A 103,972-nucleotide genomic window follows, 5' to 3' on the forward strand; every position below is an offset into this window, starting at 1 on the left:
TATAGTGGCGTATATACAGTATGTACAGGGTTTTGTGGTGGTGTTTTTTCAACTTAAAGAAGCACAATCCCCTAACTTTTTTTGAGGTAAAGTCTACATTTTTAATTTGGGGGAAAGCTGTGGGCAAGAAAAGTTATATTTCTCATGAAGTCAGTAAAAAGTAGAGATGGGGTCTGGACTCTAAAACAGAAAGCCACTCTTGAATGCAGAGCTTTCTGGTTCAATACCCATTTCACAGAGGGCAAACTCATGAGTCTCAGAGACAGGTAACTTGGGCAAGAAATTAAGTACACAGAAGAGGTGGTGTCTGAATCTCAAGAAGCAAATCATATAATTTGGTCCCAGAAAGTACTATAAAGTGACAATTTTCACTGAAGGCAAATTGGTGATGTTGGGGCACACCTTCACACCACAAGTGCACACACCAGCAGGAAAAATACCCCTTCTCATCTCATATTATCCTCTTAAACCCTCATGATGCACTCTACCACCCAACTTAACAGTTTCAGTATTCTGGCAGCTGGGTGCACTTCAACCAAAACAAATCATATGCCATTCACCTGCCATAACCATCAATCTCTTTCAACTGTCTTGCTCCAGTGTTGCATTTGTTACTTAGAGTTCAAATCTAATTTATACAAATGGTCCTCCACTCACACAAAGGGTTTTTCCCTTCTCTTCCTCCCCAGGTTCCTGAAACAAATTGAGGCGTGTTTGTGTGCGTGTGCATGTGGATGTGCTGGGAGAATTTAATCTGCCCATGGGATCTATTCTGGTGGAAGGCCACCTTAAGGCACAATCCTTTATTTAAAACTGATTTGATGGCAGTCCACACATGAAATAACTCTGTATCTCCATATATGTGTGTGAATTAAAGCTGAGCTGCAGGAATGGGTAATGCTTGAAAAAATCGTAAAATTCAGAATATTCACTAGAAAGCAAATTTTATGAAATGTTATAAGTATCTCATGTCTATATAATGTGCGTTAAAGCATGCTTAAACTCCCTTATATGACTAAGAACACTGGTATTGTTTTTAATTTTAAAAAATTCCCTTCTGAAGAATTTTCCTAAATTCACATAAAATTATGCATGTTTTATACTACCTTCTATGTAGAATTGAGACTGCATTACACCATTATCTTCCTGTTATAATTCTTTTTTGGGGGGAGGGATCTGGTTTCGTTCTACAACAAACAAACAAACAAACAAGCTTCATTCATATACTGCTTCATACCGCTTAAGCAGTGTCTAAGCGGTTTACAACTGTAAGCTAATTTGCCCCCAACAATCTGGGTACTCATTTTAGCGACTTCCTCGGAAGGATGCAAGCCTGAGTCAAGCTTGAGCCCTTTTGCTGGTCTTGAACTCGCAACCTTGTGGTTTTGAGTGAGTGGCTGCAGTACAGGCATTTAACCACTGCGCCACCAGGTCCTAGATAAACAAGAACCAACTACTATGAAAGACAAAATCAGAAACGCAATCAACCTAATATAGTATTTTCTACAAAGAGAAGCAGCTCTCCAGGATTTCAGGCAGAGGTCACTCTCTTCTTGCTGTGCAGGAGCACTGCAGAGAAGATATCAGGGACTGACACTAATGGAATATTTAATACTACAGATTTAAAACAGCCATTTTCTTTCCTACTTAATTTTGAGATTTCCTCTGTCTATTCAACAGGGAATTCTCAGGTTCACATTAGAGGAAACCACTAATCAAATTACACCTTTTAAATTCAAAGCTACTGCAGGTTCAAAGCTGCTTTCACACCATTTTCTTATATCAGGATCTGCTCCTTAAAAAGCTACTTTCCCAGATGAGAAGAACATACAGTTGCCCAGCAATATTTCCTTACTCCTGTTCACTGTCATAGCTTCTCTGGTCTAACCTATGGGCAATCTAGTAAATCATCTTACATAAACCTCAACAGCTTCCTAGAGTACAGCTCATAGGATTCTTTCTGAAGAGGGCTTGCAGTAGAAAACTAGAATCATAGAATCATAGAGTTGGAAGAGACCACAGGGGCCATCCAGTCCAACCCCCTGCCATGCAGGAAATCCAAATCAAAGCATCCCCGACAGATAGCCATCCAGCCTCTGCTTGAAGACCTCCAAGGAAGGAGACTCCACTACACTCCGGGGGAGTTTGTTCCACTGTCGAACAGCCCTTACTGTCAGGAAGTCAGTGCATGTAAGATTGTTGCGTAGATCTGCTTTGAGTTGTTTCTTATACAAAACCTCTATCTAGCTATTGGGTTACAGCACTTCTTGCTGAGTAGCCAAACTGCCAGATATTTTATACATGCTCAATTATGGCTGAAATGGACTGGAATGGGAATTACTGCTTCCAGCAATCAGAGCTTTTGAAATTCAGCTCTCCAGCCTTTCAGTGTCTGGTGCATTCTAAGGCAGTTGGGGCTCAAAGAGTTCCAAAGCAGAGTGCCCTCTGCACACACATGAGCTGCCTCAGTGCAAGGCTGGCTCTGCACTATAATGGATCTGGGTTGGCAGTGCTGCCAGGCCAAGAGAAGAATGGGCAGGGCCAGAACCATTACTTTCAAGCTTGAGGGAAAGAATGGCTCAGGGTACCCACTTGTCTGTGCCACAGCTGCCATGGCCAAGGCTTGAACATATAACCTCCTCTCCCTAATCTATAAAGCATTAAACTAAGACGAGGTGGTGGGTGATGCTTTTCAGAAACTCAACTTTTTGGAAATCTCAAAGATGCAAGAATTAGTTGTTATGGTAGGCTTCAATTACCCTGATATCTGCTGGGAGACTAACTCTGCTGAACATTGGCTCTCCTGATGTGACTTGCAGATAATTTCCTAGTTCAGAAGGGAGAGAAAGGAACAAGGAGACTGGCAATTCTGGATCTGATCCTAACCAATAGGAAGGAGTTGGTCACTGGAATCAAAGTAGTTGGTACTTTAGAGGAAGTGACTGTGGCGTCATTCCCACTACATAATAAACCTGTTTGTGAAGTGATTTAAATGGCCCTTGTTCACACTTGTGCTGAATCCCTGATGCGGTTTATGGAGGGCCCCCCGCCGCTAGACCCATTTAAAGTGTGTCTTCCAGATCTGCTGAATTCCCACGTCTTTTGCGCTGAATCAATTCAGTGTTAGTGTGAACAGGTTGAGGATCCAAACTGTTTTTTTTTGGGGGGGGGGGCACAGCCCATTTGGCCAAATGTGGCTGTGGCTGCCACTGCCGCTTCCCTCACCAACATTCTTTCACCTGGGGGAGGGGGACTCCAGAGCACTTGTACCCTCCCCCCAGGGGTTCCCCTCCTTACTCAATGGGGAGCCTCCCAGGTACCTCAAGGGGTGGTGGCACTGCATCTATAGTCTGTAGTGGGGACAGCCTCCTCTCCTGAAGAAAGTCCTATGACGAGCCGCTGCCAATGCCACCTTCTGTGGCTGCCTGTCTCGCCTCCTGCCATGGAGGGGGGAAATGAGGTCAGGCACGGGGAGGGAACTTCTGCTACTGCATCCTCTTGCTCTGTTCTCAGCATATTGCCTGGATTGGGAGCGTCAGGCTTGATGGGGGAAATGAAGCCACAGAAGAAGGCTTCGATTGGTGCAAATGTAGTGTGAATGGTACTCCACTGTTGAACAGATCCATCAATTTGGATTGCAAACCAAATTATTTGTAAGTGCGAATGAGGCCTGTGTAATGCTAGAAGTCACAATTGTGGGACAGGGCAAAGAAGAGTATAGTCAGACATGGACCTTGGATTTCAGGAAAGCTGATTTGAACAAGTTCAGAGAAATACTGAGTGGAATTTCCTGACTACACATGCTAAAGGAAAAAGGCACCCAGCAAAGGTGGGAGTTCTTGAAGAACAATCACAAGCAATCCATGGAAGGAAAAAAAAAGGGAAACATCTGAAAAAGCCAGTACAGTATGTGCACACAGGAAACCCATGGAGGAAGCAAGGGAAAAGCATATGCCTAAAGAATGAAGCCCAAGCCTGCAGGAACAGTGTAAGGAAGGCTAAAGCTCAGAATGAGCTGAGACTGGCTAGGCAAGCAAGGAGCAACAAAAAGGAGGTTTCCAGATCTATTTGAGACAAAAGAATGACCCAGGATACAGTGGGGCCCATTGTTCAGTAAAGAAGGTAAAATGCTAACAGATCACAACAAAAAGGCAGAATTACTTAATTACTTAATACCTATTTTGCTCCAGTTCTTTCCCAAAAAAAGAATTGCGTACTTCTATGCAGCAGCAGAGACCTTGGCAAAGGATTTGGATTGCAAATCAGGATTGATAGGGAGTTAGTCAGAATTCACCTAGCTAACCCAAATGAGTTAAAATCTGCAGAGTTAGACAAACTGCACCCCAGATACTGAAGGAACTTGTTGATGCACTCTTTGAACCCTTTTACTATCATTTTTGAGAAATCTTGGATAACAAGTGAGGTGCCAGAGGATTTCTTCAAAAAAGGCAAAAAAGTACTGGAGGGCGACTAAAATGGTGAAGGGTCTTGAAACCATGCCCCATGAGGAACGACTTAGGGAGCTGGGGATGTTTAGCCTGGAGAAGAGAAGGTTAAGAGGTTATATGATAGCCCCGTTTAAATATTTAAAGGGATGTCATATTGAGAAGGGAGCAAACTTGTTTTCTGCTGCTGTAGAGAACAGGACACAGAACAATGGATGCAAACTGCAGGAAAAGAGATTCCACTTCAACATTAGGAGGAACTTCCTGACAGTAAGGGCTGTTCGAGAGTGGAACACACTTCCTCAGAAAGTGGTGGAGTCTCCTTCTTTGGAGATCTTTAAACAGAGGCTGGATGGCCATCTGTCGGAGATGCTTTGACTGAGAGTTCCTGGATGGCAGGGGTTTGGACTGGATGGCCCTTCTGGTCTCTTTCAACTTCTTTAAATACTTCACTGGGCTGTCACAGAAAAAAAGCAGGTTTGTTCTCTGTTGCCACAGAGGACTGGGCCAGGTCTAATGGTTTTAAATTGAAGAAGGGTAGATTTTGGTTGAACATTAGAAGGAAGCTTTGGACAGTAACAGTGATTTGGTGATGGAACCAATCGCCTACAGTGGTGGGAGTCTCCTGTGCATATCTTTCAAAAGAGGCTGGACAGCTAGTTGCTGGGAATGCTTTAGTTGGAGATTCTGCACTGAGCAGGATATTGGACTCAAGGGCCCATGAGCCCCTTTCCAACTCTATGATTTTATCACTCTAAGCTTATGTATGTATGCAGCACCAGCAGCATGGCATGCCTAGCCACTGACGGCCTTTGAAAATTTGTTACAGCTACACCATTGACAATGCAGCTTGGATGCTCTTGCAGCACGCACACACACACACACACACACACACACACACACACACACACGAGTTCTCCAGTTATATATATATTTAGTGGCCAAACCAGCTCTTTCTAGCAACTTTGGCCTGGTACACATGGGCGGCGAAACGCTGCCCCTTTGCTGTGCAGCTGTGCAGCAGCATCCACATGTGGCTGCACAGATGTGCACTCAAAAAAGAGCTCTTCTAGGCGGCTCCTTTTTTGCACCATCATAAGGGCTGCAACACAGTCCTATGATGCCGTTTCTGCTGACAAGTGTATGTACACAGCGCCACAGCTGTGCAGCTGTGGCACCCACTATGTGGATGGGTGCGTGCACCTGTGATATCACTAGGCATGGGTGCGTCTGGACGCCCAGCCCTATCAAGCCCTAATATCGCCACAACGTGCCCATCTGTATTGGGCCTTAGAAAGGAATATATAGATCCCAAGGCACAAACAGTTGGATATAGTTGTATTATGATTACTTTAAAATTAACAGAGGTTGTATTGTTGTACATCAATCTGGTAAAACTAAAAGCCTTTGTTATTTATGTTGCTCAAGCTAATTATATCAAAGAATTTGTAAGAACAACTTAGAAAGCCCTTTCATTTAAAGCAATGAGATGGATCCAGACTCTGGGGATGGCAGACCACTGTTAAGAGGCAGCATTGTGCTACCCCTGGAAGCCCTGAGTTGGGTATGTGGCAATCGCATGCCACACTCCCAAACCGGCACAAAACCGGCTTCTTTTTGAGCTGCAGAAATGGTGCCTTTTGCATAGTGAAGATACTTGTCTACATGCTGTGCCAAAAACACAGTGTGATGCTGTCCGCCATGCGATTGGTGTGACACCCTCACTCTGCCCTCACACTAGTGTTTTTTGCTGGTCAAAGTTACATGTACTGCAGCCACTCACTCACAAACCACAAGGTTGTGAATTCAATACTATTCAGAGGCTCCGGGTCAACTCAGCCTGACATTCTTCCATAGATCGCTAAAATGAGTACCCAGCTTATTGGGGGCAAATAGCTTGCACTTTGTAAACTGCTTAGTAAATCGGTAAGTGATATAAAAATGTACTTGCTATTGCTATGAACTTGGGTCCTGTTGAAATTAACGGGATGAATCCGTAATGATTTAAATTCCAATGAGGTCAATAGGAACATTATGCAGCTTACATTAATATAGTCTAGATTCAAACTGGTTTTAAAAAATAGGTATTGGATTTATAAATTTTACAAATGCAGATGCCTCTTCCCCAACAACTCATCTTTCATTTCCCTCATAAAATATTACATATATATTCATAATATAGAGTATATCTTTATTCTGCTTTCTGGACCAAACCAGAAAGACACATAAAAAGCCGCAATTGTGGAGATAAAATAGTTACTAAATTTCTCTTAATGTAAAGCATATATGGACAAAGGTATAAGTCTTTTTAAAAAGACCAAACTCTTGAGGATTAATCCACAATTTGATTCTTAAAAGTAATCAGTGCTCAACAGCAATGTAATGTCACATACATCCAATAAGAGTTAATAGGCACATTGTACAGAATTCTTATCTGAATTGGTTTATTCTATACTTATATTTTGCTATGAACACACGTGAAGGTACTTGCTGCAAGTGAACTGAATCTGTAAGGTTACTAAATTTACTCTCTACAACTATGGTAAAACAGTTCACTGTTATACACAGTTGGCCCATGTAAGTCATAACAACAAGATCAAAAGCCTGTGGAAACATATGTAACACTGAATTGATCTACATATTTCTTCTTGAAGTCAGACTTCTAAACCCATTTTCTAGCACCTAAAATAATGCCCACTATTTCAAAAATCTTCTCAGAGGATCTTCACTAAATAACAGAGAAACCTTTTTTAAAAACCAGGATCCAAAACATGCCCAATGAATTGTTAGTGTACTGGTACTTGATGGATAAACTCAGTACATTTAAAACATATTTAAGACAATAAAAATGTCAGAGTTAAGAGAAAAGGGTAATGGTAGTGATTTTCACTGTGCTTCAAATTACTTTTACTGGTACATTATCTTTTCTCTTCCTATGATGGTTATTTATTTGATTTCAGGCACATTCTATACATAATATTTAGATTCTCTGTTAGGATTACTTTAAATCAGGGACTCTGCACTTTCAAAACTTTTTCTGAAAAGTGTTAAAATATTTGATAGGAATGTAATAGCAGAGGTTAAGTCTTCACAAGTTGTGACCATGTAGTCCAATGCAGCCAGCTAGCTAGAATGAACACATTCAAGAACTGTTCTTGCACTCTGTTTTTGTCTATTTGTCTGGTTGTCCATAAATATGTTTTCAAACTTACAGGAGGAGAATGAGAAAACAAGAAAGGTAAATTGAATCCTAAATTCAATTGCTTGTTCCAACTAAAACAAATGTATTGAATCAACTGTTGAATAAGCAATTTGTGGGAATCTCACTGATTTAATAGGTCTACACTAGCTGAGAATAACAACTGGATTTAGGTCCACATGTCCATACTTCAGTTTGGAAGCAATCTAGATAAAGTCAAGAATGCTTAAATCCTTCTGAAAATCAGTAACTTTTTAAATAACAAAAGCACAGAGCTGTTAGTTGATGTTTCTTCAACTTCGTTCTTAGAAGTACCATTTTGTATTGCTAATGGAATTCATTTTTTATCTTCTGGACTCTGGAATGTTTTGTTCCCAGGGCCAAATGGCAAGAAGAAGGAGGGCCCTGCTTGCATAAATATCCCTTCACAGAACAACACCTTAAGAAAATGCAGGTCTGTGATTAACAGCATAATTTTTTTAAAAAAATCTCCTGTTTGATTTTTAGCACCTCTACCTGATGAAGAAGTCAGTGGTGCTTTGAAAGCCTGCATCATGTATTTTGTGCATTTTGGTTGATCAAATAAAGGGATCACTGTCTTGTGGATTTTGTAAAAGTAAGATGCCCATATGGATTACCATACTTTTGTGATCAGGTCATGTTACTTCATTTATTAGGACTTTTTGTTGTCAAAATGATCTTCTGAAAATTAGACATCCATTCTTAGTTTTAAGAATTTTCAGAGCAAATTTTCCCATTCTTGTCATTTAACAATAGCCTTCAAAACATTATTTAACAGAATAGAGGAAGAGATTAGAGTAAGGCAAATTCAAAGTTTTTTTTTTCCTGGAATGTTGCTTTTACTGAGGTTTTTTTTTTTTTTAATAAAAGCATTTAATAACAAGAAAAATATTTAACTGCTAGGTACTGTAATGCTAATGGCACTGTCTGATTCCTATACAAAACAGAAAAGAAGTGGCCGATGTTAGCTTTTAAAACGTTAGGATGCTTCCACATATTAACTTTATAATATAATGTGACACTTTGTCCAAACAAACCAACCCTGAAAGCAAAAAGTTTGCAGATTAGCCACATGGCCATTTAATAGTAGTGTGAGATAATAGTGAAACAACACACACACACCTATTGCAGTGAATAACCTTGGCATGCTAACACAAATTCCTGCCAAGGAAAAACAAAAGTCATGTTTATCTGTAAATGTATCCCATCCAACTCAATGTTCTATAGTTTTAGCAAAAATTGTTAACATTGCTTGTTAAGCATTCAAAAAAAAAAGAGGGGGGCAGTCAGTTTATACAAGACTAGCCAGCCAACTGAAGATTGGTTGAAATGTTGCCATTATGCTTCATTTTAATTAATATATTATTTGCGAATGCATGTAAATGCCCGGTAGTCTCTGTTACCCATTGTAGCAACAGTCACAAAAGAATGCCAAAAGTCCTTCAAACAATGACCAAAATTATAGGAACACAACTGTGTGAAGACAATCAGCTAATGGCCAATGTCAGAATTCACAATGGTAATTCCTTAATTTTGGATGGAATGCATCCTATTGGTACTCCTGAGTTCTGGGATAAAAAGCCTGACTTGCTGGAGGCACCCATCAGCAAAACAGGAAAAAATGGTTCCCCCTCCCTTCTTTTCCTCTCTATAGTTTCCCATCTGTTAAGTTATTGCAAAGACTCAACCTCCTTGGAACAAATCTCAGAAAGGAGACTACAATGCCTCCAAGACCCTTTTGTCAGCTGAGCTGAGGGAGACCAAGAGGATACAACTCATTCAAAACTATGGAGTTAGACTTGTGAATTCTGGTAGGTGGGCAGCAGTCAACATGTACTTTTAGTTGCTGTCTGAAAAACTGTCAACATTCTTTTGTAACAGTCAAGCCTCCATATTTTGAGTATTCACAATGAAGTACATATACTCAAAAATACATTATGCACACGCACCACACTTTCACGCAAGCTAACTGACCAGCAGAAATTTAAACAGTTTTCTTGACTTAACATATATGTATTTTAACAATAAATTAGTTTTCCTCTTGTAGAACCCTGATGACATTTAGTAGACATTATTTCTAACCTTCAGTATCATCAGGTAAAATAGGTTTTATTTTCATATATAAAATTACCACACATTTTAAAAAATGTAAAGGTCAATAGAGGACAAAGTATATAGAATCTGTGGTGGCATTACACGGTCATAATGTATTCATTCTCATAAAAGAAAGTACAAAAAGGTCAAGGCTCACTTTGGGTTTCACTAGTTATGTATCATAGATCTTGCTATCACTAGTGAAAATAATGCAACCATTGCTTGCTAATTGCTTTTACTCTCTGCATTTACCAAGCGCAGCCAATATGGGCCCTGTATCATTTATGATAGTTTGGCTAATCAAACTCCAGAAATCTGAAGCTGATATTTTGTTTTGGTACATCCGTGGATAAGTGATATTTATGAACAGATGGTGTGATGTGTTCTTTGGCACCTCTTAATCTCATTAGGAAACCACATCCTGGTCCTCCTCTCAGGAAATATTCTTTTGGCACCAGAGTGTCACTGAGTGCCAGTGTCTACTGGCATCAAGGAGTGGGATGGAACTGTACAATATACATATAAAAACATACCAAGGGATGATTAATTTGTGTGTGTGTGTGTCTACAATTGTCTTTTTCTCAGATCAGTTGCACAAAGTTTGGTCCACTTCTTCAGTTAACAATCTAGTCATCTTAAGAGCTTTGGTTATAGCACAATGTTTTGGTAAAACAAAAGAGTCAATCCATTTTCTTGCCTTCATTTTCTTCAGGTAGATTTTTCATTGTCCTCTCCTGTTTTTTGAACCCGGGAATATTTTTTGCATGAAGACTTGAAACAGCTAGGGGGCCAAGATATTGGCCATGAGAAACAGCAAGGAACTGAACCCTGGATATTCTTCTCAAAGAAATTGAATATTGGATACCACCATGCTCGAGAGAGAAAATTAGTCTGTGATGAAATTTTCAGGTTCTGCAATATGAGAAGGAAATATCATCATCATCATCACCACCACCACCACCACCACCACCACCACCACCACCACTTCCCACTCTTTCCCCAGAACTGGGACCCAGAGTGACTCACAACATTAAAAGAATACAATTAAAAACACAGAAAAGTAACACATTAAAACAAAATTAAATTGTTACAATATTAAAATAGGTTGCTTACTGAAAGAATAAAAATACAGTTAAAAAGTTTAAATTGTTTAAAACACTGGTCCTTTAAAAACATTCTGTTTCAAAAGCCTGCATGCATAAGAAGATTTTAACCTGTTGGCGGAAGGGGCCATTTTGATCTCCCTAGGAAGGGCGTTCCACAGTCCAGGGGCAGCCACCAAGAAGGCCCTCTTTTATGTTCCTACCAACCATGCTTGTGATGGAGGTGAAACTGAGAGAAAGTACTCTCCAGAGCATCTCAGAGCCCGGACTGACTCATAGAGGGAGATACAGTCTGTCAAATAGCCTGGACCTGGGCCATATAGGGCTTTATAGATCATCACTAGCACTTACAATTGTGCTTGGAAACAAACTGGCAGCCAGTGGAGCTGTTTCAACAGGGGTGGTGTGTGGTTTCTGTAACCTGCCCCGTTAACAATCTGGCTGCAACTCTTTGAACTAGTTGTAGTTTCTGAACACGCTTCAAAGTTAGCCTGAAGTAGAACACGTTACAGTAGTCAAAACGGAATGTACCCAAGGCATGTACCACTGTGGGTAGATCCGGAATTTCAAGGATTGGGCACACTTGGTGCAAAGGTTTTAAATGTGCAAAAGTTCTCCTGATAGAGAGTTGGGCCTCCAGGTTCAGAGCTGAGTCCAGGAGTACTCTCAAACTGCAAACCTGCATCTTCAAGGAGAGCATAGCCACATCTAACATGGGCTGGATCCCTATTCCGTGATATGCCTTCCAACTGAACAAGAGCAGCTCTGTCTTGTCTAGGTTAAGTTTCAACTTATTTGCCCTCATCCAGTCTATTACTGATGACAGACACTGGTTTAGGACCGGGACAGTCAACCACAATTCTGGCTAATTGTGAGAAAGTTAGTATGTGGCTCAGTTTCTTCCACTTGGCTCCTCCTGTTTGGAGTGGCTAGATGCAGACTTTCCACCCATAGTATACTGACTGTTACAATCAAACTGAGAATTCTTGATTTGTCTCTTCAAAAGATGGAATCATAACCCACTCCTCCTGGCATCAGAGCTAACTAATGTGCACATTAATTGTCAACTATAAACCAGGAACCCATTGAATGGGTCCATTGTGTGATTTGGCAAAGATTATTTGCAACTAAGTTACTCTGAAATTTACACAACAGAAGAGCTGTTTGCCTGTTACTGTGGTTCTTGGAGTTGTCATCTGTGAACTCATATGAATATCAGTCTGTGCTTGTGCTGCTGCATCCTTGGAAATGTCTAGTACAAGTTTGAACTTTCTGGTGGAAGCCCAGCCTCTCTTCTTGCCTACTTGCCTCAGTTCTTATCCAATTTTAGTCTGTGACCCATTATGAAAAAAGTAAGGCAGGATGAGAAAGGAGAATAGGTTCTTTGAATTTATAGATTGGAGCCCTGGTGGCGCAGTGGTTAAATGCCTGTACTGCAGCCATTCACTCAAAACCACAAGGTTGCGAGTTCAAGACCAGCAAAAGGGCCCAAGCTCGACTCAGGCTTGCATCCTTCCGAGGTCGCTAAAATGAGTACCCAGACTGTTGGGGGCAAATTAGCTTACTTGCTAATTAGCTTACTTGCTGTTCACCACTATGATCTTTGGAATAGCGGTATATAAATAAAACATATTATTATTATTATTATTATTATTATTATTATTATTATTATTATTATCATAGATGACCACTCTAGCAACTACAGTTACAGGCAAGCAACCTGTCCATCTTTATGGTGTCTGATGCACAGATGGGAGACTAAAATGGCTACTAACCTAGATGACAGGTTGGGTGAAGATGAATAGAGTATTCCTCAAAGACAATGGCCCCGGAAAGGCCCCAGAAAGGCAGGTTAGTCTACAGTGAAGTGACAAAGTTAGAGGGCTGTGACCTCATGGAGTCGCACCCCTGTGAAAAACACAGATGACTGAGTAATAGCCCTTATAGAATGGGCTCTAACATGGGCTGGAAGTTGCATTTTGACTAATTCACAATTTGACAGAACTCGCTTGAAGTAGATGAGGCCTCTGCCAGTTTCTCCACTGCTGGAGCAACTTTAGAACAGATGTCTGTCAATGCTGTATGTGTGGGCTTGTCATAGGTATCAATGACAGAGACATTGATAGTCACTCCCAAAGTAGGACCTTAAGACACAAAGCTCAATTCTGGTGCACTTGCACAGTGAAAACTCAACAACACATGCATTCATCAATGAGATCTGTTCTAGAGAAAAATGCTGAGGTTACCGTGGACAGCCAGGAAGACAAACAAATTGGTCCTTGAACAGATCAGGCCCGAGACCTCCCTGGAAGCCAGGGTGATAAAGTTGAGGCTGTCATACTTTGGCCATGCCATGAAAGGTTATAACTCATTGGAAAAGACAATAATGCTAGGAAAGGTGGAGGGATTCAGAAAGAGAGGAAGACTGCATGCTAGATGGATGGATGGATGGATAGATGAAGGAAGTCACGGGTATAAATTTGCAGGACCTAAGCAGAACAGTGGAGGAAAGACAGTCTTCTTGGAGATGTCTCATCCACAGGGTCGCCATGAGTTGACTTGAAGGTGGTTAACAACAAAAGGCCTCCCTAACACACGAAGACAATGAGAGTGAACATCTGAGTGAGGGATTTTCTGGCGATGCTTGAGGCACAATTTGAAATGACTTGAAGAGGCTATAAAATCCTAAGTGTGTAGGATGAAGAGTCTTCCAAAAGGGGAAAGGAGACAAACAAAATGACAAATTAAGAATAAGAAACACTAAAGGGCAAAAATAAAAGCTCTGAAAACCAGTTCACCCCAAAGAGTAGGTTCCTGCCATTGTTGGAACTGAGGTAATTAGGCAGTAAAGAGCCACACAGCAGAGGAGATGGGACATATTAGAGCAAGACGTTTCCCAGATTGTGGCCTGAACCATTTGTGTCTGTCACAGAAATGACAAAAATTATATGGTTAAATAGTCAGAGCAGAATTATGGAAATTTACTTGGATATAAGAGCTATTGAAACAGACTGGACTTACTCTTCAGATGTTAAGCCCTGTGCCTCTTTCAAAAGGAGTGTGGGAAATGTCCCAAAGCCTTGTTCTCCTCAGAAATCTCAACATAATATACATTTTAAAAGAATACTCCATGCATCTAACATTTATTTTACAACTTGCATGCTTGTTGCTCACCTTTTCATTAGCCATTGCATGGTACCACCAGAAAAGCCTTGTGGTGATATAGTAAGCAATAACAACATCTACTGTGTAGTGTTCATGTCCAACTAGGATACAGATTATTCCAGCAACACTCATGCACCAACAGATCAAATGATACCACCAAAAGTGACGAGGTGAATCTGTGAAAAAAAGGACAGCAAATAAACAAGTTGCAAGTGAGAACATTGCAGGTTATTCCAACAACACCCATGCTGTAGCAGGTTAACTGATACCACCAAAAGTGATGAGGTGACTCATTCCAAAAAGGAAAGGAAAAAAGGTGGAAGTTGGAAATGGCAAAACAGATGCACACTCATGTGTAACTTACAACAGAGTTGGGAAACTGCATGGGAACCAGAGCCAATTCTCTGCAAACACCTGGACTTCCCCCATCAAGCCCAAATACTTTCATTTTCCTCTGCAGTACTGCTCATAATGACAATGGGAAGTGACATCTCATGCGGTACTTCTGTATGTTTTCATGTATTTGGGAGATTTTTGCATGCTTTTAGACAAAAACTGTTCCAAATATCATGCCATTTTTTAAAAAAAATATGGGGCTGGTGGATGGCATTTGGGAAGTGGTGGAAGGCTGAAAATGCTCAAATGAGATATCCAGGGGCCACATGTGGCTTGCATGCTGCACTTTGCCACCCATGATTTACAGGAACAAACCATACTGTGTGTTCAGCAGGGAAAATTCTTTCTTGAAAAAAAAATGCATGTGTGTGAGAGAGGTGGACAGCTGTGGAGGCGGGGGGGGAGGGGGAGAAGAGGCCGGTCGGTTCACCTTGTCTGTACAAATTTGCACTATGCCTCTGCCTAACTGTAACCCATACTACAATGGGTACAAGTGGGGAATATAGGACAGCATGCAGAAATCTCCCAAATACATGAAAACATATAGAAGTACCGCATGAGACACAGGTCACACAAGGGGACAAATACCATTCAGTAATACATTACTGATTTTTTTTTCAGTCCATGACTAAATCCAACTGTTAATCCCCCTCAGAATAGATCCATTGTATCAAAGGGAATTTGATCAGTCAACCCTTTAAACTTCATTGATTCAATGGATATACTCTCATTAGGACAAATATTGCATTTAGTTCTACGACCTAGTAACTGTTCTGTTATAGGTTAGCTGTTGTGTGTCTTTAAGTCATTTCTGACTAAGGTGAAGCTATCATGGGTTTTTCTTGGCAAGATTTGTTCAGAGGGGGTTTGTCACGGCTTCACCTGTGGCTGACAGTGTGTGACTTGCCCAATTTCATGCAGAGTCATAGTCCAGCACCCCACGCACTACACCACACTGTTAGTAGTACACAAATCATAATTTATGTCTGAGGAAGCAAAGACGATACCAAACAATACATCAACAATATTTAATTTCCTTTATCATTTTGAAAGATAATAGCCCCTGTGCTTTTAAATTTTGTTCAATGTATGAAATCAACATAAAAATAAGTAGTGCACTACTGTGTTTTATTGCTCACTCCAAAAATAAATCATGAGTGGGTGGAGGAGGAAGGAAGCTTGTACAAGCATCACTGACCAGAGAGTTAAAGGGATGAGAGCACAGGAAGGATCATTTATACTGGCAAGATGCCTGTTCAAAGCGAACTAAGAAGCATACTGTACTCTATTTCAAAATAACAGAACAGTATCTGCTCTTGCTTTAACTACTTCTTCACCACATCCCTAAAAATGTAGACAATCCCTGCTTTGATTAAAAAGCAGCTGTATTCCAATAGGAAATATTACTATATTACCAGCAGAGTTTACAAGAAAAACATGCGAAGATTGGCCATCCTATCTCATGAATTTTAGGCATCTACACAATATTAATTTATGTACAGCTTTGGAACCCACTTCAATACTTTAATATAATGCCACATTGATTTAGTAAGTCAGATGGTCACCTAAGTGATGCTTTCCTCAAAAATCAATAAACTGCAAAGTGGCCCCTTCCGAGGGGATACACATTACATACGTAACATATTAAAATGGTCACATTAGAAAAAGATACTAGATTGGATCATTATGTTAATTACAACACTGTAAAAATTACATAAAAACTGTGGTAAAGCTTTTTATTCACGAAACATATAATCCCATGTATTTGCTCTTGCACTTCTAGTACAATTGGCATACTGAAATCAAAAGTACAAGTATTGCTTGGGTAGAAACTGTCACAGATTCAGAATGAACAGAACATGATAAAGAGATATATTAATGTTTATGGGAATCTTCATGGACATACTGAAGTTATTTCACTGAAAGGAGAATATCACCTTCATGGTTCATAAAGGTTCCCATTCAGACACTCTTATGCCAAGTATTAATCCACATAATAAACAAGTCTTCTGGAACTGCAAGCTTGGGGGGTGGGGGTTCTAGGTAGACTTTTTAAAAATGATTACTATGGATACAGATTATTGGGTGACACTAGCAATGTAAAGGCTTGTGGGGAGATCCAGAAAAAATCAGGAAAAAACCTCTCAGGCCCACAGCCCCCTTTTTTAAAAAAATTAAAAATTGGATTATGGAATATTTTCTTTTAGAATGAAGAATAAAACGTTTGGCACAAGGTGTTCACATAGTTTTTATGATCTACACAATCAGATGCTTTGCTATAATCTATAAAACACAGGCTGGTTTTCTTTTGAAATTATTTAGTACACTCCACTATCTAGCATATGTTTGCAATATGATCCTTAGTGCTTCTTCCTTTCCTGAACTGAGCTTAGACATCTGGCATTTCTTGCTCCATATATAGTAAGAGCCTTTGTTGTACAATTTTGAGCAACATTTTGCTTGCATGGGAAATTAACGTAATGGTCCTGTGATTACTGTAATCCCTGGCTTCTCCTTTCTTGGGGAATGTAGATTGAATCTTTCCAACCTGTGGACTATTGTTTTGTTTTTCATATTTGTTGACAGAATTTAGCTAGAATTAAAGTGTTAGTTAGAATGGATTCCGGCTGATATTTTTGACCCTATTCTTCTGTTCACTACTGGAATGTGGGCTGCAAAAATTTCTGTGGAATTCAGTTTCATCCTTGGGCTAAAAAAGGTTCTCCATCCTTGCACTGAGCTCACTTGAAAGAAAAGGAAACACTGCTGGATGTGTGTAAAAGCAAAAGCTATTGGAACTCTGTTCACCAAATGAATGAGAAAATTATAAAACTAAAATACAAATGAAACCTGAAATGTATTTGTTAGGGATTGTAGATGCTGCTACTGCTGTTGCTACTTATTTGTATCCCACTTTCCCCTAACACTGGGACTCAGAGAGACTTTCAATTTAAAAGAACAGTACAATTAAAAACATACAAAAGTGATGCATTAAAATAGAATTAAATTATTACAATATTAAAACAGATCATTGTTAAAATAGATGAAATAGTAAACATGCAAGAATTATATATACAGCACCCAGGTTTATATATGCTCCAAATTGGAAGAATAATACAATACTAATAGTGCAGGACTGGATACTGAGGCTAACAGATACGGCAGAAATGGAAAAATTAACTTATCTTCTGAGGGCAAAAAAGCTGAGGCAAATTAGTCAATGACTGAAAAGATGAGCTATCTAAGTACAGTTGCCCCTCTGTTTGAGCAGACCTCGCATCTGTGACCCTTGCTTACTCATGAGGAGCAAACAGAGGGGGTTACAATGAGCCTATGAGGCTTGAATATGTGCGACAGCTGTAATATGTGGGGAGAGCTTGCTATTGTTGGCTTTACAGATTAAAGACATAAAACTGAGAAAACACTCTGATTGGTAAACTGTTTCACATAAATTATATACCATGCAATAAGAGTTGCTAATAACAAGTTTTAAGAGATTCCTCTACAGTGGCAATAATGTCAGGACTGACATATACTCTCAGCTAATTGCAATACTTTCAAGTACAAAACAACTAGCAAGAGCCATCACTTCTTTAACCAGCTTCAAAATGGAGTTGAAGACCATCCTGTTCAGAGAAGCGTTCCCAGGCATTGCATAACTGTCACTTGCTATTTGATGTTCTTTTGTTGCCTGTTTTATTGAATCATTTCCTGTATTGCTATGTATTTTATATGTATTATCCTACTAGAGAGGCAGGCTAACTCCAACAGGCCTCCCTGGAAGAAGTTTACCCATCCATTAAGAAGCCAAGCCCTCCCTCCAGTCCACCTGCCTTGGTCCAGGCCTCGGAGGTAGAGAAGAACTGCTGGCCCTCATCCTCTTCCCCTCCACCACTCCCTTCTCCTTTTGTGTCGTGTCTTTTTAGATTGTAAGCCTGAGGGCAGGGAACCGTCTAATTAAAAAGATTGTATGTACAGCGCTGTGTAAATTTATAGCGCTTAATAAATAAAGGTTATTATTATTATTATTATTATTAATAATAATAATAATGTGCATATTAGACTATATGTAAATAAAATACTGAATTTATTATAAAAATCATGGGAAAAGCAACTTGAAGAATTTTTGCAAGCATATCTGTTAATTTGTGAACAGTGGAAACTTACATTCCTTGATAAACAGGTACGTGAGTGTTAGCACTACAGTGTGGCCACTGAACAGGAAGTCTCCACATAGGATGTGCGAGCCTGTTATAGACAGCCCACCACCAGAAATTAGTCGTAGAATCCGCTGTACTTTAGCTTGAGAATCTCCATTTAACTAGGATTAAAACAAGGTAATAAGAAAAGAATTAACACAAGCTGAAATACATTTGGTTGGATAAAACATTCCAAAAAGGTTCATTAGTAAAATAAAGATAATTTTTATTCACTTGAATTTACCTTTGGAGCACACTGAAAATGCATTCCAGGCACAGGTAAGGTGGTGACATACATAGTAATGCAGCGGTAGAGGTACAAAGTTCCCATTATAAAAAAGAACCTTCGTCCTATTATTGATCTAAAGGAAAAAGTTCAAGACAGAATATTCAATACTATAACACAAATACATCATCATGAAAAAAGACTAACTTTGGGTTTGTTTCTGCTGTCAAATACATTTTTGAGAATAAGCACCCTTTATGTGGTAGAATAGGAAAATATATTCCCAAAGTAACAATGAAGTCAACACATGTGACCATGTCCACACCCAGTCAGCCATCCTGATTATAAAATGTTTTTTTTAAATAAATAAGAAAAATGCTCTCATCATGCTCATATCAGTTTCAGTGCTGACACCAGGTCCTTTAACAGTTATCTTTTAACCTTCCATTCCCTAAGAGGCTGTTTTCCCACCCCCAAACTCCAATGCCCTGGGTAGACCTAGGATCCAGGGGTAGTTGCATCACTTACAAGTTATGGCAGGATTCTGAAATTTCAAGGTTTGCAATTCAAAATTCACATTAATTACAGTCCTAATTTATATGTGCTAAAATCCTTTACAAGGAGCAAAGTTGGGATTACAACTGCAGACAGAAAGCACTGATGCAGATCAGTGGCATTTATTGCTAAACTACTGTACATACTTGACTGTAAGAAGATCTTATGTATAAGTCTACGGTAGATTTTGGAGCCAAAATTATGCATTCTGATATAACCCATGCATTAAGTTGAGGGTAAAACCTAAGGTGTATGTAAAAAGGATGTAAAGGATTAAGAAAAATGATGCCAAAGGATGTCGTCATTTTGCCACCCAAGCATCCAAAGAAGCCAAAAAGCAGCCCCGCCACAGAGAGAATGGATGTGGTCTTTTAGACTAAGGTCCGGTAAACTTTCAGAGAAAGGAGTTGTTCCAATTTTTATAAAAGTTAAGGTACATTACTTACACTGACGTGTGAATAAGTCGATCCAGTTTTTTGGGGTCAATTTTTTGACTACAATTTCTAGACTTACACATGAACACACAGTATTTTGCTTACTGCTTGTACAGCCATCTGAGGGGAAATGCACAGTTCACCATATTACTTCTTCCACATGGCTGTGACTGTGGTGTGCTCTTTTCATAAGGATTTTAGAACATAAAAACTAGGACAAACAGCAACACACATTAAAAATTTACTGTGCTACCTTTCTTTCAGGTTTTCTATGTAATTTTATACATGTCTTTTAGAAGTAAGTCCTACTGACTTTAATGAGATTTACTCCCAAGTAACTGATTACACTATTACAGTGGTTTAGATGTAATTAAATATGCTGCATGCTGGTTGTAACAAATCAATTTGTCTTGAACACAAAACTACTCCTATTGTTTTTATCACAAAGTAACTTTCTGGGGAAGAAAGACTGATCATTAGGAAACAAACACTCTTATTGTTGTAACTGCATTAGCCAGGCTTCCAGAAGTATCTATTCTAGCACTGTAAGACTCCATTTTCAAATCAGTGTATATGGAATTTTTTAAAAGTCAGTATATTCTGTGTATATTCTTAGTAAAAAGAAGGCAAAGAAGCAGAGCCACTTACTTGTATCTGAGAAACAGCCACTGGATTATCCATAATCCAACCAATATAATTCCATTTATTTCTGATACAGAAAAAGCCCATTCTACACGATCAATATAATCAAAAAACTTATCAGGTAATGGAGGACTGAGCTCCTTAGGAGGCACCCTCTCATGTACCACTGTGATCATGACAGTCGTTAGAATTAAGTTGAAAACAGCATATACAAAGGCAATGCCTGTTTTCCACCATTCCAAAGGGAATTTGTTCCTAGATTCAGTGGGCATAGAAATCTGTATATAGTCTGGATGCTTCTTAGCACCTTTTCGCAAACCATTGGATAAACTCTTTGCTTTGCTGCTGCCATTCTTGTTTTCTTCACTCACAGTGAGATCAGGTCGAACGTAACCATTTGCTGTTTCATTGTTCTGGCCTTCCATGTGCTCTTCAAGCTTTGCTGTCTCTATGGTATCCATCAGGCCTACCACGTGTGACAAAACAAATGAATTCCTGTCCAATTTCTAAAAAGGAAATATCATCCACTTTTTTAAAAAAAGTCTGCCTCCTATATCTTCTGCCGACAACAAAGCATACAGAAATTGTGGATTCCACTTTCTTGTTCAGTTATAGCTTCAGTTCTTTGGGATAAAGTCTTGTAGGTTTTCCTTCCAAGGACCATCAACATACCCCCTGAAATAAAAGTTAAAACAGATGTAAAATCACGAAAATATGGCTCCACATATATGACAATTGCAAATTAAGTTATACACAATGAAAGAAACTGGTTTATTGTTGAATCATAATACATGAAATCTAACCAAGTATAGGGTTTTAAACCTTTTTTTTAGAAAAATATATTTACATTAATTGGATTTAGTATTATAAAAAAAATGGTAGGAACATAGGAAGCTGCCTTACAATGAGTCAGACCATTCAAACCAGGGTACATATAACCGTCTTTTGTCCAGCCTGACTCACAGTGGCTCTCCAAGGTACTAGGCAGGTTTCTTTTCCAGCCTTTCTGGAGATCCTTGATATTTTATGGTGATTTCTCATTCAAGTACTTAACAGGTCCAACCCGGTTTAGATTCCCAAATCTAAGGTTTTCAGTGTCATATGGTAAACATCAATATGAAAAATATAACTGTGATAAAATTACAAAAGAATAAAACTATGAAAGAAGTGGACAAGCTAAACCAGGGGTAGGCAACCTTTTTGAGCCGGGGGCCGGGTTGCTGTTCCTCAGACAACTGGGGGGCCGAAGCCAAAAAATAAATAATTAAATATTTTTTTTAAAAAAATTAATTAAATAAATAAACCGGGACAAATGTGGGACAAAATTTTCAAATGGAGGACACTTTTTTATAAAAAAAATGGAGGACACGCAAAAAAATTGCTGATTTTTTTAAAAAATGTTAATATAAATGCATGTTTCTGAGGCATCTATAGACAATTGCCCCCCTTGCCCGCCGCTTGCCTCCCCTTGCCCACCTCCTCCTGATAGGCCAAAGGCCCCACGCCCTCACGCAAGAGGCCAAAGGCTTCGGCGGCAATCGGCGGCAGGACAGGGCTGGGGCCGGTCCCAAGGCCTTGCCGGGCCGCATACGGCCCGCGGGCCGCAGGTTGCCTACCCCTGAGCTAAACAATAACAATTAAAAGATGAAGACAAAAAAGAGAAAATTTCTTTGGCACAGAAAAAAAAGAAGCAGCAAGATCAGCACCAATAACATCTTTCACAAGGGGGCTTTATACATAAAAAGGAGTCTTTTTCCATAAATATGTAATACTGTATATTTCTGCCTATGATGATATAGGAAGAAGAGCTTCCCTTGAATATCTTAATGTATGACAGGATGATACAAATGGAGATACTTCTTTCTGGTATTTGGACCTCAGACCTTTATTTATTTATTATTCTATTTTTAGATCGATTATTTTCCATATTCCCATGGCAAGGAACAGCTAAGGGTTCTTTTTGATAAAAATAATATATCACTCCTCTTTAAAGCTAAGCCACAGAAGCAGAAATTTACATAAAACTTGAAAGGGGAATATAAAGATTTTAAGCATGTATTGGAAGTGCTATTATACTGTACATAATATGAAGGGTCCCACCCCTGCCCCTTTTTCATAGGGGAGGCAAGAATGCCACCACCAGCAGGCATCAAGATAGACAGTTGGTAGCTCAGTGACTACCTACCTAGTTAAACAATCAAGCCAAACTTAATATGTAACACTGAGGTAGCAATCTATGCATAACACATAAACTACTTTCTGTACTTGAAAGGACAAGACAACTGAAATGTATCTATCTGAAAATATATATTATTATGTTTCTCAAATTTGATAGGATGTAAATATACTCTTCGCCTTTTTAAAGGCTTGAACATTCACTTCCTATTTATGGGAGAAAAAGAACTATGCTACCACACACTATCTCTGAAGCTCTCATAACTGTAGCAATAGAACCAGGGAGGCCAAGGTGCCAAATCCCACTCAATAGGCAACCAACTAGAATGGACCTGTTTAATCAATTAGATTTAAATAAATGCTGACAACTGATTCAGTGGGTCTGTTCTAATTGGGACTAGTGACTGGATTTAGGTCACTATTGTCTCATCTTAATCTATCATGCAGGGTTGTTAACTAGAATCAACTAATAGATGGGAACATTGTATTCAATTACCCTGAGATGCTCAGAATAGTTAGTTTACAAATCTTCATTAACTCTCTTCAGTATATCATATTGATTCATGCAAGAGTGAGGTTTAAACCAGATATGGACAAGTGCCAGGGGTTGGAGGATTGCAATCCTCTGTTTTGCACCGACTCTTTTTTTTACACCCAAATTTCTAGTAGCACTCTGAAAACCTCTTGGGGTCCTATTGGCCATCTGCTGCATTTGCTGGCTTTTTTGTACCCTCATCATGTGAATGGGAGACTGCCATTGGATACCAGGTGCTGTAGGCTACATTTCAGAGGAAGGAACTGGCAAAACTACCTCTGAGCATTCCAAAACCCTGTGAAATGTATGCAGTCACCATAAGTCAACAGTCAACTTGAAAGCAAACACACATGCACAAAAGTAGTCTCACCATAAAAGGGGGAGGAAGGGGCCCTAAATACAGCAAAATGGGCTATAGAAATTTCCCAAAGGGTACAATTGGCATTTTGGGGGGGGGGGAGTATTTTTTTTACCATTCAACAATGGGGTGGACATGGAGACCCTGTATTACCTCATCACTGCTTTTAACAACCAGAAGGCAGAGATAGAAAGCAGACAGACTTGGTGCTTACAGTTTATAGTGTCTAAAATAAAATTGCCATCCGCCGGCCTGAGAGGGAGTTCACCAGGCAGGTCCAGCTCCATCAGGACTAGCCTGGAAGAAGGAAGAGCCCTCCCTCCAATCCATCTGCCTTGGTCCAGGCCTCAGAGGGAGAGAAGAACCACTGGATCTCATCCCCTTTCCCTCTACCATTCCCTTCTCCTTTTGTTTCGTGTCTTTTAGATTGTAAACCTGAGGGCAGGGAACCGTCTGATTAAAAATAATAATTGTAAGCTGCCCTGAGAGCCATTAGGGCTGAAGGGCAGGATATAAATACCTAAATAAATAAATAAAATTTACTGAGACACGGGATGAGAGAGGTAATGATGATGTGAGAAAAATCCTTAATCATGACAACTTAAACCTGTGACCAATAATGTGGAACACAATCTAACAGCAATACCTTGTGGCCCAGCAAGGCCTTCACAACAACCCACTTATTATTGAGTAGCAATACAGATGTACTGTAATACCTGAAATATGGGAACAAGTTTAGTTAACAACAAGGAAAAAGACACAACACCACTCACCTCCTGCAAATAGAACCAAGTAGGCGAGATTATGTACAAAATAAATGTGAAACATGTAATACAATAGTAATGTTATATAATGATATACAAAAGTATGTGTACAAAGAATGATTTTATGTGCTATGAATAATAAGCTAAAGAAAGCAATGTGAAATGACACATGATATAACACATGACATAAATGCGGACAATTAAGTATATAAGGCTACAATAAAATGATAATGCACATCAGCATTAATGAACTCAATGAGATAATGAAATAAATAAATTACAATATGCAAACTCTTTCCAACATATTTACAATAGATGACATGCTAAAATAGATATTATGAAACAACAATAGTGGCATGCTTGTATGTGGTAATTAATGCAGAAAGTTCCAACACAGTAGGCCTTCCTCAGCCACACTTTAACAACCTGTTATACAACAGCTCAGAAAAGCAGTCCTTGAATAACAACAACAAAACTACAAAAGAAGAGTGGAGAACTGGAATATATCCCTGAACTCCAGAATGTCAACTACTCACATTATAACACTAGCTAATTTATTTTATTGATTTATTTAGAACATTTATACCCCAAAGGCTCTCTGAGCAACTAACAAATAGTTAATTAAATGGTTCCCTCAGGCTTATCACCTAAAAAGACATGACACAAAAGAAGAACGGAATGGCACTGAGGAAGGGGATCAGGTCCAGCAATTCCTCTCTCCTTCTGAGGCCTGGACCATGGCAGATGGAGAGGAGGGAGGGCTCTCCTTCTTAGTCCAGGCCAGGTCTGATGGAACTGGGTCTGCATCTCTCCCTCCAAGGCTGGATGACCTAACTCTCAAGCCACATGAGAGCTCTCTTGGCCAGTTCACCATATCTCCCCTTTCTGGACCCCACATTACATTCCAATATGTCCACCATGATTCATCATGGTTATCTACTCACCTTGACATTAGGCAACATCCTGCCTTTGTCCCCCAACAACCATGGTTAAAACTGAACTTGTCACTTCATCTCCATACTCACAGGTTTTGCGTTTCAACTGCTATTCTCACAAACAGCCTGCTTATATTGGTCTGTCCCTGGACTCTCCACTCCATGCTTCTGAGAAAGTAGACTCAAGTCTACAAAAGCTCATGCTATCAGCTTCTCTCTTTCAGTTAGTCTCAAAGGTGCTACAAGATACCTCTGCATACTATTTTTCCAGATTAGCATGACTATGGTCCAAAACTCAACGCAGAAGCAATCCATGTTAGGACCACTTTAACTATTCCTGGCTCAGTGCTAGGGAACCCCAGGAATTGTAGTTCATTGTAGCACCAGAGCTTTCTGACAGAGAAGGCTAAATGTCTCACAAACTACAGTTCCTACAATCCCCTAGCAATGAGCCAGGGCAGTCAAAGCAGTCTCACACTGAATTATTTCTGCAGTTTTGGACCTATGTCTTTCAATTTAATCCAATGGCTCAATGATCCTCTAGGTGTCACAAGCCACCTAGTTCTTCAATAATTTGAAAAACATAAATGAATCTGATGACAGAGCCTGGGATTTAATTTTTAGGTAGGTCCACGTTAAATGAGAACAGTACATCCTTAACAATAAGGTGGAAAATAAATCTGCCTTTGTTTCTTTCCCCTATTCGCAAATGTCAATCAGTTGAACAAGACAAAAAGGAATAGCCTGTACTATGTAACATGCTGCTTGAACAAGTACAATAATAATGCTGTGAAGTGAGCTGTTCAGTAAACATTACCCTAACCTACATGATCAGGTAAACAATTTCAACACTTTTTCATTTAGCAAAGTATGTTTCTAGGAACCAGATGTGCTCTTGGACACTTTAGCTTTCAATAATCAATGGTGTTGATGTAAAAGATAATTCAACTATAGGGTCTACTACCTGTAATCTGTAATGATATTGCTCAACAATGTGGAATTAACAAATCTTTCAAATACAATTTTGTTCAGGTTTTTATTTTTCCAGTACAATGTCCACTCCATTTCCCCTTCAGATTGTATTCGTTTTTCTAATTTACAAGAAAATTCATATGTATTTACATGTGCATACACCAAAATATGAGCAATTCTATACACTTTTTCCTACCGTATAAATGTTTAAATACAAACCAAACTGCTAACTTCATAAATATTCTGATTTGGGTCTAAATGCATTCAAGTTTATGTTTACACATAGGAAATGGAAATTGGGTGACTCTATACTGAAATCAAAGATATAGCCATGTTAATCTGTAGAAGCAGTATAGAGAGAGATCGTGTAGCACCTTTGAGACTAACTGAAAGAAAGGGGTTGGCTGTATGAGCTTTTATAGACTAGACTAGAGTCTACTTCTTATGAAGTAGACTTTAGTCTATGAAAGCTCATGCTGCCAACTTCTTTCTTTCAGTTAGTCTCAAAGGTGCTACAAGATCTCTCTACATACTGTACTGAAATGTGATCAGAACAAAAAAATCATTTATTCTTAGTACAGGACCACAAAATTATGTCAATTGTCTAACAATGCTCTGTGGTCATATGTCTGGTTAACTGGCAGAATGCCCAGCAGTTCCTGTAAATGTTGAAGCTTTCTCTTTCAGAATCCCATTCTTTGGTATGTTTTTTTCTATTTCCACATCCAATCATGCCCTAAATATACAGTGGACCCTTGTTATACGCTGGGGTTTGGTTCCAAGATCCCCCATGGATAACAAAATCTGTGGGATGCTCAAGTCCCATTAAATATACTGTAATGACATAGCAAAATGGTGTCCCTTATAAAAAATGGAAAATCAAGGTTTGATATTTGAAATTTATACTTTTTTTGAACATTCTCAAACCGTGGATGCTTGAATCCGTGTATTAAAAATCCCTGTATAAGAAGGGCTGACTTTATTGGGATTTTGCCTCTGGCTTTTTGCTGGTTGTAGCAAGGTTAACATTATTCCCAATCTGCACATTTCTTTTCAACAGCATATTCTCCTAACTGAGGTTAGGCTGTGATGCGGGTATGATTTCTCTCCACCTCTTTGCATGAACCCTCTCCATGAATGCAATACCTCTAACTCATGTGCCATCTCCAGCATCCACATTCTCTGTCTCGTATAGTTATTTTAAAAAAAATTTATATACCACCTAAGCACTATAGCTGTAAAAGAAAAAAAATAAAAATTTGATCTAGTAACCAGAAACGTAATGAGAGAACAAAAGTCAGCAGAAAATCTCTATGGCAAAGATTATACCCTCAATCGAAGTATCATCTGTGGGACCACCTAAAAGTACAGTAGAAAGATGGATACAGAAGAATGATTTTTACTCTGATCTCTAGCAAAAGCTCCCAGGACAGGAAAAATTCCCCTTCCCTGCAATAGGTTTAAAAAGTTCCAGTTAACACTGGAAAATCAAACATGAACAAAAAAATCTGGAATAATGATGTATCAACACCAGAAAATGATGTATCAACATCAGAAAAAAAACCCATCAACTACAACTTTAACTCCACCAAATCCTGAAACTTCTGGACACCGGAGAAGCCCAGACAAAAGATGGAGCAAGCTACCTCCAGGTAAGCGTTGTACAAATTTACTGTCGCTGTCAAAAGGACACAAACAAAGTCAAGCCTGCATTGCTTTTCACATGGAAGAGCATTCTGGAGAATCTGAGGAAAATCTTCAGTCACTGGCAGATTGATGGGACAGAGGCTTAGGGTCATAGGTTGTTAATAAACAGAACACAAGCTCTAAGTTATCTTGGCAAGCTTGAATTTTAATTTGCATCTGCCAAGAATGGAAAAAGAGGAGCAAGCACCAGAGGGGAAAATTACAGTGTGTGTGTCAGGGGGTGTGTGTGTCTGTCTGTGCAGAAACTAACTTTTTTGGCACAATCATTCTCCACTACAAATACACTCTTGAAGATTTAGGCTTCTCACTGGCAAGGGGAAAAGGAGGGAAATGCTTAAATATGGCATGGGGAGGTATCTGCAGGAAACAATCAATGGGTTAAGTACATCCATTCTCTCCTTAAAATGCCCTAGCTCCAACGTCATTACAAAGGAGAAAATAAGTACAGGAATCCTATGTTTCCCTTCAGACAAACAGCTGTCCCCTTAGTAACTGGATCATGAAGGTTTTTGTTTTGTTTTACATTTGCTTCCTCTCTCATATCTGCTTGCCAACTGCTTGCCAACTGTGGTTTCATATTCTCCTTTTGATCTTGATAAGGACCACCAGAAACCAAATCATGTGTATGCCTCACACTGAGTAGTTGGGTCAAGATCACCAGAAGTGACATGTGACTAAGCAAGTGGTCAAAGAATATGCTCTAAATGTCTAGTCACGAAATTATTTGCTCTGGCTCACCTTTGTTTGAATATCTCTGCATCTCTTGTGCAAGAATGTAGTCAGTACACTAATAATAAGTCCAAATAAAATTAAAAATAAAGTATCAAGAGTAGAACTGGACATCATGATATGAAAATGGTGTACTAAATACAAATAATATGTAATTTGTACATAGTTCTAGATGCTTGTCTCCACTATACTAACTGAACTGACAATCACTATTTTTAAAAGAACAGTGAAAAATGCAGCACCTCAACTGCTGAGTGGAATATCATATAGACAGGATGCAATGCCAGTCTTGAAAGAATTACACTGGCTTCCAATACATTTCCAATCTGAATTCAAGGTGCATGTGATGAAATTGAAAGCCCTAAACAGCTTGGGACTTCAATACCTGAGGAAGCACCTCTTACCATATATGCTTGTCTGAGGATTAAAATCTTCTGAGGATTAAAATCTCCCCCAAATCCCACTAGTGAGATCAATTATAGTATGACTGTCAGATCTACAGGAAATACCTTCCCAGACATACCTCAGGCATCAAAAATCACGGATAATGGTGAAATCTGTATTTCCAGTTGAAGTTGATCATAGAGTCACTCCGGAGGATCTCCAGATGCTTGAAGTAAATCCTCAGTTATTTCAGTTATTGGACCTATGGATACAGGGGTTGTACTGTACTGTATCAAGACAAGGGAGGGGACATTCTCAGCCATGGCACACCAACTGTGGAATGCCTTCCCCCTGGAGGCCTGACTTGTACCAACATTGATGCCATCTCTGCACCATGTTAAAACTTGGGTTGTTCACCAAAGCCTTTAACACGTTTTACGTGTTTTAATGCTATTTGTAACCACTCTGAGCTCTCTGAATATACATCAGATATAAATATTTTAATTAACAAGAACAACTGGGGTATTGGATTGTTCTTTATCTAAACAATTTCCTTTTTAAAGAACAACTCTCCATGTTCTGATAAAATACTGGGAAAACACTTCTCTAGGCAGATTTCTAGGTAATATATTTGTTAAAGTCTCCCTTATAAATAAATATCTTAAATATCAGCACATCACAATTCCTCTCCCACTGCTTAATTATTAGAGTATAATGTCACCATAAGTCAAAAATGATTTGGAGACAACAACAACAACAATCTGGGTTTGAGTATTATGACTTAAAATCACTTAACCTTGATGAGAGAGCTGCAGGAAAATCAAGGCTTACAGTTTTTGAGCTGTGCATGTAAAAACATAGCTGACACTTACTGATGATTCTGGTAATTCTGGGAACAAAACCTGGTCTCCGGACAAAGAGTGTCATAGTAAGTACTAATGGATTAGGGAAGCAGGAGGATTTTATTCTGGCAGACCTTCAACAGTTAGCTCAGCGCACTAAGCTTATGCCGTACACCCTATTTTAATCAACTCTGCTTTGACACAAGTTACTTTCAATGCAATGAGAAACAACAAGTGGTACTTTTTTTTAAAAAAAAGAAAAAAATATTCTAAGTTGGCTGCACTTTAATTTTCTGAGAAAGGTAAGGTTTTTTATTTTAACTTCTTAAAATAAATGTTCAAGTCTGGTCAAGACATAACTATTCCTATGTAATAAGCCATGTTTCATTGGACTCACAATGAATTGTGCAAGCACCATGATTCTCCTCTTCTTTCATTCCCTCAGCGTACCTGGTTTAAGCAAAACAAAGCCTTGCTACTTGAACTGTAATTTCCTATGGCATTCCAGCAAGGAAACTACAAATCTGGGGGTATCAGAGATAAGTAAGCAGCCTTTTATTAAAATTAGAACAATTCTGTTAACTATTTTTTAAATCAAGAGGTAAGAAAACTGCTTCATGAGGTCAGATATAAGAAACCTATTAGAAAACTCTCAAATGCAGTTTAAATATCAAGTACAATACTTGACCACATTGGATGTTTTCCATTACCTAATTCATTAACTGCCCTAGTTAAGTGTTAACTACCGGTATGTTATACAATAATAGCTTCAGATTCATAGTACTGTATATTATGCATAAACCATGCAGGCCCAAAACACACAGCAGAAATAATCCAGTTTGAGACCGCTTTAAACGTCTAATTAAAAATAATAATTGTAAGCCACTATGACAGCCTTTAGGGCTTAAGGGCGGGGTATAAATACCATAAACAAACAAACAAACAAACAAACAGCCCTGGCTCAAAATAGCGATAGCAAATATATTTCTATACCACTTATCAGTACACTTAAACACTCGCTAAGTGGTTTACAGCGTGTAAGCCAATTGCCCCAAACAAGATGGACACTCATTTTAGTGACCTCAGAAGGATGCAATGCTAGGGAATGCTAGGGAATTCTGAGAGCTGTAGTTTTGTGAGACATTTAGCTTTCTCTGTCAAAGAGCCCTGAGGCCACAATAAACTACACTTCCCAGAATTGCCGAGCACTGAACCAAGGCTGTTTAAGCGGTCTCAAACTGGATTATTTCTGCAGCGTATTTTGGACCTCAGTCATATTACATTAAAAGTATATAAAGGTAAAGCTTTTCTCTTTGACATGATTGTCTACTTGTGTCCGAGTGTAGGGGGTGGTTCTCATCTTCATTACTAAGCCAAGGGAGCCAGTGTTTTCAAAGACGACTCCATGGTCACGTGGCCAGCATGACTGCACAGAACGTTGTTACCTTCCCACCGAAGTGGTACCTATTCATCTACTTGCACATTTACATGCTTTCATACTGCAAAGTTGGCAGAAGCTGGGATTAGTGAGGGGAGCTCGTTCTGTCATGCAGTGTTTGGGTCATGAGCTGTTGATCTGCTGACCTTGCAATAATCAGAGTTGGCATCTTAACAACTAAGCCACCACTTCCCTAATACAGTATACCATTATATAGGCATTATTAATAGAATACCAGTGATTCTGACTAATACTGAAATGACTAAACTCTCAACTGAAGTACAGTCACCCCTCCAAGTCTGCGGACTTGAAATCTGTGGCCTTGAAAATCTGCGGAGGGGCGACTGCCATTAATCTTAATGGGGCACCCCCCTGAATGCACGCGCCCCATTCAAGCCTATGCGCCTTGAATATGCATGAGATTTGGAACTTGCGTGGGGGGGGGGGGGTTGGAATGGATCCCCTGTGAGTTCCAAGGGGCAACTATAGAAGACAGTACCATATGAAGTTCAGCCCTTTATCTGGCCCCATTTTATCTCCATGTTTGGATATTTAATGCTACATTTTACATCCTTCACACCTCTGCAGCACAACCTTGAGTTTTGTTGATATCATATCAATTCACCGTGAATTCGATTTTTTATGCTCTCATGTTGTACTGTACAAAATGATTTTTCCAAAATTCTTTATACCAGTTGGCTCAGTGTACAAAGGTGGCAATCTCTTTTAAGATACTCAGGAACAAAGAACTGGAATACAATCACATTGGTTTCCTTTGACCACAGGCTATCTGAGGACAAATGACTGATCTCTAAGTACAGCTTTCAAGACATTAAAGAGTATACTCAAATCAAGAAAGAGAGCAAACTTATCCCAAACAAAGCACCCTGCTATTCTCTAACATTTATAAACATTAAAACTTAAAATGTTATTGGATAGATCACTGTGTATTTTAAGTGAAAACTACAGTGACTTGATACCAGAACTTTATAAATACAGCATACAATAAAGCATTGTAATGGCATGTTTTTATATTATCCGCTGTTTAATCCTATTTTGTGGTTTGGAGTTATGTTTTTATGATTGGGGGGTGGGTTAGGTTTTGGGATTTTTCTTTCTTAATTATAATTTTAACTGTATGCTCTGTTATTTTATACTGTTGTAATCTGTTTTGATTCCTTGAGAAAAGGCGGAATATAAATAAATTATCATTATCATTATTATTATTATTAAGCAAAGTGTATGTACATATACACACACAAATTAAGAAAGTTGTGATGAGGTTCCAGCTCCTAATTTAGTACACTGGAATAAGGGAGAGAGTAAATTACATGGCAAATGGGGAAGATGGGTTAAAATCAAATGGTTAAAAATGTTCATATGAATTTTCAGTCATTGGATAATCAGATAGCATCCCTTTAATCAGTTGCTGAATGGTAAGTCAGTGTGTAAATTATGTTTCTTCAATGGGTATACTCTACTTACTGCGTATATTCTACTCTAATTACTAATTAGAGCTAGGCTTCTAAAATTCACAAGCTCTGCTGTGTATTTATTTCTCAGGTGAGAAGAAAGGCGGAAGTACACCATAGCAAGGTAAATTACCACTATTTCCTTGTTTACTTTTGCTGCTTCACAAAGCTGAATGGCTACTCCACCCCTTAGAGGCCAACAAATGTCAGCAGAAAAGGAACAGAGAGAATGCTGCCATCTTCAATATTGTATTGTTTGAAAGCCATAAAACATTGAACTTATATAAGTTGCATTTTCAGACAATTGCTATGTGAAGAGTGAAATAAAAATTCTTAATTTTATGGTATTGCCATGCTATTCCCATTTTGAGAGGAAAGCAAGGTTAATACTAGGGCTGTGTATGAGTTCAGGATCCAAATTGGTAATTCATATCTAAGCCTGATTTGATCTGGAATTCAAGCCTTAATTAAGATTCAGAAATCTGGATCACCAGTCCTTATTGCACTGTGAAAGCAAAAATGGCTACAATTTTATCCCTACCCAACCCCCACCCCAAGAAATACACTTAAAATATGGAGATGGCAACAAATTCTAAAAAGTAGATTAACCCAACCAAATTTCAGACAGGTAATTCCAGGAGGGTTTATGCTAAGCACCAGTAAAGTTAACTGCTTTTCAAATAAATAAATAAATAAATAAATAAATAAACAAACAAACAAACAAACAAACAAACAGAACACTTGTTAACTGCTTAAATCTTGGCAATTCAAGCTGCACTTGTCCTGGCACTCTTCCCCTACAGCATCAGTCATCTCAATATGTTCAGGTTAAACTAAGTTCAAATATAACAAAAAGAATGACAATGAAAACCTACTTGAAGATAATGTGCTTCTGCATTATTCTATCAGCAGTTAAATTGATAACAGTGATGTAATATAAGGAAGTAGAAAGTGATGAGATAATGCTTCTAGAGCACTCCAATAGGGAAGACCCCAGAATCCCCTGTCCCCTTTAAGGGATTTTGTGTTTCCTGGTATTCACTGTTTGTCTCCCATCCAAATACTACCTATGGTTGCCCTACTTAGCTTCCAAGATTGGACAGAAGCTGGTGCCTTTAGGTCATCTGGCTCCTGGTAATTAGGCGTAACACTGCAAATCTATTTTTACTTTTTAAAATTCTACAAGGATATTATTCAGTTTGTATTTTGTCATGATATTTGAATCAGTTTTCTTTAGCTTTACTCTAATTTTTCATATTTGCAGTTCATGGTGTGTGTCAGAATCTGGTCCTGGTCTTCTTTCTGCAAAGTGAATGGAACTTCTCTATCTTCTGCTTCCAGTTATACCATGTATTTGATTTATATATTAGCCATCAAGTGATGCCCATGTATACAATCAGGCTTTCATATACACTGATTCAGTCATCTATGGCTTTAAAATATTTCTAAAAATCCAAAAATCAAACTATGATTTTTGCCATTTTATATAAGGGATTATTATTTATAATCCAGATTTTGGCACTCATTTTTTTCCTTCTGCCACTATAATTGGCACATTAACATGGAGTATGGTTATATTGATACATTGTCTCTCAAGTATTGTTCATATTACAGTATTCTTTAACTATATCTCTCTTCGCTATATCTCTCCTATCTTTCTCCTCACTATAGATGCCACCCCATTTCTTCTTATTCACTTCCTGAGTAAAACGCTGTGCATTATCTGACTTAAAGTGTGCCATTCCTGTCTACTTTAGCTTGGTCACTCCAAATACTGCAATGTTTATACATTCCATGTATTGTTTTACTAGCTTTCATAGATTCATGTTCCTCAAATTCCATATTCCTACAGTATGTGTTGTGCAGCTTCAGACTTTCCTTTCACCTCTGAGCACATCAACATCTGAATGTCCGTCCCTTCATCTTGAGTCCACTTGCAACTTTAACCACAGAGCTACTCGTAGCTGTCTTCTGCTGTACTCAGCTTACTGAATACCTTCCATCCTGGGAATCTCATCTTATGACACTGTCTCCTTTCATTCTGGATTGTCTCATCATAGGGCTTTCATGGTAAAAGACATTCAAAGGGGGTTTACCTTCTGTGTAAAATCAACAAGTGTTTGTTTTAGTGCCACTGCTATTCTCTCTGACAGATTCTCCACCAGTGTCACCACCACCCCATTACTGCTGCTGCCCAGTAGCTGTCTGACACATTCATCTCTCTTCTCAGGAAAAGCCTGCCGTACATGGTAGACCATATTAGCAGCACTGCTACCATCAACATAGCCTCTTGCCTCACAGGAGCAGTCAGTTCCACCACCATGGAAAGGTAGTGCCATGGAATGATTGTTGACATGTTTGCAATTTCACTGGGACGAATCCAGTGCTGAACATTGTTTGTCAAACAACACTTACCATATACAAGTTGACGTCACGGGGAAGGTTTTTAGGGTCAACATCACGGATTTTGATATGGCCTGTGGATAAGTCAAAAGTAAAACATAGGGGGCTATAACAAAGGATGTAAACAGGAGAACACCACTTCCTTCCCTCCTTCTCCGTATCTCTTCCAATCACCTAATACCACTTCTCTGGTGCTGGAAGAGAAGGCTTTAATGTTGGATGGAGAAAGAGAAGTGGATTTAAATGTGGGGTGCAGTGGGGAAAGGAGGTTTTAACATAGATGGGGAAGGGAAAGAAGTGGATTTAAATGTGGAGTGGGGTGGAAAGAGAAGTCTTTAACATCAGATCGGGAAAGGAATCATTGCTTTCATACGCACACACTCCCTGTCGGCAGCTCTTTCAGAAATCACTGCTGAGGCACATGGGGTGGCGCTTCTTTCAGGACCTATCTAAGCTGTATTACTGTATTTACCCGTATATAAGCGAACCACAGATTATAGAGTCAATATTTGGGCATAAATTTCTCGAATTATAGTCTAGTGTATATGGTAGATAGCCCAAATAGATACAGTGGAAGCAGGGATAACTGCCATTCCCAGTGCAGTCCTCCATGCATCCAAAAAACCTGACTTGGTGAGCTGGGGAAACTTCTGGAATCAGTTTTCAGAAGTTCTAAGGCCTACAAGTAGTAAGGACTTGGAAAGATGTAATGGTGTGGTATATGATTTAAGTATGTTTTATTTAAATAAATTCAAGAAATATTTCTATCACCATAAAATCTGTCACTATAACTCTAATTATGATCACAGTATTCCAATGAGCTTGCACTGTTTTTGAAAAAGGAAGGTATGCCTTATACAGACAATAGTTGAGAGGAGGCTGTTCTAATTGTAATTACTGCACCTATAACCTAAAACAACTTCATATCTATACACAAGATCCCCCCCTTCACTTTTACAACTAGCAATGTTGTAGTATATAAGAAATTAACTCTCATAATTACAGTTAGTTTGTAAAAAAAACCACTAAGGACATGAACAATTATGATACATGCTTTCTAACCCATACATGAATAGACACCAGTTCACGTCAAAAACATATTTGCTATTTCAAAGCCCCCTGTAGCTTCAAGATTCCACTTTAAAACAGACACAAATATTAGTTTATAATTTCTTGGCTACCATGACCAGGATTCCAACAGTATCGAATTGTAAAAAAGGAAAGAGCGACTTTAATTGTAGTCATTAAAAGAGAATGTGTTCTCAAGAATGTGTGCTGAGTAATATGTACTTTCATTCACCTCAGAGAAACAAGTGAGTCAACAGCCAGCAAAGAGAAGAGGTGTAATCAGTCACATGTTCCTCTCAGAAAAAGTGACTGAACTATTTTCAGGATGTGTCATTTGTATGTATTATTATTGCTATGAGAGGTTGTCAAGTGACATAGAATGTTGGCATATTTGTGCATTAAGAGCTGTTATATAACAGTTGTTATATCTAAAAGGATGTTACTCTAGAGGCAGGATGTTACCAGTGAATACACACTGTTTCTAAGAAGGGGAGACAAAAAACCAAGATCCATTTTAAAATTTAGGAGTATTACAATTTTAGTTTTGTTGTATTTGTTCTCTTGACAATATCAAAACATCCTATGTTTTAGAATAGATGATACAAGAGATGACAAGGTAATGAAATCTTAAACTAAAGGAAAATACCCCTTTCCTTCTGATCTGATATGTTATTAGATGTCCTTTGCTCAGAATCCCATACATAAAATTAAGCTACAAGTTATACCTTTTGCTGACATCATATTCAGTATGGTCCTCTACAATGTACTTAATGTGTACTTAAGAGGGGTCTGTGGTGAGTGTGATTGGGGCTGGAGCTGTTTATGATGTCATTAGAATTCAGAATTCAGATATGTAAAAATAGCTGTTCAGAATTTTGTTGAGATGCATAGCTTTGAGAGTTACAAATTTCACTAAATTTTAAAAGTATTGTGTTCACTTTGAAGTTCTCTTCTCGGTGCTTAAGTTTAATAATATTGCATAGCATAACCTTTGCATTTAATCCTTGAAACTATAATTGAGATGAAAAATAACTTTCCTTCCCATTAATGCTCTTTCCTTAGCTCTTCTTTCAGGCATACACAATAATGGTAGACCAAAAAAGGAAAAACAAATTTGCTTTCCATTCTTGGAAAAAAATTAAGTGTCAAGTTGTCCCTGAACAAGCCATTCTTCTCCAGCCAATTTCAATGAAAAATTGCTAATTTCTTTCCAAAAATGGTAAGATATAAAGTAAGAATCCATATTTAGTATATGGCTTTTCATGCTAACAATCCAAGGCATCTCTAGATAGGATCAGAAAGACTCAAAAACTGGGTTTATGACAATGTAACACATGCATCTAGCTCCCTCTGGTGAAGTCTGGACATCATCCCTCCCCTCCCTCCTTCCAACTGTCATCTTCTGGCCTTAGAGGGAGTGAAAGGACAGGCTCAACGCCATCGGGCCTGAAGAGGAAGAGCCCTCCCCTCCCTCCTTCCAACTGTCATCTTCTAGCCTTAGAGGGAGTGAACGGACAGGCCCAACGCCATCGGGCCTGAAGAGGAAGAGCCCTCCCCTCCCTCCTTCCAACTGTCATCTTCTGGCCTGGGAAAGAGTGAAAGGACAGGCCTTGATTAAGAAAAAGAGCCCTCCCTCCAGTCCATCTGCCTTGGACCATGCCTCAGAGGGAGAGAAGAATGCTGGACCTGATCCCCTCCCCCCCACCATTCCCTTCTCCTTTTGTGTTGTGTCTTTTTAGATTGTAAGCCTGAGGGCAGGGAACTGTCCATTATCCCCTCTATTGTAAGCTGCTCGGATTCCCAGTGATTGGGCGGCATATAAATAAATCCTATTATCATCATCATCATCATCATCATCATCATCATCATCATGCTAATCTAAAACATAGTTCAGTAAGGTAAAAATGACCCTTTCTGCTAGCCTAGGCATTATGCACTCTCAATGGCACAGTCATGAAGTATTCAAAAGCTTTTGCCTTCCTTTTTGATTAGCCACAACTTGTGATACCATCCAACCGTGATAAAGCAACAGTTACTCTTAATTATGGCCTATCTGAAACAAGTTCATTTGTCAAGTTAAACTGTGACAGAGGCCTGAAGCAGACAGCCCAAATAAAGCAGTTTCCAAATGCTTTGTGGGCATGGCATTTACGTGACACCCCCCTCCCCAAAGCAGCCAGAAGATGCACAGAGGTGGCACCAAGGTGGCAAGAGCCAGCCCAAAAAGTGAGTGGATTAAATCCACTGCTGTTGGCAGCCTGTTAGGGACCACGATGGTGGCACTCTTCAGGAGCATGTCATGTGGTCACCATGGTCCTGGCACTGGAGAGGCCAGAAGCTGCTCCTTCCAGGCCGTCCCCCTTAAGCCCACTGAAATCAGTGTAACTCCTGTCAGTGGCATCACTAGAGTTGCTTTCACCTGGTGTGGGTGACTGGAAAGAGCTGCAGCAGGGGTGGGGGTGGGAGTTTGCTCCTCCCTTCTGCTGCCTCACTGACCTACCTTCCTCAGCAGCTACCTACACAGACCTGGAAAGGGATGCCGGAGGGGGGAAGCCAGGTAAATGAGGCAGTGGGAAGGCATGGAAGGGAGGATGGAGCTTCTTACTTGGGCTTCTCCACTGCTTTGGCTCCCTTGGTGGAGACAGCCACAGTAGTGGAGAAGCCAGTAGCGGCATGAGCCCACACCTACTTCTCCACTGCCTTGGTTTCCTCAGCTGAAAGAACCACAGCTAGGGTTGCCATAATTCTCAACTATAAACCGGGACAAATTGTAGGACAAAACTTAAACCAAAATATAGGACAATTGTAGGATAAAATTTAGCCCCAAATGTAGGACATTTAAGGTCCTCCATTTTTCTTAAATGTCCTACATTTTGGGCTAAATTTTATCCTACAATTGTCCTATATCCTGGTCTAAATTTTGTCCCACATTTTGTCCCGGTTTATAGTAGAGAATTATGGCAACCCTAAGCCCACAGCAACAAATAAGGGGAGGGTACTGGTAGCTACAGTGATCTGCTGCTGCTATCCAGATGCAACAACAGCAGGAAGGTCCATAGCAGCACTGCCCCTTCCCTTTCCCAGCTGGCCAGCAGCCCCGCCAGACATGGAAGGGGCTGCAGGAAGAGAGCAGCACCATGCCCTGCTGCAGCAGGTAGAGGTCCTAACCAGGATTCACCAGTCCCCAAGGTGTCACCTGGTGTGGTCTGAATCACGTGCAACTCCTAGTGATGCCCCTAACCACAGTTTAGTTGAGATATGAGATTTACTGCTAAACTGCATTTAAGTAAAACTGAAAGCAAAGCTTCTGAGTGCCTTCCTCTCTCCATGCCATGGAAAGACAGACCATTGGCTCACAAAGCCATTTATGGGGTCACCATAAGTTGACAGGCAACCTAAAGGTTCACACAGAAATGCACGTTCTTCCAAATGCATAATCATATTTTGGAGTGACATAAAGCAGAGGTACACACTTATGTCCCTACACCCTATTTTCCTAATGGAATTACATCAAAAAGGAAAGGAAGTGCATTGAAAGATATGGAAATCTATTAAAAACAGAGATTCAGAGTGTTTGGCACATACATGTGTATTGCAGAATCAGAAATTGACATTTGACAGTGAGATATTCAAAGCCACAGCCCCTTTAAGTGCACAGTTCTGCTGGGTTTTAAAACTTCTGAGCTGACACTATTTCATTAAGACAGCTATACTTAAAGATGGCTATATGAAAAACAATACACAAATGCAGATTTTGGATTTGCATATAGTTTCTAGACTCTATTTGCCTTGTTTGACATTCATACAGATGATACAATCAAACAACCAGAGGAAAACAATACAAATTTGTAGTGTGTGACTGCAGGTTGTTATTTAAGTATAAAAATGAAGAACAGGAACTGTTAGAAATGAATTTAATTAACTCTCTATCCTATATACAATGCACAACACATGAGTCTACACCACAGTACAAAAGCATACATTTATCCTAATCTAATTTTGGGCACTATGTATGAGAATGTAGACTCCTGGGCACATTCCTAGCTGGATGAGGAGCTACTGCATGTGAAATCTAATTGTGTGCTGTGCACAAACCTTTGTTCCACCTGAAGAATCACCAAAAAGGACTTTAAAAACCCCCACCAAACCTTCAGTCACACCAACTAACCATTTAGAAGGGTATTCAGTTCCTTCTTTCCCTAATCTCATGGAGCAGCATACTTGTGAGATTCCACTTTTTAAAAAATGGGCTCTGCGTGGAAGAGATTAATTTTGCAGTTGTGCCACCTCCAGAGGACAAGCAAAGCCTATGTCTACAAAGAAACTGAAACAAGAACAATGTAGGCAAGAGCTATATGTTAAATCCATGTTTTCAACTCAAAATAAACATGTACTGAAGCATACTACTAGGACAGCAGAGGTATACAGAAAAAGACTTTCTATATTCTGGGTTGGTAAGGTTGCAAGGAGGGGGTAATTTGAAAAATTTAAAAATCAGGGTGGCCTTATTTACTGACTAGGAGACTGTGATGCAACTAAGAAGCAAAAGATGCTCAACCTAGTATTTTTAAAACTATACTTGCAAGACTTCATTAACCGTGTAACATTTTACTAATTAAGTGGACACAACATACCAATGGAACTCATTTATGGAACATCAACAATACTCAGTGTAAGAAAACACAGTCTTCTAATTAACAGAACTGCCAGATTTGCTCAGCTGATAACAATGACCTCACCACAGCCTAGTATTTGGCTATGGCTATTTGTAGGTTTGATCCAAACTACAAGTCTTATAGCCATGCACAATTTATTCTACGTAGGCACTGTGTGCAAAGGCCTGAGATTCCTTGTTCTTCATCTTGGTTGAAGACAAGTTGAGTCTAGGAACTATATGTGGAAGCCCAATGCCTCTTGGTGACAGAACTTTACTCACCTGCAGACAGACTTCAAACCTCAAATAGTTACTTACATACAGAAAAATATACAACACAGATGTGGAAACTGGTAAAAACCAGACCACAAACCAAAATGCCAAATCTGCCCACACATCTATTAAGGAAATGTTGTGACAGGACCTAATGACATCAGCTATAATATTAGAGGAACTTTCACTTGCTCATCCTTCAATGTGATTTATGCCATACTACGTCAGCAATGCCCTTTAGCATTCTACATAGGGCAACAGGCTGGTCCCTACACCAGAGGATAAATGGACATAAATCAGACATTAGGAATAGGAATATACAAAACCAGTTGAAGAACACTTCAGTCTTCCTGGGCATTCCATCTTGGACCTCAGAACAGCGGTCCTTGGACAAAAAGACTACAAAGGAAGACTGGAAAGAGAAACAGCTGAATTGGAGTATATCAATGTAATGCAGTCCATCAGCAGGGTGGAACAAAGATAATGGTTTCCTGCCACACTACCCACATTGTAACACTAGCTAAACCCCCCCCCCCCCCCAGCCTTATGAGGTCTCTATTAGTCAGTTCATCATATCTTCTTTTTGGCTTCCACACAACATTCCAACACTCATTCATATGATTATCTGCACCATTGCTTTGGGCAAAATTCCCTCATTGTCCACCCAAGGACCATCAACGATTATTAAAAATGAATTTATCACCTCTTCGCCACATCCAAGAAGTTTTGTTCCTAAGGACATTCTCACATAAACTGCTATACAGGTCTGTCCATGAGCTTTCCGCTTCTCCAAATGCACCTGAGGAAGTAGGGTCAAGTCTACGAAACCTCATGCTACCAACCTCTATCCTTGAGCTAGTCTCAAAGGTGCTGCAAGATCCCTTTGCATACCAATTTTCCAGACTAACATGGCTATATCTTTGAATTCTACCACCATGTAGTAAATGTGAAATCCAAATAGGTTACATTAGGTTGAGCCCTTGAAATAAACATAAACAAATAGTATTGTGCACACCTTGTGATATTGCGGACAACTCGGAATATGAGCATCTATCATAAATTAAGTTTGGTAGAAAACATGTATTAGGATATAGAGAACAGATAGATTAGAAAACAAACTCTGAGTAACAGTTTCTATCTTAAAACGTTCCTAATATTTTAGTACCTTTACTCTTACAAGATAAATGCCTCAAACCATGCAAATGTTAATCACTACAGGTATTACACACAGGCATGCATTTTCCTATATTACATGTTATGCTTTCACAGTTCCCTACATTGGAAACCTCTCTATTGACACCCCCTTGTCATGGGGGAAAGGCTTGCATACCCTAGTGAAATTGTGAGCTATGCTGGCGGTGGTATAATAGCCACCGGTAGGGCCTCCCATGCCAGACAGGTCACAACCGAAGGGTCTGACCAAGAGCACCAAAGGGCAGGATGGGCTCTCTAGCCTTATGGCAACCATCCTAGGAGAAGGAAAACTCTAATCCCAAACCCGGGCAGATGGTGCTCGTCTAACCCTGTAAGGTCAACCATCTAAGAGAAGGAAACTCTAATCAAACCTACGACCCGAGGACCTTGCTGCCATTGTCCATGCTTGTCAAGGCCTCAGCAGACAAACCTCTGGTTTAAAGGGTGAGGCCAGTTCTGTGCATGCTGAGCTCCACCAGAAAAACCCATTGCACAGGCTCGAAGGATACATCCAACTTCCAAAAAAGCCCTGTAGCGATAGGCAAGGGATCTGGAGGAAAAGCGGTATACAAATTAAAAAAAAATTATTATTATTATTATTATTATTATTATGGTGATGATGATGAAACGGCAGGTGTAAAGATGCACTGGAAGCCGCAGACCCAACCCTGCATGCGGGCGGTTCAGGACTTTGGTCGCTTGAGACTGACCCGGGGGATGACAGTCTTGTTCGGCAGCATCCTGAATGACCACGCAGCCTTTTTTAAGGAGAGTACTGCTTGCTCCATATGGAGAGGGGCCTAGAAAAGGTGGCCTAACGAAAGCTCATCCCCATATACCCGGTTGCCTAGCCACAGCCAACGGGCATCTTCTAATGTGGTCAAACAAAGACAAAGAAACAAAGGCACACACAAACTTCCAAAGGTGCAAATAGACTAACGCTTGCGTGCTGGAATATCAGAACCATGCAAGATTCTGCAGACAGTGGACGTCCTGAGCGTCGTTCTGCTCTAATAGCCCATGAACTGTCACGATAACATTGACATCGCTGCTCTTAGTGAAATTCATCTCCACAAAGAAGGCAGCCTTAAAGAACACGGTGCCGGCTACACACTCTACTGATCTGGCAAACCCAAAACTGAAAAACATCTTTCGGGTGTAGACTTTATGATCGAAAACTCCATTGCCTCCAAACTCAAAACCTTGCCAACAGGACACTCTGATCACATTATCTCCTTCCGCCTCCCACATGTTGTTCTCTTCAGTATATATGCCCCAACTATGCAAGCCAACCCTGTGGAGAAAGACAAATTCTACTCAGACCTACGCTACCTCATACAAAAAGTCCCTGCAGAAGACAAAATCGTTATCCTTGGTGACTTCAATGCCAGAGTAGGAAAGAATTTCGAAGCCTGGAAAGGTGTTTTAGGCAAGCATGGTGTTGGAAACTGTAATGATAACGGACGCCTCCTGCTACAGTTTTGTGCAGAACAGCAGCTGACTATTACAAACACCATCTTTCAACAGAAAGATAGCTTGAAGACAACCTGGATGCATCCCTGATCCAAACACTGGCACCTCATTGACTATATCCTAGCGCGCCAGAGAAATATTTGCGATGTCCATCATACCCAAGTGATGCCCAGTGCAGAATGTCAAACAGACCATCGCCTCATAAGATGTAAACTAAATGTTCATTTTAAGTTTAAACCTAAGAGGGGTGGCATCCTAAAGAGGAGACTCCAAGTCAACAATCTTCAGCAAGCTGCCATGAGAGACAACTTCCAGGCAAATTTGCAAACAAAACTTGAAAACCATCCTGTCAACTCTTCTTCTACAGCGCTTTGGCAACATATCAAAAACAGCATCCTGCAATCTGCAGAAGAATCCTTAGGATTCTCCCCCCCAAAAAATCAAGACTAGCTTGATGAAAACAGCTGTTGGCAAAGAAGAGAACTGCTCCCAGGCAGACCTCACCCAGCCATCCTGCCATGTAAAAAAAGCAGCCTTTCGCCTTGCATGTAGTCAACTCCAACAAAAACTCAGAGACATTCAGAACAAGTGGTGGATCAATTTAGCAGAAAAGACACAACGTTCTGCAAATCTGGGTGATTCCAGAGGATTTTACAAACCTCTTAAAGCAGTGTTTGGACCTACATATCAGGTCCAAAGCTCCCTATACAGTACAGATGGTCAAACACTAATCACAGATAAAGCTTCCATTCTGAACCGATGGGCTGAACATTTCCAAAGCCTCTTTAGTGCCAACTGAGTAGTCCAAGACTCAAGTTATTCAACATATGACACAACAACCGATGAAAAATTAATTGGACATAGTTCCCACTTTGGAAGAGACCCTTAAGGCCATGCAACAGATGAAAAATGCCGAGGCAGCCGGGATTGATGGAATTCCACCTGAAGCTTGGAAACACGGAGGTCATGTATTCCATGCTAAACTCCACGAGCTCCTTGTGAGTTGCTGGGAAAAAGGTGAACCGCCATCAGATCTCCGAGATGCAGTCATCATCACCCTGTATAAGAAAAAAGGAGCAAAATCCGATTGCTCAAACTATCGAGGTATAACACTGCTCTCCATCACTGGAAAAATCCTTGCAAGGATACTCCTGAACAGATTAGTTCCTGCTATTGCAGAAGAACTTCTTCCTGAAAGCCAATGTGGCTTTAGAGCTAAAAGGAGCAATACAGATATCGTATTTGCCCTTAGACAACTGCAAGAGAAATGTAGAGAGCAGAACAAAGGACTCTATGTAACATTTGTCGACCTCACCAAAGCCTTCGACACTGTGAGTAGAAAAGGTCTGTGGCAGATCCTGGAACAACCAGGATGCCCCCCCCCCCCAAATTCCTCAAAATGATTATCCTGCTACATGAAGGCCAGCAAGGTCAAGTCAGATATGGCAACGCTCTCTCGGAGCCCTTTCTAATAACTAATGGTGTGAAACAAGGTTGTGTTCTCGCTCCAGCTTTATTTACAATCTTCTTCAGCATGATGCTCCAAAGGGCTATGGCAGATCTTGAAGAAGAAGACAGCATTTATATACGCTGCCATACTGATGGTAGCCTGTTTAACTTAAGCCACCTGATGGCTCACACTAAGACTCTAAACTATCTAGTCCATGAGCTGCTTTTTGCTAATGATGCTGCCCTTGTTGCTCATATGGAAGCAGCTCTGCAGCACCTAACATCTTGTTTGCTACAGTTGCAGAGCTTTTTGGGCTGGAAGTCAGTCTGAAGAAAACGGAAGTTCTCTACCAGCCTGCACCACAGGAAGAACACTACCATCCCCACATCACTGTAGGCAAATCTGTGCTTAAGTCCATCCAGCAGTTCACCTACCTGGGAAGCATCATCTCCTCAGATACCAAGATTGATAAAGAGATTGATCACAGACTAGCAAAGGTATATAGTGCATTTGGAAGGCTTCACAAAAGAGTCTGGAGTAACAAACACCTGAGGCGAAGCACAAAAATCAGTGTGTATAGAGCCATTGTACTGTCTATTCTCCTCTATGGGTCTGAAACATGGGTCACCTATCGCCAACACCTACAACTCCTCGAACGCTTTCATCAGCGCTGTTTACGCACAATTCTAAATATACACTGGACCGACAAATGTTGCTGTCCTTGAGCAAGCAGGAATCACTAGCGTGAGGCCATGCTATTGAGGACGCAGCTGCGCTGGGCAGGACACATTTCTAGGATGAAGGAACATCGCCTCCCAAAAAAGTATCCTATGGTGAACTTGCCACGGGTCAGCATAAGAGGGGCACCCCAAAGAAGAGATACAAGGACTCCCCGAAAAAACATCTCAGGCTCGGCCAAACTGATCACCAACAATGGTCTACCCTGGCCTCACACCGGGAGGCATAGAGACGCACTATCCACGATGCTGCAGCGTTTTTTGAAACCTCATGCCGAATTAGTCTCGAAGAGAAATGACAACACAGAAAGAACCACAACCCGGAAAAATCACCCAAGGAGACTTTCTGCTGTGCTTTCTGCAACCGGACTTGTTTATCTCGGACTGGCCTTTTTAGTCATCAACGCGCTTGTAGAAAGCGCGGGATGAGTCCTTCCTGAATCTTCGTTTGTGAAGTAAAGCCAGAGACACAGGGGAAAAAGCTAAGTAATGAACAAATCATAAGCCAGTACAGCTTATATTTTGAAAAACCCAGTTCAAACCTTATTTACTTCAAAGAAGGGCCCAACTGATTTTAACTGAATTTCCTTCCTAATACGTTTGCTTTGCTGGCAAGAGTATAGCACAAACCTATATATCTGTATTTGGAAATTGGTTCTGTAGGTTCATTTAGGGGTTACTCCAAAGAAAATGTGCACAGACCTCTACCAACTCACAAAAATCTATGGATATTTACTTTGATGTTCCATTAAATTCTACTTTGTAGTAAACATGTATTCCATTTGAACCTAAATCTCAGCTCATAGCTGAGCAGCAATGCCCAGTATAATTACCAGTTCTCTGAGCAGATGCAGATTTGAGGAAACAGTAGTTCATCTGTCTCGCAGAAACTTTCCCATCAATGCCTGTTTTAGTACCTAAATAAATCTCACAGCATCTGCTGGGACAGTACTGTCTGTGATTCTTATTGCCCTTTGGAATAAACTGGGACAGTAGTGTCCATGGTACAATAATCCTCCTAACAGGCTGAGATCTGCAGAGACAGCAACATCTCTGTTACGAGTCATGCTCCCAGCATCTGCTTGGCATATAGCAGTACTGTATCCATACTAAAATGAAGTATCATGGCACCCACATTTATATACTGTTTACAAATATTGTATAAAGATTACCTTATCTCTATTCATGTTAGATAAACTAACCTCTTTCGTAAGTACACAACAAATAAAACCAATTAAATACAGAGTTGCATTTAGAAAGCCCCCCTCCTTTTTTGTAAGCAAAAGCAGCTCATTTAGAAAAGGGAAAGAAAAGGAACATTCAGTCCCAGTATACAAGCTGAAGTAAGTGGATTTGAACAAAGAAACCAAAGCTTGATGTCAAAGCTAAATAATATTAGATTCATTAGCAGCTTGACTATTGGTAAGCTATACTCAAAGACCTGAGTCGTGAATGCTGTATTTAGGCAGAATGCTTTATAAATCTGGTACAGTCCCACAATCAAAAAGTGTATGAAATGCAACTAGTTCAACTTAACAGGGTAAAAGTGACCATTAAGTCTCTCTAGTTTGTAAATAAAACTGTCAGCCATTTTTATATCTTTGATATGTTAAACCTGATGTAGCATGGGTTATACCATAAATAATAATAATAATAATAATAATAATAGTAGATTCAGATTTTAATTTGCAGAAAACTGGGAAGATCTTCTGATTTCCAGTTACCTAATAATACCAAATAACATTGGTGGGGAGGAATACATCTGCTTGATGAAAGAGAAAGTGTAGTGGTAGGTTGTTGCGCTCTCCTTGCAGCTTCTAGCCACAATCAAGGTGTGCGTTGTATAAATGCCATGCCCCCAACATATCCCAAAGCCGGCATGTTCCTGCCACAGAGAGGAGAAGGAGAGAAGGAGCTGGTCAGCCATTTTGAGTGGTGAGTGTTTGAATTTTTTAAAAAGAACTCTGGGAGAGTGTGCTTGTTGCTGAGGGTGTGGGGCTTCTGTGAGTCACATCTGTGAGTCACTTGGGGGTGGAGCTAGCAGACTAGCTCTATATAACTCCTCCCAGAATTATTTTGATCGAAAGAAAACTACAGCAGAGGCCGCAGGTGAGAAGCAAACCTTGAGTCAGAACCTTGCCTTTAAGTAAAAGCTAGCAGCCGGGACATTCCTATAAAGTTATATTCCCAGTAGACTGAGCTCGCTGCCAGAGACTGATGAAAAGGTCAGGTCATCATGGGCCTTAATGTTGGTGTTTACCAGAGGATTTTTTGAGGAGGAAGCCCACAGTCTTGTTTCAGTCATTACTAAAGTAATGGACACTCAGTAGGAAACTGAGGGAACTGCTGCAGTCACATGCAACACTTGTGGGATGTTTGTCTTCTTGCCTACAGAAGTGGAGAACTTCACATGCCCCAAGTGCAAGTTGGTAGCACTCTTGGAGGAGAAAGTACAGCAGCTGGAGTCCAGAGTAGCTACACTTCAGCATATTAGGGAGCAAGAGGATTTCCTGGACACAACAGAACTAACGATTTTGGATGAGTACCACACAGAGGAAGTTGCTGGGGCAGAGTAGATACAGGAAAAGAGATTCCACCTCAATATTAGGAGGAACTTCCTGACAGTAAGGGCTGTTCGACAGTGGAACACACTCCCTCGGAGTGTAATGGAGTCTCCTTCCTTGGAGGTCTTTAAGCAGAGGCTGGATGGCCATCTGTCGGGGATGCTTTGATTGAGATTTCCTGCATGACAGGGGAATGGAAAGGATGGCCCTTGTGGTCTCTTCCAACTCTACGATTGTATGATTCTATATTTTTTGGCCCATGTGTTTCAGACCTAAGAAATTGATTTACCTCTATATGCCCAAGTCCCTATTTTGTACACAGTTTTAGCCTAGGTGGTATACTTCATAGTTTTAATAAAAACTGAAGTAGCTGAAGCCTGCCTATCTCCATATTCAACTATAGAAATTAGGCAGCTTTTTAAAGTTTCAACAGAAGCCCAGTAATATTGCTAGTCAGCCCCCTCACCTTTATCCTGATTTAATATTTCAATGAAAAGATTCTAAAATGCAAAAATATACAACTGTACACAAAAGTAAGAAATCGCACAAGCCATTGTTTTCCCTATTACCTTGTATGGATGTGAAAGCTGGACAGTTAAGAAAGAAGACAGGAGGAAAATCAATTCATTTGAGATGTGGCGCTGGAGGAGAGTGCCAAGGATACCATGGACAGCCAAAAAGGCAAACAAATGGATCCTAGATCAGATCAAGCCAGAAATCTCCCTGGAAGCCAAGACGACAAAACTGAGTCTGTTGTACTTCAGATACGTCATGAGATGGCACGACTCACTGGAAAAAGCAATAATGCTAAGAAAGTGGGAGAAAAGTAGAAAGAGAGGAAGGCCACATGCTGGATGGATGGGCTCTATTAGGGAGGTCACGGGTATGGGTTTGCAGGAACTAAGCAGAGTAGTGGAAGACAGGGGGCTCTTGGAGGTGTCTCATCCATGGGTTGGTATCAACTCGGGGGCAGTTAACAACAACAAAATGAAATGTCAGCACAACATATGCTAAATATCACAGAAATCAAGCCAGTGTGACACAGTGCTTTGAGTGCTGGACTATGTAGACCAGGGTTTGAATTCCTGCTGAGCCATGAAACTCACTGTGTGACTTTGGTCAAGTCACACTCTTTCAGCCTCAGAGGATGCAATGGCAAACTGCCTCTGAAGAAACTTGTCAAGAAAACCCCATCATAGGTTCACCTTAGGGTCACCGTAAGTTGGAAATGACTTGAAGGCACACAACAACAATCACAGAAATCACAAAAGAATGCCTCCTTTCTCAACATACTCAGGAGAGAAACAATCATGTGTATGAACTGAATAATTTGATTTCTTCCCCACTGCTACTTGCCTAGCAATTTAGACCATTCTCTCATTGGATACATATATCTACAAAAGTTGAAGCCATACAATGCTGGCATAGATAACTATAAGCTTTCATTCTTATTGAGTGGTTGGTTCTGGCTGACCTAAAGCATTAAGTGTCTACTTGGCTGCAGTCTTCAAACCACTTACCCCAAAGCACTCCAATTTTTGTAACAATTGCTCTTAGTGGTTGCAACCATTAAGGGCTGCTTCTCTTGTTACAATTTCATATATATAAAATGACACTTGTTTATAAAGAAGCATGCATTTTGCAATGTGAAACTGGATGCAAGTGTGTCCTTTTTTTGCCCTGGTACAAAAATGGATCTGCATTCAGGAACATATTACTGAGATGAGGAGAGGAATGGAGGCAATTTTTACATTAGAAGATGAGTAATGTCCCATAAAATAAATCCAAATCTGAGGTTGCACGGGGGGGGGGGGGGGGGGCTTTCAATGATTATATTCAGAATTTGGTTGTTGTGTGCCTTCAAGTAATTTCCAACTTCTAAGAATCCTAAGGTGAACTTATCACTGGGTTTTCTTGGCAAGTTTGTCAAGGGGGTTTGTCATTGCCATCATCTGAAGCTGAGAGACTGTGATTTGCACAAGATCACTCAGAGGGATTCAAACCCTGCTTTCCAGAGTCATAGTCCAATGCTCAAACCACTACACCACACTGGCTCTCTACATACAGAGTAAGGCGGGTTACAGACTGTCTATTTGGGGCGGTCTGTACCCGCCCCTTTCCCCGGTGTATCGGGGCCTCAGTGGCTAGAACGGCAGCCGCTGAGGCCTCGATCCGCCGCTTTTCAGGCTGCGGGGAAACAGCAAAATGCCGCTTCCCCGCAGCCTGAAAAGGGGTGTCCTTGGGGCTTCAAGCCCCAATAATAATAATAATGATTTATTTATAGCCCGCCCAATCAAAAAAAAAAAAAAAAAAAAAAAAACCAAGGACACCCTGTGGTGGCGGGGAGGGGGAGAAAGGGGCCGCTTGGCCCCTTTCTCCCTTGCTTCGCTGGGCGCAGCCGTCTGAAGGCTGCGCCCAGCGAAGCAAAGCAGCGCCTCAAACCAGGAAGGAGCTCCGAAACGGAGCTCCTTCCTGGTTCGCGCAAAGGGCTCCCTAGGCGCCCTGGCGCGGAGCAAGGACGTCACGTCTGCGCCGCCCCGTGTAGAGGTGGCGCGGCCGTGACGTCCTCATGACGGCGGCCGTCTGGAACAGCCGCCGTTATTTTTTACACACGGAGCGCCTATTAGGGTTAGGGAGGTGCGGAAGCACCGCACCTCCCTAACCCTAGTACGCACTCCGCGCGTACTTTAATGGCAGTCTATAACCTGCCTAAGAGACCATTAAAAAGTCATACAAAGCACAGAGGCAACCATGCTGATCATTAAAAACATCCAAACTTCATATTAAAACATCACAGTGAGTGTAAGCTTTCAAAGTGTCCAGATCTCTTCAAGAGGCTAGATATTATGAAAGTAACAGGGGTGGGATGAAAAAATAGGAGGGATAAAGCTGACTATCTTAATGTTATTATCTTCCTGGTGTTTTGAGACATGATAAAGGAGGAGCATGCTACAGATGCTCAAATGAGGCTTTATCAGGTGATACAATGGGTTGGAACTAGGAAAATGGGTTAATAGCTACTCAAAATACACATGAAGTTTTTTAGTTTTTCTGTTGGAGTTACCAGTGTACTAGTGTAAAGAAACAATTCCCACCCCTGGGTTATATCCATTATACCCCTCATGCAACATTATTTATTTGCTTGTTTATTTGCATGCTTGCTTGACTTAATTTATACTCCACCTTTCTCTTGGAACTGGATTCAAGGCGGCACTACTAAAGCTACTATTCTGTCTTCATTCCAAGACTTAAAAACAAGTACCCTTAAGTGTTGGATTAGAAGGGTAGAAGATCACAGAGCGTACATCTACACTGTAGCGATAAAGCAGTATGACAGCACCAAGTGCTTTAGCTCCATTCTGTGGAATCCTGGAATTTGTAGTTGTACAAGGTCTTTAGCCTTACCTGCCAAGGAGTGTTGGTGTCTCACAAAACTGTAAATCCCAGGATTCTGTAGGATTGAGCCATGGCAGCTAAAGAGGTGTCAAACTACATTATTTATACAATGTAGATGCAGCCTTAAAAGAGACAAACTTCTCAAACGCAGCATTGTTGATTTTATTATGTAGATTAATGTTGCACCCTATCAATGATAAGTGTTCACAGATTTCTAATTTTCCACTCTAAGATATATTTAAAATTCAGAAACTTGTGCTGAATGTCTAGAGTATCTTCTGTTTAAAACTGGATTATTTTACATATAATGATACAGTTTTGCATGAGAAAGCTATTCTCCTACTTATCCAAGTGTGGGAGTTGCTATACAACTTACATATTATAGCACTACATTTCCAAAAGTAAACACAGAAAAGTACAAGCAGACAAGTTCCTTTTGTTTATAGTTAACTGGAGCCAACCAAAGAAATCCAACGCTTACATGTGATCTACAAATAACTTGGCATATGTTTGCAAATGAATCAGATGAGAAATTTCTGAATCTTCCAATGAAATGGTTGTCCTTGCTAGAAGCATTAAGAATGTGTGTTGTGTGCTTTCAAGTAGTTTCTGACTTAGAGTGACCCTATCATGGCATTCTTGGCAAGATTTGTTCAGAGGTGGTTTGCCACTGCCTTCCCCTGAGGCTGAGAGCAGGTGACTTGCCCAAGGTCATCCAGTGGGTTTCATGGCTGTGCAGGAATCAAACCACAGTATCCAGAGTTGCAGTCCAATGCTCAAACCAATATGCCAATATGGCTCCTGTATACTAGATTGTAAAATCATTATCAAATCTCCATAGGCTAAGATGGCCTGTTTTGCATCGTATTGGTACAAAGCAAAACAATGAAAGCATATAATTGGGATTTTTTTCAGAAATTACAATTTATTTAAATGAAGGTAATAAGGTAATCCATAAGACTTGCATGGCATTAGAGAAACTAATTCAGTAATATGTTAGCTAAGTTTAAAAATCAAGATTATACTGTCAATAATTGAGAGAGAGAAAATTGGGTGAGTGAGCCAATACCACTTCAGTACAAACACAAAACTGGAGGGCACTTATTTCATAGCTGTACATTCTTGTGCATCTTTCCTTTTACATCTGATTATCTTCATTTTGTAACTGCTTCCCAGTTTCAATATCACTAAGTGCTACCCTCCATCAGAGCTTCTCAAACTTTCTATCCACAGGCCCCTTGGCAAAGTTTGAAATGGCTGGGGCTTACCAGTCACAAAATGAAAGTACAGAGACAGAAGTGTTACAAAATTATTGCAGATGGGAAGCATTATTCATATCTGATCCTAATTTTACAAAATTCACTTCAAGTTAAGAACAGACATTCATTTTTAGGAGGCAATATGCTACACAATTTGGCAGTGCAGAATTTACTTTCATTTCCTCACTCTTCCCTGAACAGTGAACACATGCCTCTTGAAGTACTTGAACTATCCGCCTCGATCCAATATAGGGAGAGGCGACATACAAATAAATATTTTAGTATTATTATTATTACTTTTCTCATCACCTCCTATTTATTAGGTTTTCACTTTTAGCTTGCCCAACTGCCAATTTTCTTTCCTCTTTCCACACTGCTGCATTTACATCCACCATAAGAACTTCTCTCTGTATTCTCAGCTGCTGTTGGTTTATCAAAATATTAATTCTCCCACATTATTTCCTTGAAAGCCCCAACTGTGCCTTGGAAGAAGGACATTTTCCCTCATTGTTATGTGCCTTCAAGTCATGCCTAACTTATGGAGGCCCAAGGCAAATCTATCATGGGGTTTTCTTGACAAGACTTATTCAGAAGAGGCTTGCCATCGCCCTCCTATGAGGCTGAGAGTTTGACTTGCTTAAGTTCACCCAGTGAGTTTCCATGGCTGAGCAAAGATTTGAACCCTGGTCTCAGGAGTCCTAGTCCAACATTCAAACCACATCACCATGAAGGCATTTTCCCTCCTCCTGCAAAACAAACAACAAGCAATACTTTGTTTCCCAGACGCCTTTACTCAGCCCCACTTTCTCTCCCCATCTCTTGCGGCCCAAGGGACAGGCCCCATAGTTCTGAGTGCCAGTGTCCAACGACAGAGTGTTCTTCAAAGGCCGATAGGGTGGCCATCCTATCAGCAGCCCTCAGTACTTCTCCTTTTTTTCTCATTTCATCTGCCCTTTTGTTTTATTCATTTATATTTCTAAATGGAGGCAAAGCTTGCTCAAAGCCATTTACATAATAAAAATTTAAAACAAATAAACCCCAACAATTACCTTGTCGCCTCCCTTCTTACCATGCCTGCTTCCTCTTGTAATATTCAGTCAGTTCTCTACATTTCATTCCTTGTCTTACTTTTATGTCTTTCCCTCCAATTTTGCATGCTACTTGCTCTTTAATTCCTGCTTCCACATGTATCTCTTCACTATGCATGCTGGGCACCTGCTGCTGATGCCATCAGTCCAAAAAAAGGGTGTCACTGACTTTCAGTCTGAGCAATATTGATGTATAGGACTGCTCAGATTAACTGGCTTGGGGGCATTTACAGATGTCAGCTGTTACTTTTTAAAGTAGCTCTCATTCAACACATTTACTTGGAAGACAAGCCATTGATTTCAGTACCCTTTCCTCACGGGTAAGTATATTATGCTCAAAGCTACTAATGAAAAACCTACTGCCATATCTAGGTACTCATCAAGTCAAGTGAAACTCTCAAGAAGGCCAGTTAAAAAGTTAAATATCCATTTCCAAATATGAGTTTATATTTACAATACCCAGAACTGACAAAACATATATCCAGGATTTATGTGATATTTTGTTTTAAAGATTCTAGATTTCTATTAATGAGCCTAACCCAGAAATACACACAAACACACACACGTCACATATTTACTAAGATGTAAGAAGTTCCAATTTCCCATATGCAACGTAAAACCTACAAAAAATGGGATTATAGCACCACTCCTGTAAATCCTAAAAAGTTTTAACAGTTTAAAGGCTGAAATGTTTTTGTCTTAAAACAAACTGTAACTTCAATTTCTACTGACTGTAGTCATGAACCTATACCAATAATTTTATATCTTAAACTATCTAGCATAAAATGTTATTTGTCCAAACAATGTCCTCTAATATTTTAAATATATTATTCCACATTCTTAAAAAAATTATCTTAAACTTAAAATGGGTTACAGAATTCTGGCTTGGAACTTCTAAGGAAGCTGTAGCCAAAATCAACATTGACTTCTCAGAAGGGAGCAGTCCCTCAACTAAAAAAAAGGATCTTTTAAAAAAATGTTTGTTAAGTTAAAACGTTTCATAGCCTTTCATACCAATCACACAAAACCAGTTAAATATTACCGAGTCTTGGGAGAAAAAAAAACTTTCATGGAAGCTTCTTTAATGTTCTACAAGTCACAAACCAGGCTACAACTTTTGAGCAAGGAACTTCTTGGACCCTTTAGACTGAAATCCTAAACACAATTACTCGGGAATAAGTCCTACTGAACTCAGTGGGATTTACACCTATGCAGTCACGTATCTGCACTACTAAGTCTTTTTTAAAAAGGAAGATTTGGATAAATATATCCCCCCCCCCCATTCCCCATCAAGGGATTATTAACTTGGTAAATTTGAAAGGATTATTGGGTTAAACTTCGCATATCACCCAGCATGCTCCAAACCCACTTCCCCAAACGGGACACCCACCAGATTCTTTTTCTTCCAAACAGCAACACAGAATTGAGCCAAGGAAGCTGCATGTCTTCCTAGGAATGAGAGAGGAGTCCTACTTCTTGAACTTACCTGCTTATGGAGAAGGGAAAGGAGGGTAAAATTTCCAAGCAAGCTCTGCCTTCCAGCCACACTCAGCAGGGGAAGCCTCCTTTATAGCTCCCAGGCTCTTTGGCATTTGCAGCTCCCTTGGGCCAGAAAAAGAGAGAGAGAGAGAGAGAGAGACTCCTACCACGAGACCAGAAGCAGCAGCAAGGAGGAGAAAACAGCTAGAAGAAAGTTTTGCCCACTGACCCACCACCAACACCACCGCCACTGCCACTCCCTCTCCCTCTCCCCCTGGCAGACAGTTCCTGGGGGCAACAGCTGGAGAGAGGATCCAAGGAGCAGAGGGAGCCCAGGCAGAAGGCGAGGCGGCTGCTGCTGCTGCTGCTGCTGTGTTTACAGCCTGTTTCATGCTCAGGCTTCTTGTGCTCTCCTCTCCCTCCCTCCCTCCCCCTGTCTGCCACAGCCTTCCCTGACATCATTCATTCTCTTACATTCACACACACACACGCCCACTCCATTGCCAAACACTGACTCACCCCTACTGCTGCTGCTGCTATTGCTATTCTAAAGGCTGGGCGAGAAAAACCGGTTAAGGCCCTCGAGAGAGAGAGAGAGAGAGAGAGAGAGAGAGAGAGGAAGGGAATTTCTTTTCTTTTCTTGGTGTGTGTTTGTTTTGAAAGGGGATGGGTGGGAAGTCCCTAGGGCGGTTACTAGAGGTGATCAGGAAATGGCATTGGAAAAGGACATGCAAAACCAGCTTCTAGATCTAGATGGACGGGGGAATTGGGGAAGAGGAGGAGGAGGAGGAGGAGGACTATATTTTAGTTGTTATTATTAGTAGTAGTAGTATTGGGAAGTCCTTGTGCCAGTTATGAGAAGTGATCATGAAATGGCATTCCAAAAGGACATCCAAAATCAGTTTCTAGATTGTGGGGGAGTTAAATTGGAAATGCTTATTTGTACCTGGGGAGGATTGGGAAGTCCTTATGCAGGTGATCATGAAATGGCATTAAAAAAGGACATCCAAAATCAACTTCTAGATGGAAGGGATGAGTTCAATTGGGATTATTATTATTATTAGTCTATTGGAAAGTCCTTATGTCAGTTACTATAGGTGATCAGGAAATGGCATTGGAAAAGGACATCCAAAATCAACTTCTAGATTGGGGGGGGGGGGTAAAATTGGGAATATTTATTATTATTATTATTATTATTATTATTTGTATTGCGAAGACCTTATGTCAGTTACGAGGGGTGATCAGGAAAAGACATAAGAAAAGGACATCCAAAATCAACTTCTAGATGAAGTGTGGGAGTTAAATTGGGATTATTATTTTCTTTCTCCCAATATAGGGATTCAAGGCAGCAAACAACTAGTATAGAACAACACAATTTAAAAACAGTACAACAATAATAAAATATATAAATATGAAATTTAAAAACCAATTAAACAATTTTAAGAGTTAAAACAGTTATGAATAAAAATATAACATGTTAAAAATACAAATCATTAAAAGCCCAGCCCTTTTCATCTTAAAAGGCCTGACCACACAAGAAACGTCTTTACCTGGCGTCGGAAGGACAGTAGGGATGGTGCCATCCTGGCCTCTAGGGAGGGAGTTCCAAAGTTTGGGAGCAGCCACTGAGAAGGCCCTCTCTTGTTCCCACCAAATACGCCTGAGAAGGTGCTAGGACAGAGAGAAGGGCCTCTTCCAGTGATCTCAACACTCTAGTGGGCTCATACAGGGAGATACAGTCCTTCAAATAACCTGGACCCAAGCCCTATAGGGTTTTTATAGGTCAAGACCAGCACTTTGAAATGTGTGCGAAAATGGACTGGCAGCCAATGGAGCTGTCGCAACAAGAGAGGTGTATGCTCTCTGTAGCCAGCTCCCAGTAACAGCCTGGCTGCCGCAGCTCTTTGAGCCAGCTGACGTTTCTGAGCACTTTTCAAAGGCAACCCCACACAGAGCAGTTTTATGTAATTGGCATGAAAGACTATGAAACATCTTTAATTTAACAAACGTTTATTTAAAATAATGGGGAAAAATAAAGATAGGGAGAAGAGCCATTTGGCATAGGGGTTGATTAAGCTATGGCTAGAGGGTTAAATTGGAAAGATTGTGGGGGTTGTATGCTTTTTTTCTTTTTGTTCTACGTGAAATATGGTGAGAATTTTTAAGCAACAATGATATGTGTTTTCTGGTAGTGAAATCCGCCCCTTAATGTGAATTTTTATCATTTTAATAAAAAGTTTATTAAGGCCTAGTTAAACTATGAATGGGGTGGTTAAATTGGAAAGATTTATTTGTGTGGGGGGTTTTGGTATGTTTTTTCTTGATTTTGTTATATGTGAAATATGATGATAACCTGTAAACAACAATGATATCTGTTTTCTGGTGGTAAAATCCCTCTTCATCTCATAAGGCCACCTTAAAGAGGCAAAACTCTACTTTAGGAGGAAACATTGTAGTACTGTTTTAACTTTTATATTGAATTTTTATTCTGTATTGTAATGTTTTTAAATTTTGTAAGCCGCCTTGATCATATTTTGGAAAGGCGGGGTAAAAATAAAATTTATTATTATTATTATTATTGGCAGAATCTGATAATCTCCAATGCCACTTCTCTTCTAAAAGTTTTCCAGTCCTCCCTCAGATTCATTTGAACTCCAGTGATGCACACTTCATAAAATTGATTCTTGTCCAAACTCCTTACCCCCAAACGGTTTTAAACTTGTGTGATCAAAACACCCAATATAATTTTGCTGAATATTTGTCCAGAGGTAAAGAATGGCCATTTACTATATATGCTCATGTATAAGTCTAGAAATGTAGGTCAAAAAATTGACCCCAAGAAACTGAGTTGATTTATCCACAGGTCAATGTAAGTATTGTATCTTAACTATTATTTAAAAGAAGGAACCATCCCCTGGTGAAAAAGCAAGAGTATATTCTGTCCTGGAAGCACCAATCCCCTCTACTCTCATCCATCCAGCCTTAAGAGTGAGCACAAAGAGTTAAGTCTACTGGAATTGTGTAAGTTCTTTGACAGTGTTTTGCTTTGCTTCATCCTTTAGATCCTTTGCTATATGCCTCTGAGTTTTACCCTCAGTTTACCCATGGGTAATCATATCAAAATCCATAATTTCAGCCCCAAAACTTGCTCTCAACTTATACATGAAGTCGACTTATAGTTGAGTATATACGATAACTTAAATTTTCTGCTAGGAAAACCACTCCCTCCCCCCATTGGCCCACATTTTCCCCAACTATGGGTTCATCTACACTGTAGAAATGATGCAGTTTGACATGTTAAGTGCTGTCACTCCATCCTATGGAATCCTGGGATTTGTAGTTTTACAAAATCTTTAGTCTTCTCTGCCAGTAGCATTTACAGTTCTATATCGCTTAATAGTGAACTCTAACTGGTTTACAATCTGTAAGCCAATTGCCCCCAACAAGTTGCCAAAGAGTACTGGTGGTTCACAAAACTGCAAATCCCAATGTTCTGTAGAACGGAGCCATGTCATCTAACGTGACACCAAACTGCATCAATTCTACAGTGTAGATGCACCCTAGTCAGAAAACAACACAATACATTGCAGAGATGCTTGCAGAACAAAAATCAGTACTAAAGTTTACAGGATAGTGGATTTAAAGAAATTTTGGTTACTTGAATATTTAATTTAGCATCTGTATTGAAATTATTTTGATATTACAGAAGTCAAAATAAGAGGAGTAATTTATCAGTAAAGAGAGTTTGTATAAAGGCAGAGGTGGGAGAAAGGTGGGATATAATAACAACAACAACAACAACAACAACAACAACACAGTAATAATAATGTATATAAACAGAAGTGAAAGAAATGAAAGGCATTTTGATTTAATTAGCACAAACTACTTGAAGGTAGGAAGTACTGACAAAATAGCTATACATTTGGAGAAGAATTTTACAACTGTAAAAATAATGTTAATGTGTGTTGTTTATGTTTACTTGTGTTGCTATATTGTACAGCTTCGAATTTTATATATATGTGTATCAACCTCTAATTGTTCTTTTAGAATGTAGGTCTTTATTTTATCATATCTATTTTTAACCATTGTTTACTATGTGGTTACTTCATTCTCCCCCAAAATGCCTCATTTTAATGGAGATCAATTTTTAGACCGATTTTTAGATTGATTTTAATAATTTGATTATATTTTAAGATGTTTTGTATTTTAATTTGGGGGGGAGGTTAGGTATTTTGTTAATTACATTAGTATGTTTTTATAATCGTTACCCTCCTTGATCCTTTGTGGAGAGGCAGGCTACGAATAAATTATTATTATTATCATTATTATTATTGTTATTATTATTATGTACAGCGCTGTGCAAATTACAGCGCTTTATAAATAAATCTTGATAATAATAATAATAATAATAATAAGCATCACCTGGTTCGTAAATTTGAACGATGATAAAATTAATAAAGATAAGGGCATGACTATTAAGTACAGAGCTATGAGCGCCGGCATTTAAAGATCAGCACCTGGAGAGGAGAGAACATAGTATTTAGGGTACAAATTTTGAAGCAAGGGTATTATATACATCTCTGGACTCAGGTTTACCTTTTTAAAAGCCCCTATAGGTCTTGGAGACAAGAGTGTTTTGCCCCATTTCCTGCCAGGGCCTAGTCAACTCTGAGGCAGTTGGGAAGCCTGCCTTGCAGTCGCTTAGCAACTGGGAGAACCTTCTCCCCTCACAGCCATTTTGCTTTTAGAGCTAATGGCACAGGCCTTCCCAGGATGCATCTGCACTGCACTATTAATCCCGTTTGACGCCACTTTAACCGCCGTGGCTCCATGCTATGAAATTCATTTGATGTTTTGCAACACATTTAGCCGCCTCCGGTGACAACCTACAAACCAAAGGATTCCATAGCATGGAGCCACGCCGATTGAAAGTGGTGTCAATCTGGATTCGTTCTACAATGTGGCAGCACTGCAGCCATAGGAAAGCCTAAAAGAAAGTTGAGGGTATTCATGGGTCTAAACACACTGCAGAAATAGTTCGGTTTGAGACGGCTTTAACTGTCCTGGCTCAATGCTAGAGAATCCTGGGAACTCGTTTTGTGAGACATTTAGCCTTCTCTGTCAGAGAAATCCCTGGTGCCACAATAAAATGCAATCCCCAGGATTCCCTAGCACTGAGCCATGGCAGTTAAAGCAGTGTCAAACAGGATAATTTCTGCAGTGTGTTTTGGAACTTGGATTAAAATATTGCAATAGGGCACCAGGTGTAGCAGAGAACCAAGGGTACCTGGTGATAGTTGCAAAAGATAATGTGGCTCTTAGCTATTTTTGAGGAAATCAGGCCAAAGCTTGAATAATCACCTCTCTAATCCCTCTGTCGCCTATCCAGCCCTATTATTTATTTATTTAGAGTATTTATACCCCGCTCTTCAGCAAAAAGGCTCTCAGAGCAATTTACAAATTGTTAATTGACATTTCCCTGCCCTCAGGTTTACAGTCTAAAAAGACAAAACACAAAAGGAGAAGAGGATGGCCATCTCACCCTCTAAACCCAGGATTGTTGCTGCTGTTGTTGTGGTGGTGGTGTGCCTTCAAGTAATTTCTGATTTATGGCAGTCCTAAGGCCTATTATGGAATTTTCTTGGCAAGATTTGTTCAGGGGATGTTCACCATTGCCTTCCCCCGAGGCTGAGAGTGTGTGACTTGCATAAAGTCACCCAATGGGTTTTATGGGTGAGCTGGAAATCGAACCCAGGCCTCTAGAGTCATAGTCCAATACTCGAACCACTACACCATGCTGTCTCTCTTATTTATTAATATTAATATACAGTTGTCCCTCCATATTCACTAGGGTTAGGGGACCCCCGTGAATATGGAAAAACCGCAAATAACAAAAACACTGTTTTTACCTGAGAGGACACCTCTCTAGGAATCTCTAGGTCCTTTAGTGCAACTCTGTGGTCAATGCCCAACATACACTGACCATAGAATGGCACTGGAGTAGCTACAAATGGTCTTTCAGTGCAACTTTTAAAGTTGACCACAAAGTTGCACTGGAGGACCTAGACAGTCCTAGAGAGAACATATTAATGAAATCTGTGAATAATCAAATCTGCAAATATCAAAGCCGCAAATATGGAGGGATGACTGTATAAATATTGCACCTACATACATAAAACCTTCAATACAGATGGTTTGGAGACACTTGGTTTCATGAAAGGTAGGGCTCCTCTGTTAATGGAAATGTGTTGGGTAAAGCAAGGGGTGACATTATGCTAACTGGATGATCCCACAACCGGACAAGTGAGAGGCAGTTTTCACCAGTTTCTCCTTACACCACTGCCCACACTGTCCCAAGAGGGTCCCCCATTCCTCTAAAGCAGATTTTCAATGTAATTGGATATGGCAAGAGGATCAGAGAAAAATACCTCATTCTCCAATCAACTTGTTTGAGTTAGCAATTCTTGGAGTTCTAGTCTCCATAACTGTGGATCTAATCTAGTATATACATTATAACACTCCCTTCACTGTAAAAGGGATCTAATCCAGTATATACATTATATAACCTTCCTTCACTGTAAAAGTTTATCAAGATTAGAAATGCATCCCTCAGCAGATCATGCCTTTACAGTTCAAGGATTTTAATTGCAAACTTCCAAATCAACATTATTTCACCAACTCATCTCATGCAGTTGATAATAAATATAACATTTCATTATTTCCCCACAGTTGTTAATACAGTCCCGAAGCAGCATTTGTTTTGTCCTAGCATGAGTGAATGATTTACTGAATTAGTCTACAGACCATTTCAAATTGTTAGAAATTTACCTTAAAAACAATTAAAATGACAGCTTATATAAAAAGAACAGGACCAGAGGAAAGCTATACAAATTAGATACACTCCCCCTTTGAACCACATTTTTCCTTAAGTTGGCAGCCTTAGATGCAAAAAAAGCCACCTTCTTTGTCCTAGTAGAAACCATCTGGTATCACATGAGATGTATTTTATAAACCAATTTATGTTTTTATCTTCAGGAGATGTTGTTAGAAAATGTATGGTCTGTCTACTTCCAGGGCCAAGAGAATATGTTGTTCTTAAATTGTTCCCCTGGGCAACACAATATTACTGTGCTATTAAATACAAATCTTTTTTCATAGTACTACACCAGTACAATATGTTGTGCAATGAGGGATGTGGGTTACCTTGCTGTTAGAGGGAAATAATTCTGAAGCATAAACCTAATAGATAACAAGGGATGTTATCCGTTGAGAATGAATGCAGTTTAAAGTTTTCATATAGTAGTGTGAATTTTGAGGGGAAGATTTTTATTTAGTCTTTTTTAGTGTCAGTATTTAATTTTTAAGGAGTGTTTTTAAAAGTGCTCATATTAGCTTTCATTTAATTTGTTTAATACAGTTTTAGTTGGTTTTCAAGATAATTTACTATATTTCTTTTTTTTTTTTCCTTGTGTATTTCTTTCAGGGGATCAGCAGTGGTGTTACTGAAGATGGCATTATTATCGATGGACTCTGTCTAGCATGTGCCTTAAGGTTATTATGATTTCCAGAAAGGTGCCAGGCAGTTACTTGAGTAAGCATTGTAGCCAGAATGTTGATGTTTTGGGGCAGACAAGGGGGGAAAAGATGGTATCTTTGTAAACTTACTTTACTGATTTACCCATTTGGGACAGTATCCTTTCAGCACGTGCTTCCTGGGCTATCAATGTGGGGGATGAACAGGATTCCCCCCCCCCCCGTCTCATTTTGCAGGAAGATGATGAGTCACAGAACAAAGACTATACAGGATGTTTGTAATTCAGTACAGAGTTCATTCTCACTCCAGGATTCTAATCTAACAACACAGCCATTCAGCACCCACCCACCCCTTATTACCTCTTGGTTTGCACCACAGAATTAAGAAATCACAAGAGAAAAAGACCTGTTCATAGTCCCCTATCCAATACCTTTTAAGATATAGTTCTTTAATTAACTGCATATTATACAGATATCAAGCCGTTCAGGAAAGATAAGAAGCAAAAGTAAAATGTGACAGAAATACAGTCGCCCCTCTGTTTTCTCAGACTTTGAGTCCGTGTCCCTCGGAAATCTGTGAGGGCAAGCGGAGGGTGATACAGTGGGGCGCACACTCAAGGCGTGTGTGGTGGTGTGCTCATTTGTGATTTTCCGTTTCTGTGAGATGGTGTCCAGAACGGATCCCCCATGAAAACGTAGGGGCGAATGTAGAGACAGAACCTTGAAAGCAACATTTAAATGACTTGTGCACAGGGGCAAGGAGAACTACTATATTCATTAATGCAGAGAAATAGAAGGCAACAACAAAAAAGGAAGAACGAAATATCTCTTCCATAAAATCCAAGAAATCAAAGGGAAATTTAAACCAAGACTGGAGTACTGTATGACCAGCAGGGGAACGCATTACATGACCAAGAGATGAAAACAATACATTGAAGAACTATATAGAATAAATTAGAGGATGACAGATTCATTTGAAGAAGAACCATATGAAGGCAAACCTCAAATTTTAAAAAGTGAAGTGGATGCTGCACTTACAGCACTTAAAGAAATAAATAATCAGGAAACAGATGGCATACCAATTCAGCTGCTTCAAGCTATAGAGACAGAATCTACTCTAGTTCTAACTCAAATCTGTCAACAAATAAGGAAAACAAAACAGTGGCCCACAGATTGGAAAAAATCTACAGTCCCCCAAAAAGGAGTCACCAGGAACTGCAGTAACCACAGGACCATTGACTTAATTTTCCATTCAAGCAAAGATTCTACAAGAAAGACTTTTACCATATATGGATCAAGAAATCCCCAATGTCCAAACTCGGTTCAGGATAGGAAGAGGCACTAGGGATCATATTGCAAACATATGTTGGCTAATGGAGTACACCATAGAATTTCAGAAGAAAAACAGTGTGTGCTTTCCAGATAATAACAAAGCCTTTAATTGTGCAAACCATGAAAAACTTTGAATTGCTCTTAAGGAAACGGGTGTGCTGCAACATTTGATTATCCTGATGCATATCCTTGTACTAAGGGCAAGACTGGGAGAAATAGAATGGTTTCCTATTGACAAGGAATCAGGCAAGGCTTCATTTATCATCCTATCTAACTTGTATGCCAAAAATATAATACGTAAAACTGGTCTAGGGGAAGGAGGTGTGGAAATTGAAGGAAACTGGAGAAAGGAACATTAACAGCAGATGACACCATACTACTAGCAGAAAATAGCAAAGACTTGGAACAGTTGCACATGGCTACCCAAGTTTTCATAGTATTTTGGAATGGCAGTCTTTCCCTTAATGCTAAGTTTCTGCTCTGGATAGGGAATGTGTGACCCTCCATGTTGTTGGGCTACAACTCCCATTGACCCTATCTGGAATAGCCAATAATGAGGGATATTGGAAGTTGTAGTCCAATAACAGTGGGAAGATCACGTCTTCTATATCTGCTCCATAGCAGCCTCTTCCAACTTGATGCCTTCCAAGTGTGTGGAATGCAGCTCCTGTGACCTGACCATACTGATTGTAATTAATGGAAGTTACATTCCATCATTTACAGGAGGAAAAAAAATATGTCAACCCTATGCACATGCGGGGCCTTCCATACAAAGAATGGTTATGAAAATCCTGAGTGACAAGATATGTTAACAGTAGGAAGATATGAGCTGGAGTCCCTGGTTAAAATCCCAATCCAGTGGTGTACATTTTCACGTCACTACAGTTCAAAAATAGGAAACAATAAATTCAGAGTTGAAAATATGTTTTTGTGAAAATGTTGGTTTTTTTTTTCAAATAATCAGTCAGATGTTTCCTGCCCATCCCCATTTCTAACAAGCTGATACAGTTTGCAACTATTCCAACATTACATCATGCATTGATCAGGAAAGATAAATCTAATTTATCTGGGCTATGTGTTACAGTAAATCAGTTTAGATCCCCTTGTCTAAACTGTTTTGTTGATGCCATAGATTGTATTTCACAGGGAGCAGAAGAGTCACAAGGAAACAAGAAGATAGTGTAATGCATTTGCTAGCTTGAATGGGTAAAATGACTTACCGTAGGTATGGGCACTTTAAAGCCAGTACCATTAGGATAGTTTTTATAAGCATCAGACATTCACAGTGCATAAATCTGAACAGGAACTTTGGGTGTTTAAGGCTTATCTGTTTGCTCAGCGCCTTCACAGGATAAGTAAACAAATAAATATAATGATACCTATCCTTCAGCTGAAGCCAGTAAAGCTTATATTACACAATCATTGATGATGTCAATACAAATGCATCCTCATTCCACCTCTTCCATTGAACTAATATTTTCAAATATACTAGGACTGTGTTATCTGTTGCCGAAAGAAGAAGAAATTCTAAACGTATATAGGAGATTGCACTGGCTTTGCTCCATGATGCTTGACTGACCTATGCACATCCTGTCTATCTTCTAAAAGAATTGCATGCATGTGTACACATGTGCAGGTTACACAGTTATGTCGGCTGTTCTCCACAACATATGTGAAGCATAGGTTGCAGTGGTATATTGTCAATGACAGGAAAGATCATCTTAACCTGAGGAGTGCAGGCACTACAGTTATAGACTATACGTATATTTGTGTCAATTATTTATCATTGTCTCTTCCTGCAATCGTTGACATGACTTCTTGGGCTCATTCCCACATGCATTTGACACTGGGCCGCTGAATTCATTCAGGCCAATGTGTAGTTCCCACTATGGAAGCAAATTAATTCATTATTTCATGAATTCATGTCCTTTTTGACACGATTGTAGTTCCCACTAGCCAGTCTTTTTTTTAAAAAATGTGAATCATATGACGCACATCTATGCGTCATCCCTGGGCTGCATCCCTGGGGCTCCGGAGCACTCAAGCCTCCCGGGGAGCAGGCGGTGCAAAAAGTGGGTGGTTTTCTTGGCAAGATTGGTTTGGAGGGGGCTGGCCCTTACCTTCCAATGAGGCTGAGAGAGTGTAACTGGCCCAAGGTGGGCACTATCTTGCTAACCCAGTGTCTCTCTGGCCATCCAGGCACTTCCTTCCCTCCTGCTTTCCTCCAAATCCAGTCTGTGAATCCTTCACTTTCTCTCCTTTCATTTTCTCTCCACCTCCCAAAAGTCCATTTCCTCTCCTTCCTCAATAGGATCTCCCCTTCAACATCCCCAAAGCTGGTGACAGTGCTGGAGGGCTGCCCCCCCCTTTCCACCTTTCCCCAACATCAGGGAACTTGGGTGTCACCCCAGGCACTAGTCCTAGAATTAGAACTCGCCTCCCTCTCCTTCCCATCTTCCCTTCTTAAGGCACTTTGCTGGCACAGATGAGCAGAGAAGCCTTGTATTTTTTAGAACCTTGTTAGTATTAGGATATCATAGATACTATTTGCATAAATTTTACTAATCTGGTTTAAGAGTATTTTCTGGTCCTAACCCTGAGATTCTATCACAGGAGCTTGTACCATATAAGAATGTTACAACTGATGTACAATTAGTGCTACTCATTGAAGGATATCTTATATATATTTTTAATTGCTGTATGCTCCCTTAAGGCCTATCTTTGGAAAAAAAAAATAGGATAGTTAATTAATTACCACTAACCAGAAATCCTCCACATAGACTTTTAAACACCTTTGTTTGTTTATTCATTACATTAGTATTCCACCCCATAACACTCATCTGATGCCCCATAACAGAAAGTTCTTGAGTGGCTTACAGTTAATTATACACAAATGGTGGACAACATTCTTGTTCTCCTCTCAAAAACAGGGGTAACCAAAACCCAATAGAAGTCTAATCAGAAGTCAGTCCAAATGAATTAATTCTGGTTTTCTCCCAGATAGGTGTGTACACAGAATTCTATCCTATGGCTGCTTTGCAAAGTAGTACGATCTATCCATGCCTGACTGACCTCTCAATATTTCACTTATATGATTATTTTTTTTATTGAAAGCACCAAACATTTCCAGAATTTTCTCTTTACAAAGGGTAAGCTCTTTTTAAAAAGAAAAGGGATTTTTTTTATTTCAAAAAATGTTTGAAAGCAAACATTAGACTACTTAGGAAAGTGGTTAATTACAAAATAATATGCAAAATTAAATAAATGAAAGTGGTAACTTGATATTCCTTTTCCATTTAGGAAACAATTTAAATGAAAACCTGGAAGGAAAATATTTTAATTTGTTATCATTATTTTTTGATAAGTGGGATCTAAAGTGGTAGAAAATTATACTAATTATCCAGGATTCAACATCATCCTTAAAAATTATAATTACAGTACTATTCAGTACTGTATATGCATGTCCACTCTTGTTCCCAAATAAGTATGTATTGGATTTCAGGCTTTAGTCACAAAAGAAAATGTGGATCTTAGTTATTTTTGAGGAAATCAGACCAAAGCTTGAAAAATAACCTGTGTAATCTCCAGCCCTACCCCATTTTACCCTCTTAACCCAGGTTTATTGTTGTTGTTGTGTGCCTTCAAGTAATTTCTGATTTATGGCAATCCTAAAGCTTATCAAGGGTTTTTTTTTTACAAGATTTGTTCAGAGGAGGTTCACCATTGCCTTCCCCTGAGGCTGAGAGCATGTGACCTGCCCAAGGTCACCCAGTGGGTTTAATAACAGAGCTAGGAATCGAACCCTGGTCTTCAGAGACATAGTCAAACACTCAATCCACTATGCCACACTAGCTCTCATAAATGCCATTACTTCTCTTCCCCTTACTTCCTTTATAGACCTCCCATCTATAGCTCTGCTTTCCAGAGCTCTGCAGCTTGCATGCTTGTATTTGAATGTGGTGCTGGTAATCTCTCAAAGGTTTATAGTGTTACTGTTTTCTGAACAAGTACATTTGCTAACTGATATTAGAGGAAGGTTGAGAAAACCCCCCAGATATTCTTATTCTCAGCTTCATAGAGTTTCCTTTTGTCTTATAGGAGAAATCTAGATTTCAGGTGAGGAAGCCAATAATTTTAATGTCATAACCAATGAGGCTGAGAACCAGAATAATCCAAAAATTTGAACCAAATGAAGTAGCTGTTTATTCTAGGATTAGCTCTGTCCCAGGAAAATGGGAGCCTGGTTACATGCCTGAGAACATATGTGAGAAAATGAATTAGGACTTGCATAGTGCATAGTAGAACTTATCCTAAACTGAGAAATTGGGCAAAAGAGAACTGTATAAAATTTTAGTTATTTGTATATAACCAGTATTCACAGATCTCATAATGTCATGTCTACCTGTAAGTGCAAATTAGCAATTCCAAATGTAAGGACCTCAAAGGGAACTAAACATAGCAGAAATAAATAATTCAGTCCTCCAGTTTTACAAAACAAACTGGGCTGGAATGGGAAGGACGCCCTGAGTTTCATGTTTTTTCTAGGAGCAGAGAATTGCTGCTTAGCCATTCTTACTTTGTAGAAATTTTATTTTATTTGGAGTATGCTGTTTTCTGTAGTCAATATATCACAATATAATAATACAGTTCTTTAAAAAGTAACATTAATAGATCTAGCTAAAGCACAATAGACTATTGCTCACAAGTCTTCATTTGCCACCTGCTACCAGACCAGAGAGCAAATTCAGTTTTGTGCCACCAAATTCAGTTATTTCTGTCCTTGCTTGTCTCATTTAAGAACTTTCTGATCCCTGTGGTAATTTGATGTCTAGCACAAAATCCACACCTATAAAGACCTCATATCCCTATATATCCCATGACTCTTCCTCCAGTTATACCACTAAAAGCCAGCTTGTTTGAGTTGATACGTGACACATCACCATTGACGATAGCAGAAGTGAATATGCAAATCATTTGATTGACAGCAACGAGCGATAACGAGGCTCCATCTTAAATTGCTGCTTTTGAAGTGTGAACATCAAACTGGGTAAACTGCACCAGGGAGGTTCGATTGGGATAGAATCATAGAATCATAGAATCATAGAATCATAGAATCATAGAGTTGGAAGAGACCACTAGGGCCATCCAGTCCAACCCCCTGCCATGCAGGAAATCCAATTCAAAGCATCCCTGACAGATGGCCATCCAGCCTCTGTTTAAAGACCTCCAAGGAAGGAGACTCTATCACCCTCCGAGGGAGTGCATTCCACTGTCGAACAGCCCTTACTGTCAGGAAGTTCCTCCTAATGTTCAGGTGGAATCTCTTTTCCTGTAGCTTGCATCCATTGTTCCGGGTCCTGTTCTCTGGAGCAGCAGAGAACAAGCTTGCTCCCTCTTCAATATGACATCCTTTCAAATATTTAAACAGGGCTATCATATCACCTCTTAACCTTCTTTTCTCCAGGCTAAACATCCCCAGCTCCCTAAGTCGTTCCTCATAGGGCATGGTTTCCAGACCCTTCACCATTTTTGTCGCCCTCCTTTGGACACGCTCCAGTTTCTCAATGTCCTTTCTGAATTGTGGTGCCCAGAACTGGACACAATATTCTAGGTGGGGCCTGACCAGAGCAGAATACAGTGGCACTATTACTTCTCTTGATCTAGACACTATACTTCTATTGATGCAGCCTAAAATAGCATTGGCCTTTTTAGCTGCCGCATCACACTGTTCACTCATGTTCAACTTGTGGTCTACTTGGACTCCTAGATCCCTTTCACACGTAGTTTCATTCAGCCAGGTGTCACCCATCCTATATCTGTGCATTTTATTTTTCCGCCCTAAGTGCAATACCTTACATTTCTCTGTGTTGAATTTCATTTTGTTAGCTTTGGCCCAGTTTTCTAGTCTATTCAGGTCATTTTGAATCTTGATCCTGTCCTCTGGGGTATTAGCTATTCCTCCTAATTTGGTGTCATCTGCAAATTTGATAAGTATGCTCCCAATTCTGTCATCCAGGTCATTGATAAAGATGTTGAATAGCACTGGGCCCAGGACAGAGCCCTGTGGGACCCCACTGGTCACTTCTCTCCAGGATGAAAAGGAGCCATTGTTGAGCACCCTTTGGCTTCGGCCGGTCAACCAATTACAGATCCATTTAACAGTTCCTTTGTCTAGCCCACATTTTACAAGCTTGTTTGCTAGAATGTCATGGGAAACCTTGTCAAAGGCCTTACTGAAATCCAGATATACTATATCCACAGCATTCCCTTCATCTACCAAGCTGGTAATTTTATCAAAGAAAGAGATTAGGTTTGTCTGGCATGACTTGTTTCTCTGAAACCCATGTTGACTTTTTGTGATTATGGCATTGCCTTCTAGATGTTCACAGACTCTCTGTTTAATGATCTGCTCCAGAATCTTTCCTGGTATTGATGTCAGACTAACTGGACGATAATTGTTGGGATCCTCTTTTTTCCCCTTTTTGAAGATGGGGACAACGTTTGCCCTCCTCCAGTCAGCTGGGATCTCTCCTGTTCTCCAGGAGTTTTCAAAGATTATTGCCAATGGCTCCGATATTACATTTGCCAGTTCTTTTAATACCCTTGGATGAGTTCATCTGGTCCCGTAGACTTAAATTCATTTAGATTAATAAGGTGTTCCTCTACTATCTCTTTACTTATTCTGTGCTGAAATTCCCCTATTCTGTCCTCTGCTCCATTATCCTCAGGTTGAGCTCCCTTTGCCTTTTCTGAGAAGACTGAGGCAAAGAAGGTGTTGAGTAATTCTGCCTTTTCTCTGTCTTCTGTTAGCATTTTGCCATCTTCTCCACGCAGTGACCCTACCGTTTCCTTCTTCTTCCTTTTGCTGCGGACATATCCAAAAAAGCCCTTTTTATTGTTCTTAACCTCTCTAGCAAGCCTGAGTTCATTCTGCGCTTTAGCTTTTCTGACTTTACCCCTACACATGCCTGCTATTTCTTTGAATTCCTTTTTCGTGATTTCCCCCTTTTTCCATTTCTTATACATGTTCCGTTTCAAACTTAACTCGGTTGAAAGTTCCTTAGTCATCCATCCTGGTTTCTTGAGACACCTCCCATTTTTCTTTCTCACTGGAACTGTTTGAAATTGTGCCTTCAGTATCTCTCTTTTGAGAAACTCCCATCCATCCTGAACTCCTTTATCTTTTAGTATTTCTGACCATGGAATCGCCCTCAATACTTCTCTAAGTTTACTGAAATTCGCTCTCCTAAAGTCTAGGATGCGTGTCTGACTATGCCTGGCTTCTCCTTTCCACTGTATTACAAACTCCAGGAGAACATGGTCACTTCCACCTAATGATCCCACCACTTGCACCCCATTAACCAAGTCATCCTTGTTGGTTAGGATCAGATCTAAAATACCTGACCCCCTTGTTGCCTCTTCCACCTTTTGGACCATGAAATTGTCTTCCAGGCAAGTGAGGAATTTGCTAGACCTTGAGGATTTTGCTGAGTTTGACTTCCAGCAAATATCAGGGATAAAGGTAGTGAGAACTCCATTCTGGACAGACTCGGGTATTGGATTACTGAATCTGCCCAGATCAACCCAGAACAAAAGTGCCAGTGTAAAAGGGCCCCTACATAGAATTTGGGATGAAATGCAAAGACATTACAGAAGTCTTGGAAGAGAAAAAGAAGGTATTCAGCTCATACTAGAACAGAACACTCCTCCCTTCAGCCACCATCTTGAGGGAGAGAGAGGCAGGCTAGCTCCAACAGGCCTGCCTGAAAGAAGACAAGCCCTCCCTTCAGCCACCATCTTGAGAGAGAGAGCGAGGCAGGCTAGCTCCAAGAAGCCAAGCCCTCCCTCCAGTCCATCTCCCTTGGTCCAGGCCTCGGAGTTAATGAAGACTGCTGGACCTCATCCCCTTCCGCGCCACCACTCCCTTCTCCTTTTGTGTCGTGTCTTTTTAGATTGTAAGCCTGAGGGCAGGGAACCGTCTAATTAAAAAGATTGTATGTACAGCGCTGTGTAAATTTACAGCGCTTTATGAATAAAGGTTAATAATAATAATAATAATAATAATAATAATGGCTTGTTGGTCCTAGCTGAGGCATATCTAGGACCCAGCATGATAGAGTCTCCACTGCTTTGGTGCATATTGAAACCAAAACCCAGTTCACATAGTGTCAAAGGCACTATGTGCAGTCAACCGTCATAAGTGAGCCCTGGTGGCGCAGTGGTTAAATGCCTGTACTGCAGCCATTCACTCAAAACCACAAGGTTGCGAGTTCAAGACCAGCAAAAGGGCCCAAGCTCGACTCAGGCTTGCATCCTTCCGAGGTCGCTAAAATGAGTACCCAGACTGTTGGGGGCAAATTAGCTTACTTGCTAATTAGCTTACTTGCTGTTCACCGCTATGATCTTTGGAATAGCGGTATATAAATAAAACAAATTATTATTATTATTATTATTATAATGGCTCTCTGATTTCTATATCTCTTTGGATGCATTGATTGTGAACAATATTTGCCAGTTTCAAATAATCTGGAGACTAGGGTTCAATTTCCACTTGGTCATGAAACCCACTGGGGGACCTTGGGCAAGCCACACTCTCTCAGCCTTAGAAGATAGGAATGGCAAACCCCCTTGGAATAAAATTGCCAAGAAAACCCTGTGATAGCTATGGATTACCATAGGTTGGAAATGAATTGAAGGCACACAACAACAAATAATGTTTTTGCATTATAAACAGCAATATGAAATAGGATTCTCAGACCTGGAACCTATTCTAACAGACATTGAAAGTTCTATAGAGTCCATTTAATAGCCACATGTTGACATAAATGCAGTATGAAATAGAGTGTACCACAGAAGTCCAGAATGATTAGCTAACCTTTGAAAGTCTGCCAAAATAAAATCCCTGTGTTTTCCTAATCCATTCATACTTATTAATGCAATGTTTGTCTGGAGACAGGTTTTGTTCCCAGATTTAACAGTGCTTTGTAATCATCAGTGATGACTTTCCACTGTTAGTGTTTTGCTTTTTGCATTTGCAGCTCAGCATGTGTAAACCTTGATTTTCTGCCGCTTTTTTGAGGGAAAGAGATTGCTGTTTGTTTGTATGCTTTCATAGTATTTCTCAAAAGCAGACTGTATACTAGATTATAATTTAAGGATGCATAAGTAATGGACAATGTGATAATGTTGAGGAAATATATACTGGGCAATGAGATTTAGACAAGAATACAGAAAGGAAGGTTGAAAAGTTTAAGGGTTAAGAAATCCCAGAATTCTATAGTATTGAACCATGGCAGTTAAAGCAGTGTAAACTGGGTTATTTCTTCAGTGCAGATGCAACTGAAGTGATAATGGGGGGGGGGGGATCAAATTGGCACTAAGAAGTGGTGTTCTTTAATATCAAAAAGAATGAGTTGTAACTGAAACCATGTATTCAATATAACTGATCATTCATTAGGAATCTATTAGGCCACTGATGTTTAGTGGAAGAACAGTGACAAAAATTGTGAAGCACGGTTTGGGCAGTGAGAATTCTCTCATGTGGAGAAATAGAGGTATACCTTCTAAGCACACTTTTAATGTGTTATAAACATTTTAGTATAATACCTTAAATATGGCTCAAACAAGAGACAAAACGTTTTGAAAAGATTTATATTGTTGATAATGCAGATTACAAGAAGGGGAAATATGCACCTATAACAAATAAAAAAGGAGATTTAAGGGGCAAAGTTGATATAATGATGGCTCAATACGTTTCAGGAACAAGTATTAGGAGTTTTGTTTTCAGGGATTTGGTTTCTGATGGAGAAAGAAAATCCTCATTATCCCCACAGCACCTGACCTCAGCCACCTTTTTGCATGGTTAATAATGAGAAGTAATTACAGGTATATCTCAGAGCAGATGTATTCCTGGGCATTACTTGTTTAACAGAAAATTTGGTTCCAAAGGAAGAACATGGGAAAGAATAAGGATATGTTTCTACACTGCAAAAAGGAAGAAGAGTTCAAATATATTTCAGCAAAAGTTTCGTTCAAAACTGACATGCACATGTGAAATGAAACATCCAGATCAGGTAAGCCTTGCATACTAGTAAGTAAACAAAACATTTTGAACCTGCTAAAGACCACTTGAAGTATTGTTTTCTAAAATACATTGAAGAATTGTTTTTGTTGTTTCATCATCCTTAATTTTTCTTATAATGTCCATTTTTGTAGTCAAACTTACTTTTTTTTAACATGCTGGGGTAGCTATTGAAGCAGCCTTATCTACTCCCCCCCTTTCTCTGTTTTGCTGTTCACACAAACTCAGTAAGGGATCTCAGAGACAGCTGCTGTTTACCTTGCCTGTTGTAAGCAGGAACACACAGCTTTAATAGAATTGGCTAGAGCAGAAACCTGTTCTTTCCCAGCTCAAGCTTTATTGCATTGTTTACTGCAGACATGCTGCAACCTGATACTGAAAGGATGTTTCTCTAGCCCTCCTGCACCATCTTCCCAATGCTGGTGCTGCTAAAAAGCTTGTAGCTAGAGAGAGGACAAGAAGAAAAATGGGAAGGGTGAGTATAAAACAATTTGGTAAAAAGTGGCTTCATTTTAAGTGCTAGGGGCCTGAGACACACTGGCCAAAAGCAGAGTGCTGGCACCAAAACTAGGGTTCCAGAGCGCGCGGCAACCACACGCTCTGGAACCTTAGTCTTTACAGGTGGCGGCATCCTGTCCACATGGGCGCTGCCATGATGCTGCTGCCGCCGTGCAGCATCTGCACATTGCTGCACTTTCTGTACGTATGCAATGTGGCACAAAAAGAACCCAGAAAAAACGGGTTCTTTTTACTGCGGAGGGATGTCATGTGGTTTGGTGACTGCAGTGTCCTTCCGCAGTTAAAACGGGCAAATCCAGCCCACCATTTCGGGGCGGTCTGTACTGCCCCTTTGTTAACCAAGATATGTCTGTATAGCAATAGTGAGAGTTGAAGAGAAAAGGCAGATTAAGAAAATGGTATGGAATCTCAGCACAACATTTTATTCATATTACTGGGCTAGAACACAGGACACGTGCTACAGAAATTCCCGGAAAGCTTTCAATGTGCCTTCAGTGCTGGTTTTCAGGCTGTTTTCTGTATATTAATTTCATTTAAGGGAGTGCCTGGAAGGAATTTGGAAGGAAATTAAAAACAACGAGGATTTGATTTCACTTGGAAATTCTCTGGCATCTAAAAAATTGGATAGGTTTCCAGTGTCTGCCCATGAAATATAGAAGTGCTGCTGAGTCATTCCACATTGCTGTAGAGCAGTGCTTTTAATTCTGATTACTCATGTTTCCAATTCATTATTATGAGTTTCAGTATTTTCAAGAAATAATGTAAAATATAAAAGGAAGTGGACTTGATTCGAATAGAAGAAATAAAGCAGTTGTCAGAATGAGCCATATATTAAGACATCTCTATATGTCTAACAGCATGTTAATTCAGATTTGGTGCTGCAAATCATAGGTTAGCATGTAAATACTTAAACTGAGATATGATAACAATTATGCCAGCACAAGGAACTCTGATGGTGGAAAGAATATAAAAATCTGTCAGTCTTGATTTCATTGAATTTCTCTTTACCCACCTGCTTTTTCTTCTCATTCTTGTTTTGCATCAGGTTGCAAAGCTTTGTACTTTCTGCACTAAAATGTACTGTACTCAGTTTTAATGCATTTCCCCTAATTTGCACAATTATTTATACATTTTACCTAATTTACACAACTTTCCCACATTGATCAGTCTATGTTTTTGTACTGTGATTGTGTGCATTTTAGCTCTTCATAATTTTAAAACACAGACATTGTTTTGTGTGCACTTAATTTCTCAGAAATGCTCTGTGTGGTAAGTCACTGGTCACTGAAAGAACTAGTCAGCAGTGTACGAAACAGTACCACTCAGGTAAAGAGAGCATCAGTTAGCACCATATAAGTCAACTGGGCGCAGAGATGGTCAAGATTCCCCTTAGCTGAGGTTCAGGGTTTCTCAATATAGTTGGACTCTAAATGCATATGAGGAAGTAGGCTTAAATCTACCAAAGCTCATGCTACCAATTTCTTTCAGTTAGTCTCAAAAGGTACTGCAAGATCTCTTTTCAATCCTGATTTTACAGACTAACATGGCTACATCTTTGATTTCTATCAGTATAGGTAATTAGTCACTTAGACACTTAGCATAATTGTTTGTGTAAACAGGTAAGAGGAATCATATGTAAACATTCTTGTCAACCCAACATCTCTGTTGGGGATCACTATGGAGAACTTTCTGTAATCAAGACATTAAGCCTTAGGGCAGGGAACCGTCCAATTAAAAAGATTGTATGTACAGCGTTGTGTAAATTTACAGCGCTTTATAAATAAAGGTTAATAATAATAATAATAATAATAATAATACCATAGAAATGGCCTCCTTTCCAGTAATCACCCACACATCTCACTTGGCTTAGCAAAGGCACTAGATGAAAGGCCAGTGAGAGTGATCTCAAGGTCCATTAAGGTATCTGTGGGAGGAGGAAAACCTTCAGGTAACCTGGTCTTGGGCTGCTCAGGAAATTTCCAATCAAAACCAGACAGAGAGTTAATCTGATTCTGTATATTTGTCTGAAAATTTAATTGCACTTTCTGATCAGCTCTAAAGACTGGCACCTATCTGAGATCCACCCACCTATATGATTATACACCCACACAAGACTTCAGAAAGCTGCTCCTTTGTTGTAACGGTCTCCCCATTTATTTTTTAAATGTTTAAGCAAGGTGCTCCCCTCCAAATGACCTCCATGTCCTCTTGGGTGTATGAGGGCCATGTTGCCATTTTAGAAGAACAGTTTTGCCCCAGGCTGTTTTAGACCCAGGAGAGGCCTTTCCTAAACTAGGAAGCAAATTGGAGGACAAGATCTAAGGATGTGGATGGTGGTGGTACATTCCTAGTTTAAAATAGGTTTCTCCCCAATTGGTGAGGAATGCCCCTGAGGGCTTCAAAATGGCCTTGGGGGACCACCTGAGTCCCATGTGCACTTTCCTCACCCCTGATGTAGTCCACATGATTTTACAAATAATTTAGGGTGTGGTAATTTCCAAATTTAGAAAATGGCCACATGTGTTAAACAAAAATTAGACATCTTTTATGTTTTTCTGGTTTAGTTGCAAGCATCAGGGTGGCAAGATCAAACATTTACCCTCTCCCTAATTGAAAGGTTTGAACAATATTTCTTTTTATATTTTTTCAACTGAGCAAATTGTAGATACAAAATTATAGAGCAGCTTATGGGCAGCAAATGTGGGTGGCATATATGTAACGCCAGCCAAGGTTTATTTAGAAGGCCTCTGTTTAAATCACAAACACAGTTCTCATAGTATTTACGGACAGTAATGATTGGTCTGTTTTTCCCTGCTATATTTTGGTGTTAAATAATTATATGCCTTCTAGCTAACGCATCCAGCTGCTTGAGTGTTCCTTTACTGAATAGTGACTTGCAGCCCACTATTTGAAAGGCAGGTTTAAATGGCGTCAGGAGTTGCAAATGCACCTTTCCTGCTAAAAAATAGTGGAAAGCTGTGTGTTGGGTTATACAGTACAAACAGTTACTGCGGAGACATGGTTATCTCAGACACAGGTGGTGAGGTAAAACTGGAAGGGAGGCAGGCTATCAAGCCTGTTCAAGGTTGTTTCTGTGAAAAGAATCTACCCGTAACAACACCAAAGGGACAAGAAGGGAACACGAAGGAAAATGTGTTTATTAATTGTAATGAATGAGTATTGAGTCCATCATGAATTTGAAATTATGTTTCTTTCTGAGAATGAATGTTTCTGGACTGGATCTATAGTTCATGAATAAAGGTTTGCTGAGTTTTAAATACTGAAGCCTGAATTTCTGAACTTGGTGTCCTGCCAGACTATACAGACTGCCATATTATGCACTAGTGATGTAGCTGAGCCAGGGCTTGTAGATTTGAGTGCCAGGCAAGACCTTTTCATTAGCAGAGATGACAACATTTTCTTCCCCCTTCCCGCTACTCTTGCCTGTTGCCTTTGAACTCAGCTACAATTTTCACAATATTATGCTGTGCAGGTCCAATCAATTTCTCCAACAGCAATATATGGTGGTGAGCTATCCCTGTTGCAATGCCGTGTGTGTGTGTGTGTTACATAAAATCACATATGCACACATATAGATATTTAACACACACATATACCCACAAATCAACACAGTGGCAACTTCTCTGTCAAATTTGTCACTATGCTCCTTGTGTGCACATTTACAATGATTAAAATTCAAAGAACTGTCTGTTCCACCCCTTCCAGTACAGGAATCCACAACTAAAGCATTCCTGAGAGGTGGCCATCCAATCTCTGTTTAAAAAGGTTTTATGAAGGAGAGTTCACAACCTTATGTGGTTGTTTATTCTACTATAAATCCAGTATTACCGTATATGCTGTACTTCCAGGGTTTTATGCATAAAATTATTAAAATATTATTTATTTATTTTATTGCACTTATTTCCTGACTTTCTCTCAAAATGGAATCCAAGGCAGCATGTGCATATTGTGTATAAAATTATCTTCAGGCTATGCATATAAGGTGTATACAAAACAAAAATGAATTTCATATTTAGACTTGGATCTCATCTCTAAGACATCTCATTATGTGTATGTAAGTATTCCAAAATCTGAAAAACTCTGAAATTGAAAACACCTCTAGTCCTAAGCATTTTGGATAAGAGAGACTCAACTTGTACAACTAATAAACTATTAGTGTGAAAGTTAAAAATATTAAAAAATAGGGCACAGCCCTGCCAAAATTATATACACTGTTAAGTCCCAAAGTTGTACTTCTCCTAAAATATGCTTACTGTATTTTCTGGTGTATAAGACTACTTTTTAACCCAGGAAATTTTTCTCAAAAGTCAGGGGTCGTCTTATACGCCGGGTTTCGTCTTATAGGGTGGGTGCTGAAACTACCAAGCCAGATTGGAGCATCTGCGGGCTTTGTATACAATCCAATCCAAGCAGGCTTTGTATACAACAGGTTTTCCTGCTAAGTACCTGCATGTCATAAGCATTTGAATTAAAATTACTATATTGAAACAAAACCTGATGGTTTTTTAATTTTTATTTAGTGTGCATTGGAAGAGGGGTAGTCTTATGCAGTGAGTATATCCCAAACTCTATATTTTAACTGGAAAAGTTGGGAGTCATCTTATACGCCTAGTTGTCTTATACGCTGGAAAATACGGTATGTAGTTCCATGGATATAGTGAGATAATTTGGAGAACATGGATACTTTAGTATTTGATGTAATTTGGAGAACATGAATACTTTAGCATTTGATGTGTTTTTAAGCCAGATAATTGGAATACAAATTGAATTTTAATGGCAGCATTGGGAATGTACTGCTAATGTGCAAATGAAACAAACATACACTTCTTCTATTGTCAAGTCAATAGAAGAAGCTGGAAATCACAAACAGCTGCCTTGCCAAGTATTATTTGCAGGCTTTCTAAAACAAAGAACACTGCTTTGTAAGAGACTGACTGGGACCAGGGAAGCAGTGATGGGAAATTATGGAACCCTTTTAGGGTGGCTACTTAAATGTTGCCAAAAAAAAAAAAAAAAAAAAGGATGAGGCACATCACCAAAAGAAAGGATGAGAGAGAGGACACAGATTTGCATAAGTTTTCATATGGTAATTTACAAATCTAGCCAAAAAATATATAGAAATAATTGATAGTGTTTTAAAAAGGACACAGTACATCTCACTACAATAGGAAAGCCTATCACTGAATGGCCTGTGTGCACATTCAGACATATGTCCTGCTGTTAACTTTTGATGGACAACTTTGAGAGTCATTCTGTCCCTACTTCTGATTCTTTAGCTTCAAACTGGACCTGGCCTTGTCAATTCTACAAATAAAACGTGAGTGGAATTTGTGTGGCTCTCCAGATGTTGGATTACAGCTCCCATAATCACTTACCCTTCATTATGCCAAGCAGGGCAAATCAGCAGTCCAAGAACCTCTGGAGGGCCGCCCATTGTTGAATCACACTTTTGAAACAGAGGAAGCCTTGAAATAGAGGCTTGTCTATGGTAGCTCTTCAGACAAAAAAACTAACCTATAAAGCTGTGTGCACCAATACCTTAAAACTTTTCCCTGCACCAAATTGCCCTTACAAACCTTTATTACCCTGGCTGAGAGTACAAATCAGTGGCAAAAGTACATGCGAAAATTAGGTTAGTACAAGACGAGGATCAAGGGAGTTCCCAGACATCTCTGTTCTAGCTAATTTCTGTGGGTTTGAATTTAAAGACTCTGCATTCTAAAATGTAATTTTAGTGTAATCAATAGATATATACAACACTTACTACTTGGATGTACATTTTAAGAGAAAGGATCTATACTGAAGCACAGAGTTCATGGCAGTGTCACAGCTATCCCACTGGATTTATTTGTTTATTATACTTTTACTCTGCACAGATACTAAAGTACTCTGGGTGAATGTGCAGAGAAATAAGAAGTACACAATACAATACAAAATTATATGAGAATATAAGAAGAGCTATATGAATCAGACTAAAGGACTATCTAGTTCAGCCTTCTGTTCCATAGTGTCCCAATAAATGCCTATAGACAGGATGCATCCACAATAAAGTAACAATTTAAAAAGCACAAAACAAAGCCTATCACACTACATAACAGCTGTGTGAGCTGACTTACACAGCAGAAGATCCAGAATGTGGTTATTGCCATCATACTACTGCACACCTGAGATGTAATGTATGTTTCTGCCATGACTAGGATGAGATATAATCTCTGACATGGTTCCCGAACTTTCACTTCCTGCAGTGCTAAAAGACTTGCAGCATGATCTTCATGCATGTCCTAAAAAGCATATTCTGTATTCAAAGCACAGCAGTGTATACTGATTAAGTATGTAAGCAATACTAATGAATTCTGTTTTAGTAGCTGGGAGAATATTTATAAAAATTGACACAACCACCCCTTCTATTGATTTTGGATGGTCATTTGCCCAAGAACAGAATAAATCATGAGTGTTCAAGATAAACAGGATTTTAGAAAATAAATTCACTGAAATCTTTGTGGTCACCAACGTTATATGGTCTATGGCAGACTTGGGGAACCTGTGGCCATCCAGAATCAGCCGTACCTTGCACCATTTTACAGATGAAAATTGGGACACATGTGGCCAGGCAACAGCAGGGTGTGGTCAAAATGGCAAAAATTATTAATAAGAAAAATCACATAAGATAGGAGAGACTGTAGCAGTTTGCCTTTGCCTAGGTTTGGAACTCAGTTTGGAACAATTGAAGTAAGCTAAGGACTAAGGGGAAAAGTGGGAGGAAGAGAGAAAAACTGGAATACACTTGTCCCTCCATATTTGCCAGGGATAGGGGCACAAGACCCCCATGAATATGGAAAAACCACAAATAACAAAAACATGTTTTTACCTGAGAGGACACCTCTCTAGGAATCTCTAGGTCCTCCAGTGCAACTCTGTGGTGGTCAACATCTGACAGACACTGACCATAAATTATTTACATACTGTATATAGTTTCATGTAGTTAAGGTGAAAATTTGGTAAAATGTGATGATTTTAAAAGAACATTTTTTTAAAAAAAACATAAAATTTAAATATTTTAATTAATTTTTATTTTAAAAAAAACTGGGACTTCTCCTTTCTCCCCCCACTTAGCTTCGCCCCACTCACACCATCTCTTCAGCATTTTAAAGGGACACTGGAGAGTGCCACAGGGCATTTCTGCACAAAAGCAGATGTTTGAAGAGGTGTCACCCCCCCCCCTTTTTAGGGTGTCACCAGGTGTGGTACGCATCCCTTCCCCACATTAGTGACACTACTGGCTTTTAGATTAAGGGCCAAATTAGATGGCTAGAAGGGGCAGGTTGAAGCCACCTCTTCTGAAGGGTGATTGGGGCCACAGCAACCGCACGTCACGTTCCCAATATGCCTTGAAGCTACCCGGAAAAGGAGCAGCAAAAAGCCAGCTTTGAAGCCCTGCAGTGGCTTGAAGCTGACTGCAAAATGCTCCAGCAGCGTGCAGCATATAAACACCATACTGCCAGATCGTCTTGAAGCCATCCACATGTGTTTACATGCTGGATGACTTCAAGATGTCTTGGGGACGTGCGCCGTATAAACACCATGCCCCTAAACCACCAGGAATCCAGCTTTTTGTTCCAGCTCTAAGAAAATCTCACAGGCACAACTGCTAACTTTTCTCCACAATGAACATTACTATCCTGATTTAGAGATTCCTATACTAGAGCATCAATACATTAATTTTGTGCACTGCAACTTCCAGTGTCTGTATCCTGAAGGGCTAGTGGCAACACTGGCTGAGGATTTTGGGAGCTGCAGTCTAAAAAACAAATGTTTTCAGTGTTCGCTTTTTATTACTTTTAAAAGAGCAGGAAGTCCTTTTACAGATCTCCTGTGATTCATCCATCTGCAACTGTTAGCCTGGTACAATATTTTCTGATACTATAAAATAAATATACATATTCAATACGTGTAAAGCAAATAGTAGGCATAGCTGGTGAAAGCTTTCCTTGCAAATTTGAGCACTATTTTCTTTCAGATAAATATAGATATTCATATATAAACAACAGCACTAAATCTAGGCTTGTAAGAAGTGATTAGTATCTTTTTCTAAACTCATTCTCTCATGGCAAAATATGTAATAGCAATGAGATCAAGGTTTCTTTCTCTATTGCTAGTTCTCACAGTCTAAGCAATGTGGAACTGAAATATTATACAGCTACATCAAAGTAAAAACAAAACAAAACATCTCTGAAGATGCCAGCCATAGATGCTGGCGAAACGTCAGGAATAAACTCTTCTAGAACTTGGCCACATAGCCCAAAAAATCTACAAAAAACTATGAATGCCGGCCATGAAAGCCTTCAACTTCACAAAACAAAACACCTATTGGAAGTTAACATTTAGGGCTGAAGGGCAGGGTATAGATACTGTAATAAATAAATAAATAAATAAATAAATAAATAAATAAATAAATAAAATTTCAGAAGTAGATCATGCAAAATTGCATCTCATCACCACTGATCAGACGCTGAAAGACTATTCTGACATTTCTCCAAAGCTTGGAAAATTAGTTTTTTGGACCCCAATTCTCAGAACCCCGCAGTTGATCTCATGATCCAAGATGAAAAGGGAATAAGGAGAGCCAAAGGGTTTGGGATGAACTGCATGCTGGCTAGAACAGGAGAGCAGAGGTGACTGACATTTTCAGATAGTGATCTTGCTAAAGATTATCCTGAACACAATTTAACTTAAAGCCAGTTCCACCATTCTATGTCACACTCCCCATAATATGTCAGCTCTAGTGAAACTATAAAAACAGAAACACAGGTTGGGCTTTGCAGATAGAAACTGGCTCAGTTCCTCAATTCCATGAGACAAAGCCAATGAGCAGCAAGCTGAGAAACCTGCTTCCCACGGCAAGTCTGAGGGCTCTTCCAGATTGATTTAAAAAGTGTGAGTTCTCATGGGTTTTGCTTGGTTTGCCGGTTGTCACCGTTTCCATGTCCATTTGTTCCATTCTTTTTTGGATGCTGTTTGTAGAAATTTCTTGGATCTGCACTTGAGCTGTCCCAGTGATTTAAAACCATGGGTGTGCTTTGCAGAGGTGATCCTATAGTCTGAAGGGCCAATTTGCTCCTCCTTTCTTTTCTTCTTCTTCTTAGAATTATCCTGAAAAAGTGCTATTGCATGATAAACTATATAATGAACTGGTGCATTATAACTGTAAGCATTTTAATGGAAAAAAGGAGGAGAAGAAAAGGAAAGTTTTTTGTTCTAATATGTCTCGGAATTAAAAAAAAACCACTCAAGAGTCAGAATAAAATGTTGCAGCTAGTGGCAGAATTGTTACAAAATAGTCCAGGGCAACAAAAATGTCATGTAGGTATTTTAAAAAACCACAAAGAACTACAGAAACAAATATCACTATCTCTAGATACATTTCCCCCATCTCTAGTGGAACCCTAAAACCTCAAAAATGCATGAGTATATGTTTGTATTTTATTTTATTTATGTCCTGCCTTTCTCTCAACACAGGATTCAAGGCTGTGTACAACATTTTGGAAACACAATACAGTTAAAATCTGTTAATACAAAAGTTAAAACACAAACTTAATTTCTATTTAAAAAACACAAGTTAAAAACAGCATTAAAAAGCACTTAATACACATAATGAAAACTATACCCCTCCCCTTTAAAAGCTTTATCTCCCACATATACGAAAACTCAAAAGCTTCCTTAAATAAAAAGGTCTTTACCTGCTGGTGGCAAGACAGCAGAGAGGGAGCCAATTGGACCTCTCTTGGAAAGGAGTTCAAGGATAGTGCAAGGATTAACTACAACATTAGGAAGAACTTCCTGAGAGTAAGAGCTGTTGGACAGTGAAACATCCTCCCTCAGAGCGTGGTGGAGTCTCCTTCTTTGGAGGTTTTTAAAGAGAGGCTGGATGGCCATCTGTTGAGGGCGCTTTGATTCTGTGTTTCAGCATGGCAGGCGGTTGGACTGGATGGCCCTTGAGGTCTCTTCCAAATCTATTTTCCTTTGATTCCATAGCCACCAACCTTATGGAGTGTCTTAATATGTGGCATATAAATGACTACAATTATTCCAAGGCATAATGGAAACATTATGTAAAACATTGCATCACTTCAATCTATAAATCTAGTACGTTACTTTCTGAAAGACAGGTATAAGAAATGTCTGGTTTGAGACATACTACTCCATCAGTGGCAAGAAGACAGATCATAGCTAAACAGACTATAAAATATGAGGTGGCCTTGAGGAACAATGTAGGCCAGTTGGCCTTGTGTAAGAATTGCCTAAGCTTGGCTCCCCTTTTTGAGCAGTTTTATTGCTAGAGTAGAACTCCTGTTCCTTATTTTTGCTGCATTCTGGAATATGGTCGTTTGCCTTTCTTTGGTCACTTATATAACCTGCCTCTTATCTTTGAGCATGCTTCTCCAAACTTAACCTGTCACCAAGTTCTTCTCTTCCATCAGATCCTCAACTGCTTTTAGTGCTTCGCCTATGTGCATCCCTTACTCCACTATAAACCTCTGTGCCTTGATGGATCTGTGCTTGTTGTGGTAAGATGGATAACGTCTCATGCTTGCTGACTATCCCTCCTGCAAAGGAATCCTGCAAAAGTGGTCAGGGTGGAGAGAGAAAATGAATGAGTCTTTGTGTGTTGACTCCACAAAAAAGCTAAGCAAACACACACCATCCCAGTTGGGGATTAGGTACATACCAAAGATGGGTAGCTTGCCACACCCAGCCTTGCTGACTTTGTACCATTCCTATTTACCACAATTTCTATTTTCTTACCTCCTGAGGTGTTTATGCATTTCTGGTCATGGAAAAGCTTGTCCCATGAACCACAGTAATGGCTTAACATTACTAGTGGTGGTATTTTACCATGGAAACACTGTTGACAAAAGTTTAATTACACCTTGGGTATACTCACTGTTCTATAACTACTGGCCAGAAAGTTTATTTTACTTACCATCATGTACAACTGTTTCTCTCATGTCAGTAAATATACAGACAAGCCCATGATTAATAGTCACAGTCTTCAGTTTTGATTATGCTCATGAGGATTCATTTTCAGCTCATCTGGACATCTTTTCAGTTTTATATAGACTCGGAAATCATCCCCTATTTAGAACATTTGTTTTCATCTGGGTATATTTCAATTGTGGAATAATTCCACTTAATTATGATTGGATATGCATTCTACAGTCAGCCCTCCCCTTATATGGGGGAACCATTCTAGACCCTCCCCCATATAAGGGGAAAACCACATATGCCCACAACCCAATGAAAGCAATGGTGTGTGCACACCATTCATTCAATTGTACCATGGCATCAGTGTAAGGGGGCTGACTGTATGCCACAACTATCATTTTATTTCTAGAATTCTTATGCTGGTGATTGGGTGCTGAGCTGAGTTGATGGGGACCAGAGAACAAGATACAGGATTACAGTCAAAGATGTGCTTAACAACATTTTAGCCAATCAAGACAGTACAGTTATACCTCAGTTAACAAAGCCTCTCACAAAGAGCCAGTGTGACATAGTGGTTTGAGTGTTTGAATCCCAGCTTGGGCATGTAAACCCACTGGGTGACCTTGGGCAAGTCATACTCCCTTTGCATCAAAGGATGGCAATGGCAAAATCCCTCTGATGAAACTTGCCAAGAAACCTCCATGGCCTTAGGTTTGCCATAAGTCGAAAATGATTTGAAGGCACACAACAATAACAAATAATAATAACAATAATAGGATTTATTTATATCCCACCCAATCACTGGGAATCCGGGCAGCTTACAACAGTAGGGAAATACAAAGCAATAGCAATAAACAATAACAATAAACATAAAATAATAAACAAATGTAACATAGCAATACATAGCAAAAACATAATAATAATAATAATAATAATAATAATAATAATAATAGTGATATCGTAACAATGCAATAATGACAACACAGATGATTACATTCAAAACACTAATTATCAAAAAGAAATCCCCATTTCCAACCCCTCATTCCAAAAAATAACAAGCAGATGCCAATAAACAATGAAATAATAAAGGAAATACAGCACAACAAGTTACAACATTACAGTCAAGAAATTACAATAAAAGATTACAATCTAACACCTTGAAAAAGGGGGAGATTAAAAATTAGCAGCAAGATAATGTTCTTCTTAGTATCACTCGAGGCTTTATGGGCCGATACCCACGCTGAGTTGGTCCGGGGTTGGAGGAGGGGGCAAGATGTTAAAGGGGCCTCCCTCGCTCAGTCCTCCATTCTCCTCCTGGAAGTCCAACTTACCAAAAAACTCCTGATACATTGCTGCTACTTCCAATGTAATGTTAATAATTTGCCTAGCTTTCACTGGCAGCAGTGTTGGTGCTAATAGCCACCTCATACCAAGTTCCAGTCTCAAAGAAGGACCATGGTATATAAATGAACTATATGAACTTCTGCTTCAGTCTGTGGGTAGCATCAATAGGGTGCTTGTGTCAGAATGTGGACTACAATTCCCAGAATCTCCCAGCCAGCATGGCCAGCATGTTGCCTACAGTATTCTATGACTTGTAGCCTAAAAAAGTAATTTTCCCAAGCTGTGTCATACATAACCTAGAAGCAGAAAAGAAGCTTCCTGCTTAAATTTCAACTATAGAAGAGGAAATACTGTAAGTGAATAGCAATAACAAAAGATGAATGAATGAACATTTAGTCATCGAGCACTCTATTATTCATGGCCAATGTGGCAATGAAATACCAAAGGAGCTGTGGATGATATTAGTCTTAATGCACACATTTTGAGTGCATGAGCTTGGAGAAGGTAGACCTGAGGGGCTTCTTCTGAGGGGGCGTATCACACGAGGAGGGTTTGCAGCTCAGATCCGTAGTCACCCCTAGCAACGCGAAAAGTGATGTTTTTTCACACCAGATCTGGAGTCACTCCTGTTTAGCAATGCAAATTCACATTAAAACGTGATGTTTTACCACACCTGGTTGCCTTTCCGTTGCCCTTCCGAATCAAGGGGGAAGCGGAGTCAGTTTGATTCCAAGCAAGTCACGTGATGTGGATTCAAGCAAAGCGGGGTGAGTGCACATTGTATTACCACACCGGAACATACTTTGAGGGTTCAATGATTCGAATCGGCACCCTTGCGCATGCTCAATGGCGCTCTGGACGCTGTCATCCTTCCCTGCCACCTCCTTAGCTGTCATCCTTCATTGGGATGCAGGAGCAGGCAGGGGATGGTGGGAAGGTGGCAGGATGGCAGAGAGGATGAGATGGCATGAAGGAGGAGGAGGATGAAGGAGCAGGATGCAGGGGGGCAAGGGGGGCGACATCGGAGTGATCTTCCACACCACACCAATTCGAAGTGAAATCGAAGCAAGCTTCAATGTGAATTCTGTGAATTCACTTTTTTCCCCGAATTCATCAAAATGAGAAGCCACTTTGGAATCACTGCAGAAGCGCCACGGAAGGAGCTTCCATAGAAAGGAATCACGTCTGATAACACATTCACGTTATGACTTGAATCCGCATCATTGGACCCGCAGTCACATTGGAACTGAATTGCAAAAGCTCTAAAAATCTCCGTGTGATAAACCTCTGAGTCATCTAGATGGTTTCTTCTGCAGCTTCCTCCACAGTAGCCATGACAGATCAACTGCCCCCTGAGATAGAACTAGGAGAGAGATGGAGACAACACATCCACTTCTTTCTGCTGTAGTTTTTGCGTGGCATCTGTGCTCTGTGGTCATTATTTGTTCTGAGGTTGAAAAATAGGTGGAGAAGAATAATTCACCAGCAGGAATTCTGTGCAATTTTATTTTGGTATTTTAACAGTCCAAAATGTTGTGAGTCTGCTGAGAAAGCACATGATATTTTGTTCAAAAATGCTGTTTCCTACATAGGAAACCTGGCTTTCCATGGAGAAAACAGTTTTTAAAATGTTGTCGTCATCATCATCTGTGTTTTTCTCAGCAGAATTATTTCTCTGCAACATGTTAGACTTTCAGATACATGGAGAGTACTGTGGAGGCATATTGTTTTCTCCCACAGCAGGGAGAAATGCCATTATCCTTGTGTGTAAGGATGAAATAGGTGAAGCTTTACATCCCTGTTTCAGGTACTCTGGTTGACAAGCTGAGATACAAATCACAGCAATCAAAAAGTATTGTTAAAACCTGCACACATACATTGTCCTAGTTGAACATTTTCCAAATATGCACAAGGCAACAGTAACAGTAGAAAAACAATTTTAAAAGAAATCAATAAGTTAAAAATAACCCCTCTCCCAAACACCATAATCAGTAATGTATAAAACATATTATACATATCAGTAATGTATAAAACATCCCAAATACTTATGGTTTGCTTTACCAACCTTCTTGTTTCTGTTTTCTATCACAGGCAAACTGGCACATGCCTGTAAGGACTACATAACTGATTCAGGGAGTGGTACTCATGAATCACTTATTGAAGTAATCCACAGATTTTATTGTGGTGGTGAACAGAACAATACAACTAAAGATGTAATCTTTTCCTCTGAGCTGTCTTATATAGTGATGTTTCAAATGATTCATCCAACTCTAATGTTTGGTTTGTCTCCCTTTCTTCCTCCTAAACCATTTTAAGTGTGGTGCGAGAACAGGAATGTTGAAGATAGCATATTTGTTAAAGGTCTTTTTTATACAATAGTGACTTCAACCTGGTGGTTAGCTTGTTTGTAGAAATAATGCAGTTTGACACCACTTGAACTGCCATGGTTCCATCCTACAAAATCCTGGGGTTTGTAGTTTTGTGAGCCACTAGCAGTTTTTGGCAGAAAAGTCGAAAGACTCCATAAAACTACAAAACCCAGGATTTCATAGGATGGAGATAAAGCACTTAAAGTGGTATCAAACTCCATTATTTCTACACTGTAGATGCACCCTAGCTTCCCAGGGCTGAACTTAGGGGTGCGTGAATTTGGTGCCTGCTGTGCAGGCTGAGATGGAGATGTTGAACAGAGCTCATTGACTTGGCCTTTGTTGAATATATTGTCCACAGTGAACATGACTTACAAAACCCAATGATGTCTTCTCCGGTTCCTCCCTTCAAAGCCCTAAATGCTGTTTGGGTACTAACTACAAAATCAAACTTTCATCAGTTCACTTGATAGTATCACACTCATAGTCTGTCAGTGGAATTGGTTTCAAAAAGTAACTTTTCAAAGTCTGATAATTTCAATAAAGGAATGTTATAGCTTGAGGGGGTGGCATTTAAAGTTATCCTCGCTCACGGCCCTAGGGCAATCCTGTTTCCTTTTAGTAATAGGAGATTTATATAAAAACATTTGCAGATCTTGAGTGTGGCTGATAGATGCATTTGTTGTCATTTGCTAGTTAATTCTTAAGCTAAAATGGCCTCGAACTTTGAGAGTGTGTCAAAATTAAAGGGATTGATTGTTTTTCTTCAAAACACAATGTACTTAAAGAAAAGATCAGAAAAGAATAAAGTTGAAATTTGGAAGATTTATCAATTCACTATCACAACAATGTGATGAGTTTTATTGTTATTCTAAAGATTTCCTTTTCTGTGGGTAAAAGGTATTATGAAGAACTGAGAGAACATGATGTCAATGACTGAAAAAAGTCTGTATTCCCTGGTTGTAAGGCGAAAGAAAAAGGTAATAGACAAGTAATGAGTGGGAGTATCAACATGTGGTAATGAAGAAAAGTTAGCAGTTGACACCACTCCTCATGTGTGAACAGAATGGCTACTTTTTTGCACAATATGATTCTGTTCAAACCTCTGTTCATTGTCTCCAGTTGTTGGTCTGCTGTAATTCAGAACTATAAAAGAACACAGAGTACAGAAACCAGTAACTGAAGCTCCCCAATCTTTGGAAGAAATAGAAACAGATTCAGGGGAAACAAAGAGACAATGGAACTCTAATCTCGTAGCCTCCTTGAACAAAAGCAATAAAGGGGCAGAATCTGTGAGAGATAAGCAAGGGGCTTTGGATGAACAGTGCTTACTTCAGAGTACTTGTAAAAAATGTGGTAGGATCTTGGACGCGAGGTAAAGCATTGCTAGACAAAATAATTCTATATCAGATGTTGCAATGAATCTATGTTCTTATGTGGTGGAGGAAAATGTAAGACTTGGAACATTAAACTGTGAATTTTAAATGATGAATTGTAAATGTGGATTGTTATCAAATGTGTATGTCGTGTCCTTTTAAACGGTTGCATATTTTAATTAATGTGTTTTAATCGATGTTGTTTATTGTTTATTTGCTGTTATTCCCCACCTCAATCCATAGAGAGAGGTGAGTAACAAATAATAATAATAAAAAAGTAATAATAACATCATCATCATCATCATCATTTGGCTGTCTTTCTGGGATGCTTTGATTGTGAGTTCCAGCATGGCAGGGGTTGGACTGGACAGCCCTCGTGGTCTTTTCCAACTCTATGAATCTATGAATTTATGATCTCTTGGGCCTTGGTCTTGTCACAATCACTCTAATAAAAGAAAATGTAAGGGTACTGGTTTAGGAGCATTTATTGATGCACATCTCTGGAATAGTACATTGATGCTGTTTATGGCATCAGTGTTCCCATGCACTCTCTTTGGCACTCCTTAACCCCATCTTTCTACTTTATGCCTCACCAAATGTGCCTTCTATTTTAAAATTTTTATGTTTAATGCAATTCCAAAATGATGTTAATGCAATTTAATTAAAAGAGGGGAAAAGAGAAAAGAAATAGAAGGAACAGAGGAAAATAGCCTAGTGAGAAGGAGAGGGGACAGAGGGAGATGAGGAGACACTGATATTGTGTGACTGCCAATACAGGAACTAGTATGGCAGTGATGTTTCAAACCTGTGGGATAATGGAACAGCAGCACAATTGAGAGTTTATTGACAGGTTTTCCCCATCAATGAAAAGGGACACCCTAGCAATACTTCACAGACACAGCAGTGATGAAACACAGGTGACACTGTGTGATCACTATTTTCAAAAATACTATTCTCCAACTTTAATTGCAGTTTAAAACCATCATGTGATAATTTCCTTGGCTTTGAATGGAAAATTGACCGAAAGTAATAAGGCATTAAGAGGACAAAAAGAGGACACATTTATTGAAACATGAAGGCCATTTATTGAGTTGATGAGCTCTGGCTCTGGATGTGTAGGCACTTGTAGACTGCACTGGCCATTTTGGAAAGGAGTCTTGACACAGCTTGAATTCTGACGGAAGAACAATGGATTCCATATGTGGACTCTTAAATACTGAAGAAAACACATCATTATTACTGATAATTAAAAATATGGATTGTCATAGCAATGTTAATATATCATATTGACAATATTATTTATATGCATACAGATTTCTTTACTTGTTATGCCCTGTTCTAAATAATAACTCCGGTTTTTGAAAAGCCATGAGATAAGCGTGGCTGGGGTCCAGGCTGCATCTGGGTTGCACTTGCTTGGTCGCCAGCACATGCAATAACACTCCATATAAAGTAGGTCCAGAATGATCTTTCAGCTACTTAGCTATGTCACCACTTTAGTTACACAAATTACTGTCTCCTGGCCTGACTCCCTCAAATTCCCAGTTGACTAATGTTCCTATCCTATCTCCCACAATCAATCTCTGGTGCAAGGGGGTACTATGACAGAGTTCCTGCTTCTCCCTGTCACAGTGGAGATTGCTGATGGGAGGGGATGAGAAACAGACAGCCATTGTTCACAGCTATTGTTTGGTAAGTGGAAACTGGGGGACTTTTGCAGTCCCTACATATTCTCTACAGCAGTGAATATATAGGTATCATGAATGCAAACGAATCACAAATGTTTAAATCTAGATTATGCATTTGTAACTGTCTTAATGAATTCCAGCCTAGATATTTAAGCTTTCAACCAAAAGCAAACAAAAGAGCCACCCCTTTAAAAGTAATTTGTGGAAACAGATTTCCATGCAGAAGTCAGCTTTATGAGAAGTAGAAAGAGAAACAGAGGACAGCTGCATATCTGAACCTAATAGTTATCTCTGCCTTCCCCAATTGGACACACCCTATGTTGCTTCTTGCCATGCTAGGTGAGCATGGTAGGACTTGTAGTAAATATATCTATAGCACATCCAGCTGATAAAGCAGACTGGGTTTAACATATAAGCTTACCACACAGCCCCAGGGACGGGATCAGGGCATGACGAAAGGGAGCGGGATGGAAGCAGAATGGGTGCTATCACCCATTTTATCACATGCCGGAACGCCATCACTGCTGCCGGAAGTTCCCATTCTGTTCCTGATACTTCCCAGAGGAGGCAATTTTCAGGAACTGCTTAGAAGCGTTCCTGAAAATTGCCTTCGCTGGGACAGATCAGAAACAGAATGGGAATGTTTGGCGGTGGCGGCGGCAGCATTCCGGCATGTGATAAAATGGGTGATAGAACCCATTCTGTTCCCATCCCACTCCCTTTCATCATGCCCTGATCCCATCCCTGGGGGATGTGCGGTAAGCTCCATAGCTGGAGTGAATCACATCAGTGAAGCCTAAGTTATCTTATACATATTGTACTATAGAAGCAACAAGATATTGCAATGACAAACACATGCATCTGTGCCTCAGATATGCTGGAAAGTGCAGCTCCAACCATCCTTTTTTGAACTCCCCAAAACACCCAATTATCCCCCATTTTTATTTTGGCATTAAATGGGGGCATTAAATGTTTCAGAATATTCTGCTGGGTTTTATTTACACCTCCAAACCCTAAAAAACAAACAAAAATAAAGCTCCCCCCCAAAGGTGATATGTGGGTCTCTCCAGGTCACATGGAAGTACTAATGTGTGCAAAGCGAGGTCAGCACAATTGTAAAAACAGGCCCCAGTCCTGACATAATTCTCCATAACAGTCCATGAACATATGAGTCTTCTGCTACTTTAATCTCTTTCCAGGTGAAGCCAATTGATACAATCCAATAGCATCCATGGGGATTCTTTTGTTTGTTTTCATTAGCAATAAAAGTTTCCTGTCTTGACTGGGCTATATCTCTTCAAAGAAAACAGGTCCCCCTCCCCCAGTATAAGGGCAATGGATCATGCCCTCAATTTTCAGTATTCCTATACTCTCCCTGGCAGCCCCCAAGACTGGAGCTACCATAGACATGAGTTTAGTTTTAATGGCTATTTTTTGCATGCATTAGTGGTGTGTAAGTAAAAGTAATTTTTGCTGTTTATACTAAAAACGAAGCAGCCTGCTCTTTTCATTCCACATGAGACAACATATTAATCTGTCTGACAGACAGACGTAATATTAATTGTTCTTCCATTGAGTTCATATGACGGATCAGGACAATTATCTCTGAAATGTGCAGAAGCTTCTTAGATAATATTTGTAGCATCAAGAGTGTTCTAAATGGAATGAAAAAGCTTTCAAATAATGGGACGAGTGAATGTAGTGTAGCAATGACAGCTTATACCTGGGGAGTTCAAGGTTCAAGTTTTCACTAAGCATTGGATGTCTTGGGCCAATCACTGTTATCAAAGTAAAACCTAGGGAATGGGGTTCACTAATATGGTTATTCCATACTAGAATAGATCCATTGAATAAACTGTTGCACTGTCAGTCTCCATATATATAAATCCCATTGATTAAATGAGTCTATTCTAGTCAGCACTAACAATGGGATTTAGGCCGGAGTATTGTAAAGATTCTTGGAGAAGCAGTGGGATATATAATAAATAAATACTGTTCCAGCTTCTCCATATGGTTTTCTTCCACATGAAGCTCAAACAAGCTCTAGAAGGTCTTAAGTCCCTATCATACTAAACTGTTATATCACTATATTCCACTCTAACTGCCATGGGAATAGCCCATGGATATTCTGGGGTTTGTAGTTTAGTGAGACCCAAGAGTTCTCTAACTCAACAGTCCTCAAGTGAATTTTCTGGCTGAGAAATTCAAAATGTCCCTGCCTAAACTGCAGATCCCAGGATTCCATAGGATGTTGCAGTGGCTGTGAAAGTGGAATATAGCACTATAGTAATGTAGTGTGATAAGTGCCTTAGAGCTGTTAAAATGAGAGCAGAATTTACAGAAATTTCTAAAAGATAATGTCAAGGAAATAACCTTTCAAACATACCCAGAGTTGACAAAATAGCAAACAGACAGCTGTTCTGGAAGTGTAGCTGTGAGACGTTGGGCATAATGGACCAAATTGTCATGGAGAAAACGAGAATTGGTATTGAGTAGTTCCATCTGTTTCACTGCAGCCTTGATCACATCTGGATGGCTGTGTCCAACTAAACAAGTATGTGAAGGAAATCTATTAGTTAATGGATCCAATAAAGACAATCTGTAAACACACCCCAATCCAAATCTGAAAATACATGGGACCTTTCAGAAGGTTGCCTATTTACATGGTTACTTGGTTTATATTCTACCTTTCTTGTAATATTAAGAAGTAAGGTGGCATACAACACAAAAATTCTGATAAAAAAACAAGAAACTATATACTATAATGAATGCAAATTGAATCAATGATACTGTAAAATACTAATTAAAACAGTCCAAAAATGCCAAACGACCTAAAATTAGTAGTAAAATATTTTTTTAGAAATCAGTATATCCATTTTAAAATATCAGACAGTTGTTAAAGGATGCCCAAACCTATATTACACATGTTAAGCTACAGTTCTTACCATGTGCTACATTATTAATGCAGTCCAAGTATTTTTCTCCATTCTCATCAAACATATACTGCCCATGAGCCCGTACAATCTTAATGGGATCCTTAGCAAAGAACACCTTGCATGAAGGCCTGAAATATGAAATCATATCATTTTAGTTTACCCTGTCTCTTGAATAGCTCCTCTGAGCATATACTGTATAAGTACTCAACAGGCAATGGTCCTCAAGTGTTGTCATGGTGAAATTCCAGCAACAACAAAACTAAGTGTAAATAAGGCCATGTTTAGTCAATCACGCTTGTTGTTTTAAAGAACTGAATACTTCCATATGTTGGAAAGCTTTGACCTGTCAAAACTTGGTTGATGTTATTGTTATGTGCCTTCAAGTTGTTTCTGATTTACGACAGCCCTGAGCAAAACCTATCATGGTGTTTTGTGGTTGTGTGTGTGTTTTTTTTTTTTTTTGCCAAAATATGTTCAGAGGGGGGTTGTTTTTGCCTTCCTCTGAGGCTGAGAGCATGTGACTTGCCAGTGGTTATCTGGTGGGTTTACATGGCTGAGTGGAGATTTGAACCCTGGTCTGCAGTGTCATAGTCCAATCCTCAAATCATGGTGGCTGTTCCAAACCAGCCACACACAACCCAAGCTAGCACCCCTGAAATGGACTGACTACAGGTCCCATCATCCTCAACCAGGTGGTGGGTATTGTAATCCAACACATCTGGAGATGAGACTGCAGAGACAAAGTCAGATCACTTGATAGCCTCTTTAACAAATCTGATCCAGTCTGAGTTGCATGCAAACTGCTAATGAGCAGCCAGTATGCAGTTCACTATGCCACTGGTTCCGTTCCTACCTCTCGGGTAGATTCCAGATGGTGCAGCTGGGGGACGTTTGCTCCGATAAGAGGGAACTAACATCTGGTGTCCCTCAAGGAGCTATTCTGTCCCCCATGCTATTTAACATTTACATGAAACCGCTGGGAGAGATCATCCGGAGACACGGGGCGCAGTGTTATCAGTACGCTGATGACACCCAAATATGTTTCTCTGTGTCTCCGACTGATGCAGTAACTAGGGATGGCATCTCTCCTCTAAATGCTTGCTTGAAATCGGTAATGGGCTGGATGAGGGAAAACAGACTCAGCCTGAATCCAGAGAAAACGGAAGTACTGGTGATAGGTTCCCCGGGTCCGGGTGGTGAGATTTGTCATCTGGTCCCAAACGGGGTCACGCTCCCCTTGAAGGATTCGGTCCGCAGCTTGGGAGTGTTCCTAAACGATCGCTCCAGTTGTCATCTCAGGTGGATGCGGTTGTCAGGAGCGCTTGTTATCAGCTTCAGCTGATATGCCAGCTGCGTCCCTACCTGGACCGGAGGGACCTTGAAACTGTAGTACATGCTCTGGTAACCTCTTTACTGGATTTCTGTAATGCGCTCTACATGGGGCAACCCTTGTACCAAACCCGGAATCTACAGTTAGTGCAGAATATGGCAGCGAGACTGGTCACTGGGTGTTCCAGGTCTGACCATATAACACCTATTCTGAAAGATCTTCATTGGCTGCCTATTCGCTTCCGGGCGCAATACAAGGTGTTGGTAATGACCTATAAAGCCCTAAATGGCTTGGGCCCAGGGTACTTAGAGGACCGCCTCTCCCCATATAATCCGCCCCGCACACTCAGGTCAACAGGGATGAAATTGCTGGAGGTCCCAACAACACGCTACGTAAGGACCTCACAGAGGGCATTTTCTATCTTGGCCCCTAGATCTTGGAATAGTCTCCCAGACAAGCTCCGCTCCACTGGCTCTTTAGCTCTTTTTAAAAAGAACCCAAAGATGTATTTTTCCCCCCAAGCCTTCCCACTGTGAAAAATCATTTTATCCCTTACCCCTTTTACCGATGACCATGGAATGTGTGCATCGACTTCCTCATCCATCTGGCCCTTTTGTTGTTATGATCACTGTGTTGTTGTTAATGTTGTTTTTAATTGATTTTATTGGAATGTTTTTATACCGCTATTGTATGCCGCTTTGATCAAACTTTGGAAAAGCGGATTACAAATAACCATATTATTATTATTATTATTATTATTATATGTATTTTAAAAACGGCTAATAAAAAAGATAGGTCCTTAAGATGCTTTAACTTGAGTTCTATTCTCAGTGAAAAAGAAATTAAAGTTGGGACAAAGTAGTTAATGTTACTGTTTCTGTCCCCAAAAGGTTTTGTTTTTCACTACAGTGAAAAAAATGTTCCTTCTCTAGAAGGAAGTACAGCAAAAAAAAATAATAAATAAAAATCTGAAATATGTTCACGTTATTCTTCTTAGGTCCATCTTGTGCAGGAAATAGTAGAGAACGCACCTTTATGCATAAGCAATGTGTAGGAATAAAGAATTAAGATCTTGCACATTATCTGCTGCGTTGTCAATTATACAACGGTATTAGAGAGCAATATCTAGCTGCCATCATCAGAAATTTGAGGGAAAGGGATGGTGAAAGCAAGCTGCCTCTGCTATTGCAAGGAGACGATCCTTTTATAACTCTTAGGGCTGCCTTGTTTCCAGTGAAAGCAGTTATTTTTCAGATGCAAGAAGCAGAAAAGGGCCTCTTGTGCAAATTACAAGGCGGGGGCAATCAGATTCAAATATTCCAAATTTTATAGAGATTTTTTAATTTTTTAAAAATTTTATTACTATTTTTAATGAAAGTTTTAACTATGTATTTTTTCTTTTTTATCATTGTGTGTGTGTGTGTGTGTGTATTTGAAATCGTCTGGAGACTTATTCAATAAAGATGCACCCAGCCCGGTCCTACCACCATTGCCGCCGGGGCCTTTGGGGGGTAATTGTCTATAGAAGCCTCAGAAATATGCTTTTATATTAACATTTTTTTTAAAATTAGCAAATTTTTTCACGTGTCCGCCATTTTTTAAAAGTGTCCTCCATTTGAAAATTTTGTCCTACATTTGTCCCGGTTTATTTATATATTTAATTTTTAAAAATTATTTATTTATTTATTTATTGGCTTCTGCCCCCCCCCCCCCCCCCCCAGTTTTCTGAGGGACAGCAACCCAGCCCAAAAGGTTGCTTACCCCTGCCCTAGGAAAACCCCAGTAAGAGGAGGGCCTTATTTGGGCAATAAGAGAAGAAGGTGTTAAGAGTTCCAGCCTGGTCCCTCCTCCTCCGCCTTCGCCTCCAAACCCTGCCTCCTTCCTTGCTCCTCTTCCGAGGCTGGATTCTGATTTCCTCCTCTTACTTCCTTTTATGGGAATTAGTGCTTAATGTCTGCTTAGTCCTGTGGAAGACTATTGGAGACAAAAGAGTTTCCTTTGTTTTACTCATTTCAACGGTTTGTTCTGTTCCTGTTGTTTGCTTTGATTCTTATAAAATGACAAAACCAAAGAGGTCCCTTACAGTTCTAGTGTTTTTCCCTGTTCAGCACCTTGAAGCTTCATTTGTTAGAAAAATAAAGAATTTTAAAAATTCAGTTTCCTATTATTTTATGAATTAAGTGTAGTTTAAATACACCAGACATGATAATTTTATACCAGACCAAGTTATACACAACACATGTTGTGTTGTTAAAGTAACAAGGTGACTTATCTGTAAAGGTTGTTGCTATTACTGCATTTTTCCATTCCTCTAAGCATGGCAATTTTTTCCTTAGAAAAATGCATGCACAGTGACCCTTGAGTTATAAATGACTGTTATTCTATGATCTGTTGAGCTGAACACTCAATCTAAATTGAGCAAAGAAAATCTGCACTAAACTGCTATTTATTTGAATCTTTTCTTATTCGCACCTACAGATATTTTCCCTGCCAGGTTTGTTGGATGTGGATGACTGACCAAGTCGGAATCTAATTGTGTACATTGTGGATTTGAAAACTGTTCAGATTTTATTTCTGAAGGCTACAGAACAGAGTAAATAAATTACAAAAAGTAGAACTCTGCAAGTTTCCATCAGTTATTTCTTAAAGGTGAGTAGCGCAGTGCAAAATTAACTGCTTTCCTTGGTATTTGGAACATTTTCAAGATCTGCATTCTAAAATACATATTGCCTAGAAAAACATTACTTTCTTATAATAATGGAAGTGAAGAATTTAAATCTGTGTTTGAAATAGGTCCTGTACATGAAACTACTTTGTTGTTGTGTGCCTTCTAGTTGTTTCCAACTTATGGTGAGTTAAAAGCGAATGTGTCATGGGGTTTTCTTGGCAAGATATTTAATTGACCATTTCCCAGTAAATCTTGAGGAGAAGGTGTTTAGGTACACTATAATCTCTTTACTTCTGGTAAAAGAAAATAGGAAAACCACATATTATTGCATTTAAGTTTTGAGGTCCTGTTATATACATGAGTACCATAGTAGAAGCAAGATTCAAACTGTGAATACATAAGACAGCAATACAGTATCACAGATCTGCTGTCTGGGGAAAATATGCATAGGGGAAAGCATATCTTCAGAGACTTTGCCAAATGGTGAGGAGAAAAGATGTCCTTTTTGCAGAGCCCTTTGTAGGTCTGTAGAAAGGTTTGTGGTCTAAATATTACAAGGTACTGCAGGTGGTAGGCCTCTAATGGGGCATTCTAAGGGCAGGTCATAGAATCATAGAATTGTGGAGTTGGAAGAGACCACAAGGGCCATCCAGTCCAACCCCCTGCCATGCAGGAACCCTCCATCAAAGCATCCCTGACAGATGGCCATCCAGCCTCTGTTTGAAGACCTCCAAGGAAGGAGACTCCACTACACTCCGAGGGAGTTTGTTCCACTGTTGAACAGCCCTTACTGTCAGGAAGTTCCTCCTAATGTTGAGGTGGAATCTCTTTTCCTGTAACTTTCCTCCATTGTTCTGGGTCCTGTTCTCTGGAGCAGCAGAAAACAAGCTTGTTCCTTCCTCAATATGACACCCCTTCAAGTATTTAAACAGAACTATCATATCACGTTTTAACCTTCTCTTCTCCAGGCTAAAAATCCCCAGCTCCCTAAGTCATTCCTCTTAGGACATGGTTTCCAGACCCTTCACCATTTTAGTCGCCCTCCTTTGGACACATGGCTCCATTTTTCAGTGTCCTTTTTGAATTGTGGCGCCCAGAACTGGACACAATATTCCAGCTAGGGCCTGACCAGAGTAGAATAGAATGGGACTATTACTTCCCTTCATCTAGACACTATACTTCTATTGATGCAGCCTAAAATCGCATTGGCCTTGTTAGCTGCCGCATCACAATGTTCACTCATGTTCAACTTGTGGTCTACTTGGACTCCCAGATCCCTTTCACATGTAGTTTCATTCAGCCAGGTGTCCCCCATCCTATATCTGTGCATTTCATTTTTCTGCCCTAAGTGCAGTACCTGTACTTAACATTTCTCCCCATTTAAGTTCATTTTGTTAGCTTTAGCCCAGCTTTCTAATCTATTCAGATCATTTTGAATTTTGATTCTGTCCTCTGGAATATTAGCTACTCCTCCTAATTTGGTGTCATCTGCAAATTTGATAAGTATGCCCCCAATTCTGTCATCCAAGTCATTGATGAAGATGTTGAATAGCTCTGGGCCCAGGACAGAGCCCTGTGGAACCCTACTGGTCACTTCTCTCCAGGATGAAAAGGAACCTGACCTTGTATTCAAGAATCCTTTGTTCTCCCAAGAGACTCAATGTTGGATTCTTAACCTACACCAGACTGTAGCAAGTATAGTTAATGTACCAGTGAAATCCCTGAGGTAAGGTAGGAAAAGAAAAATAACTAATGAACTCAGTGTAAGAAAATCTCCACTACCTCATCTAGGGCAGTCTGGAAGCTTTTTGGAAATGGCAGATCGTCTGCCATTTGCCTCTACCTGCTTAAACTAGGTATCTGGGGATCTCTGGTACAGGTATATTACAGTTGATAAAGCAGAAGGCATTACTTAATAGAAAGTTTGGTTCCTGAGGCTGAGTTAATGTGATAAGAATAGGTATGCGTTCCTGCTCCACAAAATGAACAGCCATTCAACATGTTCCAGCAAACCTTTTGTTCAAACCTAACAATATGCATGTGTGAAATGAAACAGCCAGTTAAGTGAGCCTTGCATAAGTAAGCAAAAACCTTCTAAACCTTCTAGACACAGCTTGAAACAAATCTGGCTTATCTTCTTTCCCCTCTTTTTTCTTGCTCATGCGTGTTCAGAAGGGATTCTTGCAGGCAACTGCTGCTGTTCATCTTGTCATGTTGCAGTCAGGTACATACAGCTACAGTAGGATCAACAAAAATAAAACCCTATTTTTCCTGCTCAATCGTTATTGCTTTGTTTACTGCTGCTATGACCTGGTACCAAAGGTCTGTGTTTCTCCAGACCTCCTTCATCCTCCCAATGCCAAAGTTACTTTTAAAAATTCCAGGTAAACAGAGGGTAAGGAGGTAAGGCTGGGTAGATATAAATCAAGTTTGTAAAAAGAAATCTCTTTGTCAGAGGTTCTGTTAGCTGAGTTAAATACCTGTTTTCCGTTGTTGTTTTTTTGTATATAAAATTCAGCACTGTGGCCTGAAAAATGTTCTGATAATTATATTTTGGTACTGAGGTTTTTTATAAAAATGAGCACTTCTTTAAAATATAATAATGAATGGATAAAATACCAATTGAATTGTTCAGTTTCATAGTTACTAATTAATCTTTTCACCAGGTAACTCTCTTGCAGAAGCGTGTGTGTGTGTGTGTGTGTAGGTTAAAGTGTTATATGTTAGAAACCTGATGATCTCAACCACAGAAGAAACAATTAAGGCTGAATTTAACAAATTTAAGCCAGGAGCTGTTGAGCGTGTGAAAAAACTTCGAGATTATGCTTTTGTTCACTTCTTCAATCGAGATGATGCAGTTGCAGCTATGTTAGTTATGAATGGGAAATGCATTGATGGAGCTAGTACTGAGGCAACACTAGCCAAGCCAGTAAACAAAGAAAGCACTTAGAGACAGCATCTTAATGGTCAAATTAGTCCCAGTTCTGAAAATCTTCTTGTCTTTGCAAACCAAGAAGATGGTCATCAGAAGTCTCTAGCAAAGCCAGCAAATCTTCCAATTCGCCTTAATGGACAGCATAGTCCTAGTCCTCCTGAAACTGAAAGGTGTTCTTACCCATTTTTCCCAGGAACAAAGCTTACTCCAATTAGTATATTCTCATTAAAATCTAGTCATTTTAGTTCTGCAACAACACAGCTAGATTATTATTGCAATAAAAATAACTGGGCACCTCCAGAATATTACTTGTATTCAACAAGTCAAGATGGAATAGCCTTCCTGAGGAGCTCCGTTTGATGACTCCTCTTGAAACGTTTTTAAAAAGGCTTAAAACCTTCCTTTTTTGTCAAGCCTTTCCCCCTGATCAATGAAGCTGTGTATGTTGATGCCATTGATTCCCTGCCTTACCTTGCTGTATGACTGTGTTTTAAATTTTGTATAATTGGTCTTTATCTAGAGACATTTTGTAACTTTTTTTATGGTTGTAATGGTGTTCTACGGTTGTATACTAGAAGTTACTTTTTTGTGTTCTTGTCTACCACAGCATGAACAATAACCCTGCCTACGGCTGGAACCTTGCGGAGAAATTTAAAATGGTTGACTGGTAAGCCACTCCATTTGCTTCTGGCAGAAAAAAATGTGGCTATCATGGTAGAAAAATACTTTGCAACAAAAGGTAAACACTGTATTCCTTACATTAAGCACATTGATAGCACTTTATTTATAATAAACATGTTGAATCTTTTATCTCAATTCAATTATTCAAGTGCAGCTTGAATACTCAGTTACAGGAATTTCTTACATATTTTTACCATCATACACAATCTGTCATATAAAAATGTCATCTTCTGTCATTTTCTAACCAAGTACAGTGGGCCCTCCTTATACGCAGATTGGAGCATATGCACATGTCAAATCTGGGAAATTGTCCCCAATGGTGGCACGTGTGCGCAAAAGTCCCTCTCC

General features: G+C 39.7%; 1 protein-coding gene and 1 long non-coding RNA gene across 10 annotated transcripts; both read right to left on the bottom strand.

The window, feature by feature from the left end:
* Positions 1 to 6,694: 6,694 nt before the first annotated feature.
* On the bottom strand, positions 6,695 to 60,546 carry LOC149313069 (phosphatidylcholine:ceramide cholinephosphotransferase 2). 9 transcript variants are annotated; one of them, XM_089526004.1, is made up of 8 exons: positions 60,425 to 60,546; positions 35,206 to 35,267; positions 29,178 to 29,300; positions 20,486 to 21,154; positions 18,867 to 18,984; positions 18,591 to 18,744; positions 14,037 to 14,203; positions 6,695 to 10,671 (listed from the first exon to the last, which is right to left on the bottom strand). In XM_089526004.1, the coding sequence occupies exons 4-8, from the start codon at positions 20,938 to 20,940 to the stop codon at positions 10,468 to 10,470; spliced, it is 1,098 nt and encodes a 365-aa protein (XP_089382130.1). In that variant the 5' UTR covers positions 20,941 to 21,154; positions 29,178 to 29,300; positions 35,206 to 35,267; positions 60,425 to 60,546; the 3' UTR covers positions 6,695 to 10,467. The 9 variants fall into 9 exon arrangements, with proteins under 9 accessions (XP_089382130.1, XP_089382126.1, XP_089382129.1 ...); XM_089526000.1 differs by lacking the exon at positions 60,425 to 60,546 and adding an exon at positions 55,836 to 56,058; XM_089526003.1 differs by lacking the exon at positions 35,206 to 35,267.
* Positions 60,547 to 92,499: 31,953 nt separating this feature from the next.
* On the bottom strand, positions 92,500 to 96,157 carry LOC149313070 (uncharacterized). The gene is made up of 3 exons (XR_016281454.1): positions 96,020 to 96,157; positions 95,461 to 95,620; positions 92,500 to 92,602 (listed from the first exon to the last, which is right to left on the bottom strand). It is a non-coding gene; the product is annotated as an uncharacterized LOC149313070 (long non-coding RNA).
* Between the last annotated feature and the right edge of the window lie 7,815 nt (positions 96,158 to 103,972).

The sequence above is a fragment of the Sceloporus occidentalis genome, unplaced genomic scaffold, assembly GCF_023333645.1.
Source record: "Sceloporus occidentalis isolate IW3139 unplaced genomic scaffold, rSceOcc1.0.p SCAF_5, whole genome shotgun sequence".
Lineage (NCBI taxonomy): Eukaryota > Metazoa > Chordata > Lepidosauria > Squamata > Phrynosomatidae > Sceloporus > Sceloporus occidentalis.

Excerpts from the sequence above, each read along its gene's own strand:
- LOC149313069 (XM_089526001.1), bottom strand. The coding sequence starts at position 20,940 with ATGGATACCATAGAGACAGCAAAGCTTGAAGAGCACATGGAAGGCCAG. Across the intron at positions 18,985-20,485 it reads TGGCTGTTTCTCAGATACAA|ATCAATAATAGGACGAAGGT; the intron begins GTAAGTGGCTCT and ends TTTTTCCTTTAG. Across the intron at positions 14,204-18,590 it reads GTACCTGTTTATCAAGGAAT|ATTCACCTCGTCACTTTTGG; the intron begins GTAAGTTTCCAC and ends TTTTTTTCACAG.